The sequence below is a fragment of the Oncorhynchus gorbuscha genome, linkage group LG09 (assembly GCF_021184085.1).
Source record: "Oncorhynchus gorbuscha isolate QuinsamMale2020 ecotype Even-year linkage group LG09, OgorEven_v1.0, whole genome shotgun sequence".
Lineage (NCBI taxonomy): Eukaryota > Metazoa > Chordata > Actinopteri > Salmoniformes > Salmonidae > Oncorhynchus > Oncorhynchus gorbuscha.
In genome coordinates this window covers 45,413,315-45,556,165 of record NC_060181.1, presented here as the reverse complement: position 1 = coordinate 45,556,165, position 142,851 = coordinate 45,413,315, and the positions used below count along the sequence as shown (strand labels likewise).

The window sequence follows — 142,851 nt, the reverse complement described above, 5'->3', positions numbered from 1 at the left end:
CATTTAGTAATTGCTTGCTTTTCTAAAGTCTACCAACCTTGCCAGCAGGGATACCAGCTAAGATAGTTAGAGACAGAGGTGACACCACATGTCCCAGAGTGGTGTGAAGAAAACAAATCTGGGGCCTGTAGTTTTTCCTGATCTGGTAACTTAACCAGGTAAAACTCTGGACCTTATACAGTATGACATGATTCATCTGTTGAGTTTTTGTAATCAGGTCATATGGTTGAAAAAAACTCCTGGAAAAACTCCTGGCCTTTGGGAGGATGAAACATTTGTCAAACCGCAGCAACCTTGTACTTGTTCATATTAATTATATTTTAAACAAGGACTAGGGGCGTTTCCTATACATAGACACAGAGACGCAACATGATTGGACAATAAAACTCAGACAACTCAAACAGGGCTGAGCTTGCTTTATGCAGGTTTGCATTGTGTAGTCCTGCCCTATGCAACTGTAGGCCTAATAAAACATTTGCTCACAGTCTATGTTAGCTATTGTGTTTAATGATTCATTCCAGTTAATAATTTTGGATTGAACAAATCTAGTTAGCCTAGTCAGGCCAAGTTTAATTTTTCTTTATTAAATTTTTTCATGGCATCCAATTGGTAGTTACAGTCTTGTCCCATCGCTGCAACGCCCGTACGGACTTGAGAGAGGTGAAGGAGGGCCGCCCCATGGGTCTCCCAATCGCGGCCAGCTGGGACAGAGCCTGGACTCAAATCAGGATCTCTAGTGGCACAGCTTTTACTGCGATGCAGTGCCTTAGACCACTGTGTAGACCACTGCGCCACTCGGAAAGCCCTAGTCAACCCAAGTTTAAATATAAACCAAATGTTATCCCATTCACATTCTCTCATAAACAAATGGGATATAAATACACAACGTTACAGCTTCCTTTACTCTGGCCAGAGGGACAGGGTGCATAGTAGGCTGATAGACTATGCAGCTGCTGTTTCCATGCAATACAACATGTCAGATCACATTTAGGATAGAGTTTTTGCTTGTCTCCGTCAGGAGTGATGTGTTATCATGCACGCCTTGAGCTTTGTGCCCTGCTCACACAACCTACGATTTCCCTGAATCTGACATGCAAAGAGCCAGACAGGGAAATTGTGAGCGAATGTAACGAGTGTGCTGAGAGGTAGGAAGCAAGTTCAGGGAGTGAGTGTTTTAATAAATAAAAAGACACAATGAACACGAAATCCAAACAATGCACCAACATGAAAACAGAGTCAATAACAGCTTTTTATTTTTAATTTTTATTTCACCTTTATTTAACCAGGTAGGCTAGTTGAGAACAAGTTCTCATTTACAACTGCGACCTGGCCAAGATAAAGCATAGCAGTGTGAACAGACAATAACACAGAGTTACACATGGAATAAAGAGTCTATATACATTGTGTGCAAAAGGCATGAGGAGGTAGGCGAATAATTACAATTTTGCAGATTAACACTGGAGTGATAAATGATCAGATGGTCATGTACAGGTAGAGATACTGGTGTGCAAAAGAGCAGAAAAGAAAATAAATAAAAACAGTATGGGGATGAGGTAGGTAAATTGGGTGGGCTATTTACCGATGGACTATGTACAGCTGCAGCGATCGGTTAGCTGCTCAGATAGCAGATGTTTGAAGTTGGTGAGGGAGATAAAAGTCTCCAACTTCAGCGATTTTTGCAATTCGTTCCAGTCGCAGGCAGCAGAGAACTGGAACGAAAGGCGGCCAAATGAGGTGTTGGCTTTAGGGATGATCAGTGAGATACACCTGCTGGAGCGCGTGCTACGGGTGGGTGTTGCCATCGTGACCAGTGAACTGAGATAAGGCAGAGCTCTACCTAGCATGGACTTGTAGATGACCTGACACCTGAGGAAATAACTAAGGGGAGTGGCAGATATAGGAATGATAATCAAGTAGGTGATGGAGTCCAGGTTAGTGTCATGAGGTGCAGGTGAGTGAGACGATAGTGACAGGTGTGCGGGATAATCAGCCTGATGACCTAGAGACCGACACTGGAGTATACATGACAGCGAGTTGACAAATCATGAGGCAAATCAGTCTAAGAAGCAGCACTTTGCTCCTCTTTGTAAAGCTTTGCGTCAATATATTTTATTCAACTAAATTAAAAGTGAGGTGGTGCTGCCATCACGTTTTCTGGCGGGCCCTGGTTTCTGGCGGGCCGTGGTTAGACAAGCTGGCTTCTCTATCTGGATTGACAGCCTGAAATAGCTTCTTGGTAGCTAGTGAGGTTGGGAGATTGGGAACTTATTTGGGCTAACAAAAGCCAAATTCAGAATATTGCTAGGTGGCTAGCAGTATTACAGAGAAACAACAAAAATGCAACAAAAAAATCTAAATACATTTTTTATTATTACTATTTTAAACAGGACAAATCTGAAAGGCCACATGCTCCTTACCCCATATGGGCATGATGCCTCCCAGTCAATCTCTACTGTAAACACACCTTTGAAGTGTCTGACAAAAGACTGTTCTTATTGGGACACTGTCGAGTCATTACTGACAGAGCAACAAACCAAGAGGAAAATGTGACTCTCCCCTAGGACTAAATACAAGGTTTCTGTCCTCAAAGACAAAAAAAACTGTCAATAATCTGTCAAAAAACTGTCAATAATCTGTCAAAAATCTGTCAAAAATCTGTCAATATAAGCCCCAAAATATGCCAACTAAAACTGTTTAGCTTGTCTACACATGTCCTATACAGAATGGATGAAACTCTAAGCTTTCATAAGTACAGTCCAAAAATATTGGCACCTTTGATTAAGACTGTATTACAAAAAACAATACAAATACTGAAATATATTGTGTGCAAAAAAAACATTATTTTATACTAATACTTTTGCTGAGATAAAAATATTTCGTTATAAAAGCAATTTTAAAAAGATTGGTGTCAAAAATGATTGGCACCCGTTTTCAATACTTTGTTCACCCCCTTGCAAGGATAACATCACTTAATCTACAGTATTGGTTTTTATGAGGGTGAAGAACACATTGGGAGGGATCTTAGACCATTGCTCCATACAGAATTTTTCCAGATTCTTGATATCCTTCAGTCTGCACTTATAGACTGTCCTGTTCAATTCAAACCACAGGTTTTCAATAGGGTTCAAGTCCGGAGACTGAGATGGCCATTGCAAAATGTTGACGTTGTGGGCAATTAATAATTTCCTTCTGGATTGTGACGTGTGCTTGGGGTCATTGTTTTGCTGGAAGATCCACTTGCGGCCAAGTTTCAGCCTCCTGGCAGAGGCAACCAGTTTTTTTTGCTATAATCTCTTACGATTTGGTGGAATTCATTATGCCATTAACTGTAACAAGGACCCCAGGACCAACGGAAGCAAAACAGTTCCATAACATCAAAGATCCATCACCATATTTTTACACTAAGTAAAAGGTTATTTTCTGCATATGCATCCTTTTTTCAAAGCCAAAGAGCTTTATTTTCGTCTCATCTAACCATAACACCCGATTCCAATCCAATGTTGTTTAGCAAATTCCAGGAGTTTACATTTGTTGGTTGCTCTCAATAAAGGCTTTTTTATGGCAACCCTTCCTAGTAGCCTTTTGGCATGTAGGTGTTGTCTAATTGTAGATTTGGAGGCTTGGTGACCCCAAAATGTGACCACGTTCTGTAATTCTCCAACTATGGCCCTTGGACATTTCTTTGCCTCCTGAAACATCTTCCTCACTGTACTTGGGGACAAGATACACTTGGGTCCTCTACCAGGTAAGTTTACCACTGTTCCAGTGGTTTTAAACGTCTTAATTGTTGCCCTAATAATGGTAAATTGTATATTTGGGTTTTCTGTTGTTTTTTTGTACCCATTGCCTGATTCACGAAAGTCTGCTTTTGCCCATCGGGATGGATGACAAATGGTTTTGACATGCGTTACCTTATTTTTGTATACTTTTTATACATGAAAGCCCACAATTCAGTTGAGACTCAATACAGCTGAGATTTATTTATATTCTTTATTTTATACTCCTTTTTGCTGATCTTTTTCAAGGCCGCCAAAAATTGGCGAAGTCACTGTACATTACTCTAAACAAGAGGGCTTGTTTTGGGTGTTGTAAGTCTTTTCCCGACTGCACTGTAAAGCCTTCACTGTTATGACCAAACAGAGAAGAAAGGTGGACTGTCTATGCCCAGTCTTAGTAAAGCCAACACAAATAGCATTCCTCCCTCCTGCTGGTAGCAACTGTTCAGGGTGACGGAAAATGTATCCTTTATCCTCCATTGATCCACCATTGTTTTGTGGTATCACACAGTAGGGAGGAAAGACATTGCTTGTATAACAGCAGCAGACGCAGTCATCTCATGTTCCGTTTGCATTATCAAGTTGCATCAACATCAGCTCCTCTTGTTTGTGTTGTTTGTTTTAACATTTAACAATGTGTAGTAGGTTGCAGGAACTTGTTTTTATTTATTTAGCAGACACTCTTATCCAGCATCTTACCCAGTGTCAGCTAATGTGGCTAAATAATCAACTACTGGTGAAGTAATGCACTTGAGGTGGCCGCCCACATGTCCCAGCAGAAGCAGTTCGGAACAGTTTGTGCATATATTATGACATTTTGTAGACATTTTTGCTTGTTTTGGAAATTAATGACAGACTTCTTGAATTATCTTAGGTTCCTTCTGATTATTTTGAGTAAGTGTATACTGGCAACTGCGTCTCAAAATGGACAAACAGTACTATTGACGCCTTTTTCTCATTTTTCAAGTGAAGGTCTTTTACGTGAGTATGGGGGCACACTCCTTAAGTTCAGCCAGCTACGTGCAGGCTAGAGCGTGTCTTGTGCTAATTCTTCTGTGGTTTACAATTAATTGACAATATTTGTATGGGTAGATGTATTTTTATTTCGGGAAAATATATATATTTTTTTTATTCATTGTTTTATTATATGTTGAAAGCAAGCAATAGGCAAAATAAATGAATGGTTTAACTGTGTAGTCCAGGCACACATTTACTAGAGAAAGCATGTGTTCGATCTGGTCTGCTAATGCCCTATGAATTTATGAAGTACACTTTAGTTACATAGATTTATATTATTATATCGTCGTTGTCGGAAGAAAACCTCCTAACCAAATGTTGAGAAGGCTGATACTATTGTTTCCACTTTACATCTGTCAGTAGTTTAAAGTACTTAAGTAAAAAATACTTTAAAAGTACTACTTAAGTCGTTTTTGGGGGGTATCTGCACATTACTTTACAATTTCGATTTTTCAGATCTTTTACTTTTACTCATTACATTCCTAAAGAAAATAATGTACTTTTTACTCCATATATTTTCCCTGACACCCAAAAGTACTTGTTACATTTTGATTGCTTAGCAGGACAGGAAAATGGTCCAATTCACATACTTATCAAGAGAACACCCCTTGTCATCCCAACAAATGCTTAATTTGTCAATCATGTCAGTGTTGGAGTGTGCCCCTGGCTATACGTAATTTAAAAAAACAAGAACATGATGCTGCCGTCCAACCGGCCTCGCAATTTTGAATGCACCGAGAAACCGTGACGAGGCCCAATGTTGTGCCATTCATCTGCCGCCATCCCGTCATGTTTTAGCATGATAATGCATGGCCCCAATGTCGCAAGGGCCTATACACAAAGCTGACGATGTCCCAGTTCTTCCATGGCCTGTATACTCACCAGACATGTCACCCATTGAGCATTTTTGGGATGCTCTGGATCTACTTGTATGACAACGTGTTCCAGTTCCTGCCAATATCCAGCAACTTCGCAACAGCCATTGAAGAAGAGTGGGACAACATTCCACAGGCCACAATCAATAGCCTGATCAACTCTATGCAAAAGATGTGTTGCACTGCATAAGGCAAATAGTGGTCACACCAGATAAGAACTGGTTTTCTGATCCACTCCACTACCTTTTTGTTACTAAGGGACCTTTTTATGAAATTGTGCACATTGATAGATATTCAGTCAACATTGAACATTGAATGACTGTAACTGTACTGCCTACGGACTTTGTTTGATGTTAGCCTACACTGGAGAATACGTGTACTGGGGGACATTGCAAGATGGTGCTGGAAGGCTTTAATAATAAATTAATGTCAAATCAATTACACTAAGTGGTTGTCCTTTTGATGTGCTGTCACAGTTTACCATAAGGTGTAAAAAATGACCTAACTAAATGTGTAACTAGTACTTAAGTAGATTTCTGACCAGATACTTTTTTACTCTTACTTGGGTAGTTTCTTAAGAAGGCTAATTTTAATTTAGTAAATTACAATCTAAGTAACTCAAGTACAGAATTTCTATAATCTACACACCTCTGCAAATTATACATAGCCTAACTATAAATGGAGGAAAGTTTATCGTTCTACAGTAGGCCTAGATCTGGAAATTAACTGATCAGCTCATCAATTTAGCCAGGGAAACACTAGCAGTAGATTATCGACTGTGGCCTTTAAATTATTCCATTTGCAAAGCATATTCATCTGGAATTAGAAAAACTAGTGTCACACCTTTGTTCATGAAACATGTTGAAAGTAAAAGATTGTCCACAGAAATAGTTAACTGCTCCAACCTAATGGCTGCGATATGTTCCCAGTTACAACTGTATTTAGTCTGAATTTGCTCCTGATATTGGCATTGAAAAGTAGCTTTAGTAGCCATTTGTTTACATGCTCACATTACTGGTAGGATGTGAACCCTAGTCTCCAGCTCCGGAACCACACATCTTAACCATTAAGACCAAAAAAAAGATTTTCTCTTTGGCCAAGGGTGGTTTTAGGTTACAGGCAGTGCTACTTCATCACTAGAGCACTTTAACTCACCTCTGTTACACTTATCCTATAAATGTTTTTCAAAAATGTAGCCTAAATGGCTGCTGTGTTTCCCTCTGTTCTCATTGTAATATCCTGTGTGTTACTGTCAAATATTTTGGTTTTCAGGAGATCCAGGGCCAGAAGTATAGGCAAGAAATATATGACTTTTAAAAGACGATGACTCTTTCTAGGTTAAAGGTCAGCAAAATAGTGGTACAGTCTTTTAGTAAAATTGCTGACACGGCTCCCAGGGTCCAAATCTGTGGGGGTTCCCTGTCTAAATCTTTTCAAGGTACCTAAATTGACCTCTGTGCCAAAATTGGTGTTCATCTCAAAATAAGACTTCTGAACTTCTCAACCGTTGGTAGTCATTTTGAAAAAAGGCTGCCATGCCCCCCCCAGGTTCCAAATCTGGGATGACGCTATATCTGAATATTTTCAGGTGGACAGGTAGCCTAGTGGTTAAGAGTGTTGGGCCAGTAACTGAAATTTTGTTGGTTTGAATCCCAGAGCAGACTAATTGAAAATTCTGTGAATGTGCCCTTGACCAATGCACTTACCCCTAATTGCTCTGGATAACAGTGTCTGCTAAATGACTAAGATGTTAAATAAATCTATCTCAGTGCCACATTTGGTGATTTTATCACAAAATACATGCTGTTCCAGATTTTTCAGCTCAGAAGCTTGATGAGAAGGTTCACGGACATGCGCATACCTTTTGGGGGGGCATGTGCTCAAACAAATAAAATGGCACCCCGAAATGTTTTTATCCTGCAACTGTGGTTGGTCACAGACTCATTGAGAAATTATTACCAAAAAAATGGAAAATCAGCACAATCTTACAATCTGATGAATCAAGTATTTTGCTAAACTATTTTGAAATTGAATAAATTCGGCACGTACAGTTGAAGTCAGAAGTTTACATACACTTAGGTTGGAGTCATTAAAACTCGTTTTTCAACCACTGCACAAATTTCTTGTTAACAAACTAGAGTGGCAAGTCGGTTAGAACACCTACTTTGTGCATGACACAAGTATTTTTTCCAACAATTGTCTACAGACAGATTATTTCACTTATAATTCACTCTATCATAATTCCATTGGGTCAGAAGTTTACATACAGTAAGTTGACTGTGCCTTTAAACAGCTTTGAAAATTCCAGAAAATGATGTCATGGCTTTAGAAGCTTCTGATAGGCTAATTGACATCATTTTAGTCAATTGGAGGTGTATCTGTGGATGTATTTTAAGGCCTACCATCAAACTCAGTGCCTCTTTGCTTGACATCATGGGAAAATCAAAATAAATCAGCAAAGACACCTCCAGTCTGGTTCATTCTTGGGAGCAATTTCCAAACGCCTGAAGGTACCACGTTCATCTGTACAAACAATAGTACGCAAGTATAAACAAAATAGGACCACGCAGCCGTCATACCGTTCAGGAAGGAGACGCGTTCTGTCTCCTAGAGATGAACGTACTTTGGTGCGAAAAGTGCAAACCAACCCCAGAACAAGAGCAAAGGACCTTGTGAAGATGCTGGAGGAAACAGTTAGAAAAGTATCTATATCCACATTAAACTGACTGAAAGGCTGCTCAGCTCTGCTCAAAACCGCCATAAAAAAGCCAGACTTTGGTTTGCAACTGCACATGGGGACAAATATTGTACTTTTTGGAGAAATGTCATCTGGTCTGATGAAACAAAAATATAACTATTTGGCCATAATGACCATTGTTATGTTTGTAGAAAAAAGGGGATGCTTGCAAGCTGAAGAACACCATCCCAACAGTGAAGCACGGGGGTTGAAGCATCATGTTGTGGGGGTGCTTTGCTGCAGGAGGGACTGGTGCACTTCACAAAATAGATGGCATCATGAGGAAATAAAATTCTGTGGATATATTGAAGACATCAAGACATCAGTCAGGAAATTAAAGCTTGGTCGCAAATGGGTCTTCCAAATGGACAATGACCCCAAGCATACTTGACAACAAAATCAAGTTATTGGAGTGGCCATCACAAAGTCCTGACCTCAATCCTATAGAAAATATGTGGACAGAACTGAAAAAATTGTGTGCGAGCAGGGAGGCCTTACAAACCTGACTCAGTTACACCAGCTCTGTCATGAGGAATGGGCCAAAATTCACCCAACTTATTGTGGGAAGCTTGTGTAAGGCTACCCGAAACATTTGACCCAAGTTAAACAATTTAAAGGCAATGCTACCAAATACTAATTGAGTGTATGAAAACTTCTGATCCACTGGGAATGTGATGAAATAAATAAAAGCTGAAATAAATAATTCTCTACTATTATTCTGACATTTCACATTCTTAAAATAAAGTGTTGATCCTAACTGACCTAAGACAGGAAATTTTTACAAGGATTAAATGTCAGAAATTGTGAAAAACTGAGTTTAAATGAATTTGGCTAAGGTGTATATAAACTTCTGACTTCAACTGTGTTAACAATAACAAACACAATTCAAGTAAAAATGGAAGATTGCAAGAAATACTGTAGCCTACCAATACTAAATCTAACCCAACTCCAAATGTTGCCTGTCAATACAGCCATAAATGTGATGCATTTTCAAAACGCAAAATAGGCTATAAAAATCATCTGCGTTTAACACCTGCATTTGGAGACGAAAGTCATTCACGTTAGCAGCCACTATCAAGTAGGGATACAGAATGTCACATCTCTGGAGTCCAGAGCAAACTAAATCATACAACCATATGGCCTACTTGTACCAGAGTTTGCAGGATCGGATAGAAAGCATGTTCTGTCTGCACTGCGCCATCACGTTGGTGGGCAGCCTGCCGAGTGCTCGTTGCCAGTAGGGTAACCCTTTTCTCCCTCACAAATATACTAAATTTACCAGAATATGTTACATCTTCATCCCATAATATTGAAAACAGTGTGATGTTACAGCTGCTTAGACATATAGCCAGCAGCCACCCAAATTAGGCCTATCTGAAATATGAAAATGATCAATGAAATCGTCCTTGTTCTGGCAATCTTGAGTCCGTAGTAGATTGCTAAACTGTATTTTATATGGATGATAAACGTAAACCTAATCTGTTTTTGCCAGGAAAAACTGGAGGAAATGAGTTATTTCTGGTCAATGGTCACTAATCTGAACATGCACTCCAGCCTTTGCGCACCAATGCTGATGATTGGTCATTGACATTGACCAACAATCAAGACGCGTCACGCAATTTTCCAGTTCTATAGCATAGATGAGAATTGAATGACGACTTGTGAGCAGTGGGTTCAAGAACAACAACAACCAAAAATGTAGGGTATCCCCCCAAAATTAGGGGTGAAATTATACCACCACAGAAAAGCACACTTTGGAGACTGGAAGGGCAAAGGGGATGTGCTCTGCACAGATAAGCCCTATCTGTGCATGTAGGCCACCCTGAGAAGATTCAGTATTTTAAGATGTATTCTAAATAATTACCACCATGAGACCTGTAAGGATGTCTTGTTTGAGTCAGTTGGGAAGACATTAGGCTAAATATGTATTTTTGGTCATAATAAAGACGTCTCAAAAAAACATCTTAATCTGGATATATTTTGGTCCTATGACTTCACGACCAGAATATACCCGGACAGCAGAATTAGACGTTGTGCGCAAGTTGGGAAGGATTTCCCAAAGGCTCCTTGCAATGCTGGATCCTTGGGATGTCCCTACCTCAATCAAGTAGAACTACACATTCACACCAGAGTTGAATGCGGGATGCCTAACTACTTTTCCCTGAAGGAGGGAAATGAGGTACAACATACAACTTCGATTGAAGGCCTAAAATCATGCCTTACAAGACCAATGAAATCATAATGGTGTCCTATTACAGTGTGGATATAGGAGTAGCCTATTTTACAATAATGTAACCGTATGTGGTAGTATTGTTTATCTAATTGATCAATTAAATAGTAAATGTTGATGGGTACACTACTTTGTTCAATGATTACGGTATTGTGCAAGGTAGATACAGGAGTAGCCTATAGTCTACAAAAATAACATAATTGAATGTGCTATATTATAATTTTTTTTGATTAAAGACCAAATTGTAAATGGCGATGGGAAGGATATTTCATTCTATGAAAACTGAATGTTTTTCTATATCTGGGAGCATGTTAATGAAGGTTTTTCAGCTGTTGAACTATGGAAATGACAAACACATTTCTAAATCTGTCTTTCTTTTAGTCAAGAAGATGTGATGAGCAGAGCAACCAATCAGCGTCACTGCAGCTGTTCAACCTCCAACCCACCACTCTCGATCCACAAGCAACCACATCCTCTTCTCCTGTTCAACTAATTTGCTGCTGCACAGAGAAGGACTGTACATACCCCTGTGCCCATCAGTGCAAAATGATCCAGCCAAAGCCTCAGCTGGACGCCGAAAATGTGAAAAATGTAAACAAGATACTACAGTCGTGTGTGTGTGTGTGTGTGTGTGTGTGTGTGTGTGTGTGTGTGTGTGTGTGTGTGTGTGTGTGTGTGTGTGTGTGTGTGTGTGTGTGTGTGTGTGTGTGTGTGTGTGTGTGTGTGTGTGTGTGTGTGTGTGTGTGTGTGTGTGTGTGTGTGTGTGTGTGTGTGTGTGTGTGTGTGTGTGTGTGTTCCAAGAAAAGACATGAGTGTGATGTGCCCCTCTGTGTCAATGTTGAAATGCCATAAATGAAAGATGGCAAAGGAGATGGTGATGTGATAGTGTGTTTGTATGAAAATAAAGATGGTGTGTTTGTATGAAAATAATCAAATGAGTGTGGGGTGCCCTCTTGTGCCTCCTTTTTGTTCCTTTGAAGGCACTACAGTCATCCCTGGTGGAGGTTCTTGGAACACTGCTATTTAAGTCTGAGCAGAGGTTGATGAAAACCTTCAACGTTGGTGGTGCTATATTGCGTGTTATCTTGAACACCAGGTCATCTGCCTGAGTACAGAATGAAAATGGTGTAAACTGAACACCCGATGTCACAGGAAGGCCAAAAAGATCATCAAGGACATCAACCACCCGAGCCACTGCCTGTTCTCCCCGCTATCATCCAGAAGGCGAGGTCAGTACAGGTGCATCAAAGCAGGGACCGAGAGACTGAAAAACAGCTTCTATCTCAAGGCCATCAGACTGTTAAACAGCCATCACTAGCACATTAGATGCTGCATTCTATAGGCATAGACTAGAAATCACTGGCCACTTTAAGGAATGGAACACTAGTCACTTTAATAATGTTTACTTAACTGGCATTACTCATCTCATATGTATATACTGTTTTCTATACTATTCAACAGTATCTTAGTCACTTAATAATGTTTACATATCTTGCATTACTCATCTTAGATGTATATACTGTATTCTATACTATTCTACTTAGTATCTTAGTCCGTTCCACTGTGACATCGCTCGTCCATATATGTATCATGCATGTTAACATTAGAAGCCTCCTCCCTAAGTTTGTTTTATTCACTGCTTTAGCACACCCTGCCAACCAGGATGTTCTAGCAGTGTCTGAATCCTGGCTTAGGAAGACCACCAAAAAGTCTGAAATCTTCATCCCTAACTACAACAAGATAGAACTGCCAAAGGGGGCGGTGTTGCAATCTACTTCAAATATAGCCTGCAGAGTTCTGTCGTACTATCCATGTCTGTACCCAAACAATTTGAACTTCTACTTTTAAAAATCCACCTCTCTAAAAACAAGTCTCTCAATGTTGCTGCCTGCTATAGACCACCCTCTGCCCCCAGCTGTACTCTGGACACTATATGTGAACTGATTGCCCCCCATCTATCTTCAGAGCTCGTGCTGCTAGGCGACCTAAACTGGAACATGCTTAACACCCCAGACATCCTCAATCTCACACAAAATATCAATGAACCTACCAGGTACCACCCCAAAACCATACCCTCATAGATATCATCCTAACCAACTTGCCCTCTAAATACACCTCTGCTGTTTTCAACCAACATCTCAGCGATCACTGCCTCATTGCCTGCATCCGTAATGGGTCAGCGGTCAAACGACCTCCACTCATCACTGTCAAACGCTCCCTAAAACACTTCAGCGAGCATGCCTTTCTAATCGACCTGGCCGGGGTATCCTGGAAGGATATTGATCTCATCCCGTCAGTAGAGGATGCCTGTTTTTTTAATGCCTTCCTAACCATCTTAAATAAGCATGCCACATTCAAGAAATTTAGAAACAGGAACAAACCTGACTGCCCTTAACCAACACAAAAACATCCTATGCCGTTCTGCATTAGTATCGAACAGTCCCTGTGATATGCAACTTTTCAGGGATGCTAGAAACCAATATACACAGGCAGTTAGAAAAGCCAAGGCGAGCTTTTTCAAGCAGAAATTTGCTTCCTGCAACACAAACTCAAAAAAGTTCTGGGACACTAAAGTCCATGAAGAATAAGAACACCTCCTCCCAGCTGCCCACTGCACTGAGGATAGGAAACACTGTCACCACCGATAAATCCACTATAATTGAGAATTTCAATAAGCATTTTTCTACGGCTGGCCATGCTATCCACCTGGCTACCCCTACCCCGGTCAGCAGCACTGCACCCCCCCAGCAACTCGCCCAAGCCTTGTCCATTTCTCCTTCTCCCAAATCCAGTCAGCCGATGTTCTGAAAGAGCTGCAAAATCTGGACCCTTACAAAACAGCCGGGCTAGACAATCTGGACCCTTTCTTTCTAAAATGATCTGCCCGTTCAACCTCTCTTTCGTGTCGTCTGAGATTCCCAAAGATTGGAAAGCAGCTGCGGTCATCCCCCTCTTCAAAGGGGGGGACACTCTTGACCCAAACTGCTACAGACCTATATCTATCCTACCCTGCCTTTCTAAGATCTTCGAAGGCCAAGTCAACAAATAGATTACTGACCATTTTGAATCCCACCATACCTTCTCCGCTATGCAGTCTGGTTTCAGAGCTGGTCATGGGTGCACCTCAGCCACACTCAAGGTCCTAAGCGATATCTTAACCGCCATCGATAAGAAACAATACTGTGCAGCTGTATTCATTGACCTGGCCGAGGCTTTCGACTCTGTCAATCACCACATCCTCATCGGCAGACTCGATAGCCTTGGTTTCTCAAATGATTGCATCACCTGGTTCACCAACTACTTCTCTGATAGAGCTCAGTGTGTTAAATCGAAGGGCCTGTTGTCCGGACCTCTGGCAGTCTCTATGGGGGTGCCTTAGGGTTAAATTCTTGGACTGACTCTCTTCTCTGTATACATCAATGATGTCGCTCTTGCTGCTGGGGAGTCTCTGATCCACCTCTACGCAGACAACACCATTCTGTATACTTCTGGCCCTTCTTTTGACACTGTGTTAACCCTCCAGATGAGCTCCAATGCCATACAGCTCTCCTTCTGTGGCCTCCAATTGCTCTTAAATACAAGTAAAACAAAATGCATACTCTTCAACCGATCGCTGCTTGCACCTGCCTGCCAATCCAACATCACTACTCTGGACGGTTCTGACTTAAAATATGTGGACAACTACAAATATCTAGGTGTCTGGTTAGACTGTAAACTCTCCTTCCAGACTCACATCAAACATCCCCAATCCAAAGTTAAATCTAGAATTGGCTTCCTATTTCGCAACAAAGCATCCTTCACTCATGCTGCCAAACATACCCTTGTAAAACTGACCATCCCACCGATCCTCGACTTCGGCGATGTCATTTACAAAATAGCCTCCAATACCCTACTTAATAAATTGGATGCAGTCTTTCACAGTGCCATCCATTTTTTCACCAAAGCCCCATATACTACCCACCACTGCGACCTGTGCGCTCTCGTTGGCTAGCCCTCGCTTCATACTCGTCGCCAAACCTACTGGCTCCGGGGCATCTACAAGACCATGCTTGGTAAAGTCCCCCCTTATCTCAGCTCGCTGGTCACCATAGCAGCACCCACCTGTAGCACGTGCTCCAGCAGGTATATCTCTCTGGTCACCCCCAAAACCAATTCTTCCTTTGGCCTCCTCTCCTTCCAGTTCTCTGCTCCCAATGACTGGAACGAACTATAAAAATCTCTGAAACTGGAAACACTTACTGTATCTCCCTCACTAGCTTTAAGCACCAGCAGTCAGAGCAGCTCACTGCAATTGTACATAGCCCATCTATAATTAGCCCAAACAACTACCTCTCCCTCTACTGTATTTATTTATTTAGCTCCTTTGCACCCCATTATTTCTATCTGTACCTTGCACATTCTTCCACTGCAAATCTACCATTCGTGTTTTACTTGCTATATTGTATTTACTTCGCCACCATGGCCTTTTTTTTCTTTTTCTTTTTGCCTTTATCTCCCTTATCTCACTTCATTTGCTCACATTGTATATAGACTTATTTTTCTGCTGTATTATTGACTGTATGTTTGTTTATTCCATGTGTAACCCTGTGTTGTATGTGTCGAACTTCTTTGCTTTATCTTGGCCAGGTCGCAATTGTAAATGAGAACTTGTTCTCAACTTGCCTACCTGGTTAAATAAAGGTTAAATAAATAAAAAAAATCCTACTTAGATTTGTGTGTATTTAGTATATGTTGTGTAATTTTACTTGTTTGATACTACTGCACTGTCAGAGCTAGAAGCACAAGCATTTCGCTACACCCTCAATAACATCTTCTAATCACGTGTATGTGACCAAATAAAATTTGATTTGATGATTGCCAGGGCCAGTGGTTCGTAGACTGGCGACGTCAAGCACACTAAAAGCACTCAGATGTTCGTCAATTAGTGAGTTTAAAGGGTTACGTGGAAGGGATTCTGGAACTTTACATCCTACATTCTAATGAATCTAACTACATCACATCAAGATTTTCTTGTAGACATTTACAATTTACTGGTGGCATGAACATCACAAGTCAGAACTTGTTTGGTGAAGTTTACACCAGCATGAGTACTTTTTCAAGGACACCAGCATGGACTGAGGAGCTGCTTGCACAACAACTCTGTTTTCAGTTTGTGTGTATGCTGGTGCCTATTGTTATACTGGCTTGTTTTAGAGACTGTGGATCTTCTGTCAAAAGTGACTAAGGATCGAGTGGTTGCTGAATGCAAGGCTATAGTGGTCAGTTAGAGGTGTCAGATGAGTCTGTGGCTCTGACATCCAATGTCAAGGTGAGTAGCAGAGGTTTTGGTGCTGGTGCCAGAAACTGGTTCAGAGCAGCACTAAGCAGAGTTAGGGTGCATAAGGAGGATAACTGACGCCATCTTAAAATGCTTATAGAGATCAGCATGTATTGATTCTCAGTTCTGCTTCGCCATCGGAATGTACCGTATGCAATGACGTGGAGACAATAGAGAGGTTGGGAACAGGAACAGGAGAGAGGTGAAAACCTTTTCCGATTGCATCCAGGGGTGTCATGCACCCCAAAAATCTGAGGCAGCACAAAGTACGTGAGGATGGCTGAGGGGTGGTCTGGAGGGGAGACGATCGTAGACTTCTCCGTAAATTGATGATTCATCTGTTGAGTTTTTCTAATCAGGTCATATGGTTGAAAAAAACTCCTGGAAAAACTCCTGGCCTTTGGGTGGATGAAACATTTGTCAAACCGCAGCAACCTTGTACTTGTTCATATTAATTATATTTTAAACAAGGACTAGGGGCGTTTCCTATACATAGACACAGAGACGCAACATGATTGGACAATAAAACTCAGACAACTCAAACAGGGCTGAGCTTGCTTTATGCAGGTTTGCATTGTGTAGTCCTGCCCTATGCAACTGTAGGCCTAATAAAACATTTGCTCACAGTCTATGTTAGCTATTGTGTTTAATGATTCATTCCAGTTAATAATTTTGGATTGAACAAATCTAGTTAGCCTAGTCAGGCCAAGTTTAATTTTTCTTTATTAAATTTTTTCATGGCATCCAATTGGTAGTTACAGTCTTGTCCCATCGCTGCAACGCCCGTACGGACTTGAGAGAGGTGAAGGAGGGCCGCCCCATGGGTCTCCCAATCGCGGCCAGCTGGGACAGAGCCTGGACTCAAATCAGGATCTCTAGTGGCACAGCTTTTACTGCGATGCAGTGCCTTAGACCACTGTGTAGACCACTGCGCCACTCGGAAAGCCCTAGTCAACCCAAGTTTAAATATAAACCAAATGTTATCCCATTCACATTCTCTCATAAACAAATGGGATATAAATACACAACGTTACAGCTTCCTTTACTCTGGCCAGAGGGACAGGGTGCATAGTAGGCTGATAGACTATGCAGCTGCTGTTTCCATGCAATACAACATGTCAGATCACATTTAGGATAGAGTTTTTGCTTGTCTCCGTCAGGAGTGATGTGTTATCATGCACGCCTTGAGCTTTGTGCCCTGCTCACACAACCTACGATTTCCCTGAATCTGACATGCAAAGAGCCAGACAGGGAAATTGTGAGCGAATGTAACGAGTGTGCTGAGAGGTAGGAAGCAAGTTCAGGGAGTGAGTGTTTTAATAAATAAAAAGACACAATGAACACGAAATCCAAACAATGCACCAACATGAAAACAGAGTCAATAACAGCTTTTTATTTTTAATTTTTATTTCACCTTTATTTAACCAGGTAGGCTAGTTGAGAACAAGTTCTCATTTACAACTGCGACCTGGCCAAGATAAAGCATAGCAGTGTGAACAGACAATAACACAGAGTTACACATGGAATAAAGAGTCTATATACATTGTGTGCAAAAGGCATGAGGAGGTAGGCGAATAATTACAATTTTGCAGATTAACACTGGAGTGATAAATGATCAGATGGTCATGTACAGGTAGAGATACTGGTGTGCAAAAGAGCAGAAAAGAAAATAAATAAAAACAGTATGGGGATGAGGTAGGTAAATTGGGTGGGCTATTTACCGATGGACTATGTACAGCTGCAGCGATCGGTTAGCTGCTCAGATAGCAGATGTTTGAAGTTGGTGAGGGAGATAAAAGTCTCCAACTTCAGCGATTTTTGCAATTCGTTCCAGTCGCAGGCAGCAGAGAACTGGAACGAAAGGCGGCCAAATGAGGTGTTGGCTTTAGGGATGATCAGTGAGATACACCTGCTGGAGCGCGTGCTACGGGTGGGTGTTGCCATCGTGACCAGTGAACTGAGATAAGGCAGAGCTCTACCTAGCATGGACTTGTAGATGACCTGACACCTGAGGAAATAACTAAGGGGAGTGGCAGATATAGGAATGATAATCAAGTAGGTGATGGAGTCCAGGTTAGTGTCATGAGGTGCAGGTGAGTGAGACGATAGTGACAGGTGTGCGGGATAATCAGCCTGATGACCTAGAGACCGACACTGGAGTATACATGACAGCGAGTTGACAAATCATGAGGCAAATCAGTCTAAGAAGCAGCACTTTGCTCCTCTTTGTAAAGCTTTGCGTCAATATATTTTATTCAACTAAATTAAAAGTGAGGTGGTGCTGCCATCACGTTTTCTGGCGGGCCCTGGTTTCTGGCGGGCCGTGGTTAGACAAGCTGGCTTCTCTATCTGGATTGACAGCCTGAAATAGCTTCTTGGTAGCTAGTGAGGTTGGGAGATTGGGAACTTATTTGGGCTAACAAAAGCCAAATTCAGAATATTGCTAGGTGGCTAGCAGTATTACAGAGAAACAACAAAAATGCAACAAAAAAATCTAAATACATTTTTTATTATTACTATTTTAAACAGGACAAATCTGAAAGGCCACATGCTCCTTACCCCATATGGGCATGATGCCTCCCAGTCAATCTCTACTGTAAACACACCTTTGAAGTGTCTGACAAAAGACTGTTCTTATTGGGACACTGTCGAGTCATTACTGACAGAGCAACAAACCAAGAGGAAAATGTGACTCTCCCTAGGACTAAATACAAGGTTTCTGTCCTCAAAGACAAAAAAAACTGTCAATAATCTGTCAAAAAACTGTCAATAATCTGTCAAAAATCTGTCAAAAATCTGTCAATATAAGCCCCAAAATATGCCAACTAAAACTGTTTAGCTTGTCTACACATGTCCTATACAGAATGGATGAAACTCTAAGCTTTCATAAGTACAGTCCAAAAATATTGGCACCTTTGATTAAGACTGTATTACAAAAAACAATACAAATACTGAAATATATTGTGTGCAAAAAAAACATTATTTTATACTAATACTTTTGCTGAGATAAAAATATTTCGTTATAAAAGCAATTTTAAAAAGATTGGTGTCAAAAATGATTGGCACCCGTTTTCAATACTTTGTTCACCCCCTTGCAAGGATAACATCACTTAATCTACAGTATTGGTTTTTATGAGGGTGAAGAACACATTGGGAGGGATCTTAGACCATTGCTCCATACAGAATTTTTCCAGATTCTTGATATCCTTCAGTCTGCACTTATAGACTGTCCTGTTCAATTCAAACCACAGGTTTTCAATAGGGTTCAAGTCCGGAGACTGAGATGGCCATTGCAAAATGTTGACGTTGTGGGCAATTAATAATTTCCTTCTGGATTGTGACGTGTGCTTGGGGTCATTGTTTTGCTGGAAGATCCACTTGCGGCCAAGTTTCAGCCTCCTGGCAGAGGCAACCAGTTTTTTTTGCTATAATCTCTTACGATTTGGTGGAATTCATTATGCCATTAACTGTAACAAGGACCCCAGGACCAACGGAAGCAAAACAGTTCCATAACATCAAAGATCCATCACCATATTTTTACACTAAGTAAAAGGTTATTTTCTGCATATGCATCCTTTTTTCAAAGCCAAAGAGCTTTATTTTCGTCTCATCTAACCATAACACCCGATTCCAATCCAATGTTGTTTAGCAAATTCCAGGAGTTTACATTTGTTGGTTGCTCTCAATAAAGGCTTTTTTATGGCAACCCTTCCTAGTAGCCTTTTGGCATGTAGGTGTTGTCTAATTGTAGATTTGGAGGCTTGGTGACCCCAAAATGTGACCACGTTCTGTAATTCTCCAACTATGGCCCTTGGACATTTCTTTGCCTCCTGAAACATCTTCCTCACTGTACTTGGGGACAAGATACACTTGGGTCCTCTACCAGGTAAGTTTACCACTGTTCCAGTGGTTTTAAACGTCTTAATTGTTGCCCTAATAATGGTAAATTGTATATTTGGGTTTTCTGTTGTTTTTTTGTACCCATTGCCTGATTCACGAAAGTCTGCTTTTGCCCATCGGGATGGATGACAAATGGATTTGACATGCGTTACCTTATTTTTGTATACTTTTTTATACATGAAAGCCCACAATTCAGTTGAGACTCAATACAGCTGAGATTTATTTATATTCTTTATTTTATACTCCTTTTTGCTGATCTTTTTCAAGGCCGCCAAAAATTGGCGAAGTCACTGTACATTACTCTAAACAAGAGGGCTTGTTTTGGGTGTTGTAAGTCTTTTCCCGACTGCACTGTAAAGCCTTCACTGTTATGACCAAACAGAGAAGAAAGGTGGACTGTCTATGCCCAGTCTTAGTAAAGCCAACACAAATAGCATTCCTCCCTCCTGCTGGTAGCAACTGTTCAGGGTGACGGAAAATGTATCCTTTATCCTCCATTGATCCACCATTGTTTTGTGGTATCACACAGTAGGGAGGAAAGACATTGCTTGTATAACAGCAGCAGACGCAGTCATCTCATGTTCCGTTTGCATTATCAAGTTGCATCAACATCAGCTCCTCTTGTTTGTGTTGTTTGTTTTAACATTTAACAATGTGTAGTAGGTTGCAGGAACTTGTTTTTATTTATTTAGCAGACACTCTTATCCAGCATCTTACCCAGTGTCAGCTAATGTGGCTAAATAATCAACTACTGGTGAAGTAATGCACTTGAGGTGGCCGCCCACATGTCCCAGCAGAAGCAGTTCGGAACAGTTTGTGCATATATTATGACATTTTGTAGACATTTTTGCTTGTTTTGGAAATTAATGACAGACTTCTTGAATTATCTTAGGTTCCTTCTGATTATTTTGAGTAAGTGTATACTGGCAACTGCGTCTCAAAATGGACAAACAGTACTATTGACGCCTTTTTCTCATTTTTCAAGTGAAGGTCTTTTAAGTGAGTATGGGGGCACACTCCTTAAGTTCAGCCAGCTACGTGCAGGCTAGAGCGTGTCTTGTGCTAATTCTTCTGTGGTTTACAATTAATTGACAATATTTGTATGGGTAGATGTATTTTTATTTCGGGAAAATATATATATATTTTTTATTCATTGTTTTATTATATGTTGAAAGCAAGCAATAGGCAAAATAAATGAATGGTTTAACTGTGTAGTCCAGGCACACATTTACTAGAGAAAGCATGTGTTCGATCTGGTCTGCTAATGCCCTATGAATTTATGGAGTAAGTACACTTTAGTTACATAGATTTATATTATTATATCGTCGTTGTCGGAAGAAAACCTCCTAACCAAATGTTGAGAAGGCTGATACTATTGTTTCCACTTTACATCTGTCAGTAGTTTAAAGTACTTAAGTAAAAAATACTTTAAAAGTACTACTTAAGTCGTTTTTGGGGGGTATCTGCACATTACTTTACAATTTCGATTTTTCAGATCTTTTACTTTTACTCATTACATTCCTAAAGAAAATAATGTACTTTTTACTCCATACATTTTCCCTGACACCCAAAAGTACTTGTTACATTTTGATTGCTTAGCAGGACAGGAAAATGGTCCAATTCACATACTTATCAAGAGAACACCCCTTGTCATCCCAACAAATGCTTAATTTGTCAATCATGTCAGTGTTGGAGTGTGCCCCTGGCTATACGTAATTTTAAAAAACAAGAACATGATGCTGCCGTCCAACCGGCCTCGCAATTTTGAATGCACCGAGAAACCGTGACGAGGCCCAATGTTGTGCCATTCATCTGCCGCCATCCCGTCATGTTTTAGCATGATAATGCATGGCCCCAATGTCGCAAGGGCCTATACACAAAGCTGACGATGTCCCAGTTCTTCCATTGCCTGTATACTCACCAGACATGTCACCCATTGAGCATTTTTGGGATGCTCTGGATCTACTTGTATGACAACGTGTTCCAGTTCCTGCCAATATCCAGCAACTTCGCAACAGCCATTGAAGAAGAGTGGGACAACATTCCACAGGCCACAATCAATAGCCTGATCAACTCTATGCAAAAGATGTGTTGCACTGCATAAGGCAAATAGTGGTCACACCAGATAAGAACTGGTTTTCTGATCCACTCCACTACCTTTTTGTTACTAAGGTACCTTTTTATGAAATTGTGCACATTGATAGATATTCAGTCAACATTGAACATTGAATGACTGTAACTGTACTGCCTACGGACTTTGTTTGATGTTAGCCTACACTGGAGAATACGTGTACTGGGGGACATCTGCAAGATGGTGCTGGAAGGCTTTAATAATAAATTAATGTCAAATCAATTACACTAAGTGGTTGTCCTTTTGATGTGCTGTCACAGTTTACCATAAGGTGTAAAAAATGACCTAACTAAATGTGTAACTAGTACTTAAGTAGTTTTCTGACCAGATACTTTTTTACTCTTACTTGGGTAGTTTCTTAAGAAGGCTAATTTTAATTTAGTAAATTACAATCTAAGTAACTCAAGTACAGAATTTCTATAATCTACACACCTCTGCAAATTATACATAGCCTAACTATAAATGGAGGAAAGTTTATCGTTCTACAGTAGGCCTTGATCTGGAAATCAACTGATCAGCTCATCAATTTAGCCAGGGAAACACTAGCAGTAGATTATCGACTGTGGCCTTTAAATTATTCCATTTGCAAAGCATATTCATCTGGAATTAGAAAAACTAGTGTCACACCTTTGTTCATGAAACATGTTGAAAGTAAAAGATTGTCCACAGAAATAGTTAACTGCTCCAACCTAATGGCTGCGATATGTTCCCAGTTACAACTGTATTTAGTCTGAATTTGCTCCTGATATTGGCATTGAAAAGTAGCTTTAGTAGCCATTTGTTTACATGCTCACATTACTGGTAGGATGTGAACCCTAGTCTCCAGCTCCGGAACCACACATCTTAACCATTAAGACCAAAAAAAAGATTTTCTCTTTGGCCAAGGGTGGTTTTAGGTTACAGGCAGTGCTACTTCATCACTAGAGCACTTTAACTCACCTCTGTTACACTTATCCTATAAATGTTTTTCAAAAATGTAGCCTAAATGGCTGCTGTGTTTCCCTCTGTTCTCATTGTAATATCCTGTGTGTTACTGTCAAATATTTTGGTTTTCAGGAGATCCAGGGCCAGAAGTATAGGCAAGAAATATATGACTTTTAAAAGACGATGACTCTTTCTAGGTTAAAGGTCAGCAAAATAGTGGTACAGTCTTTTAGTAAAATTGCTGACACGGCTCCCAGGGTCCAAATCTGTGGGGGTTCCCTGTCTAAATCTTTTCAAGGTACCTAAATTGACCTCTGTGCCAAAATTGGTGTTCATCTCAAAATAAGACTTCTGAACTGTAAATTGTATTACTGTATGTGGACATTTCCTAGGGCCAAATCTGGGGAGGCTCCACATCTACATCTTCTCAGGGTCCATAAACCTACCTCTGTTTAAAATTGTACCTCTCTCCTGAACTATAAAATAATGGTAGGCCAACCGTTGGTAGTCATTTTGAAAAAAGGCTGCCATGCCCCCCCCAGGTTCCAAATCTGGGATGACGCTATATCTGAATATTTTCAGGTGGACAGGTAGCCTAGTGGTTAAGAGTGTTGGGCCAGTAACTGAAAGTTTGTTGGTTTGAATCCCAGAGCAGACTAATTGAAAATTCTGTGAATGTGCCCTTGACCAATGCACTTACCCCTAATTGCTCTGGATAACAGTGTCTGCTATATGACTAAGATGTTAAATAAATCTATCTCAGTGCCACATTTGGTGATTTTATCACAAAATACATGCTGTTCCAGATTTTTCAGCTCAGAAGCTTGATGAGAAGGTTCACGGACATGCGCAGACCTTTTGGGGGGGCATGTGCTCAAACAAATAAAATGGCACCCCGAAATGTTTTTATCCTGCAACTGTGGTTGGTCACAGACTCATTGAGAAATTATTACCAAAAAAAATGGAAAATCAGCACAATCTTACAATCTGATGAATCAAGTATTTTGCTAAACTATTTTGAAATTGAATAAATTCGGCACGTACAGTTGAAGTCAGAAGTTTACATACACTTAGGTTGGAGTCATTAAAACTCGTTTTTCAACCACTGCACAAATTTCTTGTTAACAAACTAGAGTTTGGCAAGTCGGTTAGAACACCTACTTTGTGCATGACACAAGTATTTTTTCCAACAATTGTCTACAGACAGATTATTTCACTTATAATTCACTCTATCATAATTCCATTGGGTCAGAAGTTTACATACAGTAAGTTGACTGTGCCTTTAAACAGCTTTGAAAATTCCAGAAAATGATGTCATGGCTTTAGAAGCTTCTGATAGGCTAATTGACATCATTTTAGTCAATTGGAGGTGTATCTGTGGATGCATTTTAAGGCCTACCATCAAACTCAGTGCCTCTTTGCTTGACATCATGGGAAAATCAAAATAAATCAGCAAAGACACCTCCATTCTGGTTCATTCTTGGGAGCAATTTCCAAACGCCTGAAGGTACCACGTTCATCTGTACAAACAATAGTACGCAAGTATAAACAAAATAGGACCACGCAGCCGTCATACCGTTCAGGAAGGAGACGCGTTCTGTCTCCTAGAGATGAACGTACTTTGGCGCGAAAAGTGCAAACCAACCCCAGAACAAGAGCAAAGGACCTTGTGAAGATGCTGGAGGAAACAGTTAGAAAAGTATCTATATCCACATTAAACTGACTGAAAGGCTGTTCAGCTCTGCTCAAAACCGCCATAAAAAAGCCAGACTTTGGTTTGCAACTGCACATGGGGACAAATATTGTACTTTTTGGAGAAATGTCATCTGGTCTGATGAAACAAAAATATAACTATTTGGCCATAATGACCATTGTTATGTTTGTAGAAAAAAAGGGGATGCTTGCAAGCTGAAGAACACCATCCCAACAGTGAAGCACGGGGGTTGAAGCATCATGTTGTGGGGGTGCTTTGCTGCAGGAGGGACTGGTGCACTTCACAAAATAGATGGCATCATGAGGAAATAAAATTCTGTGGATATATTGAAGACATCAAGACATCAGTCAGGAAATTAAAGCTTGGTCGCAAATGGGTCTTCCAAATGGACAATGACCCCAAGCATACTTGACAACAAAATCAAGTTATTGGAGTGGCCATCACAAAGTCCTGACCTCAATCCTATAGAAAATATGTGGACAGAACTGAAAAAATTGTGTGCGAGCAGGGAGGCCTTACAAACCTGACTCAGTTACACCAGCTCTGTCAGGAGGAATGGGCCAAAATTCACCCAACTTATTGTGGGAAGCTTGTGTAAGGCTACCCGAAACATTTGACCCAAGTTAAACAATTTAAAGGCAATGCTACCAAATACTAATTGAGTGTATGAAAACTTCTGATCCACTGGGAATGTGATGAAATAAATAAAAGCTGAAATAAATAATTCTCTCTACTATTATTCTGACATTTCACATTCTTAAAATAAAGTGTTGCTCCTAACTGACCTAAGACAGGGAATTTTTACAAGGATTAAATGTCAGAAATTGTGAAAAACTGAGTTTAAATGCATTTGGCTAAGGTGTATATAAACTTCCGACTTCAACTGTGTTAACAATAACAAACACATTTCAAGTAAAAATGGAAGATTGCAAGAAATACTGTAGCCTACCAATACTAAATCTAACCCAACTCCAAATGTTGCCTGTCAATACAGCCATAAATGTGATGCATTTTCAAAACGCAAAATAGGCTATAAAAATCATCTGCGTTTAACACCTGCATTTGGAGACGAAAGTCATTCACGTTAGCAGCCACTATCAAGTAGGGATACAGAATGTCACATCTCTGGAGTCCAGAGCAAACTAAATCATACAACCATATGGCCTACTTGTACCAGAGTTTGCAGGATCGGATAGAAAGCATGTTCTGTCTGCACTGCGCCATCACGTTGGTGGGCAGCCTGCCGAGTGCTCGTTGCCAGTAGGGTAACCCTTTTCTCCCTCACAAATATACTAAATTCACCAGAATATGTTACATCTTCATCCCATAATATTGAAAACAGTGTGATGTTACAGCTGCTTAGACATATAGCCAGCAGCCACCCAAATTAGGCCTATCTGAAATATGAAAATGATCAATGAAATCGTCCTTGTTCTGGCAATCTTGAGTCCGTAGTAGATTGCTAAACTGTATTTTATATGGATGATAAACGTAAACCTAATCTGTTTTTGCCAGGAAAAACTGGAGGAAATGAGTTATTTCTGGTCAATGGTCACTAATCTGAACATGCACTCCAGCCTTTGCGCACCAATGCTGATGATTGGTCATTGACATTGACCAACAATCAGGACGCGTCACGCAATTTTCCAGTTCTATAGCATAGATGAGAATTGAATGACGACTTGTGAGCAGTGGGTTCAAGAACAACAACAACCAAAAATGTAGGGTATCCCCCCAAAATTAGGGGTGAAATTATACCACCACAGAAAAGCACACTTTGGAGACTGGAAGGGCAAAGGGGGATGTGCTCTGCACAGATAAGCCCTATCTGTGCATGTAGGCCACCCTGAGAAGATTCAGTATTTTAAGATGTATTCTAAATAATTACCACCATGAGACCTGTAAGGATGTCTTGTTTGAGTCAGTTGGGAAGACATTAGGCTAAATATGTATTTTTGGTCATAATAAAGACGTCTCAAAAAAAACATCTTAATCTGGATATATTTTGGTCCTATGACTTCACGACCAGAATATACCCGGACAGCAGAATTAGACGTTGTGCGCAAGTTGGGAAGGATTTCCCAAAGGCTCCTTGCAATGCTGGATCCTTGGGATGTCCCTACCTCAATCAAGTAGAACTACACATTCACACCAGAGTTGAATGCGGGATGCCTAACTACTTTTCCCTGAAGGAGGGAAATGAGGTACAACATACAACTTCGATTGAAGGCCTAAAATCATGCCTTACAAGACCAATGAAATCATAATGGTGTCCTATTACAGTGTGGATATAGGAGTAGCCTATTTTACAATAATGTAACCGTATGTGGTAGTATTGTTTATCTAATTGATCAATTAAATAGTAAATGTTGATGGGTACACTACTTTGTTCAACGATTACGGTATTGTGCAAGGTAGATACAGTAGTAGCCTATAGCCTACAAAAATAACATAATTGAATGTGCTATATTATAATTTTTTTTGATTAAAGACCAAATTGTAAATGGCGATGGGAAGGATATTTCATTCTATGAAAACTGAATGTTTTTCTATATCTGGGAGCATGTTAATGAAGGTTTTTCAGCTGTTGAACTATGGAAATGACAAACACATTTCTAAATCTGTCTTTCTTTTAGTCAAGAAGATGTGATGAGCAGAGCAACCAATCAGCGTCACTGCAGCTGTTCAACCTCCAACCCACCACTCTCGATCCACAAGCAACCACATCCTCTTCTCCTGGTCAACTAATTTGCTGCTGCACAGAGAAGGACTGTACATACCCCTGTGCCCATCAGTGCAAAATGATCCAGCCAAAGCCTCAGCTGGACGCCGAAAATGTGAAAAATGTAAACAAGATACTACAGTCGTGTGTGTGTGTGTGTGTGTGTGTGTGTGTGTGTGTGTGTGTGTGTGTGTGTGTGTGTGTGTGTGTGTGTGTGTGTGTGTGTGTGTGTGTGTGTGTGTGTGTGTGTGTGTGTGTGTGTGTGTGTGTGTGTGTGTGTGTGTGTGTGTGTGTGTGTGTGTGTGTTCCAAGAAAAGACATGAGTGTGATGTGCCCCTCTGTGTCAATGTTGAAATGCCATAAATGAAAGATGGCAAAGGAGATGGTGATGTGATAGTGTGTTTGTATGAAAATAAAGATGGTGTGTTTGTATGAAAATAATCAAATGAGTGTGGGGTGCCCTCTTGTGCCTCCTTTTTGTTCCTTTGAAGGCACTACAGTCATCCCTGGTGGAGGTTCTTGAACACCAGGTCATCTGCCTGAGTACAGAATGAAAATGGTGTAAACTGAACAGGTTGAACTTGTTTAGTACACTCTTAGAAAAAGGGGTTCCAACAAGGTTCTTTGGCTGTCACCAAAGGAGAACCCTTTTTCGTCATTAGGTATAACTCTTTTTGGTTATAGTAAGAACTCTTTGGGGTTCCATGTAGAACCCTCTGTGGATTGGAACCCAAAATGATTCTACCTAGTCACCGAATGGGTTCTACCTGGATCCAAAAAGGGTTCTTCAAAGGTTCTATAGGGACAGCGGAAGAATCCTTTTAGGTTCTAGATAGGTCTATATTGCCGTGGTGGTTGCTGATTTAGATGCACTATTGTAAAGTGGCTGTTCCACTGGATGTCATAAGGTGAATGCACCAATTTGTAAGTCGCTCTGGATAAGAGCGTCTGCTAAATGACTTAAATGTAAATGTAAATGTGGTTCCGTTGTTTTCTTTAAAAATATATATATATATATTAATTGGTGGTGGTGAGTTAATCAGAAATACTGTGAAACATCCCCACTTTTAGCACACATTTGCAAGCAGGCAAAGTAGCCTACTTCTATGCGTGCTGAGGCATGTGTGATCACTCAACATTGACAGGACTGAGAAAAATGCTCACATGCAAACAAAAGACAAAGAAATGACAAAACAATGAAGTAATTGGCAAAAAAATGTACATGTCATGAAATAAAGCAAAACCTGTGGATCAAGTGTATCAGTTTGAATTGCATTAAGAGAAATCACTGTAAAATCAACACTGTAGATAAAAGACGGGAATTAACAGTGAACATTTACTGGTGGTGATGTACACTACATGGCCAAAAGTATGTGTATACTTCTTCATCGAACAAATCATTCATAAATCATGGGCATTAATATGGAGTTGATTCCCCCTTTGGGAAGCCTCCACTCTTCTGGGAAGGCTTTCCTCTAGATCAGGGGTGGGCAACTCCAGTCCTCGAGAGCCTGATTGGTGTCACACTTTTTCTCCATCCTTAGCAAGCACAGCTGATTAATCAAATTGCATTCTAAACTGAAGATTATGATTAGGTGATTATTGGAGTCTGTGACACCAATCAGGCCATCACGGACTGGAATTGCCCACCCCTGCTCTAGATGTTGGAACATTTCTGCAGGGACTTGCTTCCACTCAGTCACAAGAACATTCGTGAGTTCGGGCACTGATGTTGAGCGATTAGTCCTGGCTCGCAGTTGGCGATCCAATTTATCCCAAAGGTGTTCGATGGGGTTGAGGTCAGGCCTCTGTGCAGGCCAGTCAAATTCTTTCACACCGATCTCAACAAACCATTTCCGTATGGACCTCGCTTTGTGCACGTTGGCACTTTCATGCTGAAACAGGAAAGGGCCTTCCCCAAACTGTTGCCACAAAGTTGGAAGCACAGAATTGTCTATAATGTAATTGTATGCTGTAGCATTAAGATTTTCCTTCACTGGAACTCAGGGGCCAACCCGAATTATGACAAACAGCCCCAGACCATTATTCCATGTCCACCAAACTTTACAGTTGGCACTATGCATTCGGGCAGGTAGCGCTCTCCTGGCATCCGCACCAAACTCGGATTTATCCGTTGGACTGCCAGATGGTGAAGCGTGATTCATCACTCCAGAGAACGCATCCAGAGTCCAATGGTGGCAAACTTTACACCACTACAGCCGACACTTGGCATTGCTCATCTTAGGTGTGTGTGTGGCTGCTCAGCCATGTAAACCCATTTCATTAAGCTTCTGACAAACAGTTATCGTGCTGACGTTGCTTCCAGAGAGTTTGAAACTTGATAGTGAGTTACAACTGGTGACAGACTATTTTTTGCGTTACGCACTTCAGTGGCCCTGTTCTGTGAGATTGTGTGGCCTACCACTTCACAGCTGAGCCGTTGTTGCTCCTAGACGTTTCCACTTAACAATAACAGCACTTACAGTTGACCAGGGCAGCTCAAGCAGGGCAGAAATTTGACAAACTGACTTGTTGGAAAGGTGGCATCCTATGACGGTGCCACATTGAAAGTCACTGAGTTCTTCAGTACGGGGCATTCTACTGCCAATGTTTGTCTTGTAGATTCATTCAATCAATCACATTTATTTATAAAGTCTCTTTTTACATCAGCCGATGTCACAAAGTGCTATACAGAAACCCAGCCTAAAACCTCAAACAGCAAGCAATGCAGATGTAGAAGCACGGCGACTAGGAAAAACTCCCTAGAAAAGCAGGAACCTAGGAAGAAACCTAGAGGGACCAGGCTCTGATGGTTGGCAGTCCTCTTCTGGCTGTGCCGGGTGGAGATTATAACAGAACATGTTCAAATTGTCTAATAATCACAGTGGTATTAGAGGGTGCAACATGTCAGCAACTCAGGAGTAAATGTCAGTTGGCTTTCCATAGCCGAGGAGAGAGAGAGAGAGAGGCCAGGTATACCTCAGGTCCTCTGGGAGGAGAGAAAGAGAATTAGAGGGAGCATACTTCAATTCACACAGGACACCGAGGACACCGGATAAGACAGGATAAATACTCCAGATATAACAGACGGACCCTAGCCCCCCGACACGAACTATTGCAGCATAAATACTGGAGGCTGAGACAGGAGGGGTCGGGAGACACTGTGGCCCAGTCCGACGATACCCGCGGACAGGGCCAACCAGGCAGGATATAAACCCACCCACTTTGCCAAAGCACAGCCCCCACACCTCCAGTGGGATATCTTCAACCAACTTACTACCCTGAGAAAAGGCTGAGTATAGCCCACAAAGATCTCTCCCACAACACACTTGAGTGGGTCAGTCAACTCAACACACTCAAGTGACACACCCCTCCTAGGAACAGCATGGAAAACACCAGTAAGCCAGTGACTCAGCCCCTGTAATAGGGTTAGAGGCAGAGAATCCCAGTGGAGAGAGGGCCAGGCAGAGACAGCAAGGGCGGTTTGTCGCTCCAGTGCCTTTCTGTTCACCTTCACACCCCTGGGCCAGACTACACTGAATCATAGGACCTACTGAAGAGATAAGTCTTCAATAAAGACTTGAAGGTTGAGACCGATTCTGCGTCTCTCACATGGATAGGCAGACCATTCCATAAAAATGGAGCTCTATAGGAGAACGCCCTGCCTCCAGCTGTTCGCTTAGAAATTCTGGGGCCAATAAGGAGGCCTGCATCTTGTGACGGTAGCATAAGTGTAGGTACGTACAGCAGGACCAAATCAGAGAGATCGATAGGAGCAAGCCCATGTAATGCTTTGTAGGTTAGCAGTAAAACCTTGAAATCAGCCCTAGCCTTAACAGGAAGCCAGTGTAGAGAGGCTAGCACTGGAGTAATATGATCACATTTCTGGGTTCTAGTCAAGATTCTAGCAGCCGTGTTTAGCACTAACTGAAGTTTATTTAGTGCTTTATCCGAGTAGCTGGAAAGTAGATCATTGCAGTAGTCTAATCTAGAAGACGTGAAAGCATGGGTGAACTTTTCTGCATCATTTTTGGTGAGAATGTTTCTGATTTTTGCAATGTTACATAGATGGGAAAAAAATCTGTCCTTGAAAAAGTCTTGATATGTTCGTCAAAAGAGAGATTAGGGTTCAGAGTAATGCAAGAGGTCCTTCACAGTTTTATTTGAGATGACTGCACAACCAACAAGATTCATTTTCAGATTCAACAAAAGATATCTTTGTTTGTTGGTACTTAGAACTAGCATCTCTGTTTTAGCCGATTGTAAAAGTAAAACATTTGCCGCCATCCACTTCCTTATGTCTGAAACACAGGCTTCCAGGGAGGGCAATTTTGGCGCATCAACATGTTTCATCGAAATGTACAGCTGTTTATCGTCTGCATAGCAGTGAAAGTTAACATTATGTTTCCAAATGACATCACCAAGAGGTAAAACATATAGTGAAAGCAATAGTGGTCCTAAAATGGAACATTGAGGAACACCAAAATGTACAGTTGATTTGTCAGAGGACAAACCATCCACAGAGACAAATTGATTTCTTTCCAACAGATAAGATCTAAACCAGGCCATAACTTGTCCGTGTTGACCAATTTGTGTTTTCAATCAAATCAAATCAAATTTATTTGTCACATACACATGGTTAGCAGATGTTAATGCGAGTGTAGCGAAATGCTTGTGCTTCTAGTTCCGACAATCGCTGCAAAAAAATGTGGTGATAGATGGTGTCAAAAGCAGCACTAAGGTCTAGGAGCACGAGAACAGATGCAGAGCCTTGGTCTGACGCCATTAAAGGGTAATTTACCACATTCACGAGTGCAGTCTCAGTGCTATGATAGGATCTAAAACCAGACTGAAGCGTTTCGTATACTGTCTACAGGAAGGCAGTGAGTCAGCTTTTTCTAAAATGTTTCAGAGGAATGGGAGATTCTATATAGGCCGATAGTTTTTAATATTTTCTGGGTCGTTTGGCTTTTTCAAGAGAGGCTTTATTACTGCCACTTTTAGTGAGTTTGGTACACATCCGGTGGATAGGGAGCCGTTTGTTATGTTCTACGTTGAGGACCAAGCACAGGAAGCAAGTCTTTCAGTAATTTAGTTGGGATAGAGTCCAGTATGCAGCTTGAAGGTTTAGAGGCCATGATTATTTTGTGCCCTGGTCAGAAGTAGTGCACTGTAGAGGGAATAGGGTGCCATTTAGGATGCAGCCACACTCACAGATAGTTGCCGTCGTTACACATCCCTGTGGGTTGCGAACAATCAGTAACGCGAGGCTGCTGAGGGGAGGACGGCTCATAATAAGCCAGTAGTAATACACAATACCAAAATCACTGACAATCTCACAGATTTTGTTAAGCTACTTTTAATGCTGTTGATGTTTTTCCACTTGTAGCCATTGTGAGATCACCACCAAGTGACTTTCAATTTGTGGTCACATCCAACATAAATGGTTGAACTCTTGTCCTTGGTTGATCTCAGTCGTGTCATGTTCATTTACAGGGACCAATCTATAGACCAATCTGAGTGTAAGGATATGACATTGGGGAAACCAGGGCCTCAGAGTATAAGTGATCTAGGATCAGTTTAGCCTTTAAGAGCATAGTGGATGTACATTATATGGACAGGGAGGAGCTGATCCTGGATCAGCACTCCTACTCTTAGATGCTTTATGAATGTGGTTCCAGAGGGTCATCTGTATATGACTTAGGGAAATTTGAGGGAATTATGTGTTTAATTAAAGAGATGGGCCTGTGGTAAACTGTGATTGACCCACATACAGATTATCTCAGCACTCTGCCTGATCACATAGGGCCCAAATCTGAAATATTTTACAAACTGTTACCTCTTTCACTCTGCCTAATCACATATAGTACGACCCAATACTGATTTACTTCACAATCGATCACCTCAATCATCCATTGATGCCATACGTCTACTGTAACTCCAGATTGGGATCAAATTGTGTATGTAAAGAATCCACTGCCATTCATAGACGGATAAATGTTCAACGTGGTACATTATTGAAATTAGATTTTTGGAGGAGCCTATGTCTTACTTAATCAATCCAAATCAAATGTTATTCTGTAGCTCAGTTGGTAGAGCATGGCGCTTGTAACGCCAGGGTAGTGGGTTCGATCCCCGGGACCACACATATGTAGAATGTATGCACACATGACTGTAAGTTGCTTTGGATAAAAGCGTCTGCTAAATGGCATATATTATTATTATTATTATTATTTTCATCAATTTGTCAAGAGCTATCGTATTAAAAAACTTGAGATTGCATGGCTGCGTGCTCGACACCTATCAGCAACGGGTGGGGCTGAAATAGCAGAATACTTTTTTAAAATTCCCCATAAAGGGGAATTTATCAACATTAACAACCAAAGGGTAGCCTAAAGAAGTCACACCATGACAAACAATTCAAACAATGACAATAAATGCACACGATTTGTCGGGAGACAGAAACATGCCTTTACTGCAGCTTCGCTACACACCCATTCCCTCCTTGTCTAGACATCTTTTTTTTATTACACTCAATACACATAGTCTAATCTTTACATAGAATGGGCCCAGTGGCAACTGGTTTTGAGCTTCACCAGTTTAGCTTAAAAATATATATAATTTCAAATATATATCTTCATATTTTTTTGTGCCCGTTTTACATGTTATTTTGGCATTAATACATGTCACAGATCAGTTTGCAAACAATGTAAAAAAAATAAAAATAATAATAATCTTTGAGTTAATAAAGCCGCATACAAACATGGTCTCTTGATTTCTTGAGGAAGGCATCTCCAAAATGCAGGTGTTTCAGGCTTGCTCAGTGCTTTCTGTGGTGGTGGGGCAGCCGGTAGAAAATATGGAGCATAGGGGTTAGTAATGTTCTCTAGTTGCACCGTGATTGGCTCAGTGTTCTGTCACTCAATGGGACACTAAGTCACCACAAAATCTACAGGGAGAGCAAACAAATTCAAGTACCTTGGGTGCTGCCAAAGAGTTACATTGGAACTGCCCATCCAAGAAGGCTCCAAGTCATTGTCCACAGATAAAAAGTCAAATCGCGTTATATCTACAGTAGCTTTGCTTTGACTGATCATGTCAACATCAAACTTTCAAAATCTTAGCTAGCGGTCATCATCATGACTCAAGTTGACAATCTATTGGCAAATCATTTTCAATCCCTGTCATATGAAGTGAAATGATGAAGAGAAATTATAGATAAAACGTATCGGTGCTCCTCAGCCATTGTACATAAACATTACACAACAAGTTAGAAATCGCAAATGTAACAATGAGTGGTTTGGAAGGAATCAATGGCTAACTGCAAGCATTGCAAAGCAATCACTAGCCTGCTATCCAGTGGAGTGGATGTGTAGTCCAAGTATGGGTTCAAGGTTCTCTTTTCCAAGCTTAAAAGGATAAACATTCAACATTGGCCATTCTGTCAATCCAGCAGGACTTCGGCCGCATTCAAAATAACTGGAAACTCGGAACTGGGAAATCTCAGAATTCAGTGAGTTCAAGACAACTGGAAGCTCGGGAGAAAAAACTAGCTCTGACTGTGAAAATACGTTTTGAGCGGTCATCCAACTCGGAATTCCAAGTCGGGAACTCCGGCCTCTTTCTTGAGCTCCAATCTTAAGATTACTAACGTCATGATTCGACCCTGTTTTTATCTAAGTTCCCAGCTGTCTTGAAAGCACCATAAATCCAGAGAATGACAGACTTTGACGACAACATTTTCCCAGGAAGGACAGCAGCACCACCTTCCTGCTCAAGTGAGCACAGCACAACAAGGTGTAACAGTGGTAAGGTGTTGGGACTGCTGCTGGGACTCTGCTGTTGGGACAGCTTTATGTAGGCTCTAACAGTTTGTGGGCACTGTCGGTCACCGTTATAGTCCAATTAATGTTTAGTGTTGTGGCTATGCTGGCATGCATCTAAAACATATATATATATATATATTTTTTTTTATTTTTTTTATTTTTTTTAATTCCCCACCAACATTTACATGCTAAAATCGCCACTGAATAGGCCTAGGCGTAACCTTAAAAACGTGTTCAGATGTAAAGCAGTAGTGTAGATTGGTGGAAGTCCCCATCGACTGAGGATGTAGTTTGATGGTAATTATCCAACCATTATGTAAAATTATGTTGAATATAATAATAAACTACATTTACAAATCGGACTATTATGTGAATAAATGCAACAGGCCCTGTGCTCTCCAACACGCCTTTCTAGAGGATCTAAAAACATAGCGAGTCATTGCATCACCGACTCAGTATGACTATAATGAACGTGTCTAATTTGCACTGTTATGCAATTACTAACAGATTAGGTACAAATACCTAATCCTGGCAACCAATGTTATAGCATTCATTTATTGAGGCAAGCAGATCAGAGATGGTACCCAAGAATGTCATGTGTATAGGGTAAATAACTACCAATAGACCTACTCAATTATAATGTAATCAATCAAATAATTACTCTGTAAAAGAGGAATGCAGTTACTCAATTAAACTAGTATGATATTTTAGTCATAAAATAATTATTACAGACACAATTACAGTGTACAGGAAATAAATGATAGATTACAGAATAACACAGACTAAATGACTATTACCAATAGGTTAATACTTAACCTGGTTACACCGTGTCTTCAGTTCAGAATCATCTCTAAGACAAAATACCATGTGTGTCTGATACATTTACATTTTAGCAGACGCTCTTATACAGCCTACACTAGCCTACAGTAGTGAGTGCATACATTTTCGTACTGATCCCCTGTGGGAATCGAACACACAACTCTAGCACCATGCTTTACCAACTGATCCACACGGAACACAGGAGCTTGGTAGCAAGTTCTCAAATTATGAACAAATTCACTGTCTTTTCAACCAAATTCGAGCAGAAACTACTATTTAAAACAAAAGACAGGAAAACATACCCAGATTCTAATATAATCAACTAAATGTAAATGATAGGGGTAGACATTCCCTCTGAACAATCCATCATCCGATGAACTAAATAATAGTTTCCCTGTAACAAATCCAAAGCACTTACAGTACAATAACATATCAAAAGGCATAGCTCCTTATCAACTCTTGAAACAATCCAAACATGACAATTTAATTCACACAGTAACATTAACTTTGTTGTTTCATCGGTCTTCACACCTCTCGTCAGTGGCCACAGATAAGGTATGTTTGAACCTTGTGATAGCCCACAGATGGTCTGCCATCCAAACAATGTCATACATCGTGATTGAGTCATTATGCTGGGCCTTGCACGCCACCCAGTCATTAGTAGTGAGTATATCACCTTCTCTTATTTTTCCACTACAATAGTCATTTATGGAAACAAATGAAAATTCAAAGGCCCGATGTGGAGCATCGAAACCAATTATTATTTTTACAGATGTGTACTGATGTATTCCTAAAAAGAAGAAGGTATTAAATATCATGAATCACATTGATTAGTCTATGCAAATGGCGATAGTGGGCTAGTGTTCAGGCCTTGTAATGATCGGTGATTGAAATTAGACTGGTATGTTTTCGGTTCCGTTTGAGATAATGTGTAAGAACGCAACTGCACTGAAATTAATAGCCTGATTCAATGTGATTCTCCTGAGAGAGAAAAAAGTGTTTATCTGTTAAGCTGTTTGGTCTATGAATAGACCCATACCCTTCTATACCCATGATATCTTATTAGTATTTTGCTATAGGCATAACCAACCACTAATATTCTAACTTGCGGAGCATTTAAAACAACCATATTTTCTGTGGGATAATGACACATGCTTTACATCCTAAGCGTATAGGCCTACCAAGAATCCATGTTGAGGCTGAACAAGACCTTCGATGGGCTAGTAGACTATGCAGAAATAATCGTGGAGTTAATCATTGTTATAGCCTAGATCGCTTTATATAATCTGGATCAATTCAAGCCCAGTTTGGAACCAACCATAAGACTTCTCCACAGAAATGGATAGCCTAAAGGCATTGATCATCCTGTCTGGGTTGGCGCCCCCTCCCCCTCCCTTGGGTTGTGCCGTGGCGGAGATCTTTGTGGGCTATACTCAGCCTTGTCTCAGGATGGTAAGTTGGTGGTTGAAGATATCCCTCTAGTGGTGTGGGGGCTGTGCTTTGGCAAAGTGGGTGGGGTTATATCCTTCCTGTTTGGCCCAGTCCGGGGGTGTCCTCGGATGGGGCCACAGTGTCTCCTGACCCCTCCTGTTTCAGCCTCCAGTATTTATGCTGCAGTAGTTTATGTGTCGGGGGGCTAGGGTCAGTTTGTTATATTTGGAGTACTTCTCCTGTCCTATTCGGTGTCCTGTGTGAATTTAAGTGTGCTCTCTCTAATTCTCTCTTTCCCTCTTTCTTTCTCTCTCTCGGAGGACCTGAGCCCTAGGACCATGCCTCAGGACTACCTGATATGATGACTCCTTGCTGTCCCCAGTCCACCTGGCCAGTGGTGCTGCTCCAGTTTCAACTGTTCTGCCTTATTATTATTCGACCATGCTGGTCATTTATGAACATTTGAACATCTTGGCCATGTTCTGTTATAATCTCCACCCGGCACAGCCAGAAGAGGACTGGCCACCCCACGTAGCCTGGTTCCTCTCTAGGTTTCTTCCTAGGTTTTGGCCTTTCTAGGGAGTTTTTCCTAGCCACCGTGCTTCTTCACCTGCATTGCTTGCTGTTTGGGGTTTTAGGCTGGGTTTCTGTACAGCACTTTGAGAAATCAGCTGATGTACGAAGGGCTATATAAATACATTTGATTTGATTTGATTGATGGCCTAACCCATTTCAATATGAAAATCCATCAATCAATATGAAAATCGGGTCACGGGAGAATTTCCAAAATCGTGAAGAAAAAAACAAACAATATATAAACATATATACACTACCGTTCAAAAGTTTTGGGTCACTTAGAAAGAAATACAGTGTAGACATTGTTAATGTTGTAAATGACTATTGTAGCTAGAATCGGCAGATTTTTAATGGAATATCTACATTAGGTGTACAGAGGCCCATTATCAGAAACCATCACTCCTGTATTCCAATGGCACGTTGTGTTAGCTAATCCAAGTTTATCATTTTAAAAGGCTAATTGATCATTAGAAAAGCCTTTTGCAATTATGTTAGCATTCCTGAAAACTTTTGTCCTCATTAAAGAAGCAATAAAAGTGGCCTTCATCATTTTTGGACGGTAGTGTATCATCTTTGTATCTAAAAATCATTGTAATATGGTTAATCTTCCAAATCTAAATGAGCGCCCTTAGATCATGGGAAAGGGCTCCACTTGACCGTGGCACTTGAATCGTTGCCACATAGTGAAAACAATGTGTGGTGAGGCAGAGGCACAGAAACTCGAATCAATACATCAATACATTTGTCAGTACTGATGAACGAACAATGTATGCTATTTCTAGCAATCAAGAGGAAACCCAAACGATTCTGAACCACGACCCCAGTTTGACATCTGAAAAGTATTGCTACCCCACCCATGTGAAAAAATCACGTAATTAACAGCCAATGTTTACTTTTTTATTTTGGGCTTTGGCAGTCAATTGAAAAACACTCATGAGAGATGGGTGTGCTTGATGCATGTCGTGTTGAAGATTCTCAAAGTCAAATGGCGTGGCCGATAGTGCGCACCTTATCTCAGCTGTCACATCCCACCTGGATTGATATTTGGTTTTAATGCAGACGAGAGCACTGAATCCAGCGTCGCACAGATATGAGCTGGCGAAGGGTATAGCCTACCATGAGTTTTATGGTGCTTTTAAGACAACTGGGATCATGACATCAGTGATCTTTAGGTCAGAAAGTCAGAGCTCTAGAAAGAGGCCAGAGTTCCCAGTTGTTGTGAATGCGGCACTAGAGACCTCGGCTATCTTTTGTTTCTGAATAGGGATCCCTCCAACAAAGAAGCCCCTATGTCCATATTGATTTGAGAAATAGGCATATCAACACAGTAATGGTGGCTGGCTGCAAATCAACTAGCCTAATATTGATTTTTTATGGAGGTGATATGTCTATTTTAGCTAAATCGACAAATTAAATAGATTACTTCAGATCTTCAAAAATGTATTAACCTCAGCAGCAGTGACCTTGCTTGTAGAAGCCTATGGTTGTGCAATGGCACCCCACCTAACAAAATGTAGTTGAAAAGACATTAAAAAGACGATTATGCCCAACGTCCATCTACGTTCGGTTTTGGTTTGACAAATCAAATCATATTTGTCACATACACATGGTTAGCAGATGTTAATGCGAGTGTAGCGAAATGCTTGTGCTTCTAGTTCCGACAATGCAGTAATATCCAACGAGTAATCTAACCTAACAATTTCACAACAATTACCTTATACACACACACAAGTGTAAAAGAATGAAAAAGAATATGTACATAAAAATATATGAATGAGTGATGGTATAGAACGGCATAGGCAAGATGCAGTGGTTGGTATAGAGTACAGTATATACATATGAGATGAGTAATGTAGGATATGTAAACATATAAAAGTGGCATTGTTTAAAGTGGCTAGTGATACATTACATCAAGATGGCAAGATGCAGTAGATGGTATAGAGTACAGTATATACATATGAGATGAGTAATGTAGGGTATGTAAACATTATATGAAGTGGCATTGTTTAAAGTGGCTAGTGATACATTTATTATATACATTTTTCCATTATTAAAGTGGCTGGAGTAGAGTCAGTATATTGGCAGCAGCCACTCAATGTTAGTGATGGCTGTTTAACAGTCTCATGGCCTTGAGATAGAAGCTGTTTTTCAGTCTCTCGGTCCCTGCTTTGATGCACCTGTACTGACCTTGCCTTCTGGATGATAGCGGGGTGAACAGGCAGTGGCTCGGGTGGTTGTTGTCCTTGATGATCTTTTTGGCCTTCCTGTGACATTGGGTGGTGTAGGTGTCCTGGAGGGCAGGTAGTTTGCCCCCGATGATGCGTTGTGCAGACCTCACTACGCTCTGGAGAGCCTTACGGTTATGGGCGGAGCAGTTGCCGTACCAGGCGGTGATAAAGCCCGACAGGATGCTCTCAATTGTGCATCTGTAAAGGTTTGTGAGTGTTTTTGGTGACGAGACAAATTTCTTCAGCCTCCTGAGGTTGAAGAGGCGCTGCTGCACCTTCTTCACCACGTTGTCTGTGTGGTTGGACCATTTCAGTTTGTCCGTGATGTGTACGCCGAGGAACTTAAAACGTTCTACCCTCTCCACTACTGTCCCGTCGATGTGGATAGGGGGGTGCTCCCTCTGCTGTTTCCTGAAGTCTACGATCTACTTTGTTTTGTTGACATTGAGTGTGAGGTTATTTTCCTGACACCACACTCCGAGGGCCCTCACCTCCTCCCTGTAGGCGGTCTCGTCGTTGTTGGTAATCAAGCCTACCACTGTAGTGTTGTCTGCAAACTTGGTGATTGAGTTGGAGGCGTGCATGGCCACGCAGTCGTGGGTGAACAGGGAGTACAGGAGAGGGCTAAGAACGCACCCTTGTGCCCCCAGTGTTGAGGATCAGAGGGGTGGAGATGTTGTTACCTACCCTCACCACCTGGGGGCGCCCAGTCAGGAAGTCCAGGACCCAGTTGCACAGGGTGGGTTTGACACCCAGGGTCTTGAGCTTAATGATGGGTTTGGAGGGTATTATGGTGTTAAATGCTGAGCTGTAGTCGATGAACAGCATTCTCACGTAGGTATTCCTCTTGTCTAGATGGTTTAGGGCAGTGTGCAATGTGATTGTGATGGCGTCGTCTGTGGACCTATTGGGGCGGTAAGCAAATTGGAGTGGGTATAGGGTGTCAGGTAGGGTGGAGGTGATATGGTCCTTGACTAGTCCCTCAAAGCACTTCATGATGACGGAAGTGAGTGCTACGGGGTGGTAGTCATTTAGCTCATTTACCTTAGCTTTCTTGGGAACAGGAACAATGGTGGACCTTTGCACGTGGGGACAGCAGACTGGGATAAGGATTGATTGAATATGTCCGTAAACACACCAGGTCTGCGCATGCTCTGAGGACGCGGCTGGGGATGCCATCTGGGCCTGCAGCCTTGCGAGGGTTTACATGTTTAAATGTTTTGCACGGGCCGTGCCAGTGGCACTGTATTGTCCTCAAAGCGAGCAAAGAAGTTGTTTAGTCTGTCTGGGAGCAGGTTATTGTTTCAATGACTTGAAAACAACATAATTTCAACATACTTGTATACTCATGGACACCGTGTCAAAAATTGGTCTGTGAAATGTTTTATTAACAATCATACATCACTCCAGTATTTACACACAATATGTATTTCCAACATTCATGTGCTAATGTATTCCACTACTGAAGAAGCATGACTCAAATCACCATTTTACTATTCCATGTCTCACTATGAAGTTAATTAATGCCAATAACAAAAGGGGTTTCCATTCGGTTTTGATATTTCATATTCACATTCATTGTAATATTTGGTAATCATTATTTATGCAACCAAAATATCATTTTTTGTAAAATGATATTGTTTAGTATGGAGTAAAACAAGCTTATATTTTTGGTTGGACACTGCAGCTTACCTTTACTTTTTTAACCAATGGCATCAACATACTGGAAAACGAATGAACCGACCAATCAACTCTTACAAAACCAGTGAACAAATGTGAAAAAGCGACACATAACTTGGAAAACAGTATAAATTCAGTATGTATCTCACACCTTGTCAAAATTGTGCATGATTTGTACACTGTACATTGAATACAACCTGGAGGCAGACAGGTCAAATCATGTGACACAATACTGTACCGTAGTGTTGGGGGTGTACCTGAGCGTAGCACCTGTAACTCTGCATCACTCAGTAGTCCCACACACAGCAGCAGAGCCCGGCTCACATAGAGCTACTGCTCCAGGCCTGGCACAGCGACCGCAGCACCTGGACACACGTACAGTCACACACACAAAATCAACAACATTGTCATAAATACACATATATCATCACAACACCAAAGACTTTGTTGTACACTCAACTGTATAAGTAGTGGGCGTCTTCCTGTCCTGAGTCAGGTAACCCAAAATAATCATCAAAACATGAGTCTGTGAAGTAAGATGAAGACTTCAGCTATAACAGAGGTCTTTTCAATTCCAACAATGATAGAATGAATAGATGCATCGTATAAAATGAATGACTGACTGCCCAGTTCAACATCAGTTCACCGTCTCACCTCATACTTGTATTGGAGCAGTTTATAGGTGACAATAAACCGGGCCTTTTTGTTCTTCAACACCAGGTTCCCCATGATCATTGGACCTCTGTCAGGCCTAGAGGAAAAATAACACTTACATTATGAGAGAAAGAGATGGGACAAAGATACAGACAATTTGAAACCATTTTATAACCTCTAGCTATCTCCCCTTCCCTGACCTGCTGATAGCTTGCACCATCCCAGTCAGCACTTCGGGATGTTCTCCAACAGCTTTCAGTACACCTTCTGCCACGCCATGTCTGAGCGTGTGCAGGAGGAGAAGCGAGGGGCCACCAATAACAGCTGGTGCGCAATGTATAATATTAAGATAGTCTCGAGGTATTGCTAGCCTGCGGTAGAGTACCTCATGATATGCTGTAGACCACACTATCTACCAAGAGAGTTTTCATCTATATCTTCCGTAGCCTAGTAGTCTATTTAGTACTACAAACTGATGCTGGCTCTAAGACCGCACTCAACGAGCTGTACAAGGCCATAAGCAAACAAGAAAATGCTCACCCAGAAGCGGTGCTCCTAGTGGCCAATGACTTTATTGCAAGCAAACAAATCAGTTTTACCTCATTTCTACCAGCATGTCACATGTGCAAACAGAGCAACAAAAAAAAACTCTAGAGCACCTTTACCCCAAACACAGAGATGCGTGCAAAGCTCTCCCTGGCCCTCCATTTGGAAAAGCTGACAATAATTATATCCTCCTGATTCCTGCTTAATACGGAAGTGGTGAAATGACACGGATGCTATGCTACCGGACTGTGTTGCTAGCACAGACTAGAATATGTTCCGTGATTCATCCAATGGCATTGAGGAGTACAGTTGAAGTCGGAGGTTAACATACACCGTAGCCAAATACATTTAAACTACGTTTTTCACAATTCCTGACATTTAATCTTTGTAAAATGTCCCTGTCTTAGGTCAGTTAGGATCAACACTTTTTTTTTAAAGAATGTGAAATGTCAGAATAATAGCAGAAAGAATTATTTATTAAAGCTTTTATTTATTTCATCACAATCAATCAGTATTTGGTAGCATTGCCTATAAATAGTTTAACTTCAGTCAAATGTTGCATGTCCACAACCTTCCCAAAATAAGTTGGGTCAGTTTTGGCCCATTCTTCCTGACTGAGCTGGTGTCACTGAGTCAGGTTTGTAGGCCTCCTTGCTCGCACACGCTTTTTCAGTTCTGCCCACAAATGTTCTATAGGATTGAGGTCAGGGCTTTGTGATGGCCACTCCAATACCTTGACTTTGTTGTCATTAAGCCACTTTGCCACAACTTTGGAAGTATGTTTGGGGTCATTGTTCATTTGGAAGACCCATTTGCGACCAAGTTTTAACTTCCTGACTGATGGCTTGAGATGTTGCTTCAATATATCCGTATAATTTTGCTACCTCGTGATGCCATCTATTTTGTGAAGTGCACCAGTCCCTCATGCAGCAAAGCGCGCGCGCGCACACACACACACACACACACACACACACACACACACACACACACACACACACACACACACACACACACACACACACACACACACACACACACACACACACACACACACACACACACACACACACACACACACGCGAGATAACATGTGTTGTCGGTATGTGGTAGTCGAGTAGTTGCCTGAAAGCACACACTTAAAGGACAATACTAAAAATGCGCTACTCTATTCTCAGTCAGGCCCATCTTTCCAAAGAAAACACTACTTTATTTTTCCTCTATTTGAGTAAAATAAGTAGTTATTTTGTGATCACAAGAAAATCCTAATAATTAAAGTAAAGATCCCCACAGCCAGGCAGATACATCTGAATGTTCTATCATAAAGTGAGAACAAATCGTTTCCCTGGCTGATATCACTTCTATTTAGAAATACTGTAAGAGTAAACTAGATGACATTCACTGCTATAAACCTGTCTCCAATATAATCGCATAATTTATACAGACCCACCACGGACATTCGTGCGAAAAGGCGATCCCGGCACTGACCGTTGTGTTGTGTTTGTTGGTCTGAGTGGAGTCATTGGAGGAGCGCATATTAATCCTGTAGAATTCATTGCCGCCAGCAGCAGGTAAACGAACGACTACAATGTCACTCAGAAAAACAAATAAGGGCTGTAGAGGTTGTAAAAAATAGTCCTTAAAAAATGAATAGTTCGTGAACTGCACATCATGACTAGCCATATTTAATGACCGTTCTCCTAGCAGCAGGATATTATGGTGGCAGCACTTTAACTGAGACAGGTAAAAAAAAAAAATAAGTATCTCTACAGTCTACTATTCTCAACATTCCAGTGTCAATATTGTATTTGTTCATTATTGGTCATAAATTACGTATTGCCTTTTATTGTTGGCACAATAAAAGTGGATAAATTCAATATATTTTGAATGAGTTATCCATACTTTTTAATACGGGCTTTTCTTTTGAAGGTTTAACATGACAATTCAAACGTGACGTCATCGTTTGTGCTGCTGGCAGAATACTAGTCAGGGTCTGTGAGCGAAGCAGAAACTGTCAGCAGAAGAGAGGATGCGTGCTGGTAAGTTAGTACTAGTCTGTCAAATGCACTATGCTTTGCATGTTTGATAACTGTACATTCACACTTATCTCGTAAACACAAATCGCACGTTAAATTTCGGGTGTCCGTTTGAAGTCGCTTGCTTGTTGTCTGTCAGTCACAATTTCTGCCATAGATAACTTTAGCTGTAGCTAGCATTTTGGCTGCTAAATTCTATGTGGATTTTGAAAGTACGAATTTTAACTATGGATTTACTGCCATTGTCAACATTGATACAGTAAAACAAAACAAAAAAAGTGTAGGTGGACTAATGTAGAGGCCAGTGGTTACCGCTGGGAAAGCTGATGTCGTGCATATGAGTGTCGTGTTCTTGTGAAACCTGATATTTTGGGAGTGAAGTTAGTGTACTGGGTTAGTTGCTATACCACAAATGTCTGGTGACGTCATCAATCAGCTGGTTAGGTTCAAAGGGCTGTTGTTGTTTTTGAGAGCTGGGTCCTAAGTAACTAGATGACAGTGACTTTAATAAAAACTGAAAGGAATTTAAAAAGGCCTTCATGGAAATTGAACAGAGCCCGGTTTCCCAAAAAGCATCCTAAGGCTTCATTCATCGTTAGAAACTTAGTAGGAGCATCATTAGATCCCCGAGCCGTTTCCCATTACTGAAATTGCTCCTGAAAACGCTTGATATTTAAATGGAATTTTAACCTGGGGAAATCTGGGCTTGTTTTCATCATGGGGGTGGGGGACGAAATCTGTAAAGAAATGTAAGACCTTCTATGTGGCATGTTGAGAAGGCTCTGTGTAATACTGATCGCACGACACGTTTGTGCATGTAAATATGGTTGTCCTTGTTCGATAGAGCCATTGGACGTCTTTCAGCGGATTCATTGCTAAATATTAGTGATGCACTGATGACATTTTTTCTGATACCCAATATTTTCCTTGACCAAAAAAACGATACAGATAAAAACAATTGTGCCTTTTTTAAGAATTCTAGTACAGTTAAATATTTCACACACACACAGACGCAGTTGTCAAAGGCACTGCATCTCCGTGCAAGCGGGATCACTACAGTCCCTGGTTCGAATCCAGGCTGTAACACATCCGGGCATAGGGCGGCGCACAATTGGCCCAGCGTCATCCGGGTTTGGCCGGGGTAGGCTGTCATTGTAAATAAGAATTTGTTCTTTAACTGACTTGCCTAGTTAAATAAAGGTTACACACACACACACCACACTGACCAAAAGGTTTGTTGGCATTTACGTATGCCCCCACTACCAGTAAAACATAATCAAGACTTATTTCTTTCACTTACTTGATGTGTTTCGTTGTTCAGTCGTTTCATTATCAACCAGGATTTCATCATACATGTCAAGCAGTGAAGTTTCAGCTTTGTTTGTCCGTGGCCTCTCTTCCTGTCCACTGTCACTGTGTCCGTTTCCATCTTGTCCAGCTGTGTATGTAACATTTCACCTAAACCCTCTTTCTTGTCTGCATCGAGGTAGCGGTCCTTGTAAATAGCATCGAGCATGGTGGCGACACAGTATACGGCACTTTATACACCGAATAACTGGGGCCAAGATGTTTACCTGTTTCTGTGACCGTGACTACAAATACAAAGGAGCCCATTGCATAGCAGGCAAAGAATATGAAGATGCTTCAAATGAAAACTGAGATGACTGTATTAAAAAATAAATACAGGTTACATAGACCATATATAAATGAACTCAGCAAAAAAAGAAACGTCCCTTTTTCAGGACCCTGTCTTTCAAAGATAATTCGTAAACATCCAAATAACTAAACCAATCTTCATTGTGAAGGGTTTAAACACGGTTTCCCATGCTTGTTCAAAGAAACATAAACAATTAATGAACATGCACCTGTGGACTGGTCATTAAGACACTAACAGCTTCCAGATGGTAGGCAATTATGGTCACAGTTATGACAACTTAGGACACTAAAGAGGCCTTTCTACTGATTCAGAACAAAACCAAAAGAAAGATGCCCAGGGTCCCTGCTCATCTGCGTGAATGTGCCTTAGGCATGCTGCAAGGAGGCATGACGACTGCAGATGTGGCCAGGGCAATAAATTGCAATGTCCGTACTGTGAGACCCATAAGACAGCGCTACAGGGAGACAGAACGGACAGCTGATCGTTCTTGCAGTGGCAGACCACGTGTAACAAAACCTGCACAGGATCGGTACATCCGAACATCACACCTGGGGGACAGGTACAGGATGGTAACAACTGCTCGAGTTACACCAGGAACGCACAATCCCTCCATCAGTGCTGAGACTACCGCAATAGGCTGAGAGAGGCTTGACTGAGGGCTTGTAGGCCTGTTGTCTGTTGTCTGTTGAGGACTTGCCTTACATCACCGGCAACAACGTCGCCTATGGGCACAAACCCACCGTCGCTGAACCAGACAGGACTGGCAAAAAGTGCTCTTCACTGACGAGTCGCGGTTTTGTCTCACCAGGGGTGATAGTCGGATTTGCGTTTATCATCAAAGGCATGAGCGTTACACCGAGGCCTGTACTATGGAGCGGGATCGATTTGGAGGTGGAGGGTCCGTCATGGTCTGAGGCGGTGTGTCACAGCATCATCGGACTGAGCTTGTTGTCATTGCAGGCAATCTCAATGCTGTGCATTACAGGAAGACATATTCCTCCCTCATGTGGTACCCTTCCTGCAGGCTCATCCTGTCACAACCCTCCAGCATGACAATGCCACCAGCCATACTGCTTGTTCTGTGTGTGATTTCCTGCAAGGAAGGAATGTCAGTGTTCTGCTATGGCCAGTGAAGAGCCTAGATCTCAATCCCATTGAGCACGTCTGGGACCTGTTGGATCGGAGGGTGAGGACTAGGGCCATTCCCCCCAGAAATGTCTTGGAACTTGCAGGTTCCTTGGTGGAAGAGTGGTGTAAAATCTCACAGCAAAAACAGGCAAATCTGGTGCAGTCCATGAGGAGGAGATGCACTGCAGTACTTAAAGCAGCTGGTGGCCACACCAGATATTGACTGTTACTTTTGATTTTGACCCCCCCCTACCCCTTTGTTCAGGGACACATTATTCCATTTCTGTTAGTTACATGTCTGTGGAACTTGTTCAGTTTACGTCTATTGTTGAATTATATTATGTTCGTACAGATATTTACACATGTTTGTTGAAAATGAACACAGTTGAGTGTGAGGGGATGTTTTAGTCTTTTGCTGAGTTTACATAAAACGAATTAGTTGGAGTTGGAAGTTTACATACACTTAGGTTGGAGTCATTAACTCGTTTTTCAACCACTCAACACATTTTTTGTTAACAAACTATAGTTTTGGGAAGTCGGTTAGCGCATCTACTTTGTGCAGGACACAAGTAATTTTTCCATCAATTGTTTACGTACAGATTATTTCACTTATTCACTGTATCAGTGTATCAGTAAGATGACTGTGCCTTTAAACGGCTTGGAAAATTCCAGAAAATTATGTCATGGCTTTAGAAGCTTCTGATAGGCTAATTGACATAATTTGAGTCAATTGGAGGTGTACCTGTGAATTTATTTCAAGGCCTACCTTCAAACTCAGTGCCTATTTGCTTGACATCATGTGAAAATCAAAACAAATCAGCCAAGACTTCAGAATAAAAATTGTAGACGTCCACGAGTCTAGTTCATCCTTGGGAGCAATTCCCAAACACCTGAAGGTACCACGTTCATCCGTACAAACAATAGTACGCAAGTATAAACACCATGGGACAACGCAGCCGCCATACCGCTCAGGAAGGTGACGCGTTCTGTCTCCTGGAGATGAACGTACTTTGGTGCGAATAGTGCAAATCAATTCCAGAACAACAGCAAAGGACCCTGTGAAGATGCTGGAGGAAACGGGGACAAAAGTATCTATAACCACAGTAAAACAAGTTCTATATCGACATAACCTGAAAGGCCGCTCAACAAGGAAGAAGCCACTGCTCCAAAACTGCCATTAAAAATGCCAGACTTTGGTTTGCAACTGCAGACTGGGACAAATATGGTACTTTTTGGAGAAATGTCTGATGAAACAAAAATAGAACTGTTTGTCCATAATCACCATTGTTATGTAAGAAAATGTGGGAAAAGTCAAGGGGTCTAAATTCTTTCAAATGCACTGTATTGCCATGTTAGTTATTTAACTAGCTAATTGTTTCAATGCATCTTTTAAGTGTGAAATTACAAGACATGTATTTACCTAAGGGTTTTTCCCTGATAACCTCCTTGTTGTAATGTTAGCTAGCTAGGTTAGTTAGTCCCACTGGGCTAGCTGGCTAACGTTAGCTACTGAGTCCTTTTTGTCCAAGATGGAAAAGTTAAGACACACAAAAAAATAAGTTTTTTTTTACACTAGCAAAAAACACTGTTTCCTCTCAGCATTGCTAGCTATCTATCAAACATGTAAGCTTCTAACTGGGATATAAAAAATTATGTACTGTTACTCCAAAACCGTTTGACCAACAGAGAAGCAACATTTACGCCTCCCTCTACACCCCACCTACATGGAATTAATGTGCCAAAACATTACAAACGCAAAAAAGGGCAGCGAAAGCGAAGAGCAGAGTAACTTATTTTAACCATAGATAAGTGGTGTAAAAAGTACCTAATTGTCATACTTGAGTTAAGGAAAGATGCCTTAATAGAAAATTACTCAAGTAAAATTGAGTCACCCAGTAAAATACTACTTGAGTAAAAGTCAGTGTTTGGTTTTAAATATACTTAAGTATTAAAAGTCAAAGTATAGATCATTTAAAATTCTTTATATTAAGGAAACCAGATGGCATCTTAAAAAAAAAAGTTGTTCTCTCAAAAGGGTTGCTTAATATAAAAAGGCACAAAAGTAATTCCATAAGAACTGTGCTGAAATAAAAGTAGGGTATCAAAGAATTTGCACAGCTGTCAGTCAAGCTAAGGACATAATCGAGAATTTATCAGTCATATCTATGCAACCAAGGTTGGTTTGATCTGTTGATTCATGATTCTTAGTACTCTTGTCTTGACTAGGCTTATACCTTTAGGATTTATGACAAGATTGTGTTCATTTTGATAAATGCTGTCAACAGGCTATGTAATCTCATTCATTTGCAAAGTTAAAGTCTGTTTTGTCGGGATAGTTGCATGTTTTAACCTTGGACCTTTGGCACACACAACCAAACCCATCATTAAAAGATAAGTATTTTTTTACAACCACATCTCTCTTTTTTTTTGTAAACCGGGTCCAGACTAGAGGTCGAACGATTTATGATTTTTCAACGCCGATATCGATTTATTGGAGGACCAAAAAAAGCAGATACCGATTTTAATTGATTTATTTATTTTTTATTTATTTTTTGGTAATAATGACAATTACAACAATACTGAATTAAACACTTTACATTACATTACATTTAAGTCAATTAGCAGACGCTCTTATCCAGAGCGACTTACAAATTGGTGCATTCACCTTATGACATCCAGTGGAACAGTCATTTTACAATAGTGCATCTAAATCTTAAAGGGGGGAGGGGGGGTGAGAGGGAATACTTATCCTATCCTAGGTATTCCTTAAAGAGGTGGGGTTTCAGGTGTCTCCGGAAGGTGGTCATTGACTCCGCTGTCCTGGCATCGTGAGGGAGTTTGTTCCACCATTGGGGGGGCCAGAGCAGCGAACAGTTTTGACTGGGCTGAGCGGGAGCTGTACTTCCTCAGTGGTAGGGAGGCGAGCAGGCCAGAGGTGGATGAACGCAGTGCCCTTGTTTGGGTGTAGGGCCTGATCAGAGCCTGGAGGTACTGAGGTGCCGTTCCCCTCACAGCTCCGTAGGCAAGCACCATGGTCTTGTAGCGGATGCGAGCTTCAACTGGAAGCCAGTGGAGAGAACGGAGGAGCGGGGTGACGTGAGAGAACTTGGGAAGGTTGAACACCAGACGGGCTGCGGCGTTCTGGATGAGTTGAAGGGGTTTAATGGCACAGGCAGGGAGCCCAGCCAACAGCGAGTTGCAGTAATCCAGACGGGAGATGACAAGTGCCTGGATTAGGACCTGCGCCGCTTCCTGTGTGAGGCAGGGTCGTACTCTGCGGATGTTGTAGAGCATGAACCTACAGGAACGGGCCACCGCCTTGATGTTGGTTGAGAACGACAGGGTGTTGTCCAGGATCACGCCAAGGTTCTTAGCGCTTTGGGAGGAGGACACAATGGAGTTGTCAACCGTGATGGCGATATCATGGAACGGGCAGTCCTTCCCCGGGAGGAAGAGCAGCTCCGTCTTGCCGAGGTTCAGCTTGAGGTGGTGATCCGTCATCCACACTGATATGTCTGCCAGACATGCAGAGATGCGATTCTCCACCTGGTCATCAGAAGGGGGAAAGGAGAAGATTAATTGTGTGTCGTCTGCATAGCAATGATAGGAGAGACCATGTGAGGTTATGACAGAGCCAAGTGACTTGGTGTATAGCGAGAATAGGAGAGGGCCTAGAACAGAGCCCTGGGGGACACCAGTGGTGAGAGCGCGTAGTGAGGAGACAGATTCTCGCCACGCCACCTGGTAGGAGCGACCTGTCAGGTAGGACGCAATCCAAGCGTGGGCTGCGCCGGAGATGCCCAACTCGGAGAGGGTGGAGAGGAGGATCTGATGGTTCACAGTATCGAAGGCAGCCGATAGGTCTAGAAGGATGAGAGCAGAGGAGAGAGTTAGCTTTAGCAGTGCGGAGCGCCTCCGTGATACAGAAGAGAGCAGTCTCAGTTGAATGACTAGTCTTGAAACCTGACTGATGTGGATCAAGAAGGTCATTCAGAGAGAGATAGCGGGAGAGCTGGCCAAGGACGGCACGTTCAAGAGTTTTGGAGAGAAAAGAAAGAAGGGATACTGGTCTGTAATTGTTGACATCGGAGGGATCGAGTGTAGGTTTTTTCAGAAGGGGTGCAACTCTCGCTCTCTTGAAGACGGAAGGGACGTAGCCAGCGGTCAGGGATGAGTTGATGAGCGAGGTGAGGTAAGGGAGAAGGTCTCCGGAAATGGTCTGGAGAAGAGAGGAGGGGATAGGGTCAAGCGGGCAGGTTGTTGGGCGGCCGGCCGTCACAAGACGCGAGATTTCATCTGGAGAGAGAGGGGAGAAAGAGGTCAGAGCACAGGGTAGGGCAGTGTGAGCAGAACCAGCGGTGTCGTTTGACTTAGCAAACGAGGATCGGATGTCGTCGACCTTTTCAAAATGGTTGACGAAGTCATCTGCAGAGAGGGAGGGGAGGGGGGGGGGGATTCAGGAGGGAGGAGAAGGTGGCAAAGAGCTTCCTAGGGTTAGAGGCAGATGCTTGGAATTTAGAGTGGTAGAAAGTGGCTTTGGCAGCAGAGACAGAGGAGGAAAATGTAGAGAGGAGGGAGTGAAAGGATGCCAGGTCCGCAGGGAGGCGAGTTTTCCTCCATTTCCGCTCGGCTGCCCGGAGCCCTGTTCTGTGAGCTCGCAATGAGTCATCGAGCCACGGAGCGGGAGGACCGAGCCGGCCTGGAGGATAGGGGACATAGAGAGTCAAAGGATGCAGAGAGGGAGAAGAGGAGGGTTGAGGAGGCAGATTCAGGAGATAGGTTGGAGAAGGTTTGAGCAGAGGGAAGAGATGATAGGATGGAAGAGGAGAGAGTAGCGGGGGAGAGAGAGCGAAGGTTGGGACGGCGCGATACCATCCGAGTAGGGGCAGTGTGGGAGGTGTTGGATGAGAGCGAGAGGGAAAAGGATACAAGGTAGTGGTCGGAGACTTGGAGGGGAGTTGCAATGAGGTTAGTGGAAGAACAGCATCTAGTAAAGATGAGGTCGAGCGTATTGCCTGCCTTGTGAGTAGGGGGGAAGGTGAGAGGGTGAGGTCAAAAGAGGAGAGGAGTGGAAAGAAGGAGGCAGAGAGGAATGAGTCAAAGGTAGACGTGGGGAGGTTAAAGTCGCCCAGAACTGTGAGAGGTGAGCCGTCCTCAGGAAAGGAGCTTATCAAGGCATCAAGCTCATTGATGAACTCTCCGAGGGAACCTGGAGGGCGATAAATGATAAGGATGAAAGGGCTGGTAACTGTGACAGCATGGAATTCAAAGGAGGCGATAGACAGATGGGTAAGGGGAGAAAGAGAGAATGACCACTTGGGAGAGATGAGGATCCCGGCGCCACCACCCCGCTGACCAGAAGCTCTCGGGGTGTGCGAGAACACGTGGGCGGACGAAGAGAGAGCAGTAGGAGTAGCAGTGTTGTCTGTGGTGATCCATGTTTCTGTCAGTGCCAAGAAGTCGAGGGACTGGAGGGAGGCATAGGCTGAGATGAACTCTGCCTTGTTGGCCGCAGATCGGCAGTTCCAGAGGCTACCGGAGACCTGGAACTCCACGTGGGTCGTGCGCGCTGGGACCACCAGATTAGGGTGGCCGCGGCCACGCGGTGTGGAGCGTTTGTATGGTCTGTGCAGAGAGGAGAGAACAGGGATAGACAGACACATAGTTGACAGGCTATAGAAGAGGCTACGCTAATGCAAAGGAGATTGGAATGACAAGTGGACTACACGTCTCGAATGTTCAGAAAGTTAAGCTTACGTAGCAAGAATCTTATTGACTAAAATGATTAAAATGATACAGTACTGCTGAAGTAGGCTAGCTGGCAGTGGGTGCGTTGTTGACACTACACTAATCAAGTCGTTCCGTTGAGTGTAATAGTTTCGACAGTGCTGCTATTCGGGGGCTAGCTGGCTAGCTAGCAGTGTTGTTTACGTTACGTTGCGTTAAAAGAACGACAATAGCTGGCTAGCTAACCTAGAAAATCGCTCTAGACTACACATTTATCTTTGATACAAAGACGGCTATGTAGCTAGCTATGTAGCTAGCTACGATCAAACAACTCAAACTGTTGTACTGTAATGAAATGAAATGAAAATGTGATACTACCTGTGAATGCGACCGGGTTGTGAGTCTATTCGGTAGACGTTGGCTAGCTGTTGGCTAGCTGTTGGCTAGCTGTTGGCTAGCTAGCAGAGTCTCCTACGTTAAGGACGACAAATAGCTGGCTAGCTAACCTCGGTAAATTAAGATAATCACTCTAAGACTACACACTCTAAACTACACAATTATCTTGGATACGAAGACAGCAAAGACAGCTATGTAGCTAGCTAACACTACACTAATCAAGTCGTTCAGTTGAGTGTAATAGTTCTACAGTGCAGCTAATCGGTGGACGTTAGCTAGCTGGCTAGTGAAGACTACGTTAGGACGGCGAAATACGATAATTACGCACTTATCTTTGATACAAAGACGGCTATGTAGCTAGCTAAGAAGAAATTGCTAAGATTAGACAAAACAAACCGTTGTGCTATAATGAAATGTAATGAAAAAGTTATACTACCTGCGGAGCGAAATGCGGATGCGACCGCTCGCTCCAACCCGGAACTTTATTTTAAATTAATACATCAATAAAATCAATTTGGCCTCAAATAAATAATGAAACATGTTCAATTTGGTTTAAATAATGCAAAAACAAAGTGTTGGAGAAGAAAGTAAAAGTGCAATATGTGCCATGTAATAAAGCTGACGTTTAAGTTCCTTGCTCAGAACATAAGAAGATCTGAAAGCTGGTGGTTCCTTTTAACATGAGTCTTCAATATTCCCAGGTAAGAACTTTTTGGTTGTAGCTATTATAGGACTATTTCTCTCTCTACGATTTGTATTTCATATACCGTTTCATGTTCTTATAGCCACTTTAGTATTGCCAGTGTCTCACACACTCGCTCCTACCTGGGCTCGAACCAGGAACACATCGACAACAGCCACCCTCGAAGCAGCGTTACCCATGCAGAGCAAGGTGAACAACTACTCTAAGTCTCAGAGCGTGTGACGTTTGAAACACTATTAGCGCGCACCCCGCTAACTAGCTAGCCATTTCACAGCGGTTACACCAGCCTAATCTCAGGAGTTGATAGGCTTGAAGTCATGAACAGCGCAATGCTTGAAGCACAGCGAAAAGCTGCTGGCAAAACGCACAAAAGTGCTGTTTGAATGAATGCTTACGAGCCTGCTGGTGCCTACCATCGCTCAGTCAGACTGCTCTATCAAATCATAGACTTAATTATAACATAATAACACACGGAAATATGAGCCTTAGTTTCCGGATTCGACCATATTAACGACCTATCATCTCAAAAACAAGACGTTTATTCTTTCATTGAAATAGGGAACCGTTACGTATTTTTTTCTAACGGGTGGCATCCTTAAGTCTAAATATTCCTGTTACATTGCACAACCTTCAATGTTATGTCATAATTTCATAAAATTCTGGCAAATTAGTTCGCAACGAGCCAGGCGGCCCAAACTGTTGCATATACCCTGACTCTGCGTGCAATGAACGCAAGAGAAGTGACACAATTTCACCTGGTTAATATTGCCTGCTAACCTGGATTTCTTTTAGCTAAATATGCAAGTTTAAAAATGTATACTTCTGTGTATTGATTTTACGAAAGGCATTGATGTTTATGGTTAGGTACACGTTGGATCAACGACAATTATTTTTCGCGAATGTGCACCGCATCGATTATATGCAACGCAGGACATGCTAGATAAACTAGTAATATCATCAACCATGTGTAGTTAACTAGTGATTATGATTGATTGTTTTTTATAAGAAGTTTAATGCTAGCTAGCAACTTACCTTGGCTTCTTACTGCATTAGCGTAACAGGCAGGCTCCTCGTGAGGCAGGTGGTTAGAGCCCAGCCCCAAGTGAAATTGCAAAACAACATTAACCCTCATTCTGCATGATGAGGATGGTTGAGGTAAGTTTCTCAAATTCCAAAACAAGTGTTTCGACCCTATAACAATACATTTACGTTTAGTTTATTTCTGGTTGTGAAAAAGCAAACTTATGTTTTAATGACGGGTTTGGTTGTGTGTGGCAAAGGTCAAAGATTAAAGCATGCAACTATCCCAAGACTCTTCCTACAAACAGACTTTTTCTAACTGCAAAATAATGAGATTACAAAGCCTGTTGCCAGCATATCAAAATGAACACAATCTTGTCATAAATCCTAAAGGTATAGGCCTAGTCAAGACAAGAGTACTAAGAATCATGAATCAACAGATCTAACCAACCTTGGACTGATACATTTTCTTATGTCCTTAGCTTGACTGACAGCTGTGCAAATTCTTTGATACCCTACTTTTATTTCAGCACAGTTCTTATGAAATTACATTTGTGCCTTTTTTTATATCAAGCAACTTGAATTAGAGAACAACATTATTATTATTATGGCAAATAAAAATGACGATATTGAAAGCCAAACATTAACTCATGTTTTGAGTGCAAAATAAATAATATTGCAAGGAAATCATTTTTAATGGCAAGAACAAATTAATTGTAAATAAATGCAAATATTTCTTTTCCAGTGAAACATTTTGAATCATAACACGATTGTGATGACACTGTTCCATCTTTGGCAGTGGTGTAAAGTACTTAAGTTAAAAAAAATACTTGAAAGTACTACTTAAATAGTTTTGGGGGGTATCTGTACTTTACTATTTATATTTTTTACAGCTTGTACTTTACTGTATTCCTAAGATGTATGTAATTTTTACTCCATACATTTTCCCTGACACCCAAAATTACAAATTACATTTTGAATGCTTAGCAGGACAAGAAAATGGTCTAAAGTACATCCCTGGTCATCCCTACAGCCTCTGATCTGGTCGAGTCACTAAACACATGCTTCGTTTGTAAATGATGTCGGAGTGTGCCCCTGGCTATCCCTAAATAAAAGGTGGAAAAAATTAAATTGATGCCGTCTGGTTTGCTTAATATAATATTTTTAAAATTATTTATACTTTTACTTTGAATACTTAAGTAATTTTACTCGTAGTATTTTACTAGGTGATTCATTTTTACTTGATTCATTTTCTATTTGTTTACATGATTCCATATGTGTTATTTCATGGTTTTGATGTCTTCACTATTATTCTACAATGTAGAAAATGGTTAAAATAAAATAAAAACCTGGAACCTCTCGCTCTCATCCAACACTTCCCACACTGCCCCTACTCGGATGGTATCACGCCGTCCCAACCTTCGCTCTCTCTCCCCCGCTACTCTCTCCTCTTCCATCCTATCATCTCTTCCCTCTGCTCAAACCTTCTCCAACTATCTCCTGATTCTGCCTCCTCAACCCTCCTCTCCTCCCTTTCTGCATCCTTTGACTCTCTATGTCCCCTATCTTCCAGGCCGGCTCGGTCCTCCCCTCCCGCTCCGTGGCTTGACGACTCAATGCGAGCTCACAGAACAGGGCTCCGGAAGGCCGAGCGGAAATGGAGGAAAACTCGCCTCCCTGCGGACCTGGCATCCTTTCACTCCCTCCTCTCTACATTTTCCTCCTCTGTCTCTGCTGCTAAAGCCACTTTCTACCACTCTAAATTCCAAGCATCTGCCTCTAACCCTAGGAAGCTCTTTGCCACATTCTCCTCCCTCCTGAATCCTCCTCCCCCTCCCCCCTCCTCCCTCTCTGCAGATGACTTCGTCAACCATTTTGAAAAGAAGATCGACGACATCCGATCCTCGTTTGCTAAGTCAAACAACACCGCTGGTTCTGCTCACACTGCCCTACCCTGTGCTCTGACCTCTTTCTCCCCTCTCTCTCCAGATGAAATCTTGCGTCTTGTGACGGCCGGCCGCCCAACAACCTGCCCGCTCGACCCTATCCCCTCCTCTCTTCTCCAGACCATTTCCGGAGACCTTCTCCCTTACCTCACCTCGCTCATCAACTTATCCCTGACCGCTGGCTACGTCCCTTCCGTCTTCAAGAGAGCGAGAGTTGCACCCCTTCTGAAAAACCTACACTCGATCCCTCCGATGTCAACAACTACAGACCAGTATCCCTTCTTTCTTTTCTCTCCAAAACTCTTGAACGTGCCGTCCTTGGTCAGCTCTCCCGCTATCTCTCTCAGAATGACCTTCTTGATCCAAATCAGTCAGGTTTCAAGACTAGTCATTCAACTGAGACTGCTCTTCTCTGTATCACGGAGGCGCTCCGCACCGCTAAAGCTAACTCTCTCTCCTCTGCTCTCATCCTTCTAGACCTATCGGCTGCCTTCGATACTGTGAACCATCAGATCCTCCTCTCCACCCTCTCCGAGTTGGGCATCTCCGGCGCGGCCCACGCTTGGATTGCGTCCTACCTGACAGGTCGCTCCTACCAGGTGGCGTGGCGAGAATCTGTCTCCTCACCACGCGCTCTCACCACTGGTGTCCCCCAGGGCTCTGTTCTAGGCCCTCTCCTATTCTCGCTATACACCAAGTCACTTGGCTCTGTCATAACCTCACATGGTCTCTCCTATCATTGCTATGCAGACGACACACAATTAATCTTCTCCTTTCCCCCTTCTGATGACCAGGTGGCGAATCGCATCTCTGCATGTCTGGCAGACATATCAGTGTGGATGACGGATCACCACCTCAAGCTGAACTTCGGCAAGACGGAGCTGCTCTTCCTCCCGGGGAAGGACTGCCCGTTCCATGATCTCGCCATCACGGTTGACAACTCCATTGTGTCCTCCTCCCAGAGCGCTAAGAACCTTGGCGTGATCCTGGGCAACAAACTGTCGTTCTCAACTAACATCAAGGCGGTGGCCCGTTCCTGTAGGTTCATGCTCTACAACATCCGCAGAGTACGACCCTGCCTCACACAGGAAGCGGAGCAGGTCCTAATCCAGGCACTTGTCATCTCCCGTCTGGATTACTGCAACTCGCTGTTGGCTGGGCTCCCTGCCTGTGCCATTAAACCCCTACAACTCATCCAGAACGCCGCAGCCCGTCTAGTGTTCAACCTTCCCAAGTTCTCTCACGTCACCCCGCTCCTCCGCTCTCTCCACTGGCTTCCAGTTGAAGCTCGCATCCGCTACAAGACCATGGTGCTTGCCTACGGAGCTGTGAGGGGAACGGCACCTCAGTACCTCCAGGCTCTGATCAGGCCCTACACCCAAATAAGGGCACTGCGTTCATCCACCTCTGGCCTGCTCGCCTCCCTACCACTGAGGAAGTACAGTTCCCGCTCAGCTCAGTCAAAACTGTTCGCTGCTCTGGCTCCCCAATGGTGGAACAAACTCCCTCACGACGCCAGGACAGCGGAGTCAATCACCACCTTCCGGAGACACCTGAAACCCCACCTCTTTAAGGAATACCTAGGATAGGATAAAGTAATCCTTCTCACCCCCCTTAAAATATTTAGATGCACTATTGTAAAGTGGTTGTTCCACTGGATGTCATAAGGTGAATGCACCAATTTGTAAGTCGCTCTGGATAAGAGCGTCTGCTAAATGACTTAAATGTAAATGTAATGTTAAATGGAATGAGTAGGTGTGTCCAAACTTTTGACTGGTACTGTGTATGTTTTTGGGGGGGTTGTATAAAAGCAAAATTCTCCTTTTCAATCTCCTGCATTTAATCTGTCAAAACTAATATAATGTGGTTATCCAGAAATAAAAGATTTGGTTTATATGTATCTTCTCTCTAGTTTTCAGGTATGGCCTGGAGAGCTGTGTTCACAGCCTTGGAGGCAGTGTGTGAGGAAAACATCACAGCTCTGTCTGGGCCTACCGACTTGCTGTGCGGTAACGCTTCCGGACGCTTGTTGACCTGCATGAGAAAGATTCAGGACCATGGCCGTGCACTCGAACCTGTGGTTGCTGGTTTTACTGCAGTCTACCACCACTATGACTTTGACGCAGATACCCCTGGGAATGGGTATCGCACACTGGTAAAGGTAAGCTATAATAACATAACTTTTTTACTAACCTCACTGCTCAGAATGTCAGTAGTCTAGAAGAACTATCACACAGTGTGATTGTCAAGAGACTGAGACAAGCTAGCAACAGAGGGACAATCTTGGATTATTAATATAATGCAAAACTAGAAATATATTCATTTTATTCGCAATACCAGCTGACAACAAAGCATCCCATCTCATCTCTCAGGTGCTGCAGTCTTGCATTTTGCACATCATCCACAAGGGCCGCTACATTGCCTCTAACTGCCACAGGGCCTTCTTTAGGGCTAACCACAATGCCTCAGAGATGGAAGCCTACTCCAGTGCCCTGTGTCAGCTGCGGGCCCTCCTCTACCTTGCTCAGCGTCTGCTCCACGACAACGGTCATGGGCAACTGTACTCCCTGCAGGATGGAGAGCTGAGCAGGAGGTTTGTGAGGGAGTACACCTCCATGCACAAGGCCTGCTTCTATGGCCGCTGCCTTGGCTTTCAGGTCAGTCATCACCACTTGTTGACTTTGTGGGAGGAGTGGCACATGGATTTCAATATAATGTTGATAAGATATAATTTAGCAATTGGTCATTGTGAATGCTAAGCTTTTCATGACTTGGGAATATACTGAGGGTGGATATACTGTAGCCTCGGCGAGAACCAGGCTTCCCTGACGACGTTTTTGGAGGTATGGCTACGTGAGACCAATGATACTGAAATCCAAATTTTCCCTCCGTCTCCCCAGTTCTCGCCTACCCTTCGTCCATTCCTGCAGACAGTTGTCATAAGCATGGTCTCATTCGGAGAGAGCTACGGAAAACAACAGTCTGGGTTAGGTCAGTCTCTGTAAATGTCTGAATTCTTTGGGCTGTAAGAAGGTGTAAAAACGATATATATTAATTTAATGGAGTACAGGCTTAACTGAATAAACAACACAGACTGAATGCAATGACATTTTATTAAGTAGTTTGAGGAATGGTCTCGTCTCTGAGGGAAGGTCCTCGGAGCCAGATGATGTGATGGTAAGGTAGTCCTATGCACGACTGCTGGCATCAAACCCCTTTTTCTATAATACAGTAAGTAAGAGAACGTGGCTACGTTTGTCACATAAATTCAACCCAAGATTTACGCCTATTGGCTGAGAGCGAGAGGAAGGTGATAATTGCAAAAGTGAGCCTAGCCCATAGGTTAAACAGCAAGCGTGAGGCATATGCATTATTGTGCCGTGCTTATAAGCTACAAGGTAAATGGGTGAATGACCTTCCACACATGGGAAATAGGAAAAAGGAGAAGAAACCAGATGCTAATCTGATGATGATACGTTTGTATTCATTCCCACTATGCCCATAGAATAGGAAACAAAAGTGAATTTATGTTAAGGATGAAGTTAAACATTCAGACCAGCCTTCCTGATTTGAACTTTCATAATAGTACTTGCTGCAATAAACCTGAGTGACTGTAAGATTTGTGGTTATCCTTTGACATTTTAAAAGTTAATTGCATAGTATGCACTGCCCTACAGACTTTGCATACACTCTCCATTTCCCTAAGGCATGGCAGCTTTCTCCTTCCTTACCTCTGCGAAGTATGTCATTGATCCAGAGCTGAGGGGAGCAGAGTTTGAGCGGATCACCCAGAATCTGGACATGAAGTTCTGGAAGTCTTTCTGGAACCTCACAGAATCAGAGCTTCTATCGGTGAGGGCAGAAGGGAGTCGACTAGTAATATGATATTGTATGCAAATAAAGATGTCTTGAATCTCGCAGTCTCTCTTAGATCTCTGTTTCCCTTACTTACTCACTCTTTTCTTGCTCTTCCAAACCTTCTGTTGGTTTGATTGCTTTTAAGACCCTTTCTCCGACAGGGCTTGGCCAGTGTAGCCTCTAACCTAGTGCAGCTGAACCTCACCCTGACCATACCTCCTGAACCACTGCACCTCCCCCTGGCCTCAGACCCCCGTCTCTTTGCCCCTGTGTCCCCTCCGTTGGCCCACTGGGGCCCTGGACCTGTTAATGTGCGGCTCATCTCCTATGAACTTCGAGAAGGGCAGGTGAGCTCTCAGCTGTAACCTCGGTGGTTACTATGTGATGTTTTTATCAAAGTTCTGCACAGTTTAATCATGTTATTGTAAAAAGGGTTACGTTATGACGCAAACATCTAGTTCTCTCTCTTCCTTCAGGACAGTGACGAGCTGTTGGCTTTCTCTCGTACAGAAGCTACCCCCATCTCTGTGTCTTTGGTACCGTTTGGTGCTCAGAAGCACCCTCCCTCCCCCTGGTTGCTGATCCACTTCCATGGAGGAGGCTTTGTGGCCCAGACCTCGAAATCCCATGAGGTATGGTAGGCCAGGAATTGTGATGTGATGCCTGCAATTACTTAAGATAATCAGTCAACTTAGTCTCTCAGTAATCAAGTTAAGTGGGGCTCAGCACTTACCATGAAGTTTACTTTCCTCTCTTTTAACAGTTAAGTTTAATTTTCCTGTCAATCCTCCATTTTCTCATCACTCCATTTGTCCTCCATCCTCCTTTTATTTCCCAGAACTATCTGAAGAGCTGGTCCAAGGATCTAAATGTCCCCATTCTGTCTGTGGACTACTCCCTTGCCCCTGAGGCCCCATTTCCCAGAGCCCTGGAGGAGTGCTTCTATGCCTACTGTTGGGCCCTCAAGAACTGCCATCTTCTGGGTCTGTGTTGTTACTAATGTGTTAGAGTTTAGAACCAAAGAAATTATTGCAGAATTATAACAACCTCCTGTATCAGACCAGCTGGTACTGATTGCTCTGTCCCTCTGCCCCAGGCTCCACGGCTGAGCGTGTGTGTCTGGCTGGGGACAGTGCTGGGGGGAACCTCTGCATCACAGTGTCTATGAGGGCCATAGCCGGCGGTGTGCGTGTCCCAGATGGTATAATGGCTGCCTATCCAGCTACCCTGCTCACCATTGACGCCTCGCCCTCCCGTCTGCTCACCCTCATTGACCCACTACTGCCATTAGGAGTGCTCTCAAAGTGCCTCAATGCCTACGCAGGTAAGGAAGGAAGGATGTGAAATGAATGAGGGTATTAGTCAAAGCTTATGGAAATGAGTTAAAGAGGGGCAAAGAGTGTCTCAGCATTAATAGTGATGCTTTTGTGTGTAGGTATTAAATAACTGTATTGTTTGCCCCCCCCCCCCAATTACCTCATCTTCCTCTTTTCCTTTCTCTCCAGGTGTAGACTCTCAGGCAGTACAGCCCACAGAGGGGACCAGCACATTGAGTGATCTAGGTAGAGACACAGCCTTGCTGATCAGTGACCTCACACACGGGGCATCCAATTGGATCCAGTCATTCCTTCCTGCAGAGGTCCTAGGGTCAGTGTCATCGTCACACCAGCAGTCCCTCGACAACGAGGCCCACTACAGATCAACGTCACCCAGTTCCTCCTCATCCAACTCCTCCTCAGGTCCTAGGGATTACCCAGAAGGTTTTGAGCCCCTGCGCTCTGAGCGCCTCGCTGTGATCCAGACGCCTAGCTGTCCCATCGTCAAGAACCCGTTTGTGTCACCACTTCTATCCCCTGATGACCTACTGAGAGGACTACCGCCTGTACACTTGGTGGTGAGAGGGGGGGGATGTGAAGGGGTGGTTGTGGTGGAGTCAATGCATTTGGAAAAATTGGTGTGGAGGATGGAACAGCCAAGAAAGTAAAAGAGTAGCAGACCTGCCAACATGTACACATTTTGTGTACCATGCACGCAATTTGAGGTCAAAGTACGTCAAAGTACGCTGGTATGAAAAACTAGCCTAAAATACGCAGAAATAGGCTTCTAGTTGGAACATTGTGCTTTCAACCGTCTGAAGTTGGAGCTGAGCCAATCAGAGGACTTGGGCGATGAGAGAGAATCTTTAGCTCTTCGCTCCAGCCTAGTCGTATTACTGTTTTCCTCCCTCGAGCTGGATGGCAGCTCTCCACGTCATTCTTTGATGACACTGATGTGTGAGGAAAAAGGATAAGAAAATGGAGAACAAACTGTTTGTCATACATTTTCCAAAATGTTATGTGTTAAGCACACAACCACTTATTTCGTAGTTAGCTCCTTGACGAATGTAGTTGGCTACTGCGTTTAGTGAACTAGATTTAAGCCAGAACACTTTCTTGCCCACACATGCTTAGGTCTCCAATGGTAGTAGGCGTGAGCACATTGACGGGCAAGGAAACGTGCAGTGTTGCAGTAGTTCAGTGCGCATAACTGTGTGAATGTAAACAGACATGGCAGAGAGAGCTGTTCCGCCAATACCCTCCTTCACAGAAACTGTTATAGATTAGTAGGCCTATTGTAGTTTTATTTTTTATTTCACCTTTATTTAACCAGCTAGGCAAGTTGAGAACAAGTTCTCATTTACAATTGCGACCTGGCCAAGATAAAGCAAAGCAGTTCGTCAGATACAACGACACAGAGTTACACATGGAGTAAAACAAACATACAGTCAATAATACAGTATAAACACGTCTATATTCAATGAGCAAATGAGGTGAGAAGGGAGGTAAAGGCAAAAAAGGCCATGGTGGCAAAGTAAATACAATATAGCAAGTAAAACACTGGAATGGTAGTTTTTCAATGGAAGAATGTGCAAAGTAGAAATAAAAATAATGGGGTGCAAAGGAGCTAAATAAATAAATTAATTAAATACAGTTGGGAAAGAGGTAGTTGTTTGGGCTAAATTATAGGTGGGCTATGTACAGGTGTAGTAATCTGTGAGCTGCTCTGACAGTTGGTGCTTAAAGCTAGTGAGGGAGATAAGTGTTTCCAGTTTCAGAGATTTTTGTAGTTCGTTCCAGTCACTGGCAGCAGAGAACTGGAAGGAGAGGCGGCCAAAGAAAGAATTGGTTTTGGGGGTGACTAGAGAGATATACCTGCTGGAGCGTGTGCTACAGGTGGGAGATGCTATGGTGACCAGCGAGCTGAGATAAGGGGGGACTTTACCTAGCAGGGTCTTGTAGATGACATGGAGCCAGTGGGTTTGGCGACGAGTATGAAGCGAGAGCCAGCCAACGAGAGCGTACAGGTCGCAATGGTGGGTAGTATATGGGGCTTTGGTGACAAAACGGATTGCACCGTGATAGACTGCATCCAATTTGTTGAGTAGGGTATTGGAGGCTATTTTGTAAATGACATCGCCAAAGTCGAGGATTGGTAGGATGGTCAGTTTTACAAGGGTATGTTTGGCATCATGAGTGAAGGATGCTTTGTTGCGAAATAGGAAGCCAATTCTAGATTTAACTTTGGATTGGAGATGTTTGATATGGGTCTGGAAGGAGAGTTTACAGTCTAACCAGACACCTAGATATTTGTAGTTGTCCACGTATTCTAAGTCAGAGCCATCCAGAGTAGTGATGTTGGACAGGCGGGTAGGTGCAGGTAGCGATCGGTTGAAGAGCATGCATTTAGTTTTACTTGTATTTAAGAGCAATTGGAGGCCACGGAAGCAGAGTTGTATGGCATTGAAGCTTGCCTGGAGGGTTGTTAACACAGTGTCCAAAGAAGGGCCAGATGTATACAGAATGGTGTCGTCTGTGTAGAGGTGGATCAGAGACTCACCAGCAGCAAGAGAGACCTCATTGATGTATACAGAGAAAAGAGCCGGTCCAAGAATTGAACCCTGTGGCACCCCCATAGACTGCCAGAGGTCCGGACAGCAGACCCTCCGATTTGACACACTGAACTCAGAGAAGTAGTTGGTGAACCAGGCGAGGCAATCATTTGAGAAACCAAGGCTGTTGAGTCTGCCGATGAGGATGTGGTGATTGACAGAGTCGAAAGCCTTGGCCAGATCAATGAATACGGTTGCACAGTAATGTTTCTTATCGATGATGGTTAAGATATCGTTTAGGACCTTGAGCGTGGCTGAGGTGCACCCATGACCAGCTCTGAAACCAGATTGCATAGCAGAGAAGGTATGGTGAGATTCGAAATGGTCGGTAATCTGTTTGTTGACTTGGCTTTCGAAGACCTTAGAAAGGCATGGTAGGATAGATATAGGTCTGTAGCAGTTTGGGTCAAGAGTGTCCCCCCCCTTTTGAAGAGGGGGATGACCGCAGCTGCTTTCCAATCTTTGGGAATCTCAGACGACACGAAAGAGAGGTTGAACAGGCTAGTAAATAGGGGTGGCAACAATTTCGGCAGATAATTTTAGAGAGAAAGGGTCCAGATTGTCTAGCCCGGCTGATTTGTAGGGGTCCAGATTTTGCTTTCAGAACATCAGCTGAACGGATTTGGGAGAAGGAGAAATGGGGAAGGCTTGGGCGAGTTGCTGTTGGGGGTGCAGTGCTGTTGACCGGGGTAGGAGTAGCCAGGTGGAAAGCATGGCCAGCCGTAGAAAAATGCTTATTGAAATTCTCAATTATGGTGGATTTATCAGTGGTGACAGTGTTTCCTATCTTCAGTGCAGTGGGCAGCTGGGAGGAGGTGTTCTTATTCTCCATGGACTTTACAGTGTCCCAGAACTTTTTTGAGTTAGTGTTGCAGGAAGCAAATTTCTGCTTGAAAAAGCTAGCCTTGGCTTTTCTAACTGCCTGTGTATAATGGTTTCTAGCTTCCCTGAACAGCTGCATATCACGGGGGCTGTTCGATGCTAATGCAGTACGCCATTGGATGTTTTTGTGTTGGTTAAGGGCAGTCAGGTCTGGGGAGAACCAAGGGCTATATCTGTTCCTGGTTCTAAATTTCTTGAATGGGGCATGTTTATTTAAGATGGTTAGGAAGGCATTTAAAAAAAATATCCAGGCATCCTCTACTGACGGGATGAGATCAGGATACCCCGGCCAGGTCGATTAGAAAAGGCCTGCTCGCTGAAGTGTTTCAGAGAGCGTTTTACAGTGATGAGTGGAGGTCGTTTGACCGCTGACCCATTACGGATGCAGGCAATGAGGCAGTGATCGCTGAGATCTTGGTTGAAGACAGCAGAGGTGTATTTAGAGGGGAAGTTGGTTAGGATGATATCTATGAGGGTGCCCATGTTTAAGGCTTTGTTTGGGGAGGTACTTGGTAGGTTCATTGATAATTTGTGTGAGATTGAGGGCATCAAGTTTAGATTGTAGGATGGCTGGGGTGTTAAGCATGTTCCAGTTTAGGTCGCCTAGCAGCACGAGCTCTGAAGATAGATTTTTTTATTTTACCTTTATTTAACCAGGCAAGTCAGTAAGAACAAATTCTTATTTTCAATGACGGCCTAGGAACAGCGGGTTAACTGCCTGTTCAGGGGCAGAATGACAGATTTGTACCTTGTCAGCTCGGGGGTTTGAACTTGCAACCTTCCGGTTACTAGTCCAATGCTCTAACCACTAGGCTACCCTGCCGCCCGGGGGGGGCAATCAGTTCACATATGGTGTCCAGAGCACAGCTGGGGGCAGAGGGTGGTCTATTGCAGGCGGCAATGGTGAGAGACTTGTTTTTCGAGAGGTGGATTTTTAAAAGTAGAAGTTCAAATTGTTTGGGTACAGACCTGGATAGTAGGACAGAACTCTGCAGGCTATATTTGAAGTGGATTGCAACACCGCCCCCTTTGGCAGTTCTATCTTGTCTGAAAATGTTGTAGTTTGGAATTAAAATGTCAGAATTTTTGGTGGTCTTCCTAAGCCAGGATTCAGACACAGTTAGAACATCTGGGTTGGCAGAGTGTGCTAAAGCAGTGAATAGATCAAACTTAGGGAAGAGGCTTCTAATGTTAACATGCATGAAACCAAGGCTATTACGGTTACAGAAGTTGTCAAAAGAGAGCGCCTGGGGAATAGGAGTGGAGCTAGGCACTGCAGGGCCTGGATTCACCTCTACATCGCCAGAGGAACATAGGAGGAGTAGAATAAGGGTACGGCTAAAAGCAATAAGAATTGGTCGTCTGGAACAGAGAGTAAAGGGAGGTTTCTGGGGGCGATAAAATAGCATCAAGGTATAATGTACAGACAAAGGTATGGTAGGATGTGAATACAGTGGAGGTAAACCTAGGTATTGAGTGATGAAGAGAGAGATATTGTCTCTAGAAACATCATTAAAACCAGGAGATGTCATTGCATGTGTGGGTGGTGGAATTAATAGGTTGGATAAGGTATAGTGAGCAGGACTAGAGGCTCTACAGTGAAATAAGCCAATAAACACTAACCAGAACAGCAATGGACAAGACATATTGACATTAAGGAGAGGCATGCTTAGTCGAGTGATCAAAAGGGTCCAGTGAGTGGAGAGGTTGGTTGGGGGTCACAGCGATTTAGACAGCTAGCCAGGCCATCGGTAGCAAGCTAGCATAGGATGGAGGTCTGTTATTAGCCACCTCTTGCGTTCTGTCAGTAGATTAGTGGGGTTCCGTGTGGTAGAGGGGATTAATCCAAATCACAACAAAAACAATAGATATAGTTGTAGAGGCCCAAGAAGAAAACATAATAATAAATAAATTGTCCGATTCTGTCTATTCAGATAGCAGCCGGTAAGACGGCTAACGGTTAGCAAGCCGCAGATGGGCTGTCAGGTAACGTCGCGACGGAGGAGCGAGCCAGATAACTCCTTCGGGTCGATAACGTCAGCAGTCCAGTTGTGAAGGCCCGGTGGGGCTCCGCGTAGGCAGTAAAACGGGTCCGGATAGGTGACTGCAGCCCAGGAGTGATTGATGGAACTCAGGAGTGATTTACGGAGCTGGCTAGCTCCGGAATAATTGATGTTTGCTCCGGAATCGATGAAAGCCGATAGTCACACGGATAGCAGCTAGCTAGCTGTGAGATCCAGGTATGAATGTCCAGAGAGCAGTTGAAATCCAGGGACATGGAGAGAAAAATTGGTCCGGTATGTTCCGTTCCGAGCCGCGCTGCGCTGCGCCGTACAAAACTGGCGATAGATTTTCGAGCCAAAGGATAGCTGATGACCACAAACCGTGGTTAGCTGAATACTAACGATTTGCCAGTAAAGAAGCTAACTAGCTTCTTATTAGATTCTGGATTAGCTTCTGGGCTAGCTTCTGGCTAGCTTCTGGCTAGTTTCTGGTGAGCTTCTTGGAGGATTACAGATTTGAGGTAAATAATACTTTTTTATAAATATAAGTTGGTGAGGCGGGTTGCAGGAGAGTGTTTTGAAGATGAGTTGATGGAAAATAAAATGTACGTGCAAAAGTTGTAAATATATATATATATATATATATATATATATATATACGGGACACGACAAGAAGAGGACAAAAGACGTCTGAACTGCTATGCCACCTTGGAAAGAAGAAGGAAGTTAATCAGTTCTTGATCCTACTTCTTGATATGTCAACAAACAGTAGGCTGCTAATGATAATAATAGTCAGTTCACCAATGACGAAGCACGTTGAATGAATGCTAGCCTAGTAGTCAGACCTAACGTGATGGATTAGATCAGAGATGGAGATCTGAAACAAGTTCCTATAGGCCTAGTTCACTTGTTTCATATTCCATATAGGCTAGAGTAAGCTAGACTACTACATTGGATCCAGTAATTGAATTATTCAGCATTTTCTCCCCAAACAAAATTTGAAAAGTCAGTTTACATTTTCACGAGACTATTCACATCAAGGCTAGAGGTCAACCGATTATGATTTTTCAACGCCAATACCGATACGGATTATTGCCGGACCAAAAAAGCTGATACCGATTAATTGGCCTATTTAAAAAAAATATATATATATATATATAAATAAATAAATAAATAAAATGGAGGAAGAATCTCCAGATTGGCCCTGTAATTCTTACTCCCCTGTCTGTCCCCACAGGCCTCTGCACTGGATGCCTTGTTGGATGACTCTGTGATGTTCGCCAAGAAACTGCGGGATATGGGCCAACCAGTGACCCTGAGAGTGGTGGAGGACCTCCCACATGGCTTCCTCAGCCTATTGGGGCTCGCTAAGGAGACACAGGTGGCCTCAGACATCTGCGTAGCACGAATCAGAGAGGTCTTCCAGCAGCAAACCCCGCCTCCGTGTACTAACAAGCAATCAAAGTTGGAAAGGACCAATCATGGCCCATCAAATTGAGTGGCTGACCAGCTGCCTAATAAAATGGAGGGGAAAGTGTAGTTGTTAGAGTTTGTGGGGAACTGAGGAGTCATGCATGTACAATTTATAAAATGGTGAAGAGGGGGGGGGAATAAACTACGGATGGAAGAAAAAGGGAGGACAGGCCCCTTGATGGGCTTTCCAGATTATTTTACTCAATGGTAGTCTGGGGGGAAAGGCAGTCCTCTAGTCGACTGACAGCACAATATGATCATTCAAAGCACACTGGGGGAAAAGTATGAAATGTAGTGTCCTTTTTAACATTGCAGAAACATAACACAGGGTATGTGAATAAAACCAATGACCAGCGTTGAAAGAAATGCCTTTCCTGGTTGCTATTCTGTCCTTAAGATTTAACCAACCCCTTTGTGATTGTTTTGGCTAAAGCAGAAACAAAATGGCAACCGGCTGCTTAGAAATAGAAGTAATAATCTCTGAATAGACAGATTTGTGTAATCAGAAGTAGTGCCTTTAACTCCAAAACTGTACTGTACAAACAAATCCCTTTATTTGACCTTGCCTGTAACATCGGGTTGAACAACTAATAGGACCTAATGCATGCATACAGTGCCTTCAGAAAGTATTTAGACCCCTTGACTTTTTCAACATTTTATTAGGTTTCCCTCATCAATCTACAGACAATGCTCCATAAAGACAAAGAAAACAGGTTTTTAGAAATGTTACCTAATTTATTTATTTTTAAATGATCTAATTTACAAGTATTCAGACCTTTTACTGAGTACTTTGTTGAAGCACATTTGGCAGCGATTACAGCCTTGAGTCTTTTGGGGAATTACGCTACAAGCTTGGCACACCTGTATTTGGGGAATTTATCCCATTTGTTCTCTGTATATCCTCTCAAGCTCTGTCAGGTTGGATGGGGAGCATTGCTGCACAGCTATTTTCAGGTCTCTCCAGAGATGTTCAATAGGGTTCAAGTCCGGGCTCTGGCTGGGCCACTCAATGATATTCAGAGACTTGTCCCAAAGCCACTTGTTCGTTGTCTTGGCTGTGTGCTTAGGGTCGTTGTCCTGTTGAAAGGTGACCCTTCGCCCCCAGTCTGAGGTCCTGAGTGCTCTGGAGCAGGTTTTCATCAGGGATCTCTCTGTAATTTGCTGTGTTCATCTTTGCCTCGATCGTAACTAGTCGCCCAGTCCCTGCCACTTGAAAACATCCCCACAGCATGAAGCTGCCATGCTTCACCGTAGGGATGGTGCCAGGTTTCCTCCAGAACGTGATGCTTGGCATTCAGGCCAAATAGTTCAATCTAGGTTTCATCAGACCGGAGAATCTTGTTTCTCATCGTCTGAGAGTCTTTAGGTGCCTTTTGGCAAACTCCAAGCAGGCTGTAATGTGCCTTTTACTAAGGAGTGGCTTCTGTTTGGCCACTGTACCATAAAGGCCTGATTTGGTGGAGTGCTGCAGAGATGGTTGGTACCCTTCCCCAGATCTGTGCCTGGACACAATTATGTCTCGGAGCTCTACGTACCATGGCTCATGGCTTGATTTTTGCTCTGACATGCACTGTCATCTGTGTGACCTTATGTATACAAGTATGTGCCTTTCCAAATCATGTCGTTTCAATTGTATTTACCCCAAGTGGACTCCAAGTTGTAGAAACATCTTGATGTGTTCTGACTTCTAAATATGAAATATTCTTATTCATGTCACTGAGGGAGAGGTGAATGTAGAGCGTTTACTTTCTGTCAGAATATATTGTTAGACATCGGGGATCCTATGGAAGGACAATGTCCACAGTCTGGTACAAGTCAACAGGACGGTGGGGAGGAGTGAGGAATTTGGGCTGAGGTCAGATGAAGTGAGGAAGAACAGATATCACAAAAATTATGTCTTGCAAGGGCCTCCTGAGTGGCGCAGTGGTCTAGGGCAGGATCTCTAGCTGTGGCACTACAGATCTGTGGCACTACAGATCCTAGTTCGAATCAAGGCTCTGTCGCAGCCGGCCGGTGCACAATTGTCCCAGCGCCGTCTGGGTTTGGGGAGGTTTTTGCCGGCAGGGATGTTCCTGTCCCATCACGCACTAGCGACTCCTGTGGCGGGCCGGGTGCAATGAATGCTGACACAATCGCCAGGTGTATGGTGTTTCCTCTGACACATTGGTGCTTCTGGGTTAAGCGGGCGTTGTGTCAAGAAGCAGTGCAGCTTGGCTGGGTTGTGTTTCGGGGGACGCACGGCTCTCGACCTTCGCATCTCCCGAGTCCATACAGGAGTTGCAGCGATGGGACAGGACTATAATTATGTTAATGGAATTTATATGTTTAAATGAATTAGAATATTCCACCCTGAACCATATGATTGTATGAAATTGATTAGAATCATGAGATTATTATAATGATGTGAGGTTTTAGTCTGTAGAATTATATATCTGTGAGTGTAGTTTTTAGTTAGAATTAGGGTATAACAATATATCTGTACAATATGTCTATTATAGTATCTTAAAAACAGACTCTGAGCAAGATTCGTTGCAGACCTTGGCTGGGGGCCACAGAGTACTTCCCAGGGTCTCCCTATCTTGAGGGAGGACGGGGAGTGATTCTCACGGACTCCCCTAATCATTGTCGGCTGGGTAGCAGGACCTAATATAGGATACCTAATGTTTGTGTGTGAAAGTATGTGCGTAAGAAGCCAGTATAAAATGGTTTTGTACAAAAGACCAGCGCTCTCATGAATAAACCTTTTTGACTATTTTAGCTGGGCCTCTGTCTCTTTCATTTCAACCCGTACCTTACAAATTCTGGGTTGCAGACTGAGTAGTATAATTGAATTGGGATATGAACCTTGAGAACATAATTCTCGTAACAAACTACCAATTGGATACCACAAAATTGGGGAGGAAAGGGGGGGGGGGGATAAAGCAACTGGTGTGTTGGCTGTTCATAGATGTAAGGTGGAGACACCAACATAGAAGGAAGGGTTAAATACTTGTGCTTGTGTGAATATGTCTTGGTCTTATGCAGCTGTGTGACCCAGGGGGTTAATAAACTTGGTTTGAGCTTTACTAATCGTCCGTGAGTTTGTATTCTTTATTTAGAACCTACCAATTGGCGCTGCAAACTTCAGAGTCCGAATCAGTGAAACAGGAGCCTGCACCAGAAATAAGGTAGTTCCTACACCTGTTACCAGTCATTATTTAGTACTTAACAATCTCAAGAATGATCAATGGAAACAGGATGCACCTGAGCTCAATTTCAAGTCTCATAGCAAAGGGTCTGAATATTTATGTAAATAAGGTATTTCTGTTATGTATAAATTAGAATTTCTAAAAACCTGTTTTCGCTTTGTCATGGGGTATTGTGTGTAGATTGCTGAGGAACTTGTTTTATTTAATCCATTTTAGAATAAGGCTGTAATGTAACAAAATGTTTAAAAGGTCAATGGGTCTGAATACTTCCGAAGTCACTGTAGGTACTGTGTGTGTGTGTGTGTGTGTGTGTGTGTGTGTGGTGAAGCTTGTTTATGTATTTACAAGATAGAATTACGGTGATGTTGACCAGCAGCGGATGAGTGTGGAAATGACTTGGTTGAACATGGACATGTTTTTGTTTGGGTTACTGTTTTGAACAAATATGTATTTAAGGCTAGATGTCAAATGTACTTACAGAACACAAAAATGATTATCTATTACCTTTCATGACTGACAAACTTTGGAACACCAGTCATCTTTTTTGGCTTGGGGATGCCTAATACAGACAGAAGCATGTCTGTTCTATGAAATATATTCTCAAATGTATTCTAAAATATTTGATTTTCTCTGTTACTCTGTGTGCACTGAACTGACATGCATGAGTATTGATGACACTCCGATGTTCAGATGAAGGGAATGAAGTAGTCTATAATGCGCACCACACAGTGCTCAAATCTGTGTGTAGCCTACTGTAGCTGCTGGGAAAATGTATCCAAAGCGTATATTTTATCACTCTGGATGTAACTTTTCAGTGCTATTTTTGTATTGTTATTTGTATTGTTATTAATGAAACAAAACCAAACAACCCCATAGTAGAAAAGTTGACCGATTTTACCTAGTCAGCTTGTGTGTTCATTCTCGAGGCTCATTGAAATTGCTAGAGCCATAGGAGGGACAGATGTATTCTGACAAGCAGTCAGTGCACAACAATGTTTAATGCAATTGCAGGAAAACTTTTGAAAGCCGTTTTGGCCTTTGTTAAAAGAAAGAGGGGATCCCAGTTTTACATTACTACCACGTTCATAGTCCAATGGGGTAAATGCAGTTAGCCACTACACTTCATCAATTGGTCTACAGGTGATAATTCTTATTGCCGATAGCACATCTGATAATACAGATAGGCTGGTACAATGTTAAAATATATTTTCTACCTTTTTTACCAAAATGTTATTAGACCCATTTCTGGAGGTTTTATCAAATGCAGACAGATACTTGGTTCGTTCAACATAGTTAATTTTACAGACAAAAAAACCCATTTGAAAAATGGCAGTGAAAACATATGCACAATTTTTAAAAATATAATAACCATCAAGTAAAGTAAACTTGAATCATGCGATGATATGGTATGTGGTGCTCCCACTGCGACTCGGGAAACCATACAGTTTATTAGGCTACAGATTAAATAAAATAGGAACTTCACAGAGTGGTGAAAATGCACAGTGATCTTGATGCTCCTTTCCATTAAATATCGAGGGTCTTATTCTGGTGACATGATGATCAGTGCTTGACTGCCTTTTTTAAGAAATACATATATTCTTGCTCTTATCCATAATAATAATCTCATCATGTAGACTAGCCTACCTGCACAGTATCTGCCAGCTGTTGGCTAGTGCACACGTGCCAAGAATAGAGTAGGCACTGTTGTGTCTTTATCATTAACTGAAGACTTCCTAGTTTTTATCAAAGATTCTCTGTAATTATTACGCGATTAGACTGATTAATCATGTAACCGTAATTACTAGGCAGTCGGGGCACCAAGGAAAAAATATTACGATTATAAAGTTATCATTTCCTTAAAATAACTTTTCAGATATTTCATCTGATCAATTAGTCTTCGAATGAATGAATTATTTACTTTACCTCACGTTAATCTCATTCCAAACGTCGTAAATTGTTGGTTATCTGCACGAACCCAGTCTTTACTATGAGTCATCCATACATCAATTGTCTTAAATAATTTATTTATTACTAAGTCATTCACAGAAATGCATAAACAAACAAACAACCAAGGTAAATGTGGTTACATGAAATGGTAGGAGAATGTTCCCTAGTGGGCTAAACCGGCATGGCGACTTGTTAGACAAAAGGGGAAGTGGGGGTCGACTAAGAAGTCACTACAAAGTGATAATTATAACAATTGACATGCTAATCCTTTGCACATGAACACTCACTCATTCAGGAACAATTGCAATCAATATATATATTTACGCTCAGTGTGTCGTCTTGATCGCTGGTGAAAAGTTCATTTATTTTGTAGAATTGTCCGTCTCTCTCTCTCTCTCTCTCTCTCTCTCTCTCTCGGTTGTGGTTAGAGGGGATTGTTCAGAGTGACATTCGTTATAGGACGGCTGTTTCGTCGGTTGTTGTTCTTTGCGTTCAATGATACCGAATTCCTAGCTGCAGACTAGTAATTAATATCAAAGACTTGTTCGTATTCTGTCAGTATCAATAGTCTAAGAGTTTAACCACGTGGTATGGTTAAAATATTCAGCAATGGTCTACAACCTTTGTCCTCCTAATGGAGAAAAACATGGTCTGCAACCTTTAGCCATCTCGTAATTGAGGTAATGTCTGTCTGCTGATCGAAAACCAGAGTGGGGGTTTTATTCGGAAGGGTCGAAGAGTGCTGTCCCAGGATGTCTGACCCTAACTGGGCTCAGGGGCGTCCTCTGATTTAGTTCAAATCAAAAGGGAATTGTATTTTTCTTCATTAAACAGTCCAAAATCATATTATACAAACCGTATCATACTCACTCATTCATCTTATACAACAATTAGATGTAAACCTCATATCTGAGGCTATTATATAAACAGCGTTATGGTAATGTGGCCACACCGTCTCCCATGAGCTTCCACAAGTTGTGACAAACGGACCAGTTCGTAGCTGGATTCTTCACCGATCTTTTATACTTTCTCCGGAACATGACATTTGTTCGTACCTCAAGTTCTGGAAGGAAGGTGGAAGGATTTATTTTGTTCTCCATGAAAATCTACTCTCTCTATACTGTGTGTCCATGAGGAGATTCTCAGGAATTTACAACGTCTCTCTGACCACAGCAACCTAGTTGAAGGAGGAAAGGGGGAGGCAGGGAGAGGGGATGGGCTTGCTATACCCAAAGAGGCCAAAGTCATGACAGCACATTTGCTATTTAACGCAACAGTGTTTGTGACAAGTGACAACTATAGGTAGAGTTAAATGCGATGGAAACACATTGAACTTTAGATTTTTATTTGGTACATGAAAACTTAGCGCACACAAAATGTACTTTTTTGCTTATGTCAACATGCACTGATTTTTATCCGAAACAAGTCTGTTTGTTGGAAATGCACCACTGGTGGACCACTGGTGCACCACTGTATATTTTCTTTATCTGGATGGAAGGAAACCTAGCTACTGTCAACATTGACACAGCTAACCATTTATTGAAGTTATGTATTTTTATCTGGATTGTAATAATAATTAATTTAAAGACATGCTCTGTTACTTTGGTGACTAAAAGTATTTTTTAAACCTCCAGCTTTGTGCTGGATGTGTCAATGTGTAGTTCATATATGCATAATCTGAGCATAATTACTGTTTTACCTTGATTAGCCACAAAATCCCTTGTTTGAAGGTGACTGTTTTCTTGAAGCTGTGCCTAGCCATTTTCCCTACATTTCCCCCAACGTGGGCGAGCTCCCTAGTAATTTGAGTTCTAACCAATGAGCTTCAGCCCCTCACATTTGAGTGACAGCTAGTGTCCTGTCCAGCATAGGTGGCTGGTGTCACCTTAATTAGGGAGGACGGGCTCACAGTAATGGCTGGAATGTTTAGAGGGTTCCATGCCCCCCAAAGGAAGTAAGCTAATTCAGTATGTAGACGGCCTCTTACTGTGTTCTGAAACTTTAAAAGCATGCGAAGTCGACACCAGAGCTCTGTTAATGTTCTTAGCTGAGAATGGCCACAAAGTCTCAAAATAGGGACCTTGGACATGTCACTTCTAATGGGAGACAGTTGAATGCTGAAAGAATTCAATTTATTTTGGCTATCCCATTGCATGTTACTAAGCAGCATATGTACACCCTTACTGGGAGAGCAGGGTACTGCATGGCATGGTTGGCCGAATATGCTCAAGTAGTACAACCACTTGCTGATCTCATCTACGGCCACAAGATGGTGGCGAATGACCTCATTAAGTGGACTAAATGTTGTATTTTGACTAGGTTGAAACAGATTCTTATCTCAAATCAAAACAGGTTATTTGTCACGTGCGCCGAATACAACAGGTATTACAGTGAAATGCTTACTTACCGGCTGTAACCAATAGTGCAAAAAAGGTGTTAGGGAGCAATAGGCAAGTAATGAAATAAAACAACAGTAAAAAGACAGGCTATATACAGTAGCGAGGCCACATACAGACACCGGTTAGTCAGGCTGATTGATGTAGTATGTATATGTAGATATGGTTAAAGTGACTATACATATATGATGAACAGAGAGAAGCAGTAGCGTAAAAGAGAGGGTGGTGGGACACGATGTAGATAGCCTGGTTAGCCAATGTGCGGGAGCACTGGTTGGTCGGCCCAATTGAGGTAGTATGTACATGAATGTATAGTTAAAGTGACTATGCATATATGATAAACAGAGATTAGCAGCAGCATAAAAAGAGGGGATGGAGGGAGGCACATAATGCAAATAGTCCGGGTAGGCATTTGATTACCCGTTCAGGATTATTATGGCTTTGGGGTAAAAACTGTTAAGCCTTTTTGTCCTAGACTTGGCACTCCGGTACCGCTTGCCATACGGAAGTAGAGAGATCAGTCTATGACTGCGGTGGCTGGGGTCTTTGACAATCTGTAGGGCCTTCCTCTGACACCGCCTGGTGTCGAGGTCCTGGATGGCAGGCAGCTTAGTCCCAGTGATGTACTGGGCCGTATGTACTACCCTCTGTAGTGCCTTGCGGTTTGAGGCCGATCAATTGCCGTACCAGCAGTGATGCAACCAGCCATGCTCTCGATGTTGCAGCTGTAGAACTTTTTGAGGATCTAGGGACCCATGACAAATCTTTTTAGTTTCCTGAGGGGGGAATAGGCTTTGTCGTGCCCTCTTCACGACTGTCTTGGTGTGTTTGGACCATTCTGGTTTGTTGTTGATGTGGACACCAAGAAACTTGAAGCATGCACCCCTGTGGAGCTCCAGTGTTGAGGATCAGCGTGGCAGATGTGTTGCTACCTACCTTCCAAAGAGCCTGTGGTTGTGGAGGTGGCGTATGATGGTGCCTTTTTTAATCTGGTGACCCCAAGACGCCACCAAGACCTGCAATTCTTTCACAGTGATTCTTGGGGATTTTGTTGCTTCTCTCACGATCCCCCTCCCTATCCTGGGGGGCAAAATGCATTTGCGTCTTCTACCTGTGAGGTTTTCAACTGTTCCATATCTTTTGAATTTTTTAATAATTGCCCCGACAGTGCTCAGTGGTATATTCAATCGTTTGTGGATCTTCTTGTAGCCATTACCAGATGTATGAAGGTGTACGACCATCTGTCCCTTTTGAACTGACAGTCTTTTATTTTCTTCATGGTGTTGGATGACAAAGGGATATTGCATGCGTGTTACCTAATTTTTATACCCTAGTAAAAAAGGAAGTGATGTAATGGCTCAATTTAGTTCCTTAACACTTAGATACACTTAAATAAGTGGAATTTTAAAGTGGCCTTTTATTGTTGGTAGCACAAGGTGCACATGTGTAATGATCATGCTGTTTAGTCAGCTTATTGATATGCCACAACTGTCAGGTGGATGGATTATCTTGACAAAGGAGAAATGCTCAGTAACAGGGATGTAAACACATTTGTGCACTAAATTTGAGCGAAATAAGCTTTTTGTGCTTATGGAATATTTCTGGTATCTTTTATTTCAGTTTATGAAACATTGGACAAAAACTTTACATGGTGTGTTTATATATTTTTTTCAGTGTTTATACACAATACTTCTAGCAATACTAACATATGACCAACCGCTCAAAACAGTAGTAGTTCGGCGGAAGCAGAATGCTGTGAACCTTTTACCTGGAAATCCTTTTATGATGTTGTGCAGGTTTTTATTTTTAGTATTTTTTTCATTTTTTATTTTTAATGTTATTATTAACAACATCCATACAGGAAGTACATGTGGGAACAATTATATGTGAATAATATACAATGGACAATCGGGGCTAGGGGCGGGACTAGGGGTTACAATATCACATTACACAAGGACCTTAATTAAGGGACATGCATTCATTATTCTAACAGCTTTTTTGTTAGTAGAGTATTTAATTGTTTTAAAATACAGTTCAATGTATTTTTGCAAGGTAAGAAAATGTGATTTTTTTTTTGTTTGTAAATTTACATTTGTGAATATGAAATTTGGCCAAAAGAATAATAAATGAATAAATTAATTAATTAATACATAAAAATGTTTCATCTTATTTCTATCGTAGGTAAAGAATCCAAGCAGTACATCTCTCCACAATAGTGTAAGATCTTCATAAATGTGTTCAATTATAAATCTACTGATGTCGTGCCAGTTTTCTTACATGAATACAATGCCAAAAAAAGATGCAACACTGTTTCTGGGTGGTCATTACAAAAGGAGCAATTTGAGTTGATGGTTTCCTTAAACTTCTTCATATAGTGAGTGGTTGGCAGGATAATATTTATGAATAATGATAAGGAAACTTCCTTAATTTTGTTATCAACTAGGTATGTGTGTGGCAACATCCAAACTTTTTTCCAACAGATATGATCAATAAATCCATTCCAATAAGGCATGACATAAGGTATAGATAGATACAACATCCTCCTGAAACAAGGTTCGTATTGCTCTGTTGTATGGACCAAAAGAGAAACAAATCTTTCCTACTGATGAGTCAACAGGGTCAACGGAAGGTAGGCGTATTCACGTTCCTGAATTTTTTAAAAGCAACACCTGAGGGAATGGCATCTAAAACTATTGCAAAATCTTTAGGTGTTACAGGGACCTTGTAAAGTCATAAGAATTCCTTATAACTGAGTAAAAGACCCTCTGCATTTACCAGTTGGCTCACCAATAGGATATTATTTCGGAACCAAACAGAAGTATTTTTATACAATATATCCCGAATATTCCATATATAATATCTGTGTGATGATGTTGTGTAGGTATCGTATTGCAATAGTAGATGGCAGCATCGTTTTGAAACGGCATGTGATTTCAATCGGAGAGGACGAAGAAGAATGCGACCATGTTGAATTAGCAAGAACAAACACAATAGAGACGGTTTATTTGGAGTGAATGTAATCTAACGGTAAAGTGATCTGCCGCAAAAAAAATGTGATATATAACAGAGGGAAAGGTGAGCGTTTCGGTATTTCATGTTCAATTTGCATTAGCTATAAATATTTAAAATGAGTCGACTTTCGCTAGGCAAGCTAGCTAATCCTGTCAGACATTGAAAACGACTGCTCGGTAGCCATCCAAGTTGACGAAACTGGCTAGATAGCAAGCTAGCTGGCTAATGGCAATTAACTATAACGTTAATCTGGCATATATAAATCATATATAACCACTTTCACCTGTGATGTAATGCTAGTTAAATTATTTACAGTACTGTTAAGTAGCTACGTTAGCCAACTTGCATGTTTTCGTCAAAGCTGGCGTGGCTAACGTAACGTCAGTAGCTAGCTAACGCTAGCTAGATGGCAAAGTTAACTGGCTAACTAAATATCTTCCTCTAAAGTTGGCAATATGAATGGCCTTTGTCGCACTAAATCAAATCGCGCCCGAAGCTAACTGTTACTGACTGGAACATTAGCTGACTTCCTATCTTTATTGGCCTAGAAGGGCACCCCTGTTGTTCGATCAGTTTTCTAGCTATAAAATTAGCTAACTTGCATTGAATGTCAGTGCTAGCATAGCTACTAACGTTATTTGGCTAGCTAGATAGGTCGCATTTAACTATTCATTTTCGTAGCTAACGTTATGCCAGTTACTTTTTTAAATTAAATTGTCCATACATTTGGACTTAACTTTCATTTAATTCAGATGCTTCTAATATCTTCAAAGTAATTAAAAACTTTGCACGTTATACCGTTTCGATGGGTCCCACATTCTGTTGACATTATAGCCTGAAGTTTCGCACGTCTATGATCTGGTCCCTAACTGTATGCGCTTGTAGTGTAGGCAAGTCTTTTGTCATCTGTGGTCATGCCCTACACGAGTTGACTGGAATACACTACAGACTGATCCACCAAGCTAACACTATACCTTGTGCCTGCCAGCCAAATACGTATTTTATATTATGTAGTTGGGGACTTTGAACAAAATGTTTGGGCATCTATTCTACATTGTATTAAGTTTTAAAGCAAAATCTAGGGCTTGGCCTATATAGTGTTCATCCTGACTACTAAATCAATTGTTCCTTCTTCCTGTCAGGTGACACAGGCTTGAGCTGAATACCGCCTGACTCGCACACAAAGCTACACACTTTGACAGAAGACCTGTGGTGTCAACAAGAGAGGAGGGAGACCTAGCTGAAACAAACAGGACAGACAGAGGGGATTGTAAAGCTGTTTTGCAATTTGGACTACAATTACCCTTTATTTGATTTTCAACATCAGGAAACTACTTTCACATGTGGTTGGACATGTGTATATACACACAGAGTGGAAAACAAATATTGAACAATAAGGACCATATTATTTTGGATAAATATTTGTACAAAGGTTTGAAAAACCATTTACAAGGACATCGATGTTGCGCAATTCAAAGGGACTCAACGCAAAGCAAGGAAATGTTTAATCAAAGAAAGAGATTTAACTTTTGAACAAAGATTATATTACTGATACTATTCCCTCGGTTCAAATTGTCTTAGCAGTTCTATTGCAGGACTTAAACTCCTTGATACTTGTTTACATACCATTTTTAAAATATTGTGTGCAGGTATAAAATATTTATGCATTTGAATGCATATAGCTCTTCATTTGGAAGAGCTCTTGTGTTAAGACTTTTCATACGTCAGTAAATTCTGTAGGGGACTAAACTGCACGTGTGTGTATATGAAAGAACTACAAATATACTTATGTTGTAAAAGCTTTGGACTAAAAATAATGGAGAATATTGTTGAATGCTTTTTTTAGACATCTACTTTCAAAGTGGCTTTTTAAGAAAAGGAAGAAAACGCTAAGGGAGGGTAAGACGTAAATCTTTGAGAGTAAAAACAAAGGAAAGACATGGCATCCGCAAGAACGGAGAACCTTGGCCCTATCGGCATGGGACTGAACAAGCAGAATGGGCAGCTTAGGGGGGTGCCTAAACCGGCCTCTCCTCAATCAGGACCCCTCGTCCTGGGCTCTCTGTTAAGCAAGGCTGTAGGTGCACCCCAGAAAGCAGGTGCTTCCCTGGAGGGAACTGGCATTAGGTACACATTTCTCTTACACACCTGTTTCACCCCAATTGTGTGCTGTTAGTATAGTATAGTTTACTTTCATACCAAGTGATTACCCAGTAGTTTTTTTTTTTTTTTTTTTTTACATCAGCAGTGAGTGTGTTCAGGTGTTTTCTTAATACCCTCTTAGAAGACCTGCATGGTTCTGGTACTGGTTCCGACCAACATTTTCACTAATAAATCGCTCTGTGGATACCATGGCTCAAAATGGCTTGCTTTGAGCAATAGCCTTGGTACCCACGGACACTGTAGTTTTCTGAGTCTGTGTGATGCAGGATGTGACATCTGAAACCACTTGAAGCTGGGATGTCTCTTCTACCATTTCATTCGCTCTTCTGATTGTCCAACTTCTGGTTGAACCCTACATCACACATGCCTGCAGTCATTATGTCGTAGTGCAGCAGGAGTGAGTGGTTTCATCACGGTAGCACATTCAGAGATCGATTTGTAGCCATTCATGTAAATTTCAGATTTTAGAGCTCTGAGGTCTTCACAGCGATGGGGGCAGACATTCTGATCAAGAGGGACCTTTAGAAAATATGCACATCTATATATTCTCCACTAAACATACAAATATGTATTTTAGTTAGGTCCATAAGCATTTGGACAGTGACACTGCATAATTTTGGCTTTGTACGCCGCCACAATGGTTTTGAAAGGAAACAATCAACATGTGCTTTAAGTGTAGACTTCGTTTTTAATTGAAGGGTTTTGTCAATTATTGTATGAACCGTGTAGAAATTACTTAATTTTTTTATATACATACATAGCCCCCCAATTTTAGGGGCTCAAAAGTAATTGGACAAACGAACAATCATAAATTAAATTGTGAGTTTTAATACTTGGTTGCAAATCCTTTGTATTCAATGATTGCCTGAAGTCTGGAACCCATAGACATTACTAGATTCTGGGTTTCTTCCCTGGTGATGCTCTGCCAGGCCTTTACTGCAGCTGTCTTCAGTTCCTGCTTGTTCTTGGGGCGTTTTGCCTTCAAGTGAAATGTATGCTAAATTGGATTCAGGTGATTGACTTGGCCATTACAGAACATAATACTTCTTTGCCTTAAAGTATTGGGTTGCTTTCGCAGAATGCCTCGGGTCATTGTCCATCTGCACTGTGAAGCGCCGTCCAATGAGTTATGAAGCATTTGGCTGAATCTGAGCAGATAACATAGCCCTGAACACTTCAGAATTCATCCTGCTGCTTTGTCAGCAGTCACGTCAATAAATACAAGGGAACCAATTCCATTGGCAGTCATACATGCCCACGCCATAACACTACCTCCATCATGCATCACAGATGAGGTGGTATGCTTCAGATCATGGGCAGTACCTTCCCTTCTCTATACTCTTCTCTTCCCATTATTCTGGTACAAATTGATCTTTGTCCATAGGATGATGTTCCAGAAATGTACATGTATTTATTTTATTTTTTAAATGTTTTTTGGCAAACTCTAATCTGCTATTCCTTTTTTTGAGGCTTACCAATGGTTTACATCATTTGGTAAACCTTCTGTATTTACTCTGGTGAAGTCTTCTCTTGATTGTTAACTGACACAGTTACGCCTGCCTCCTGGAGGGTGTTCTTGATCTGGCCAACTGTTGTGAAGGGTTTTTTCTTCACCAGGGAAATAATTATTCTGTCATCCACCACTGTTTTCTGTGATCTTCCAGATCTTTTGGTGTTCCTGGGCTCACCAGTGCGTTCTTTCTTTTTAAGAATGTACCAAATAGTTGACTTGGCCACGCTTAATGTTTTTGCTGTCTCTCTGATGGGTTTGTTTTGATTTCACCCTAATGATGGCTTGCGTCACTGGCAGTGATGACTCTTTGGACTTCATATTGAGGGTAAACGGCAACAGATTGCAGATGCCATACTTGAAATCAACTCGAGACTTTTTTTTTTATCTGCTTACTTGTAAATGAACTAATGAGGAAATACACACCTGGCCATGGAACAGCTGAGCAGCCAATTGTCCAATTACTTTTGGTCCCTTAAGGGGACAACCACATATAAAAGTGCTATAATTCCTACACTTTTCACCCGATTTTGGATGTAAGTACCCTCAAATTAAATCTGAAAGTCTGCACTTTCAACTCATATTCATTATTTAATTTCAACTCCAATATGCCGTGGTAGACAGCTAAATAATAGTAGCTTGGTCAATGTCCAAATATTTATGGACCCGACTGTATAAGGAAGGTTAAATCTTATAGATGCTGGTTTTATAATTTGATAATACTATATTTAGAAACATGTCATTTCAAGCCTTATTAATACAGTTTTGAATAGGAAATACATAACATATTTCATTTCTATCATATTTGTAATTTAGCTTGTGTCCTCAAGTGACAACTTTTTTTTTACCTGAAAGGTGGGATTGTAACCTTTTGAGCATGCAACATTGCTAGTTATTGTTTAGCCCTCTCATGAGGGCCCACATTTTTTGGGATTACATAGATGACATTTTCAGTTGCATTTAACTGGTTAATTGCACTCTTCTCATTGGTGCCCTTCATCAGATTTGGAGATGACTGGAAAAAGAGCCTACAGCTCCCTCCCAAAGACACTAGAGTCAGAACCTCTGTAAGTCATGGTACAATGCAGCATGCTTTGTTTCACAAACTCACAGGATTTTCCCAGTGTAATTTGAATCAAATCTGGTACTTCTGATGTCTAACCTCTTCTTTGCTGTGTCCCAGGATGTAACATCCACTAAGGGAAATGAGTTTGAGGACTACTGTCTGAAACGGGAGCTCCTGATGGGCATTTTTGAGATGGGCTGGGAGAAGCCCTCCCCTATCCAGGTACGACACTCACTGGAGAGCTTCTCTGCCCACCGATCACCTTTGAAACTGGGGGATTCCCTTGCTGTAAATTGGCTCCTGTTTCTGATGCCTATACAGCTACTTTAATGTGATGCGCCTGAACTTTTGTATCATTTCAGCCAATAGTTTTGAGTGGTGCTCACGAGCCATAACAGGTCCCCGTTTTTGTGTACTACATCATCCATTTCATATGATATGTTAAGAATTTGTTGAGTTTAAGATTCTGGACTTTAAAGTCTTTAAAGTTCTGCATAACTGAAGTCTTGACTTTTGGTAGTTTGTCATAGTGATAATGTTACATAATGTTGTTTTTTTGTTACTTATTTTTTTTTTGTGCTACAATATGTTAAACCAGAGTTTGTCACCTTTCAGGAGGAGAGCATTCCCATAGCCTTGTCAGGACGAGACATCCTGGCCCGAGCCAAGAATGGAACAGGGAAGAGTGGGGCCTACCTCATCCCCATGCTGGAGAGAATAGACCTGAAGAAGGCTTATATACAGGGTGAGATGAGGCGCTTCACATTATTCTTTCCCTCCTTTTTTTTACTCTACTTATCTCTACTACTCACGGCTCCAGGCTAACATTTTCCCCTGGTACTTAGTGCTGTGGCGATCATAAAGACAACCGGTCTCACAGTAATGGACTGTTAATTAACAAACACATTTACCATCTCCTGGCCTCCGCATACAAAAGCTGCTGATGCGCGCCTTATGTTTTAAAAAGTAATACAAAAGTAATATTTGATATACACCATCACAATACATCCATTATTTTAGGCGGGTCTAAAGAAACATGATATAAAGAAAATGTATTTCAGAAGAACAGAATGAGTTGGCCTACTGTATGTTATCTGGCTATGCACCATGCCATAGGCCAGGGATGGGCAACTTTTGTAGACCTGTGGACCAATTTCACAGAACAGCATGAATTTAGTTATAAAATTGCAACATTTTTTTCTCTACCACATGGCAAAATGTGTAGAATTGCAGCGAACTTGCTTTAAAACGGCAACATTTATTCTAATTGCTGGAAATGTATTTTATATACGGATGTGGGCACGCAGACCCATGAGCAACTGCGGCCCCTCAGTTCCATTTTCTTTTTGTGACCCCCAATCGAAGTTGCCCATTTCTGCAATATGCTTGTTCATTAAGCAGACAAGATACAGTGTGCTTAAGGCCTGTGCCATTGTTTTATATTATGATTTTATAGTAAGAATATAATTGAACATAGCTGAATGAAATGGAAAGGATTTTTCCCATTCAGTAGTTATTTGGCAGCTTTGATAGTAGTTTTTGCGTGAGATTTTATTTATTTGTCCATACGGACAACTTAAATCTATATTTTTGTTGTCAGGCGATTTATTTTTCATTTTTATTGTATACCTACATTGACAGGCCCCAGCGGTTTTTATATCATGCAGTCGTGAGATGCGATTTGAGTTCAAAGCAAGCTGCGTGTGCACATTTGTTGATATTCATTGCTAGTTAGTGAGTCATTTGCCCAGTTATAGCTCATTTTTGGTCAGTAATGAAAGTCCAGGAAAAGTCATGGTATGTGCATCATCTGCCATGACCGAGGGTATCACATCTGCTGCAGGCGCAGTTGATGAGCTTATTTCTCTAGTCAGTTGTTCGAATGGAGCTAGATAGTGTGTTCATGTTTCAAACATGTTCACAAATGCCATTGAAATGGCAGCAACGCTATGACAACCAGCACATTCATGAGCATGAAATACGACTTTCCTCAGTACAAAATCCTTGACAACCCACTGTGCTGTCAGACTCGGAATGCTCATGGGTCTAATATCACTGGTCCAAATGTCAGTCGTGAAGTTAATCGCAGTGACACGATTACTGTGTAACTCCGGTAGGACAACATCTGAAAAATAGAGCACTTGGTACTGTGTACCAGTGCTCGACCAGTTGGCGAAAGCCAACATCACCCACGACAGAGAATGGTTGAATGTCAAGGGTAATGAATTCCATTACCTTGGCTTTAATGGATTAATAAGCCTTTGAGTTCTCTCGCTGAAATTTTCTTACTGTTTCAAATGGCTGTTCCATATGCACTCGAAAAGTGTTTGGAGGCCGCTTTCCCTCCGGTTTGTTTTTCAAGCCATCCGGGTAGGCTACTATAGTTATTTCATACCACGCACCTGGCTTAGAGGGACAATAGAGCCCTGACTACCAGGCCATTAGCGACGTGATGATCGTTAGCAAGTTGTTTTACCTATGCATGTCCAGTGTGCGTAAGAAGAGATAACCGTGACTCAGCGGTCACATGGAATTTTACTGCCGTCATGACTGCCAGTGTGGAAGTAATACGTCACCGCAGCAGCCCTACTGATGCCATTAACTTTTTCATTTGGTGGCAGCGGGCCATGACTTGGTCGCACCAATCTTTCATCCCGCAATATCATTTTTGGGTTGTCTTTCACAGTGATTTATTGAAGTGTTAAATACCATCTCAGTAGTTATACGTTTTCATCATGTGTTCCTGTTTAAGCAGGAATGCATGATTCAAGATATTGATGTACAACCTAATCCAGTGATAATCCAGTGATAGTCATGAATTTTTAGTTGACAATTAGGTTTTACTGTTAAAATAGTACTCCAGTAGTTTTTTGTTCAATAGATATTAATTTGCCTACATGTTTATGTGCACTAATATAGGCTGTTTGGGGCTAACATGCTGACCACACCGCTCGCATGTGTGAGCGTTGCAAAATGACATTTACACGTTATTTAATCATTGCACTGCTAGTGAGCGTCTGTGTAGCTAGGCACTAAACTCAAACTTGATATTATTTGTGACGCTAGATGCGCTGCAAGTCCTGCCTCTCCCATCACCTCATTTGTTTTTAGGAGCATATATATATATATATATATATATACGTAGTGATTGAAAGATGAACTGAGGTCCACACTCCAGTGCAGTTGGTGGTATGCACCTTTTAAAGTTGCTTGCCAACCGCCATAGAAAGTCCAAAGAAGAGCACTGAAGGAGGAGAGATTACTATAAACTAGTAATCTCTTGTGCATTTCAGGTAAATTAACAACCCAATGTTTATATTCCAGGACAAATCATCTACCAATAGCAAGCTAGCTAGCTAAATTGCCATAAATGTTTGCTTTTTGACCTGTCCCCAAATTTATGTCGTTGTTTCAGAGTTAATTTTGATATTTTAACCTGTGTTTCCTGATCGCATGCGAGCTGTCTGGTCAGCATGTAATTCACCACTTAAGTGGAAACTCAAAACACATTAGCTAGATTGCTAACTTAAATGTAATACCCACTGGTAGTAGCCATATTAATCTGACTGTAAATGTAATGCCCTAAATAAACTTAGCTGTCGTAGCCTACTACCCAATGAGGCCCATGCACTCGTAATGGCCAATGTGCTCTCCGTATCTCAAACCTTATCAAATATTTTGCTATAAAGATCAAAATTCAGTTGAGAAATAAAACATCTACATGCAGAAATCTGAGAACCTCTCCAGTTGTAACAAGTATTACAGAGGATAACAATTTTTCCCAAAATGTGGATTTTGACATTTATGCAATCCAGGGTGCATTTATTTATTCATTTTCCCCTGGAGCGAAGTGGGAGAGTGTCAGGGCAAACACTTTCATTACAGGAATCATGAGGATAATGCACTCTACAGTCCCGCTCCTTGAAAGTGGCAGCTCTACCCTTTAGCTCAGTGTGAATGTTGCCTGTATTCATGGCTTCTGGTTGGGGTGTGTACGTACAGTCACTGTGGGGGGGGGCGTCATCGAGAACTGCCCAGTGACACAAGCCTACCAGACAAGCTAAATTACTTTTATGTTTGCTTTAAGGCAAGTAACACTGAAACATGCATGAGAGCATCAGCTGTTCTGGAGGACTGTGTGATCACGGTCTCTGCAGACGATGTGAGTAAGACCTTCAAACAGGTCAATGTTCACAAGGCTGTAGGGCCAGACGGCTTACCAGGATGTGTACTCCGAGCATGCGCTGACCAACTGGCAAGTGTCTTCACTGACATTTTCAACCTCTCCCTGAGTCTGTAATAACATGTTTCAAGCAGAACACCATAGTCTCTGTGCCCAAGAACACTAAGGTAACATGCCTAAATGACTACCTACCCATATCACTCACATCTGTAGCCATGAAATGTGTTGAAAGGCTGGTCATGCCTCACATAAACACCATTATCCCAGAAATCCTAGACCCACTCCAATTTGCGTACTGCCCCAACAGATCCACAGATGATGCAATCTCTATTGCACTCAACTCTACCCTTTCACACCTGGACAAAAGGAACACCTATGTTAGAATGCTATTCATTGACTACAGCACAGCATTCAACACCATAGTGCCCTCAAAGCTCATTACTAACTAAGGACCCTGGGACTAAATACCTCCCTCTGCAACTGGATCCTGGACTAACAACACATCCGCCACACTGATCCTCAACACGGGGGCCCCTCTGGTGCGTGCTCAGTCCCTTCCTGTACTCTGTGTTCACTCCCGATGAGATGGCCTATAGGGAGGAAGTCAGGTTAAGAGCTTCAAGTTCCTATGCGTCCATATCACCAACAGACTACCGTGGTCCAAGCACACCAAGATAATGGTGAAGAGGGCACGACAAAACCTATTCCCCCTCAGGAGACTGAAAAGATTTGGCATGGGTCCTCAGATCATCAAAAGGTTGTACAGCTGCCCAATCGAGAGCATCCTGATGGCAGTGATGCAACCATAGTATGGCAACTGCTTGGCCTCCAACCGCAACGCACTACAGAGGGTAGTGCGTACGGCCCAGTACATCACCGGGGCCAAGCTTCCTGCCATCCAGGACTTATATACCAGGCGGTGTCAGAAGAAGGCCCTAAAAATTGTCAGACTCCAGCCACCCTAGTCATAAACTGTTCTCTCTGCAACCGCATGGCAAGCGATACCAGAGCGCCAAGTCTAGGTCCAAGAGGTTTCTAAACAACTACTACCCACAAGCCGTAAGATTCCTGAACATCTATCAAATGGCTACCCAGACTATTTGCGTTGCCCCCCCCCCCTTCTAAACTGCTGCTGCTCTGTTATTATCTAGTCACTTTAACGCATGCATAGTCACTAATAACTCTACAAATGCATAGTCACTTTAATAACTCTACCTACATGTACATATTACTTTGACATCAGCTCCCCCTACACGTGGACGGACTCTGTATCGGTATCCCCTGTATATAGCCACGCTATTGTTATTTACTGCTGCTCTTTAGTTATTTGTGCTTCTATTACTTTTTAAAGTTTTTTTCTTAACGTCTGCACCTGTTGTATTCGGCACATGTGACAAATAACATTTTATTTGAATTCACCTTTGAGCAAAACACTTGGGTGAACCTTTGGAATCATGGAAAAAGAAGATTTTTCTAATTCCGTTGTTAGAATATAATAGTGGGCACTTTGAATACAGTGTTTGACTTGACAACAAATGAAAATGCCAGGGAGCAGTTATTGTGACAGGGTAGGAACCAAAATGTCTGTTTCCTAGGGGATGCTATAATCTTTGGCTACACTGAATGTGAATGTTTTCTCTTAGCTACTTCATGTAGCTAACATATTCTTGCTTCATGTATTCCTCTCTGATTTATTCCTAAACTGGGGTACGCACAATGCCGTCGGGGGTACTTAAATTAAAATGTGATTCACATTTCATTTTTTTTTTTTTTTTTATTCTCCTCACATTTTCAAACAGTCCATTTATATCTTCCAACGGGGCTATTCTTTTGGGTGAGGGTTTTTTTTCTCAGAGTATCCTCGTTTCACTTCCAAAAATAAAATTTAACCATCTAGTGTTCAACGAAATAACACCACAATGTCAAATACAGGTAGCTTAGTCAAATAATTTTAACATCCAATCACATTAACCATTACTCTCTTGCGGGAATACCACTAACGGTCCGTATGGAGCCAAACGTAGCTCATGCTTATGTTGGTATCTGTACTGATGGCGCGAAAGCCATGACAGGGAGACACAGTGGAGTGGTAACGAGCATGCAATCAGTTGCTCCCGATGCCACTTGGGTACACTGCAGCATCCACTGAGAGGCTCTTGCTGCCAAAGGAATGCCTGACAGCTTGAAAGATGTTTTAGACAATACAGTGAAAAATGGCTAACTTTGTAAAAGCAAGGCCCCTGAACTCGAGTGTATTTTCTGCACTATGCAATGATATGGGCAGCGACCATGTAACGCTTTTACAACATTTTATTTAACTAGGTAAGACAGTTAACATTCTTATTTACAATGACAGCCACCCCGGCCAAACCCGGACGACACTGGGCCAATTGTGCGCCGCCCTATGGGGCTCCCAATCAAGGCCGGTTGTGGTACAGCCTGGAATCGAACCAGGGTGTCTGTAGTGACGCCTCTAACACTGAGATGCAGTGCTTTGGATGGCTGCGCCACTCGGGAGCCCAGAGAAGAGTGCTGGTTATAATGGGGCAAAGTATTGACACATTTTCTTTGAGAGCTTAAAGTTCTTGACTGACCATAACTTTCACTTGTCTGACCGCTTGCACGATGACGAGTTTCTCACACGACTGGCCTATCTGAGTGATCTGAATCTAGGATTACAGGGACCCTCCAGGGACTATATATTCAATGTGCGGGACCAAATTTAAGAAGTTGCAGCTCTTTTTTTTGTTGTCTGCATTAACAAGGACAGCACGCAGGTCTCATCTATGTATGTTATTTTTTGTGTGAAAATTAACTCAAGCTTACGGACTATGTCAAATGTGATATAGCGAAGCACTTGAATGAGCTGGTTACTCAGGTACTTTCCAGAAACGGACGACACAAACAACTGGATTCGTTATCCCTTTCATGTCCTGCCTCAGTCCACTTGCCCATATCTGAACAAGAGAGCCTCATTGAAATTGCAACAAACGGTTCTGTGAAAATTGTATTTAATCAGAAGCCACTGCCAGATTTCTGGATAGATTTCCGGATAGGGCTGGGTTGTAACAAACTCACATTTATTAAAAATAAGAATATCGTATAGTGTGTGGGGCAGGCTTTCAAAAATCTACATTTAAGAGTGCGCTGGAGGGGGTACGCAGCTTGGGAGTTTGGGAACCACTGATTTTAGAAGATACTGTTGCACAAACAACATGTTGATTTTGGTCTAAACAATCACTGGCATTATCAGGCTGTATAGCTAATTAAATTTGCTCTAACTCCGTTAATTTAATTAGCTAGTGATTCACATTAGCAGCTAACAATATTTGGCCCAACTTGCTAAGAAAAGACAAACTAGCTGTTTGCAGATGTTAGAAACAAACTAATGGTGTAATTATAGACCGCTAGTGGATCTACATTAAGAAGCAAAGTGAAAATGGCATTGTTGTCGTCAAAATTGTTGCATGTTGACCATGCAGACTGAAAGCAAGTGTCAAGTGGTTAAGGATCAACGGTGCGCTCCTTGGGTGATGGGGCAGGGCTAGGTCTGTTTGGAAGGAGGAATGGAGGGAGAGAGCACAGAGAGGGTTGACTCTAGTAACGAAGTAAACTATAAAAATGGACATTGCGCACAGCATGTCATTTTAACAAACCAATCATGCAAATACCATTTATAGAAGGTAAAGTAAAAACCCAAACCGGCCCCTGCATCAATACCGGTATATCGTAAAATACAGTATACCGCCCAGCCCTACTGCGCCCCTCTTCCTACTTTTCCCTCCCTCTCTGTCAAACCTCATTGTCTTGCACTTTCGCTATCTATACCTCTTATACTTACCCATATCCACTTCGTCCTCTCTCCCAAGCTATTGTGATGGTGCCCACTCGTGAGCTGGCCCTGCAGGTGAGCCAGATCAGTATCCAGATCAGCAAGCACCTGGGCGGAGTGAAAGTCATGGCCACCACAGGTGGTACCAACCTGCGAGATGACATCATGCGCCTGGACAAGACTGGTAAAGACCCAACAGCATCACATTGTCACTTCATACCAAGAGTGGTGTCTTGCGACGTACACAGTTGAAGTCGGATGTTTACATACACTTTGGTCATTAAAACTAGTTTTTCAACCACTCCACAATTTATTTGTCAAGAAATTATAGTTGTGGCAAGTTGATTAGGACATCTACTTCGTGCATGACACGTAATCTTTCCAACAATTGTTTAGACAGATTATTTCACTTATAATTCACTGTATTACAATTCCAGTAGGTCAGAATTCAGAATTCAAACCAACAGAAATCTCGAAATTAAAATTCCTCAAACATACAAGTATTATACACCATTTTAAAGATAAACTTGTTGTTAATCCCACCACAGTGTCTGATTTCAAAAAGGCTTGAAGATGAAAGCATACCATGCGATTATGTTAGGTCAGCACCTAGTCACAGAAAAAACACCATTTTTCCAGCCAAAGAGAGGAGTCACAAAAAGCAGAAATGGAGAGAAAATTCATCACTAACCTTTGATCTTCATCAGATGACACTCATAGGACTTCATGTTACACAATACATTTATGTTTTGTTTGAAAAAGTTCATATTTATATCCAAAAATCTCAGTTTACATTGGTGTGTTTTTTGCAGAGAGCCACATCAATTCACAGAAATACTCATCATAAATGTTGATGAAAATACAAGTGTTATACATGGAATTAAAGATATACTCATTCTTAATGCAAACGCTGTGTCAGATTTCAAAAAAGCTTTACGGAAAAAGCACACCATGCAATAATCTGAGTACAGCGCTCAAAGACCAAACTCTAAAAATTATATATATATATATATATATATAATTTTATTTTTTACCCTTATTTAACTAGGCAAGTCAGTTAAGAACAAATTCTTATTTTCAATGACGGCCTAGGAACAGTGGGTTAACTGCCTGTTCAGGGGCAAACGACAGATTTGTACCTTGTCAGCTCAGGGGTTTGAACTTGCAACCTTCCGGTTACTAGTCCAACACTCTAACCACTAGGCTACACCACTAAGCAACATCTCGAGACATCAGTCAGGAAGTTAAAGCTTGGTTGTAAATGGGGTCTTCCAAATGGACAATGACCCCAAGCATACATCCAAAGTTTTGAAAAATAGCTTAAGGACCACAGTCAGGGTTTTGGAGTGTCCATCACAAGTCCCTGACCTCATCCTGTAGATTAGAAAGTTTGTGGGCAGAAATGAAAAAGCGTGTGCGAGCAAGAAGGCCTTCAAACCTGACGAAGTTACTCCAGCTCTGTCAGGGGGAATGGGCCAAAATTCACCCAATTTATTGTGGAAGGCTACCCAAAATGTTTGACCCAAGTTAACCAATTTAAAGGCAATGCTACCAAATACTAATTGAGTGTATGTAAACTTCTGACCCACTGGGAATGTGATGAAAGAAATAAAAGTTGAAAATAAATAATTCTCTCCACTATTATTCTGACATTTCACATTCTTAAATAAAGTGATGATCCTAACTGACTTAAGACGGGGCATTTTTACTAGGATTAAATGTCAGGAATTGTGAAACTGCGTTTATATGGTTTTTGTCTATGTAAACTTCCGACTTCAACTTTATACAGTGCCTTTAGAAAGTATTCAGATCCCTTTACCTTTTCAACATTCTGTTACGTTAGACTTATTCTAAAATCGATGAAATCAAACATTTTCCTCAGCAATTTACACAATACCCCATAATGAGAGAACTAAAACAGGTATTTAGGAAAGTTTGAAAATTTATTACATATACACTGCTCAAAAAAATAAAGGGAACACTTAAACAACACAATGTAACTCCAAGTCAATCACACTTCTGTGAAATGAAACTGTCCACTTAGGAAGCAACACTGATTGACAATAAATTTCACATGCTGCTGTGCAAATGGAATAGACAACAGGTGGAAATTATAGGTATCTAGCAAGCCACCCCCAATAAAGAAGTGGTTATGTAGGTGGGGACCACAGACCACTTCTCAGTTCTTATGCTTCCTGGCTGATGTTTTGGTCACTTTTGAATGCTGGCGGTGCTTTCACTCTAGTGGTAGCATGAGACTGAGTCTACAACCCACACAAGTGGCTCAGGTAGTGCAGCTCATCCAGGATGGCACATCAATGCGAGATGTGGAAAGAAGGTTTGCTGTGTCTGTCAGTGTAGTGTCCAGATCATGGAGGCGCTACCAGGAGACAGGCCAGTACATCAGGAGACGTGGAGGAGGGCAACAACCCAGCAGCAGGACCGCTACCTCCGCCTTTGTGCAAGGAGAAGCACTGCCAGAGCCCTGCAAAATGACCTCCGGCAGGCAACCAATGTGCATGTGTCTGCTCAAATGGTCTGAAACACACTCCATGAGGGTGGTATGACGGCCCGACGTCCACAGGTGGGGGTTGTGCTTACAGCCCAACACCGTGCAGGACGTTTGGCTTTTGCCAGAGAACACCAAGATTGGCAAATTCGCCAATGGCGCCCTGTGCTCTTCACAGATGAAAGCAGGTTCACACTGAGCACATGTGACAGTCTGGAGACGCCGTGGAGAATGTTCTGCTGCCTGCAACATCCTCCAGCATGACAGGTTTGGCGGTGTGTCAGTCATGGTGTGGGGTGGCATTTCTTTGCGGGGCCGCACAGCCCTCCATGTGCGTGCAAGAGGTAGCCTGATTGCCATTAGGTACCGAGATGAGATCCTCAGACCCCTTGTGAGACCATATGCTGGTGCGGTTGGCCCTGGGTTCCTCCTAATGCAAGACAATGCTAGACCTCATGTGGCTGGAGTGTGTCAGCAGTTCCTGCAAGAGGAAGGCATTGATGCTATGGACTGGCCCGCCCGTTCCCCAGACCTGAATCCAATTGAGCACATCTGGGACATCATGTCTCGCATACATCCACCAACGCCACGTTGCACCACAGACTGTCCAGGAGTTGGCGGATGCTTTAGACCAGGTCTGGGAGGAGATCCCTCAGGAGACCATCCGCCACCTTATCAGGAGCATGCACAGGCATTGTTGGGAGGTCATACAGGCACGTGGAGGCCACACACACTACTGAGCCTCATTTTGACTTGTTTTAAGGACATTACATCAATGTTGGATCAGCCTGTAGTGTGGTTTTCCACTTTAATTTTGAGTGGCTCCAAATCCAGACCTCCATGGGTTGATAAATTTGATTTCCATTGATAATTTTTGTGTGATTTTGTTGTCAGCACATTCAACTATGTAAAGAAAAAAGTATTTAATAAGAATATTTCATTCATTCAGATCTAGGATGTTATTTTAGTGTTCCCTTAATTTTTTTGAGCAGTGTAAAAAAATTATAATACCCTTTTTACTTAAGAATTCAGACCCTTTCCCATGAGACTCAAAATGTAAGTTCAGGTGCATCCTGTTAACATGTATCATCCTTGATGTTTCTACAACTTGATTGGAGTCCACCTGTGGTAAATTCAATTGATAGTACATGATTTGGAAAGGCACACACCTGTCTATGTAAGGTCCCACAGATGAGGGTGCATGTCAGAGCAATAGCCAAGCCAAGAGGTCGAAGGAATTGTCCGTAGAGCTCCGAAACAGCATTGAAGGGGTCCCCAAAACCACAGTGGCCTCCATTCTTAAATGGAAGAAGTTTGTAAACACCAATACTCTTTCTAGAGCTGACCACCCGGCCAAACTGAGCAAGCGGGGGAGAAGAGCCTTTGTCAGTGTGGTGATCAAGTACTCAAACTCACTCTGACAGAGCTCTAGAGTTTCTCTGTGGAGATGGGAGAACCTTCCAGAAGGACAACCATCTCTGCAGCACTCCATCAATTAGGCCTTTGTGGTAGTGGCCAGATGGTAGCCACTCCTCAGTAGAAGGCACATGACAGCCCACTTGGAGTTTGCCAAAGGGTACCCAAAGGACTCTGACCATGAGACACAAAATTCTCTGGTCTGATGAAACCAAGATTGAACTATTTGGCCTGAATGCCAAGTGTCACGTCTGGAGGAAACCTGGCGCCATCCCTATGATGAAGCATGGTGGTGGAAGCATACTGTGGGTATGTTTTTCATCGACAGGGACTGTGAGACTAGTCAGGATCAAGGGAAAGATGAACAGAGCAAAGTAAAGAGATCCTTGATGAAAACCAGCTCCCTCCAGAGCGCTCAGGACCCCAGACTGGGATGAAGGTTCACCTTCCAACAGGACAATGACCCTAAGCACACTGCCAAGACAATGCAGGAGTGGCTTCGGGACAAGTCTCAATGTCCTTGAGTGGCCCAGCCAGAGCCCGGACTTGAACCTGATTGAACATCTCTGGAGAGACCTGAAAATAGCTGTGCAGCTAGGCTCCCCATCTAGCCTGACAGCTTGAGTGGATCTGCAGAGAAGAATGGGAGAAGCTCCAAATACAGTTGTACAATATACAGTGGGGTTTGCAATAGACACCCTTGATAAACATGAGCAATAATGACTGGAAAATTGAATAATTGAATTACTGAGCCAATATTGTCTGCTCAATTTTTAAAAATGTATTTTTAAAAAAATCTCAAATGTTTTACGAGTTGGTTAACACCATTGGAAGGTATCTTAGACCATTTCTCCCATACAGTATATTTTATCATTCATCTGCGCTTATGGACTGCCCTCCAAGTTTTTAATGCGTTTAAAATCCAGAGACTGAGATGGCCTTTGCAAAATTTTGATTTTTGTGGCCAACTGTTATTGTCTTGCTGGAAGATCGACTTGCAATCAAGTGTCAGCCTCCTGGCAGAGGCAACTGGGTTTTTGGCTAAAATGTTCTGGTACGGGGTAAAGTTAATGATGCCATTGACCTTAACGAGGGCCCCCAGTACCAGTTGAAGCAAAACATCAAAGATCCACCACAATATTTTACAGTGTGTCTGGGGTTATTTTCTGCTAATGCGTTCTCATTTCGATGCCTCTGGTGTGAGTGGCCAAAGAGCTCTATTTTCATGACGTCTGACAATAGCACTGGTTCTAATTCAAGTGCCAATGTCATTTAGCAAACTCCAGATGTTTATTTGTTGTATGACATCAAAATAGAGCTCTTTGGCCACACTAGTGGTGGGTTTGGCATTGACATGAGTGCATGTGCAGAGAAGAATCCAATAAATTATGGTGGGGGGGGGGTGCTCTTTGATGTAATGTGGCTATTTTTCTTCCACTGGTCCTGGGGCCCTTAAGGGGCCCTTAAGGTCAACCGCATCATCAACCTTATCCAGTACCCAGGACATTTATCAAACACCTGGTTGCCTCTGCCCAGGAGGCTGATACTTGAACTCAATCTTCCAGCAAGACCGTAACCACAAGCACACATCAAAATTGACAAAGAATTTGTCAATTGGCCATAATCAACATTTTGCAATGGCCATTTCTCTCTCTGGACCTGAAATACATCTGTGGTTTGAATTTAAAAGAGCAAGTCTGTAAGCTCAGCCAAAGGATATCAACAATCTGGAAGGATTCTGTATGGAGGAATGGTCTAAGAACGCTTGTAGAACATTTTAGAAAAAGGCTCAGTGCCGTTATCCTTGCAAAGTATGGTATTGCAAACGTGTGTCAATCATTTTGACCCCCCTACCTTTTTTGAGAATAAAGTTATTTGTTAATTACTACTAATTGTTAAACAAAATCTCCTGAGCAATTGTATTAGTATAATATTACATTTACATTTAAGTCATTTAGCAGACGCTCTTATCCAGAGCGACTTACAAATTGGTGCATTCACCTTATGACATCCAGTGGAACAGTCACTTTACAATAGTGCATCTAAATCTTAAAGGGGGGAGGGGTGAGAAGGATTACTTATCCTATCCTAGGTATTCCTTAAAGAGGTGGGGTTTCAGGTGTCTCCGGAAGGTGGTGATTGACTCAACTTGAGTTGTAGGGGTTTAATGGCACAGGCAGTGAGCCCAGCCAACAGCGAGTTGCAGTAATCCAGACGGGAGATGACAAGTGCCTGGATTAGGACCTGCGCCGCTTCCTGTGTGAGGCAGGGTCGTACTCTGCGGATGTTGTAGAGCATGAACCTACAGGAACGGGCCACCGCCTTGATGTTAGTTGAGAACGACAGGGTGTTGTCCAGGATCACGCCAAGGTTCTTAGCGCTCTGGGAGGAGGACACAATGGAGTTGTCAACCGTGATGGCGAGATCATGGAACGGGCAGTCCTTCCCCGGGAGGAAGAGCAGCTCCATCTTGCCGAGGTTCAGCTTGAGGTGGTGATCCGTCATCCACACTGATATGTCTGCCAGACATGCAGAGATGCGATTCGCCACCTGGTCATCAGAAGGGGGAAAGGAGAAGATTAATTGTGTGTCGTCTGCATAGCAATGATAGGAGAGACCATGTGAGGTTATGACAGAGCCAAGTGACTTGGTGTATAGCGAGAATAGGAGAGGGCCTAGAACAGAGCCCTGGGGGACACCAGTGGTGAGAGCGCGTGGTGAGGAGACAGATTCTCGCCACGCCACCTGGTAGGAGCGACCTGTCAGGTAGGACGCAATCCAAGCGTGGGCCGCGCCGGAGATGCCCAACTCGGAGAGGGTGGAGAGGAGGATCTGATGGTTCACAGTATTGAAGGCAGCCGATAGGTCTAGAAGGATGAGAGCAGAGGAGAGAGAGTTAGCTTTAGCAGTGCGGAGCGCCTCCGTGATACAGAGAAGAGCAGTCTCAGTTGAATGACTAGTCTTGAAACCTGACTGATTTGGATCAAGAAGGTCATTCAGAGAGAGATAGCGGGAGAGCTGGCCAAGGACGGCACGTTCAAAGGTTTTGGAGAGAAAAGAAAGAAGGGATACTGGTCTGTAGTTGTTGACATCGGAGGGATCGAGTGTAGGTTTTTTCAGAAGGGGTGCAACTCTCGCTCTCTTGAAGACGGAAGGGACGTAGCCAGCGGTCAGGGATGAGTTGATGAGCGAGGTGAGGTAAGGGAGAAGGTCTCCGGAAATGGTCTGGAGAAGAGAGGAGGGGATAGGGTCAAGCGGGCAGGTTGTTGGGCGGCCAGCCGTCACAAGACGCGAGATTTCATCTGGAGAGAGAGGGGAGAAAGAGGTCAGAGCACAGGGTAGGGCAGTGTGAGCAGAACCAGCGGTGTCGTTTGACTTAGCATATGAGGATCGGATGTCGTCGACCTTCTTTTCAAAATGGTTGACGAAGTCATCTGCAGAGAGGGAGGAGGGGGGGGGGGATTCAGGAGGGAGGAGAAGGTGGCAAAGAGCTTCCTAGGGTTAGAGGCGGATGCTTGGAATTTAGAGTGGTAGAAAGTGGCTTTAGCAGCAGAGACAGAGGAGGAAAATGTAGAGAGGAGAGAGTGAAAGGATGCCAGGTCCGCAGGGAGGCGAGTTTTCCTCCATTTCCGCTCGGCTGCCCGAGTAGATTTTGTTTTGCGCATTAGATATAGTGCTGTATTTGAATTATTTGTCATTTTTGCTAGTCTTTATCAAGGATGTCAATTATGGACCCCACTGTACACTACAATCAAGTCACACAATCTCAAAGCTGTACACTTGCGCATCTGTAATGGTGGTGTTTCTGATAGTTATTTATTTTTCACTCTCAGTGCATGTGGTCATAGCTACACCTGGCAGGATCTTGGACTTGATAAAGAAGGGCGTGGCCAAAGTGGATAGAGTTCAGATGATGGTGATGGATGAGGTGAGTGTGAATACATGTGGCACTTGAGTCAATCAACCACTCACTATACTCAGCTACTGTAGATGACTCCAGAGAATCAGTCCATGAGCTATTTTGTTACAAGCCACTCAATATTCTTCATCCGGGCCCATCAAATCTGTTCTGGTGCATCTATCTACCAAAGAGGTTCAAAGGGCTACATGTAATATTTTTCCCCTGCAACCAGCTCCGTATGTCAATTACATACTAGTAGTAGCAAATTAATTTATACTTTTTAGAACGCTGCTAATGCTCCTCTTAATAATAATGTAATATCTTCCTCACAGGCGGACAAGCTGCTGTCTCAGGACTTTGTGGTGCTCATCGAGGATATCATCAGCTTCCTGGGCAAGGGCCGTCAGATCCTGCTGTACTCTGCCACCTTCCCCATCAGCGTGCAAAAGTTCATGGTGAGTAGTGCCACATGGCGCTGAGCCACAAGTTGGCAGCCATGTGATCTCACCAACAGGCCAGTCTGTTTTGCTCTTCCCTAATAATACGATATACAGTGTATTTGGAAAGTATTCAGACCCCTTGACCCTTGCCTTATTCAGACCCCTTGACCCTTGTCTTATTCAAAATTTTATGAAAAAATATACATCATTTATACACACACTACCCCATAATGACAAAGCAAAAACAGTCTTTTTGATATTTCTGCAAATTTATTACAAAAATAAGTCCAAACCCTTTGTTGTGAGACTCGAAATTAAGCTCTGCATCCTGTTTCCATTGCTCATCCTTGTAATGTTTCTACAACTTGATTGGAGTCCACCGGTGCTAAATTCAATTGATCGGACATGATTTGGAAAGGCACACACCTTTCAATATAAGGTCCCACGGTTGACAGTGCATATCAGAAAAACCAAGGAATGAGGTGGAAGGAATTGTCCGTAGACCTAGACAGGATTGTGTCGAGGAACAGATTTGGGGAAGGGTACCAAAAAATGTCTGCAGCATTGAAGGTCCCCAAGGGCACAGTGGCCTCCATCATTCTTAACCTCTTGAAACTAGGGGGCACTATTTTCATTTTTGGAAAAATAACGTTCCCAAAGTAAACAGGCTATTTTTCAGGACAAGATAATAGAATATGCATATAATTGACAGCTTAGGATAGAAAACACTCTAAAGTTTCCAAAACTGTAAAAATATTGTCTGTGAGTATAACAGAACTGATATTGCAGGTGAAAGTGACTCTTATTTAGAAACCTCTGCGTTCCTATGCGTCCCTATTGAGCAGTGAAAGGGATATCAAACCAGATTCCTTTTTCTATGGCTTCCCTAATGTGTCTAGTGTCACAAGACATGGTTTCAGGCTTTTATTTTGAAAAATTAGCGTGGTCACCTGGTGGCTCTGAGTGATATGTGCGTAATAGACAAATGCAGCCATTGTTTCTCTCGCTCCTACTAAGAAGCCAACTGACCCGGTTGATATATTATCGAATAGATATTTGAAAAACACCTTGAGGATTGATTATAAAAAAACGTTTGCCATGTTTCTGTCGATATTATGGATCTAATTTGGAATATTTTTGTCGTGACCGCAATTTCCCGTCGATTTCTCAGCCAAACGTGAAGAACAAATGGAGCTATTTCGGCTACAAAAAATAATCTTTATGGAAAAAAGGAACATTTGCTATCTAACATGGAATCTCGTGAGTGAAAACATCCGAAGCTCAAAGGTAAACGATTTAATTTGATTGCTTTTCTGATTTTCGTGACCAAGCTGCCTGCTGCTAGCTAGGCATAATGCTATGCTAGGCTATCAATAAACTTACACAAATGCTTTGTCTTGCTTTGGCTGCAAAGCATAATTTCAAAATCTGAGATGACAGGGTGATTAACAAAAGGCTAAGCTGTGTTTCAATATATTTCACTTGTGATTTCATGAATATGAATATTTTCTAGTAATATTTTTTGTCTGTTGCGTTATGCTAATTAGTGTCAGTTGATAACAATTCTCCCAGATCCGGGAGCGGTAGTTCCAAGAGGTTGAATGGAAGATTTTTGGACTCTTCATAGAGCTGTCCACCCAGCCAAACTGAGCAATCTGGGGAGAAGTGCCTTGGTCAGGGAGGTGACCAAGAACCCAATGCTCAGTTCTAGAGTTCCTCTGTGGAAATAGGAGAACCTTTCAGAAGGATAACCATCTCTGCTACACTCCAACAATAATGGCCTTTTATGGTAGAGTGCCCAGACAGAAGCTACTCCTCAGTAAAAGGCACATGACAGCCCGCTTGGAGTTTGCCAAAAGGCACCTAAAGGACTCTCAAACCATGAGAAACAAGATTCTCTGGTCTGATGAAACCAAGATTTAACTCTTTGGCCTGAATGCCAAGCGTCACATCTGGAAGAAATCTGGTATCCTCCCTATGGTGAAGCATGGTAGTGGCAGAGTCATGCTGTGGATGTTTTTCATTGACAGGGACTGTGAGATTAGTCAGGATCAAGGGAAAGATGAGCCGAGCAAAGTCCAGAGCAATCTTTGATGGAAACCTGCTCCAGAGCACTCAGGACCTGTCTGTGGCAATGGTTCACCTTCCAACAGGACAACGACCCTAAGCACACAACCAAGACAACTCAGGAGTGGCTTCGGGACAAGTCTTTGAGTGGACCAGCCATAGCCCGGAATTGAACACGATCAAACACCTCTGGAGAGACTTGAAAATAGTTGTGCACCGTCCCTCCAATCCATCTGAATTTGAGAGGATCTACAGAGAAGAATGGGAGAAACTCTCCAAATACAGGTGTGCCAAGCTTGTAGCGTCATAGCTAAGACAATTTGAGGCTGTAATTACTTCCAAAGGTGCTTCAACAAAGCACTGAGTAAAAGGGTCTGAATACTGAGAACGTGATATTTCAGTTTTGTAAATTTGAATACATTTCAGAATACAGCTGTACCATAACAAAATGTGGAAAAAGTCCAATTGTCTGAATACTTTCCAAATGCACTGTACAGTCGTGGCCATAATTTTCACAAAGTCTGCTGCCTCAGCATTTTGCATATACTCCATAATGTTATGAAGAGTGATCAGATGAATTGCAATTAATTCCAAAGTCCCTCTTTGCCATGCAAATGGACTGAATCCCCCCAAAACATTTCCACTGCATTTCAGCCCTGCCACAGAAGGACCAGCTGACATCATGTCAGTGATTCTCTCTTTAACACAGGTGTGAGTGTTGACGAGGACTGGAAGGCTGGAGATCGCTCTGTCATGCTTATTGAGTTCGAACAACAGACTGGAAGCTTCAAAAGGAGGGTGGTGCTTGGAATCATTGTTCTCCCTCTGTCAACCATGGTTACCATCAAGGAAACACACGCTGTCATTGCTTTGCCCAAAACGGGCTTCACAGGCAAGGATATTGCTGCCAGTAAGATTGCACCTAAATCAACCATTTATCGGATCATCAAGAACTTCAAGGAGAGCGGGTCAATTGTTGTGAAGAAGGCTTCAGGGCGCCCAAGGAAGTCCAGCAAGCGCCAGGACCGTCTCCTAAAGTTGATTCAGCTGCGGGATTGGGGCACCACCAGTACAGAGCTTGCTCAGGAATGGCAGCAGGCATGTGTGGTGCATCTGCACGCACAGTGAGGGACGACTTTTGGAGGATGTCCTGGTCAAGAAGGGCAGCAAAGAAGCCACTTCTCTCCAGGAGAAACATCAGGGACAGACTGATATTCTGCTAAATGTACAGGGATTGGACTGCTGAGGTAGTCATTTTCTGATGAATTCCATTTCCGATTTGTTTGGGGCATCCGGAGAAGACAAGGTGCCCCCTGCATTGCTGCCCGCAGAGTTTGGACTACATGTTCAGTCTGACTGATCATAGCCATATTATCCACTGACAGCCCACTAACAAGCCAGGAAGCAAAGTCTGCACACACTATATATGGCAGGCGTAGTTGGAGAGTATCCTGGTGTTGACAGTCCGTTGTCTGAGTCTGCACAGGAGGTACAGTTGTTGTTGGTGTTTTTATTTTTATTGATGTTCTGCCTTAAAAGTGTGTGCTGTCCATGTTTGTTCCCTTGTACTTAACTCAATCTCTACACCACCCAGGACTAGGTGGCTCATTGATTTCCGGAGGCAGACCCAATGTGCAGTTATTTTGTTTTGAGTCTGAGGTAGTTATTGCACTAGTCATGAACCATGTTTACTTCTGTTTGGAAATGCAGTGTGTCATCGGTGAGGTCGACACGCTGTCATCTTCATATTTCACTGCCAAGCAGTCCCCTTCGGAGCCTCTTAGATCATTGGTAGGGCTGTGGCCGTCACAATTTCGTCAGCCGGTGATTGTCAAGCAAATAACTGTCGGTCTCACAGTAATTGACAGTTCATTAACATAACATTTAGCATCTTCTGGCTTTCACATAGCCTACAAGCTACTAATGCAGACGTTTGGAACATCTACTTTTAAAAAATGTCTAAATCCATGTTATATAGCCTACACCTTAATAATATGCATTACCTTATATTACATTTTCAATACCTTGCTTATTTAGACAAGTCTAAAATAAATAAGATATGAAGAAAATGTAGTCTTTTTCAGAAGAACAGAATAGCATACTCTGAGTTGTCCTGGTGTGGCTATGGGCTACATTTAGCAGACAAGATTTGCTTAGAATTCCGGGGCATTATTTTATAGTATGAATAATACAATCGAACAAAGCTGAATAAAATGTGAAGGATATTTTCTTCACAAACGATTTGAGGGAGCGCTTACATGCGGCTATTCTGTGTTGAGCGGTTGACAAAGAAATAGGTATTCCTCTATGCTTAATTTAGAGTTATTAATGTAACTTTAGTATTTCTACAAATGTTGGGCTCTGTTTGGATGTTTAATACATTGTAAGGCTGCATGATACGACTAATGATTTGAAAAAAGTAGCTTGAAAGGCATGAACTCTGCATTGTTTTTTCACAATTTTACAAGTACTTGATAATACCTAGAATTTCATGGCGGGATCCCCTTCATATGGCTGTAATGCACCCTAAAAGAAACCATGCTGTCTACGGCCAGTGGCCATTGTGCCCTTCTTCCTGAGTGCTCCGAAGCACCTCTCACTCACTTGGCTCTCCATGTGACTGGGTCTTTCTCACAGGATACAAGTGAAGACGGACACAGCGGGGACGCAACTGCGCGCGTCCTTATCCATGTTCCGTTAGCAGAAAACACTATCAAAGGTGACCGCAAATTAAATAATGCATGTAAAGATTTTATTATAAAGGGGCATTTTTATGGTGAAAATGAACTTCCCCAAACTTGAAACTCATGCACTGCTTATGTATACCATTTAGGCTCTACAGCCCTTGTAAAGTGGATTAATGTGCTTAATTTTCATAAATTCATTAAAAATCCTACAATGTGATTTTCTGGATTTTTTTTCTCATTTTGTCTGTCATAGCTGAAGTGTACCTATGATGAAAATTATAGTCCTCGTCTTTTTAAGTGGGAGAACTTGCACAATTGGTGGCTGACTAAATACTTTTTTGCCCCACTGTAGCTTGGTAACCCCCCCCAGCTTAGACAGATCTTCCATGTCTGCCAGCTCATCTGCGCTTTCCTTCAGTAGCTGTCCCTTGATTTTTAAAAAATTGTCTGGTCCTTTTCGCTTTATTGGATTTTACTCTTGAAGACCTGTCTCACACCTCAATGGTTTTCTCCATCCAAGGCGTAGAAGTTCAGTTGCTGCCTCTGGCTTTCTGTTACAGTGGAAAAGTCATCATTATAAAAGTGTTGTTTATTGACAAACTGGTCCTTGTCCTTTTTGTTTTTCCCTTGGGGTTTCTTCTTGGCTTGCCCCGGTAGGGTTTGCAAGGCCCTGCCAGGCCTGCTTGAGGTTCACTGTGTGTAACATGGTTCCACTAGCTTCTTGTAGTTGTCCTTAGCTTGGGTTATATGGGTTTTTTCTGTCCTTTGCAGGGTTTTCAGTTCTTGGTTGCCAGCAGAAAAGGCTGTCTTTTTTGTCTACAAGGGTCTAGCTGTGTGTGTAGGCAGGCGCACATGTGTGTAGTTATTCCAGCATTGATTTACTCAGGCACTTCCATAACCCTCTACTCTCCCTTTTTTTATTTCCCTATCCCCACTCCCTGTCTTCCCTCTCTCCTCCAGGCCAAGCACCTGCATAAGCCCTATGAGATCAACCTGATGGAGGAGCTGACTCTGAAGGGCATCACCCAGTACTACGCCTACGTCACTGAGAGACAAAAGGTCCACTGTCTCAACACACTCTTCTCCAGGGTAAGTCTTGGCACTAATCACCACAAACACATGTGAATGTACATGTAGTCTGGAATGTGGGCACATATTAGTATACCATAGAGCCTTTACAGGCAACCTTTATTAACATTTGTCTAACTCGGTGGTTCCCAAACTTTTTATAGTCCTGTACACCTTCAAACATTAAACCTTCAGCTGTGTACCCCCTCTAGCACCAGGTTCAGTGCACTCAAATGTTATTTTTTTGCCATCATTGTAAGCTTGCCACACACACACACATGCTATACCATAATACATTTCTTAACTTCTTATGGCTGAGATCCCGTTACCAGGAGCGATATAACAACATCCAGTGAAAGTACAGGGCGCCATATTCAAAAGAACAAATCTCATAATTAAAATTCCTCAAACATGCATGTATTTTATATCGTTTTCAAGGTAGTCTTGTTGTTAATCCCACCACAGTGTCCGATTTCAAATAGGATTTACGGGGAAAGCACCACAAACGATTATGTTAGGTCACCAACAACTCACTAAAATACACAGCCAATTTTACCAGCCAAAGAGAGAGAGAGAAAAAGCACAAATAGAGAAATTAATCACTAACCTTTGATAATCTTCATCAGAGGACACTCATAGGACTTCATGTTACACAATACATGCATGTTTTGTTGGATAAAGTTCATATTTATATCAGAAAATCTGAGTTTACATTGGCGTTACATTCACTAGTTCCAAAAACATCCAGTTTTTTTTGCATAGCCACATCATTAAACAGAAATACTCATCATAAATGTAGATGATAATACAAGTTATACACATGGAATTATAGATATACCTCTCCTTAATGCAACCGCTGTGTCAGATTTCAAAAAAACTTTACAGAAAAAGAAACCCATGCAATAATCTGAGATGGCGCTCAGAAGTAAAAACACCACAGCCGCAAAGATGGCGTCAACATAAACAAGAAATTACATGATAAATATTCCCTTACCTTTGATGATCTACATCAGAAAGCACCCCAGGAATCCCAGGTCCACAATAAATGTTTGTTTTGTTCGAAAATGTCTGTTATTTATGTCCAAACACCTTATTTTATTTTGTTAGCGCGTTTGGTATACATATCCAAACGCTAATTCTGGTCAGCGTTTATATTGGACAAAAACTTTAAAAATAATATTACCGGTCGAAGAAACATTTCAAACTAAGTACAGAGTCAATCATTAGGATGATTTTATCATATAGCTTCAATAAAGTTCCAACCAGAGTACTCCTTCTTGTCTTCGTGAGCAATGGAATGCAAGTGACTACCATGAGGAATAAACATGATCAGAAAATGGCTGACTGCCAGACACCTGACTGATTCTGCTATCATTCACTCCCACAACATCATAGAAGTCTCATTATAATTTCTATTGATGTTTGACATCTAGTGGAACCCCTAGGCAGTGCAACATCATTCATATCTCAAGGGGATTTCATTGGGGACTCTGGTGAATACATACAAAGCTCAGATTTCTGACTTCCTGTTTTGATTTCAACTCAGGATTTTGCCTGCCATATGAGTTCTGTTATATTCACAGACATCATTCAAACAGTTTTAGAAACTTTAGAGTGTTTTCTATCCAATAATAATAATAACATGCATATATTAGAAACAGACTGAGGAGCAGGCCGTTTAATTTAGGCACCTTATTCATCCAAGCTACTCAATACTGCCCCCCAGCCATAAAAAGTTAAACATAAGAGTGAGTGTGAGGTTTTTGTCTCAACCCTGCTTGTGGGAAGTGAGCTCTTATAGGACCAGGACACAAATAATAATAATCAACAATTAAAATAAAAAATTAAAATTACCCCCTTTTTCTCCCCAATTTCGTGGTATCCAGTTAGTAGTTACTGTCTTGTCTCATCGCTTCAATTCCCACACAGACTCGGGAGAGACGAAGGTCAAAAGCCATGCGTCCTCCGAAACACAACCCAACCAAGCTGCACTGCTTCTTAACACAGCGCGCATCCAACCCGGAAGCCAGCCGCACCAATGTGTCAGAGGAAATACTGTGCACCTGGCGACCTGGTTAGCGCGCACTGCGCCCGGCCCGCCACATCAGTCGCTAGTGCGCGATGAGACAAGGATATCCCTACCGGCCAAACCCTCCCTAACCCGGACAACGCTAGGCCAATCGTTTGTCTATCACTCTGTTTGTAGCCAGTTGATGTGATAACTGTCTTTTCGGTTGACAGAAATACTTTCCCCCAAACCTTCTCAATTAAATGTTAATTGCAAAGTAAGCTTACCTGGCAGAAGTATACCATGAGTAAGTTTATCATTTGTATCTATTTGTTATTTTTACACTTTGCCATGAAATGAACAGCAGCAGTACAGAACCATCGCCGGACCAGCACATTAGATGGTACAATCCTCACTTGCTAGATGCGCAATTAAAGGGGATTTACACTTCAATCAAAATGTGTTATTTCTCTTCCAGCCTTGTAAATAAATTGTCCTCTGATGTAATTTCACCATTGACATGGACTCAAAACATCCAATGTTTCTCTATCAACAATTGATATTGAGAGTGAAAAACAAATGAATTTAAACAAAATACAGCAGTATAGTTTGAGTAAATATCAAACATGTCTGATTTCTTTTTTTTAGGGCCCCCCTTGGTTTTATTTCCCATTATTTGACCGTGTATATTGGCAGAACAGTGCACTACTTTCTCTTGTACACTAAGGACCTGGGGAAGAATAATGTGCCTATTTAATGGCTAGGGGAAAAAGAGTAGCTGGAGGTTTCTTTTTTTCTTTTTTTTTCTAAAAGTAGCTCTCATGCTAGAAAAGGTTGCAGACTCCTGATTTAGATAGTGTTTCAAAGTAGGTGACAGTGTTTTGAATGGTGTACAGTGAGTGAATTTTAAAGCAAATAGTGTTAACAAACTAGCATAGCCTACCTATGTATTTTGCTTGCCGAAAGGCCAATATCTTTGCAATGTCCGGGAAAAGTTGGAACCACAGCCACTGATCTTTTAAACCCACTTCAGATGTGTTTACATTCATGTTAAACCATTGCCTAAGACCTGCCAGAACCCTGTATTTGTTTTTTTTAAGGCTTTGAGATTCTCATTATAATGAAAAGTGCTATATGAAGTACATCTCTTGATTGTTTGATTGTTTTAACATTTCCTTTCTCAGTTGCAGATCAATCAGTCCATCATCTTCTGTAACTCCACCCAGAGAGTTGAGCTGCTGGCTAAGAAGATCACCCAGCTGGGCTACTCCTGCTTCTACATCCACGCCAAGATGATGCAGGTCATCGATTTAGATTCACGTTTATTGTCCTATAAGAGGAAAATCTGCAGCCACTTTAAAGGAGGGAAAACGTTATCAGGGGTTGAAACCGAAATAATTTTCAAATTTTTTTTTTTTTTTTTTTTTTACTGTTCCGACTAGCAAAATATGGTTCTGAACCCATTTAATCCCCAAAAGAGTAACGGCTTATCTTTCCTTTCTGTTCCTTTTTTAAACTTCTGAAATTGTATATATTTTTTTGCTCGACATTTGAAGTAATTTAATCAGTGTAGATAGATCAGCTTGCTATGGAGCAGGCAAGCTATTTACATGCATTGGACAGACGAGTGAAGGATGCGACTTAAATTTGCCAGGTCGAGCGAGGGTGGAGGAGGCTTTGCTTGAAGCGCCGGGCATCTTATGACGTGTATCTGAATTAGGCCCATAGAATTATACCTACGAAGGAGTGGCTTCTATGAAGGAACTTTGAATGTTATTCGAAGTAACAAGATTATGTGTGCAGAGCGGCAACAGAATTCAAATGAAAACGTCTTACCTTACTGTAGTTAATAAATCCAATGTGAAACATGGTCACTGCATTATTCTTAACTAGCATTGAAAAGGTTCATTCAATCTTTAATTAAAAATATATCATCCTAACTTCTGAATCACGCTTGTAAAGTCAGTAGGCTACTAGACTATGCTTCTGTGGGGCAGGTTGCCTGCACACACTGGCAAAGATTTTCTGGCAGGTAGACACTGGAATACGTTTGAGTGACAGAGTGGGCTTTGTTTTATTGTGGGACTTGCCCTGAATGTGTAAAATGTTATTAACCGGTTCCCATGCTTTTAAAATAAAACTGTATAGATCACTTTCATTTGTGATTCTGTTCCCTGAACCGGTTCCAACTCCTGATTTTTATTATTATGGTCTACAAACCATACCAGATTTAATGATGAACAGATTTGTTTTTATTGTCATTCAAGAGAAAAATCTGACCAACGAGGAGACTACCTTTGGACAGAAATATGAGGAATATATGAGTTTGTGCTAGTCAATGTATGGGAGCCATGAGAAAATATGCAATTCTGAGGTTGTGTTCAGTGCTCTCATGCAGTGTTCTTTTAATCCTCACAGGAGTACAGAAATCGTGTGTTCCACGACTTCAGAAATGGACTCTGCAGAAATCTTGTCTGCACTGGTACGTGTCCATGGGGCTCTAAAGTGCGACCATTTTGGCATATGCTCCTAAATATTTAGCTGTGCGACCTGGAATATTAATTTGGGAGCACCATTGTGTCCAGAAAAACTAGTCTGACTTGTGAATCATATCATCACTTGTAAAATGATGCCCAGCATAAGAAATGGTGCCGTTTCTAGCGACTTTTTATAATCAGTCGTATACCTCAAGTAGTCTAGGCATGTATATTATTTTGTGTCCTAACTAAAGTGGCCAAAAAAACATCTTTAGGGATCTGACCCTTTTTTTCATAAAAAAAATATATATATATTTTTTTTCCCCGCCTAAAATTACATACCCAAATCGAACTGCCTGTAGCTCGGGACCTGAAGCAAGAATATGCATATTCTTGATACCATTTGAAAGGAAACGCTTGGAAGTTTGTGGAAATGTAAAATTAATGTAGGAAAATATAACACATTAGATCTGGTAAAAGATAATACAAATAAAAAAATATGCGTTCTCTATTTTTTGTCCCATCTTTCAAATGCAAGAGAGGCTTTAATATAGTGCAGTTTAGACGAAAATGCAAAGTTTCAGATTGATCCAATGAAGCACTGCAATACCAAACAATATTTTGTATCAAGTCTGCCAAAATGTGCTGAATTGGTCGATTGATACATTTTCAAGTACATAACTATAGAGAACAGACAAAAATGATATGGTATTACAAAATATAATTTTACACACTCCCAGGAATGTCATAAAGCTTTCATGCCTTTCAAGCTACTTTTTAGTCGCATCATGCAGCCTTACAATGTATTAAAAATCCAAACATATAGCCCAACATTTGTAGTACTGAAGTTACATGAATAACTCTAAATTTAAGCATATAGGAATACCTATTTCTTTGTTAACCGCTCAACACAGAATAGCCGCATGTGCACGCACACTCCCTCAAATCGTTTGTGGAGAGAATATCCTTTTTATTTTAATAATAATTCTAAGCAAATCTTGTCTGCTAAATGTAGCCCATAGCCACATCAGGACCTAACATAAGGACAACTCAAAGTATGCTATTCTGTTCTTCAGAAATAGGCTACATTTTTTTCATATGCTTCTTTAGACCTGTCTAAAATAATGTATTTATTGTGAAGTTGTAGGCGATATAACATGGATTTAGGAAGCCAGGAGATGCTAAATATGTGTGTGTGTGTGTTAATTCACGGTCAATTACCGTGAGACCAACAGTTTTATTTGTGACAATCACTGGCTGACTAAATTTGGTGACTGCCACATCCCTAGCAGCAACCTATCCTCTATTTATTTTCTAAAACTGATTTGAAGGGGAAGCACTAATCATGTTTATGCAACCTAATAATCACCCTTTAGAATACTTCCGGAACTAACTTTGAGAACTTTGAGAATTGAGAATCAACAATAGAAATTGGCCCACGCTAGTCGTCATTGATTGGGATGCATGTGAAGTTGCACAGTGGTTTTATACCAATGAGCGACCCGACCAAACTCAGAAATGTGACTTTCATTGAGTCTGAAGCGGTAGATCTGGTCTACATGTGCTATTTCTATGCTTCCTGTAAAAAAATGTTTTTATATAACTTTAGTTTTTGTGCATCAGCTGAAAATACATTTATTTTGTTATCGGAAAGATATTTCACCGCGGTTCAGATGGTACAATGATTCTCAGCCCGTGACAAAATTAGGTGAACTTGGCGGTATACTGTATTTCGATTTTTACATTCTGTAACGATATTTGAATGTTTGGTTAAGTGATATGCCGTGTCACTTTTTTATTGTTTTCTCCACTACTTGAGTTCTGTGTCTCTCTCCCTCTCTCTCTGTCTCTCTGTGTGTGTATGCCACTTTCCACACAGACCTATCCCCGCCCAGTCACTCAAGGAGCGCATTTGTTGTTTCTTGACCACGAGACACTTACGTTCAGTCTGCATGGTCAGTGCAGCACATGCAACATTGTTGATCCCAACGTTGCTGTTCTCATTTTGCTTCTTATAATAAATCCACTAGTATTCTATAATTACACTTAGTTTGTTTCTTACATCTGCAAATGGCTAGTTTGTCTTTTCTTAGCAAGTTGGGCCTCAATCGTGTGAGCCGCTAATCGCTAGTTAGCTGGCTATACTGAGTCAGAGCAAACGTAACTAGCTATACAGCCTGATAATACCAGTGACGGTGTAGATCTAAATTAGTATGTTTGTGCAACAGTGCCTGCTAAATCAGAGGAATATGCAAAGTGTGAATAGGTTAGCTACATGAAGTAGTTAAGAGAACATTTAATGTAGCTAAAGATTATAGGGTCCCCTAGGAAACACTTAACACTTCGGTTCCTACCCTGTCACAATAATTCCACCTGATATTTTAATTCGTTGTCATATCAAACAATTGTGTTCGAAGTTCCCACTATATTCTAATTATTTTACATTTGAGTCATTTAGCAGAAGCTCTTAATTCTAATCCAAAGCGAGGTAGGGTCACGGGCTACTCATCAAACAAATGTAGAACTTTTGTCATTCAAAAACATAATGCCATCACTTATTTTATATATATATATATATATATACAGTGATATATTTTGGCTATGTCTCACCAGCCTTGGGCAAACTATTTTATACTTTTTGCAACCAGGAAATGGCTAAGCAAATTCTGCATATGAATTTGACTGAATATTTTGTTTAGTTATATCAGATTTTACATGGGTATGTAGTACAGTTGATTAAACTGTTTTATGGTTTACTGTTTGAAACAGATCTCTTCACCAGAGGTATTGACATCCAGGCCGTCAATGTCGTCATCAACTTCGACTTCCCCAAGAATGCTGAGACATACCTGCATCGCATCGGACGATCAGGTATGGAAACCTTTTTATGTGCTTCTTTTGGTATTATGTCAATGCTTTCTATCTTCTTGTAATTTCTGAATGCTTTGTTTTGAGAACATGGCCACATGCTCATTCCATCCCTCTGTGATATTGTCTCTTAGGGAGGTTTGGCCACCTGGGCCTGGCCATCAACCTGATCACCTCTGAAGACCGCTTCAATCTGAAGTCCATTGAGGACCAGTTGGTCACCGACATCAAGCCTATCCCTGGCAGCATCGACAAGAGCCTGTACGTGGCAGAATTCCACACCACCAACCCCAATTGCGGGGAGTGGCTGAAGGAGACTGGCCGTCAACAGGTGGAGCCCTAGAACTCCTCAACTGGTGAGTCATTCCTCAGAAGACTAGTTGGATCCAGTACTTAATTGTTTAAAGAGCAGTATTTTATTTGTATATACACTGCTCAAAAAAATAAAGGGAACACTTAAACAACACAATGTAACTCCAAGTCAATCACACTTCTGTGAAATCAAACTGTCCACTTACGAAGCAACACTGATTGACAATAAATTTCAAATGCTGTTGTGCAAATGGATAGACAACAGGTAGAAATTATAGGCAATGAGCAAGACACCCGCAATAAAGGAGTGGTTCTGCAGGTGATAACCACAGACTACTTCTCAGTTCCTATGCTTCCTGGCTGATGTTTTGGTCACTTTTGAATGCTGGCGGTGCTTTCATTCTAGTGGTAGCATGAGACGGAGTCTACAACCCACACAAGTGGCTCAGGTAGTACAGCTCATTCAGGATGGGACATCAATGCGATCTGTGGCAAGAAGGTTTGGTGTGTCTGTCAGCGTAGTGTCCAGAGCATGGAGGCGCTACCAGGAGACAGGCCAGTACATCAGGAGACGTGGTGGAGGCCGTAGGAGGGCAACAACCCAGCAGCAGGACCGCTACCTCCGCCTTTGTGCAAGTAGGAGCACTGTCAGATCCCTGCAAAATGACCTCCAGCAGGCCACAAATGTGCATGTGTCTGCTCAAACGGTCAGAAACAGACTCCATGAGGGTGGTATGAGGGCCCGACGTCCACAGGTGGGGGTTGTACTTACAGCTCAACACCGTGCAGGACGTATGGCATTTGCCAGAGAACACCAAGATTGGCAAATTCGCCACTGGCGCTCTGCTCTTCACAGATGAAAGTAGGTTCACACTGAGCATGTGACAGAGTCTGGAGACGCCGTGGAGAACGTTCTGCTGCCTGCAATATCCTCCAGCATGACCGGTTTGGCGGTGGGTCAGTCATGGTGTGGGTGGCATTTCTTTGGGGGGGGCCGCACAGCCCTCTATGTGCTCGCCAGAGGTAGCCTGACTGCCATTAGGTATCGAGATGAGATCCTCAGACCCCTTGTGAGACCATATGCTGGTGTGGTTGGCCCTGGGTTCCTCCTAATGCAAGACAATGCTAGACCTCATGTGGCTGGAATGTGTCAGCAGTTCCTGCAAGGGGAAGGCATTGATGCTATGGACTGGCCCGGTCGTTCCCCAGACCTGAATCCAATTGAGCACATCTGGGACATCATGTCTCGCTCCATCCACCAACGCACCACAGACTGTCCAAGAGTTGGCGGATGCTTTTAGTCCAGGTCATGGAGGAGATCCCTCAGGAGACCATCCGCCACCTCATCAGGAGCATGCCCAGGCATTGTAGGGAGGTCATACAGGCACGTGGAGGCCACACACTACTGAGCCTCATTTTGACTTGTTTTAAGGACATTACATCAATGTTGGATCAGCCTGTAGTGGGGTTTTCCACTTTAATTTTGAGTGTGACTCCAAATCCAGACCTTCATGGGTTGATAAATTTGATTTCCATTGATCATTTTTGTGTGATTTTGTTGTCAGCACATTCAATTATGTAAAGAAAAAACTATTTAATAAGAATATTTCTTAATTCAGATCTAGGATGTGTTATTTTAGTGTTGCCTTTATTTTTCTGAGTGTATTTGTATTTATATATAGTACCAGTCCAAAGTTTGGACACACCTACTCATTCAAGGGTTTTCTTTATTTTTACTATTTTCTACATTGTAGAATAATAGTGAAGACATCCAAACTATGAAATAACACATGAAATCATGTGTTAAGCAAAACAAGTATATTTTATATTCTTTAAAGTAGCCACCCTTTGCCTTCATGACAACTTTGCACACTCTTGGCATTCTCAAATAGCTTCATGAGGAATGCTTTTCCAATAGTCTTGAAGGTGTTCCCACATATGCTGAGCACTTGTTGGCTGCTTTTCCTTCACTCTGTGGTCCAACTCATTCCAAACCATCTCAATTTAGTTGAGGTCAGGTGATTGTGGAGGCCAGGTCATCTGATGCAGCACTCCATCACTCTCCTTGGTCAAATAGCCCTTACACACCCTTGGGGGTGTGTTGTCATTGTCCTGTTGAAAAACAAATTATAGTCACACTTACACCATCCCATCTGGTTTGCGCTATCGCTGCAGAATCCTGTGACAGCCATGCTGGTTCAGTGTGCTTTGAATTTTTTTTAAATCCCTGACAGTGTCACCAGCTAAGCACCATCACACCACCACTTCCACGCTTCACGGTGGGAACCACACATGCGAAGATCATCCGTTCATCTACACTGCTTCTCTCAAAGACACGGTGGTTCAAACCAAAAATCTCAAATTTGAAGTCCAGACCAAAAGACAAATTTCCACCGGTCTAACATCCATTGCTCTTGTTTCTTGGCCCAGCAAGTCTCTTCTCCTTATTGGTGTATTTTAGCGGTCGTTTCTTTGCAGCAATTAAACCATGAAGGTCTGATTCAGGCAGTCTCCTCTGAACAGTTGATGTTGAGTTGTTAGTTACTTGAACTCTGATGTGTTTATTTGGGCTGCATTTTCTGAGGCTGTTAACTCTAATGAACTTATCCTCTGCAAATCAAATCAAATTTTATTGGCAACATACGTGTATAGCAGATGTTACTGCGGTTGTAGTGAAATGCTTGTGTTTCTAGCTCCAACAGTACAGTAATATCTAACAAAACACACAAATCTGAAGGATTGGAATTAAGAATATATAAAAACCTTTAGATGAGCAGTGTCAGAGCAGCATAGACTAAGATACAGCAGAATAGAATACAGTATATACATGAGATGAGTAATACAAAATATGTCAAACTTATTGGTGTTCTACTATTAAAGTGGCCAGTGATTTCAAGTCTGTGTATGGGGCAGCAGCCCCTCTGGACTGGTGATGGCTGTTTAAAAGTCTGATGGCCTTGAGATAAACACTGTTTTTCAGTCTCTATGACCCAGATTTGATGCACTTGTACTGACTTTTCCTTCTGGATGTTAGCGGGGTGAACAGGCAGTGGCTCGGGTGGTTGTTGTCCTTGATAATCTTTTTCGCTTTCCTGTGACATCAGGGGCTTTAGGTGTCCTGGAGGGCAGTTAGTTTGCCCCAGTGAAGCGTTTGGTGATACAGCCTGACAGGATGCTCTCAATTGTGCATCAGTAAAAGTTTGAGGGTTTTAGGTGTCAAGCCAAATTTCTTCAGCCTCCTGAGGTTGAAGAGGAGCTGTTGCGCCTTCTTCACCACGCTGTCTGTGTGGGTGGAGCATTTCAGTTTGTCGGTGATGTATACACCGGAAACTAGAAGCTTTCCACCTTATCCACTGCGCTCCTGTCGATGTGGATAGGGGGGTGCTCCCTCTGCTGTTTCCTCAAGTCAACGATCAGCTTCTTTTGTTGATGTTGAGTGAGAGGTTATTTTTCTGGCACCACACTCCTAGGGCCCTCACTTCCTTCCTGTAGGCTGTCTTGTAATTGTTTGAAATCAAGCCTACTATTGTTTTCGGAGGTAACTCTGGCTCTTCCTTTCCTGTGGCGGCCCTCATGAGCCAGTTCCATAATAGCGCTTGATGGTTTTTGCAGCTGCACTTCCAAAGTTCTTTGCATGTTCTGTATTGACTTACCTTCATGTCTTAAGGACTGTCGTTTATCTTTGCTCATTTGAGCTGTTCTTGCCAAAGTAAGGACTTTGGTCTTACTAAATAGGGCTGTCTTCTGTACACCAACCCTACCTTGTCATAACACAACTGACTTGCTCAAACACATTAAGTATGAAATAAATTCCAATATTTAACTTAATAAGGCACACCTGTTAATTGAAATGCATTCCAGGTGACTACCTCATGAAGTTGGTTGAGAGAATGCAAAGCTGTCATCAAGACAAAGTGTGGCTACTTTGAATCTCAAATAAAATGTATTTTGATTTAACACTTAGTTTTGTTATTAAGTGTTATTTCATATTATCCTTATATTATTATATTATCCTTGAGATTATTATTTCATATCATCTCAAGGATGAGATGCATCCTGTTCCATTGATCATCTGAGCTCAATTTTGTGTCTCATAGCAAATTGTCTGAATACTTGTGTAAATAAGAATGTATTTTTATACATTTGCAAAAATGTTGTGTGTGTGTGTGTGTGTGTGTGTGTGTGTGTGTGTGTGTGTGTGTGTGTGTGTGTGTGTGTGTGTGTGTGTGTGTGTGTGTGTGTGTGTGTGTGTGTGTGTGTGTGTGTGTGTGTGTGTGTGTGGATTGAGGATTTTTTATTTAATCCATTTTTAGAAAATAAGAATAACGTAACAATATTTGGAAAAAGTAAAGGAGTCTGAATACTTTCTGAATGCACTGTATGTCTGACATGCCAGTGAAAATGGCTAATATTTTAGGTCACCCCTAACGTGGATCTGAAATGGTCAGATGGGTGTAAGGAATATGGTCAATTCCTCAGATGGTAAGCTGACTCGATTACCATCTTCCTTATGTCTATCAAATAACTGTGGCTATAAAAGGGATACGGGATATATTGAAGTGTGTGTGTGTGTGTGTGGGGGGAGAGAGAGAGAGACATATATTTTTAATCCTTGCCACCTTATCTTCCATCCAGGACAACAGGATGTACCCGGCTTTTGCACAACATTCAGCTCTTGCAGCTCAGGCACCTCTTCAACTTATCTTTTCTCAATCTTCAGAACTTGGCACATGGATGTATTTGTTTTTGCTGATTTGTATGTCCTGTTCTTGTTCCCCTTTTATTTTATTTAAAAGATAATTGCATTTTTTGCTAAAATAGTCTTAACCATGTTGTTTTGCACCAAAGGTAACTTGCCAAATGCACACTGAGTTATCAGTCCTTTTTTGGCTTAAGACACATAGGCTTATGTTTTTTGGATTGTATCTTGTTATTGCAAGGTAATAATCAGCTGAAAAACTTGAGATAGTTGAGGAACATTACCTTAAAAAGAAAAGTAAGAACCATGCAAAATATTGATCCAAGTTGTATTGTTTCCTGCTGAATACATCATCCACTTTTATGGCTAGTAGGTTTGGGCGATATACTGTACACTGGGGTATTTCGAAATAGTGACTGATTTTCAAAACTGTTTCAACTATGTTTTTGGGGGGGATTGGGGGCACCTGGGGGCTGCAGGGTTGTGTGCTTATAACTATACGAAATCTATGATGTCATTATAATTTAGATCCACCTCAGGTCTCCAGCTTTGCATTTGGTTTGCCTAAGTGGCTAGATGTCAAGATCAAGCTTCTTGGTTACAGCAGACATTCTAACCTGGGTACCAGTCTTTTTAGCTAACATACCACTCCTTGCCACTCCTTGTCATTGCCAAAGACGGGCTTTTCTGCCATCTTCAAATATGAACGTTATATCATTAATGAGCTCTAGGAGAACATAGGAGTTGTTCCTAATTCGATAACCCCCACCTCTCTCCTCCAATCACAACGGTTATCCTAATATTGGAACTCAACTTTTTTTTCCTCCTCCACAGAACATAAACTCAGCAAAAAATTAACATCCTCTCACTATCAAATGCATTTATTTTCAGTAAACTTGTTGAATCTTATGTTCATACAAAGATTTACACAACTGAGACATACACTGAACAAGTTCAACAGAAATTGAATAATGTGTCCATGAACAAAAGGGAGGTCAAAATTAAAAGCAACAATCTGGTGTGGCCACCAGCTGCAGTAAGTACTACAGTGCATCTCCTCCTCATGGACTGCACCAGATTTGCCTGTTCTTGCTGTGAGATGTTACCCCCACTCTTCCACCAAGGCACCTGCGAGGTCCCGGACATTTCTGGGGGGAATGGCCCTAGCCCTTAATCCACAGGTTCACCCTCCATCCACAGGTCCCAGACGTGCTCGATGGAGTTGAGATCCGGGCTCTTCGCTGGCCATAGCAGAACACTGACATTCCTTCCTTGCAGGAAATCACACACAGAACAAGCAGTATGGCTGGTGGCATTGTCATGCTGGAGGGTCATGTTAGGATGAGCCTGCAGGAAGGGTACCAAATGAGGGAGGTGGATGTCTTCCCTGTAACACAGAGCATTGAGATTGCTTGCTATGACAACAAGCTCAGATGCTGTGACTCACCGCCCCAGACCATGATGGACCCTCCACCTCCAAATCGATCCCACTCCAGAGTACAGGCCTCGGTGTAACGCTCATTCCTTCGATATATGCGAATCTGACCATCACCCCTGGTGAGACAAAACTGTGACTCGTCAGTGAAGAGCACTTTTTGCCAGTCCTGTCTGGTTCAGCGACAGGATCTATTCAGCGATCTATTGTATTTTTCAAATAGTGCCCCTTGTGTGCACTTCCGGTAATACAGTATACCCCAGTATGGTACAAAAAAGGTATGAAAATCTGGAAAGGGGTGGGTTGTAAGCTACATATTTAATTGTTTTAAGATGGTCAAAGAAAGGCAGTGAATAACATAGTCCCCCCCAAAATGTAAAGGAAGTTTGTGCAGAAGTTTCAATCCTTTATCTGAGAGATGTAAGAAAGATCAGGGAATGTTTTAGTTTTTTTTATTACATGTACTTATTCTCTTATTTTAGGCACTAAACTACAGTATCTCCATATACTTCCATTCCTTTAAAAAATATATATATTTACTGATACCGGGGACCTTCAGACGAGTCGTGAGGCTTGTGGGCATCCTAAAACTGAACACCATCGTGAGAGTCTCAGCTTTCCACAGAGGAGACATATTAGTGTGCATCCAAAACCAATGTTTTTGTGAGAAGACTGGTTTTACGGGATGTGTAATGGTCTGTCAAACACCGCTCTAACTCTGCCACCTTGCACCGCAGATGCCGAAGTGTGATATCGGCGGATGCTTAAACAGACTGCTTTTGATGGGGATTTTTGTATTGTTAATTAGATTTCCGCAAGGATGCAGAGATTGTATTCCAAGGGGTAACCTTAACAACCACAAAGGGTAAAGAAAGCATCAATGTTGGCTAGCCCATTCATTTACCTGTGTTTTTGTTTGATATTAAGATTATATATTTTTAAGATTAAATGTATTCACAAACGGTTGGATAATAGATCCTTTGCTACAGCACTACTAACATCCAACTTCGACTTAAATAATGTCTAGCTGTTTGCGTGCAGTGGACAGGCAGGCAGATTGGAAACTGGACATCTTGCTAGCATTATAGATTAAAAATAAATTAAAGACCAAAACATTTTATGCAGGCAGCATTTATAGCTAGCTAGCTTCCTTAGCTGGGTAATCAAACAAATGCCTGTATTAGAAAATAGCTACATAGCCGATGGCTTTGGGTTGCTTGAAAGTTGTCATTTTCTAAATGATCAACGGCGAGCTAGTTCAGCAGCTTGACTCACATACATTTTCGGCGGCCCATTCCGTCCAAACCGTAAAACATGTTTAGGTTATTCATACCTGATCTGTTATCGATGACAACCAGCTGGCTCGGGTCTTTGAATTACCCACACAGTGATGTCGTTTTCTCAGCAATATTTCTGAATTCTGCTGATTTTAAAAGTAACACTGCTTCTGCCTTGCTTCAAGCTAGCTAGGTTTACATGACATGCATGTCACTAGACACAGCTCCTATTTTTTTTGTCTATCTTATATAAATTACTCAGACGTTAAATGCCTGTGGTAATGTTCCCACTCTCACTAGATACAAACCCACCAAACGTATGTTTTTAGTGGCACACAACACCTTTCGTGCATTGAATTACTTGTATTTCACCACCTTTGCTTTGTAGCTTGAAATAAGTGGTGAATCTCCCCCCCCCCCCCCCCCCCCACATGGTGGCTCACACCTGCATACATCAGACATCAACTCGGTTATAGATCGGAAGTCAGGATTTATATGACTATTTTTTGTGGCGATTTAACACTTAACCTCTAGGGTATGTGGGACGCTAGCGTCCCATCTGGCCAACATCCAGTGAGGTTGCAGAGCGCCAAATTCAATTACAGAAATGCTCATTATAAAAATTCAGAAAACAAAACATATTTTACATAGGTTTAAAGATTAACTTCTTGTTAAACAAACCAGAGTCATATTTATAAAATGCTTTTCGGCAAAAGCATACCTAGCCCAGAACATAGCCCAGTTGACAAATTATTACAAACAGTAACCAGCCAAGCAGAAGTGTTACAAAACTCAGAAATAGAGATAAAATTAATCCCTTACCGTTGATGATCTTGGTGGTAATCAGAAGACATTCATTTACTCAATAAATGTTCCTTTTGTTCAATGAAGTCTCTTTATATCCAAAAACGCGCTAACAAAACTGAGGTTTTCTTCAGTAATCCACAGGCTCAAACTCAGTCAAAACAATCAGAAAAAAAATCAAAATTGTTTCCGTAAAGTTCATAGAAACATGTCAAACGATGTTTATATTCAATCCTCAGGTTGTTTTTTAGCCTAAATGATCTATAATATTTCCACCGGACAATAACGTCTCCAATATAAAAGGTAAACTAGAAATACACATGCGCCTGAAAAAACTCTGCGTCACGTTAGGGTCCACTCGTTCAGACTGGTCTTACTCCCTCATTTATAAGAATACAAGCCTGAAACGATTTCTAAAGACTTGACATCTAGTGGAAGGCATAATCAAATCAAATCAAATTTTATTTGTCACATACACATGGTTAGCAGATGTTAATGCGAGTGTAGCGAAATGCTTGTGCTTCTAGTTCCGACAATGCAGTGATAACCAACAAGTAGTCTAACTAACAATTCCAAAACTACTGTCTTATACACAGTGTAAAGGGATAAAGAATATGTACATAAGGATATATGAATGAGTGATGGTACAGGGCAGCATACAGTAGATGGTATCGAGTACAGTATATACATATGAGATGAGTATGTAGACAAAGTAAATAAAGTGGCTAGTGATACATGTATTACATAAGGATGCAGTCGATGATATAGAGTACAGTATATACGTATGCATATGAGATGAATAATGTAGGGTAAGTAACATTATATAAGGTAGCATTGTTTAAAGTGGCTAGTGATATATTTACATCATTTCCCATCAATTCCCATTATTAAAGTGGTTGGAGTTGGGTCAGTGTCAATGACAGTGTGTTGGCAGCAGCCACTCAATGTTAGTGGTGGCTGTTTAACAGTCTGATGGCCTTGAGATAGAAGCTGTTTTTCAGTCTCTCGGTCCCAGCTTTGATGCACCTGTACTGACCTCGCCTTCTGGATGATAGCGGGGTGAACAGGCAGTGGCTCGGGTGGTTGATGTCCTTGATGATCTTTATGGCCTTCCTGTAACATCGGGTGGTGTAGGTGTCCTGGAGGGCAGGTAGTTTGCCCCCGGTGATGCGTTGTGCAGACCTCACTACCCTCTGGAGAGCCTTACGGTTGTGGGCGGAGCAGTTGCCGTACCAGGCGGTGATACAGCCCGCCAGGATGCTCTCGATTGTGCATCTGTAGAAGTTTGAGTGCTTTTGGTGACAAGCCGAATTTCTTCAGCCTCCTGAGGTTGAAGAGGCGCTGCTGCGCCTTCTTCACGACGCTGTCAGTGTGAGTGGACCAATTCAGTTTGTCTGTGATGTGTATGCCGAGGAACTTAAAACTTGTGCTACCCTCTCCACTACTGTTCCATCGATGTGGATAGGGGGGTGTTCCCTCTGCTGTTTCCTGAAGTCCACAATCATCTCCTTAGTTTTGTTGACGTTGAGTGTGAGGTTATTTTCCTGACACCACACTCCGAGGGCCCTCACCTCCTCTCTGTAGGCCGTCTCGTCGTTGTTGGTAATCAAGCCTACCACTGTTGTGCCGTCCGCAAACTTGTTGATTGAGTTGGAGGCGTGCGTGGCCACGCAGTCGTGGGTGAACAGGGAGTACAGGAGAGGGCTCAGAACGCACCCTTGTGGGGCCCCCCGTGTTGAGGATCAGCGGGGAGGAGATGTTGTTGCCTACCCTCACCACCTGGGGGCGGCCCGTCAGGAAATCCAGTACCCAGTTGCCCAGGGCGGGGTCGAGAACAGGAACAATGGTGGCCCTCTTGAAGCATGTGGGAACAGCAGACTGGTATAGGGATTGATTGAATATGTCCGTAAACACACCGGCCAGTTGGTCTGCGCATGCCCTGAGGGCGCGGCTGGGGATGCCGTCTGGGCCTGCAGCCTTGCGAGGGTTAACACGTTTAAATGTCTTACTCACCTCGGCTGCAGTGAAGGAGAAGACCGCATGTTTTCGTTGCAGGCCGTGTCAGTGGCACTGTATTGTCCTCAAAGCGGGCAAAAAAAGTTATTTAATCTGCCTGGGAGCAAGACATCCTGGTCCGTGACTGGGCTGGGTTTCTTCTTGTAGTCCGTGATTGACTGTAGACCCTGCCACATGCCTCTTGTGTCTGAGCCGTTGAATTGAGATTCTACTTTGTCTCTGTACTGACGCTTAGCTTGTTTAATAGCCTTGCGGAGGGAATAGCTGCATTGTTTATATTCGGTCATGTTACCAGACACCTTGCCCTGATTAAAAGCAGTGGTTCACGCTTTCAGTTTCACGCAAATGCTGCCATCAATCCACGGTTTCTGGTTAGGGAATGTTTTTATCGTTGCTATGGGAACGACATCTTCAACGCACGTTCTAATGAACTCGCACACCGAATCAGCGTATTCGTCAATATTTTTATCTGACGCAATACGAAACATGTCCCAGTCCACGTGATGGAAGCAGTCTTGGAGTGTGGAGTCAGCTTGGTCGGACCAGCGTTGGACAGACCTCAGCGTGGGAGCCTCTTTTTTAAGTTTCTGTCTGTAGGCAGGGATCAACAAAATGGAGTCGTGGTCAGCTTTTCCGAAAGGGGGGCGGGGCAGGGCCTTATATGCGTCGCGGAAGTTAGAGTAACAATGATCCAAGGTTTTACCACTCCTGGTTGCGCAATCGATATGCTGATAAAATTTAGGGAGTCTTGTTTTCAGATTAGCTTTGTTAAAATCCCCAGCTACAATGAATGCAGCCTCCGGATAAATGGTTTCCAGTTTGCAAAGAGTTAAATAGAGTTTGTTCAGAGCCATCGATGTGTCTGCTTGGGGGGGGGGGGGTATATACGGCTGTAATTATAATCGAAGAGAATTCTCTTGGTAGATAATGCGGTCTACATTTGATTGTGAGGAATTCTAAATCGGGTGAACAGAAGGATTTGAGTTCCTGTATGTTTCTTTCATCACACCATGTCTCGTTAGTCATGAGGCATACGCCCCCGCCACTCTTCTTACCAGAAAGATGTTTGTTTCTGTCGGCGCGATGCGTGGAGAAACCCGTTGGCTGCACCGCCCCGGATAGCGTCTTCCCAGTGAGCCATGTTTCGGTGAAGCATAGGACGTTACAGTCTCTGATGTCCCTCTGGAATGCTACCCTTGCTCGGATTTCATCAACCTTGTTGTCAAGAGACTGGACATTGGCAAGAAGAATGCTAGGTAGTGGTGCGCGATGTGCCCGTGTCCTGAGTCTGACCAGAAGACCGCTACGTTTCCCTCTTTTACGAAGTCGTTTTTTGGGGGGGTCGCTGCATGCGATCCATTCCGTTGACCTGTTTGTAAGGCAGAACACAGGATCCGCGTCGCGGAAAACATATTCTTGGTCGTACTGATGGTGAGTTGACGCTGATCTTATATTCAGTAGTTCTTCTCGACTGTATGTAATGAAACCTAAGATGAGCTGGGGTACTAATGTAAGAAATAACACGTAAAAAACAAAAAACTGCATAGTTTCCTAGGAACGCGAAGCGAGGCGGCCATCTCTGTCGGCGCCGGAAGTAATGTAGGAACTGAAAATGGAGTCCTAAGTCAATGGATACTGTAATGGAATTGAATAGAAATCTACAAAACAAAACAAAAAACTACAATTTTTCTCAGGTTTTCGCCTGCTAAATCAGTTCTGTTATACTCACAGACACTATTTTAACAATTTTGCAAACTTTTGTGTTTTTTATCAAAATCTACTAGTTATATGCATATCATATCTTCTGGGCCCGAGTAGCAGGCCGTTTAATTTCATCATGCTTTTCATCCAAAATTCAGAATGCTGCCCCCTACCCTAGAGAGGTTAAATAAATGCCTTTCAATTAGATTCCTTTTTCTTTCCCCCTTTGTGCGCTGGACTGAAGTAGTTGGCAGGGACACATGGCCCCATTCAAACATTTAAACTGGTCTTTCTCCCAAGATACGGTGCCTTCGGAAAGTATTCAGACCCCTTGACTTTTTCCACATTGTTATGTTAAAGCCTCATTCTGAAATGGATTAAATAAAAAAATTTCTTGAATCCACACAGTACTCCATAATGTTTGCACATACAGAATTATATTTGAAATTGAGCTCAGGTGCTTCCTGTTTCCATTGAGCATCCTTGAGATGTTTCTACAACTTGGAGTCCACCTGTGGTAAATTCAATTGATTGGACATGATTTGGAAAGGCACACACCTGTCTATATAAGGTCCCACAGTTGACAGTGCATTTCAGGGCAAAAACCAAGCCATGAGGTTGAAGGAATTGTCCGTAGGGCTCCGAGACAGGATTGTCAAAGAATTCTGCAGCATTGGCTGTCCCCTGTGGCCTCCATCATTCTTAAATGAAAGATGTGTGCAACCACCAAGACTCTTCCTAGAGCTGGCTGCCCGGCCAAACTAAGCAATCGGAGGAGAAGGGCCTTGGTCAGGGATGTGACCAAGAACCTGACAGAGCTCCAGAGTTCCTCTGTGGAGATGGTTGCCCTTCTGGAAGGTTCTCCCATCTTTGCCACACTCCACCAATCAGGTCTTTATGGTAGAGTAGCCAGACAGAAGCCACTATCAGTAAAATGCACATGACTGCACACTTGGAATTTGTCAAAAGGCACCTAAAGGACTCTTGACAATGAGAAACAAGATTCTCTGGTTTGATGAAACCAAGATTGAACTCTTTGGCCTGAAATGCCAAGTGTTTCGTCTGAAGGAAACATTGGCACCATCCCCAGGGTAAAGCATGGTGGTGGTGCCAGCATTGTGCTGTGTGGATGTTTTTCAGCGGCAGGAACTGGGGGACTCGTCAGGCTCGAGGGAAAGACCACGCAGGAGTGGCTTCGGAACGAGTCTCAATGTACTTGAGTGGCCCAGCAAGAGCCCGGACTTGAACCCGATCGAAGATCTCTGGAGAGACCTGAAAGTAGCTGTGCAGTGACGCTCCCCATCCAACCTGACCATGCTTGAGAGGATCGGCAGAGAAGAATGGGAGAAACTCCCCAAAATACAGGTGTGCCAAGCTTGAAGCGTCATACCCAATAAGAATCGGCTGTAATTGCTGCCAAAGGTGTTAAACAAAGTACTGTGTAAATGCTCTGAATACTTATTTTAATGTGATCTTTCAGTTTATTTTTAATACATTTGCAAAAATGTCAACCTGTTTTTGTTTTGTCGTTTTTACGGGTAGTGTGTGTGTGTGTGTACAGTTTAAGTCGGAAGTTTACATACACTTAGGTTGGAGTCATTAAAACTATTATTTCAACCACTCCACACATTTCTTGTTAACAAACTATAATTTTGGCAAGTCGGTTAGGACATATAATTTGTGCATGACACAATTTTTCCAACAACTGTTTACAGACAGATTATTTCACTTAGAATTCACTGTCTCACAATTCCAGTGGGTCAGAAGTTTACATACATTAAGTTGACAGTGCCTTTAGACAGCTTGGAAAATTCCAGAAAATTATTGCATGGCTTTAGAAGCTTCTGATAGGCTAATTAACGCCATTTGGAGGTGTACCTGTGGATGTATTTCAACGCCTATCTTAAAACTCAGTGCCTCTTTTTTTGACATGGGAAAAAGAAATCAGCCAAGACCTCAGAAAGAATTTGTGGACCTCCACAAGTGTGGTTCATCCTTGGCAGCAATTTTCAAATGCTTGAAGGTACCACGTTCATCTGTACAAACAGTAGTACGCAAGTATAAACACCATGGGACCATGCAGCCATCATACTGCTCAGGAAGGAGACGTGTTCTGTCTCCTAGAAATGTACGTACTTTGGTGCGAAAAGTGCAAATCAATCCCAGAACAGCAGCAAAGGACCTTGTGAAGATACAGGTGGAAACGGGTACAAAAGTATCTATATCCACAGTAAAACAAGTCCTATATCGAACTAACCTGAAAGGCCGCTCAGCAAGGAAGAAGCCACTGCTCCAGAACCGCCATAAAAAAGCCAGACTACGGTTTGCAACTGCACATGGGGACAAAGATCATACTTTTTGGAGAAATGTCTTCTGGTCTGATGAAACAAAAATAGATCTGTTTCTAGGGAAGGCTTGCAAGCCAAAGAAAAACATCCAGCACAGGGGTGGCAGCATCATGTTGTGGGGGTGCTTTGCTGCAGGAGGGAGTGGTTCAATTCACAAAATAGATGGCAACATGATTAGGGAAAATTATGTGGATATATTGAAGCAAAATCTCAAGACATCAGTCAGGAAGTTTGGTCGCAAATGGGTCTTCCAAATGGACAATTTTCCCAAGCATACTTCCAAAGGCGTCAAAATGGCTTTAAGGAGAACAAAGTCAAGGTATTGGAGTGGCCATCACAAAGCCCTGACCTCAATCCTGTAGAAAATGTGTATGTTAACTTTTGACCCACTGAGAATAAATAAAAGCTGAAAAAAATCATTCTCTACTATTTATTCTGACATTTCACATTCTTAAAGTGGTGATCCTAACTGACCTAAGACAGGGAATTTTTACTAGGATTAAAATGCCAGGAATTGTGAAAAACTGAGTTTAAATATATTTGGCTAAGGTGTATGTAAACTTCTGACTTCAACTGTATGTATGCATGCATGCATGTATGGGGGGATTTAATCAATTTTAGAATTGGGCTGCAACATAAGATGTGGATAAAGTCAAAGGGTATGTATACTTTCTGAATTCACTGTAGATTCTTGTAATGGCTCACTAACACCAGCCATCCATTCCCGCTTACATTCACATGCCTTTTGCCACTCAAGTGCCTTGATTACGCTCCCATATGCACTCATTTCATCGGTCTTTCTCTCACACCACAAACAGAATACAAGCACAATTTAAGCTGAATCAAAACGATGCTTTATTCAGAGATAATTATGCAAGTAGAAAGTTTGGTGTGCACTCCTAGGGAATCTTGTTCCTGTTCGAGATGTTGTTCAATAACCAAGGCTCAAACTCTGACTGACATCATCTAGAATGTGAGTACTTTTAATATAAACATCGCAATAAAAAAGGGCAGCTTTTACTTAGATACAATGTGATTGTTTTCCTGTCACAGTAATCAATTGTGTGGAGAAAATAAGATAGAAATCCGACGTAAAACCGCATAGGTAACTAGACTAGGCCCATTGTAAAAACTGTGGATGTAAAAACTGTGGCCTACAATTAGGTTGCTATAGCACAGCACAAGAATTTACCTCTATATATATATATATATATATATATATATATATATATATATATATATATATATATATATATATATATATATATATATATATATATATATATATATATATAAATAAACAATCTCAGACCAGTACAGGAGCAGTCCATGAAAAAGAAAGTTACAGTAGTGTCCAATTACTGAGCTTGTGCTGCATTTTACTAGTAAAAACAATTCTGGGCTTTCATACTTTGGGGGTGCATGATCTGGCCTCATTATGTTGTTATTATGACGCTAGGTACAAATGGCAGTCTATTCCCTATAAAGTGCACTTCTTTTGACCAGGGCCCATAAAGTAGTGAACTATATGGAATAGGCACATGTCTGCAGCTATGGAAAGAACTGGTGGAATTTACCATCAGATCAGTCGTATGCGTCCAATTTCTGAAATATGCACAGGGTATTGTTGGCGATTACGATTAGTTTTTTTTTAATGACCTTTTATTTAAGCAAGGAGTCATGCTGAAACCATGGTCTCTTTCCTAGATGAGCCCTGCATGCACACATCAGTAAACACTACATATCTAATATATACTGAACAAAAATACAAACGCAACAATTTCAAAGATTTTTCTGCATTAGTTCATATAAGGAAATTGGTCAATTGATATACATTTATTAGGCCCTAATCTATGTCTACAGAAAACGTATGCGTTGGTCACAGATACCTTAAAAAATGTAGAGGCATGGATCAGAAAACCAGTCTGTTGTGCTGCATGAGGCAAATGGTGGTCCCATCTCCTTTTCATAGTGGATCAGGCTGTTGATTGTGGCCTGTGGAATGTTATCCCACTCCTCTTCAATGGCTGTGTGAAGTTGCTGGATATTGGCAGGAACTGGAACACGCTGTCATACACATTGATCCAGAGCATCCCAAACATGTTAAATGGGTGTCTGGTGAGTATGCAGTCCATGGAAGAACTGGGACATTTTCAGCTTCAAAGAATTGTGTACAGATTTTTGTGACATGGGGCTGTGCATTATAATGCTGAAACATGAGTTGGCGGCGGTGGATGAGTGGCACGACAAATGGGCCTCGGGATCTAGTAACGTTATCTCTGTATTCATATTGCTATTGATAAAATGCAATTGTGTTCGTTGTCTGTAGCTTATGCATGCGCATACCATAACCCCACCACCATGGGGCACGCTGTTCACAACGTTGTCATCAGCATACTGCTCGCTCACACGACGCCATACACGTGGTCTGCGGTTGTGAGGGCGGTTGAACGTACTGGCAAATTCCCTAAAACTACATTTGAGGCAAATTATGGTAGTGAAATTAACATTGAATTCTCTGTTGGACATTCCTGCAGTCAGCATGCCAATTGCGCGCTCCCTCAACTTGACAGCTGTGGTGTTGTGACACATCTGCACATTTTAGTGGCCTTTTGTCCCCACCACAAGGTGTGTAATGATCATGCTATTTAATCAGCTTCTTGATATGTCACACCCGTCAGGTGGTTAGATTATTTTGTCAAAGGAGAAATCCTCACTAACGGATGTAAACAGATTTGTGTATAAAAAAAGAGATAAGCTTTTTGTGCGTATGGAACATTTCTGGGATCTTTATTTCAGCTCATGAAACATGGGACCAACACTTAACATGTTGCATTTCATATTTTCAGTATACATATCAATTACACTATACTTGAAAAGCAAACACAAAATAATACGAAAATAAATATCAAATAAAACAAACTCGATCTTCTGCCTGAATTTCCCTAGAGGCAATATTGCAGTTTACTTTGTGCAAAACAACATGGTTTAACATATTTTTAAGACCTGCTTTTTCTTTCTCAATGCAAGGGTCCCTTAAGTCATCTTTTTTGTTTTTTAGGTAGACGTTTCATGTTGGTAAGACTGGCCTAGTTTTGTGGGTATGTCTTTAGGGTAAGAGTCTAATTAGAATCAATATCCTAAGTGTGTTTCTTTTTCATCTCCATAATGGCAATTTTAAAGTTGAAATGTATTAATTGTTGGTATTTACTGTGCAGCCCAATGGTGCATGCCAAGCCCAAAATGTATTTTGACTAAAAACGAGGTAACAAACCATGCTTTTATTTTAAAATCTGCAGAGCTCTTGAGTGTGCGGTTCCTCACTCTGGCTCTGATACATATGAGCTGAGAACTTGGCAGACCTCTCATTTGTTATCTCTGCTATTCATTAGGACCCTTGTGTTTTTTTATTTTATTACATTTCAGACAGTTTTGTTATTGTGCAAGGCTGAGGGACTAATCTCATGTGGCGTGGGTTTGCTCACATCAGAATTATATATGAAAGCGAATTGAAGCATCTTCAAACTGGCAGCTGTGATATTTTCGATGCGGATAAAAACAGATGCATTATTTTTTTTGCTTTTAAATTATTTTTGGAAATGTTTGCTGAGTAGGGAGGGGGCAGTGCTTTGGGGCACTAGGTTTGTGTGGGTTTGCGAGCCACATTGTCTTCAATATGAGGCGCTGAGGCATCTTGAATATTTTCTTTACTCTGGTACTTAAAGTGGAACTGAGATTTTCAGCAACATGAAACCTTATTAATCTGTTTATTACACCCCCAGGAAGAATATTTAATATTTTCTGACGATCGAGCACTTAGATATGGACATTTTCATTAATTCATAGAACGTTTAATAAGGCATTTGTCAAAATTCTATAGCAGTTTAGAGTGGGAAAGCGGCCAAGCGTTGGCTAGCCGTTCAGTGAAAAAGAAATACCTGCTTGTCAACTTTTCATTGCGTACTGCCAGTAGACTTAAATGGTTCTTCACCAACATCTTCAGTGTTTTAACCAAATCATGTCTCATTTGCTTTACAGACAAATCTTATGTTTTTGAGAAAGTAAATAAGTTTCATACTAACATATGAATAATTTAGGTAAAAAGTTGGATATTAAATGAGTGATGTCACACAGTCTAATTTTACAATATACAATGTGTCCCACAATTGTTTTTTAAATAAATATAGAAATACACAATCGTGGACAAAAGTTGAATAACACAAATATACATTTTTGTCTGCTGCCTCCGTTTCTATGATGGCAATTTGCATATACTCCAGAATGTTATGAAGAGTGATCAAATGAATTGCAATTAATTGCTAAGTCCCTGTTTGCCATGCAAATGACCTGAATCCCCAAAAGACATTTCCGCTGTATTTCAGCCTGCCACAAAAGGACCAGCTGACATGTCAAAAAGCCAACAACTGAAAGCAAAATGTATAGAACTGTAAACAAAAATAAGACATCAAAAGCAAAACCCATACACTTGTAAGCAAATCATTTTAAAGCGCAAGCAAAACTCTGACAAAATATTTGAATTCCCTGTCGATCAACATTCGGCGGTGTTGGTAACTGGTTCGCCATACACCTGCGCCGAACGTTGTGCAACAGGTAATTCATATGTTTACTTAAGTAGTTAGTTTGTCATTAAATGTATTAGATATACATGCTTCTAATAGCTGTACGGTATTGACCCGTGACTGACAATTTTGAAGTATGTTAGCAAAAATCCTAAAACGAGGTGACGTCAGACTTAAGTATGCAATAGAAAAAAAGCGGCAAGAGCGTAGGCAAAATCTATTCAATAGGATTGGTGGCTTAGAAAGTTTTTAACCAAAAATGATTTTTGCATTTGTTTTCAAATATTTTTTAAATAATTTGTTAGTTTTGTTCTCGCTTTAAAATTATTTTGGGTTTTTGCTTTTGATGTCATTTTGTTTACAATTCTATACATTTTGCTTTCAATTGTTGGGTTTTTGATTTCAACATCCATTATTTCACCCCGTCCTCGAATATATAATATTTACGTTCTAAACTTTATTTTACATGTTCACAATTGGTTTTATTTTGAATTCAATACATATGGTGTGACATTGTCCCCATAGTGGCATGCCTGTACACCTTCCCTCCACTGTGAACTGTAAACGGGACAAACGAAAGCAGCGAAATGTAAGTTGAATTAACCGACGTGAGCCCACGAGGCTGTAATTTCATAAAGTAGACTCAACCGTTGACTGATTTTATACTCTCGTGTGTCCTATTCGGCTGGCGGGCCTTGTGTTTGGAACGTGCGCTAGCTAGGGTACTAGGGTAGCCTAGTGGTTAGAGCATTGGACTAGTAACCGGAAGGTTGCAAGTTCAAATCCCCGAGCTGACAAGGTACAAATCTGTCGTTCTGCCCCTGAACCCACTCTTCCTAGGCTGTCATTGAAAATAAGAATTTGTTCTTAACTGACTTGCCTAGTTAACTAAAAGGTAAATTACTGACTTGTGATCATTGCCCCTGTAAGTTTTATTGTATTCTCATTCTTAGTTACAGTCGTCAGTTTTTGTTCAAAATATTGAGTCATTGAAACTGAAACGGTGCATCCTGAGTGGGTTGTGGCAGCCAGCAATGTACCAGGCCAGCTGTGACAACCTAATAGGAATCTTTTTTTTATTGGGGAATTATATTAATCATGCATGGAACTGCATTCATCTATTCTTTCAACAACCAATAATGCCTTATTGTAAGTCATGGAATTAAGTCAAATAGTACCTCTTATAAAGTTGTTTTTGAAGCATAAACAGGGATTTTGTTTTATTTTGACTTGATTTATATGAATGTTTGTTTCATGTCTGCAAAGTAGTTAAAACGCTGTCAGTTCCACTTTAAGAACTCCAGCACGACAGTGGACCAACCAATAGGGTTTGCAACAGATCTGAAACTCAACACATTTGTAATTTCTCCCAAATTACAAAGAAAGTATAATATTTTGATCATGTTTTTTTTTACTGGAGAGTGCTACCCCAGCTCAGTCATACTGGTTAGCTAGGTCAATCTTTTTATGAGGTGGTTGGTATCATTTTGAGGAAATTGGTTTGTAAAATTATTCATAGATCACACAAGTCGTTTACAAAAACAGTATGAATTTGCTTCATTGGTAGAGTTTAAATATATCCTTTTTTTATACTGACTTACAGGATTTATATTGAACCTAAACCAAAAAAATAACAATTTAATGTTTTTGTGTGCTTTGCGTGAGTGACTGTCAGTAAGGGTTTTATATGTGCGTGTGTGTTGTAGAGAGAAGGATGGTGTGTGAGAGATGAGGTTGGTTGGTGTGTTTGAGAATAAGTTGGTGTCCTGTCACGTTTGTTTGTTGGTGTGGATGTGATTGCCTGTGTGTCTGAATATGAATGACTGTGCTGTAAGATTGTTTGGGTGGGTGTACAATTGGCTGAATGTGAATGTCTGTATGCAACTGTGTTTCTGTCTGCTTGTTTGTCAGTGATTGTGAGAGTGACATACAAGGTCTTTAATACCCTTATTTCTGTTTTCCTGACCTGTTTTCTGACAGAATAGGTCAACACTCGCCTATATAGTGTAAACCCCAAACTTGCCCAAGGCAGAGTTTGCTTCAGATTCCCCTAACCTAATGTTCTTTCCAATCAATTGGCACAAAGGGGGCTAGAAAATGGGCAATGTTAGGTGTTGAGACCGAGTATTTGGTCTGTCAGTGGGTAAATGTCTTTGTATGTCACTGTCTAGTCCTGTGTATGCTCTTGACCATTGAGTCAAGTTGTGACCGTGTGAATGAGTACAAATGGGGGAGGGAGGGTTCAATTGTTTAAATTCAAGATGTTTGGAAAGGGTAATCATGTTCATACTCTTTAAGAACACGAGTAAGAACTAGCCAATAAGACCTATGGCGGGAAAGGGTTTTTGGGTACAATGCAATTAAGGCAACAAATGATGGTATTGCAGCATTGGTTTTGGAGAAAATAAACAAACTAGTAAAGAATTCTGAAACCACAATATCTCTGATCCCCAAATTGCAATACAGCTAATTGACAGTGACGCCTCATGTATCTCCAGTTGCACCAATTCTGAATTGGATGTATAGCTGTGTTGTGCTTTTCTAATGCAGAGTCATGTTACATGCCGAGACTGCATTCAATAAAATGTGAGACTTGATTTGTATTCTCATCCTGGAACCTGGATAGGAACGACTGGTCCTGAAATTCTAATTTGCTTGCTAAAATTCACACCCTTAAATGAACCATTTTTAACTGCAAAATTACTTGTTTGGTAAAAATGTTCACAACACATTGAATGACGAGTAAAACATTTTCTGTAGACATTTTCAGGGGGGAGAAGCCATTTTGGAATTCAGTTGTCCTGTTTTTTTTGTACTTGTATGTGGGAATGTACACCTTGGTGGCTATAACTTTTTCTTTCTCATTTGTTCTTTTCAAACCTGTTCAGCCCCAGGAGTGAGAATTGCAGAATCAGTTTTAACACTGACACTTTGACCAGGTAGTTTTCTGATGTCTTACAAATCAGACGAGTAGTCAGCCACGATATTGGAACATGTACGGTTGATCTCCTGATGATAAAGTCGATGGGTAAAGTGGCATCATTGATTCACCTACAATACCCCCCCCCCCAGTCTCCCTAGAATCATAAGCAATACAAGAAGTGTATTTTAAATGTTTATACTTCTATCACTCTGTCCTAAACTGTAGTTTAATGACATTGGAATTAATGCAGGGGGGTTATAAAACATAATAAAAATTCATTTGAATTCAAACTGTGTTTTTCATTGTTGCTGTCTTGAAGGCTTGTGTACATACTTGTGTACATACCAGGCTGTGTGTTTGGATTTGACAGCTGTGTGTGAAAATACCACAATCACATTTTGTCACATGCCTCATAAACAACAGGTGTAGACTAATAGTGAAAGGCTAGAAAAAATACTTTAGTCTGTCTGCACTTTCAGCTGTGTAGGATTACATTTTTACATTTAGCAGATGTTCTTAACCAGAGCAACAAATACATTTAGTGTAAGTGAAAGGTAAAGCTTCTATAGATATTGACAGGATTGTGTCAACACAGCACATATTACACAACACTTATGTTTGTTAGTGGTTGAGAATTTCTGCAAGTTAAAAGTCCACTCATCAGAGAACTGTACCAGATGGTAGGGCTGGGCGGTATTCTGTATTGCACTATATGCTGGTAATGCTGCACTGAACGGTTTGAGTTTTTACTTTACTTTTTATAACCGTCTTTCATTGTTTTGCTAAATGTGATATGGAACTCCGCCACGTATAATGTCAGTTTTTATAGTTCACTCCATTTGCTACTTGAGTCGTCTCTCCCTCTCCTGCTGCTGCATGCCACTAACCACACCAAGCCCCCTGTCACACAAGGAGAGAGCAGTTCTTCAAACAGAAGTTCACTCTGCATGGTCAGATTGATGCAACAACGCTGGTGACATGCCGCTTTGCACAAGCATTCTATACACTTAGTTTGTGTATCTACTGTCCGCAAACTACTCTCTGCTAGCTTGTCTTTTGTTAGCAAGTTGTTGCTAAAATAATTTTGTTTAGAGGCTAATCAGCTGGCTAGCTAGCTTGCTAAATGTACTAAGAGTCTGAGCAAATGTAGCTAGCTAGCTAATACTGCCTGTTTGTGCAACGGTATCATATCAGAGTGGAATAGGGTCCAGTTGCAACATATCTCAGAGCAGTCTGTCATGTGAACATTTTCCCAGCGTGAAATAGCTACCCACTTTGGTGTGATGATTTCCACCTTTTAATCACACCATTCATATGGTGAATGTGGTGCCCCACGTGTAGTACGCGTTACCTTTTTGAATAGTGATTTCGAACTAGAAGGCCAAAGTTCAACTGCCATTACTAGGCTTCCATTTGCAGTCTTGGCTACATGGAGTAAGATTATCTAGATTCACGTACAGATAAATATTTTGTTTTCGCTAGGTTTTTGTTCTTCGGTGGGGTTTTAATGGTGGACTACAACCCAAAGAGGTGTGTTTCTGCCACCTACTGGATGTGGTTATTCTAAGTGAATACACCCTAAATCAAGCTTATCCAACTGGCCGAATTTGGCCGGTGGGTGGTTTTATTTGGCCCCGCAAGTTTTCTCTGCAAAATAAATAAATAAGAAATGTAAGTTTATCTTCCAGATGCCTAACAGTAGACCGATTCAGACCAAATACACGGCCGGACAGTAGGTTGTACATACTTTGAATATGTTAAAATGTAAATGTGTGACTTGTGTAATAACTTTTCAGTTTTTTGTACTGCATGTAATATATTGTGTTTGTATGCTGACGTTTGCAAATTAATTTCCATGTAAATTGACCAAGTACCATGTCAATTTTAAAAAGTACCATGTAAAATTGATTACATTAATTTGTTTCCTCATCAATCTACACACAATACCCCATAATGACAAGCGAAAAGTTTTTATTTCTTGAAAATAAAAAAATGTATTTACATAAATATTCAGACCCGTTGCCATGAGTCTCGAATTTGAGTTCGGGTGCATCCTGTTTCCGTTGATCATCCTTGGTGAAGACTATCTGTGTCCTGAAAGGCACTACAGTATATAAGGTTCTGCAAAAAAACCAAGCCATGAGGTTGAAGGAATTGTTCGTAGAGCGCCGAGACAGGATTGTGTCGAGGCAGAGATCTGTGGAAGGGTACCAAAACAATTCTGCAGCATTGAAGGTTCCTAATAACGTTGTGGAAGAAGACTCTTCCTAGTGCTGGCCGCCAAGCTAAACAGCAATCGGGAGAACGGCCTTGGTCAAGGAGGTGACCAGGAATCCGATGGTCACTCTGACAGAGCTCCAAAGTTCCTCTATGGAGATGGGAGAACCTTCCAGAAAGACAACCATATCTGCAGCCAGAGTCGGGCGGCCCTATACGCTCACTGCGCAAGTTGCGTAGGGCCCCGCCAATTGCGCAAGGCCTCTGCCTCCCCCTTTGACCCCCGCTTTGACATAATGTTTACAACTTTGATGAGAGGATGAAGCGGAACTATCCTTCTGGTCACGAAAAGAAAAGGGGGAAAAAACACAATGAGAGTGAATTGCAGGACAGCAACATAAGTGCCATGAGATTTTCAATGACCACAGGAAAAGGCGGGCCGAACAGGCCTCCATTAACATTGATGGGGCTGTAGTGGAGCGGGTCAAAAGTTTCAAGTTCTTTGGTGTCAACATCACCAACGAACGATCATGGTCCAAACACACTAAGACAGTCGTGAAGAGGGCACGACAACAACTGTTCCCCCTCAGGAGACACAAAAGATTTGTCATGGGTCCCCAGATCCTCAAAAACTTCCACAGCGGCACCATCGACAGCATCCTCACCGGTTGCATCACCGCCTGGTATGGCACGGCACTACAGAGAATGGTGTGGTGTGCCCAATGAATCACCGGGGGCAAACTCCCTGACCTCCAGGACAGCTACAGCACCCGATGTCACAGTAAGGCCAGAAATCTAATCAAGGACATCAACCACCCGAGCCACGGCCTGTTCGCCCCGCTATCAACCAGAAGGCGAGGTCAGCAAAGGTGCATCAAAGCAGGGACCGAGAAGCTGTTTTTCAGTCTCTATCTCAAGACCAATCGGACTGTTAAATAGCAATCACTAGCCGGGTTCCAACCGGTTACGCAACCATGCCCCTTAGAGGCTGCTGCCCTATATTCATAGACATGGAATCACTGGCCAATTTAATAATGTTTACATACAGCTTTACTCATCTCATATGTATATACTGTATTTTATTTGACTGTATTTTATTCAATGACACTCCGACATTGCTCAGTCTAATATTTATATATTTTTTAATTCCATTATTTTACTTTTAGATTTGTATGTATTGTTAGATACTACTGCACTGTTGGAGCTAGGAACACAAGCATTTCGCTACACCCACGATAACATCTGCTAAATATCTATTCAATGTTATCATGATTTGTTATAAGACATATTATACTTTAGTAGTCCACATGACTTGGTGATGTAAAAGTTTAAATTACATTATCTTCCATATTCCTAGAAATACCTTTAAAAATTGATATTCCTTCAAAAATATTGCCTACAGTTACCGTGTAAGGCACTGCAGGGTTCGGTGACCAGGGTCATCTGGGACTGCCTCCTGGGGGACATTAGGCATGTGAAGACTATCTGCATCCTTGGTCACTTAATGAGGATAGACACGAGGACCAGCAGTGGCTCTGAACCTCGCCACCGTGTGTCAGAAGTGAGGTCTGCTTGCTCTGCAGGATGTTTCAAGGATGGAGGCAATCTGTGTGCGAGAGATCTTCACCTCCTACTTCTTTGAAGAGGGTGCTGTTCCCTGGCAACACCATAGTCTACACTATGCACAACCTAAGGCTCTTTTAAGAGCCATCCACATTGCAATAAGAGCTTTCTTCCATTCCTTCTGGAAATAATTCAGTATTTTTCCACATTTTGTTACGTTACTGCCTTAAATAGATTAAGTTATTTGTTTTCCTAATCAATCTACACACAATACCCGATAATGACAAAGCGAAAACTGTTTTTTATAAACATTTGCAAATGTATAAAAATAAATACAAGAAAGATAACTTATTTACATAAGTATTTAGACCCTTTGCTATGATGCTCAAAATTGAGCTCAGGAGCATCCTGTTTCCATTGATCATCCTTTAGATGTTTCTACAACTTGACTGGAGTCCACCTGTGGTTAATTTAAATTGATTGGACATGATTTGGAAAGGCAAACTCCTGTCTATATAAGGTTCCACAGTTGACAGTGCATGTCAGAGCAAAAACCAAGCCATGAGGTCGAAGGAATGGTCTGTAGAGCTCCGAGACAGGATTGTGTCGAGGAACAGATCTGTGGAAGGGTACCAAAAATGTCTGCTGCATTGATGGTCCCCAAGAACACAGTGGCCTCCATCATTCTTAAATGGTGATTACTCCATAGTTCCTCTGTGGAGATGGGAGAACCTTCCAGAAGGACAACCATCTCTGCAGCACTCCACCAATCAGGCCTTTATGGTAGAGTGGCAAGATTGGAAGCCACTCCTCAGTAAAAGGCACATGACAGCCCGCTTGGAGTTGGCCAAAAAGCACCTAAAGGACTCTAAGGACACTTCTCTGCATTAAACATTTTATAGACCGATGCTGGATGTAGATATTTCTGTATTTAATTTTCAATACATTTGCTAACATTTCAAAAACATGTTTTCACTATGGGGTATTATTGTGTGTAGATGGGTGAGAAGAAAATATATTTAATCCATTTTGAATTCAGGCTGTAACACAACAAAATGTGGATTTAATTTGTATTATTTAACTAGGCAAGTCAGTTAAGAACAAATTCTTATTTACAATGATGGCATACCAAAAGGAAAAAGGCCTCTTGCATGGACAGGGGCTGGAATTAAAAATAAATTAAATTAAAATATAGGACAAAACACACATCACCACAAGAGAGACAACACAACACCACATAAAGAGAGACCTAAGACAACAACACAGCATGGCAGCAGCACATGACAACACAGCATGGTAGCAACACAACATGACAACAACATGGTAGCAGCACATGGCAGCAGCTCAACATGGTACACACATTATTGGGCACAGACAACAGCACAAAGGGCAGGAAGGTAGAGACAACAATACATCACACAAAGCAGCCACAGCTGTCAGTAAGAGTGTCCATGATTGAGTCTTTGAATGAAGAGATTGAGATAAAACTGTCCAGTTTGAGTGTTTGTTGCAACTCGTTCCAGATGCTAGCTGCAGCGAACTGAAAAGACGAGAGACCCAGGGATGTGTGTGCTTTGGGGACCTTTAACAGAATATGACTGGCAAAACGGGTGTTGTATGTTGAGGATGAGGGCTGTAGTAGATATCTCAGATAGGGGGGAGAGAGGCCTAAGAGGGTTTTATAAATAAGCATCGACCAGTGGGTCTTGCGACAGGTATACAGAGATGACCAGTTTACAGAAGACCGTAGAGTGCAGTGACATGTCCTATAAAGAGCATTGGTGGCAAATCTGATGGCAGAATGGTTGATGTAAATTGAGAAGAGCGTGGGAATAATGGTAGTGGTAATAACACTGCAATAACTTCTCACTCACTGTTCATTACTCCAATGAATTCCTATCCATGTGCTAGTGTCTGAAACACTGACAATGACTTCAAAGGTCAAAAGTATTCCAGGTTATAGACAGGATCAAGAAACATTGACCAATATAAACCATGACAGCATAAGACTTGCTGGCCAAAGGCCGCTAAACAACATTTACATATCAGTGTGATCTGAGCGTTCTGATTGATATCAGGCATGCTCTCTGCATTCTTGTCATTAAACATAAACCTTTGGAATAGTACATTGATAGGACACTTTCCAATTGGCTGAACACTATGAATACTGACAATTGGCTTTCTTTACTCGTCTCCTTGCCTCGATCTGAAAAGATAGGGTCGGTTAAACCGGTGACCAAGAGATTTGGTTTCACCTTTTAAGTCTCGTATTAGGGGCTTTTTTTCCTAATATGCAACCTTTTAAGTCGCATATTAGGGGCTTTAGTGGATGCTTTTACTGGACCGTATTAAGCTGTGAATCACCTGTATGTATCATGTCT

At 41.9% G+C, this 142,851-nt stretch overlaps 2 protein-coding genes across 9 annotated transcripts; both read left to right on the top strand.

Moving 5' to 3' along the window:
• Positions 1-45,049: 45,049 nt before the first annotated feature.
• Positions 45,050-70,589, top strand: lipea (lipase, hormone-sensitive a). Of its 2 annotated transcripts, none has more exons than XM_046362573.1 (11): positions 45,050-45,139; positions 59,626-59,874; positions 60,086-60,370; positions 60,614-60,704; positions 61,420-61,565; positions 61,733-61,918; positions 62,048-62,203; positions 62,410-62,554; positions 62,668-62,895; positions 63,077-63,465; positions 69,622-70,589. In XM_046362573.1, exons 2-11 carry the CDS (start codon positions 59,635-59,637, stop codon positions 69,880-69,882), a joined length of 2,127 nt encoding a protein of 708 aa, XP_046218529.1. In that variant the 5' UTR covers positions 45,050-45,139; positions 59,626-59,634; the 3' UTR covers positions 69,883-70,589. The 2 variants fall into 2 exon arrangements, with proteins under 2 accessions (XP_046218529.1, XP_046218528.1); XM_046362572.1 differs by lacking the exon at positions 45,050-45,139 and adding an exon at positions 55,873-55,902.
• A 9,720-nt stretch (positions 70,590-80,309) lies between these two features.
• On the top strand, positions 80,310-128,117 carry LOC124043703 (probable ATP-dependent RNA helicase ddx6). 7 transcript variants are annotated; one of them, XR_006840374.1, is made up of 15 exons: positions 80,310-80,463; positions 81,543-82,527; positions 85,077-85,140; positions 85,257-85,361; positions 85,755-85,884; positions 93,192-93,338; positions 100,913-101,007; positions 101,313-101,435; positions 107,135-107,263; positions 110,435-110,551; positions 111,669-111,732; positions 114,497-114,598; positions 114,730-114,951; positions 119,325-119,389; positions 119,543-121,281. XR_006840374.1 is itself a non-coding variant. In XM_046362571.1 (14 exons), the coding sequence occupies exons 2-13, from the start codon at positions 82,340-82,342 to the stop codon at positions 114,936-114,938; spliced, it is 1,467 nt and encodes a 488-aa protein (XP_046218527.1). In that variant the 5' UTR covers positions 80,310-80,463; positions 81,543-82,339; the 3' UTR covers positions 114,939-114,951; positions 127,980-128,117. The 7 variants fall into 7 exon arrangements, 5 of the variants coding, with proteins under 5 accessions (XP_046218527.1, XP_046218523.1, XP_046218524.1 ...); XR_006840373.1 differs by having other exon boundaries at positions 119,304-119,389; XM_046362571.1 differs by lacking the exons at positions 119,325-119,389; positions 119,543-121,281 and adding an exon at positions 127,980-128,117 and having other exon boundaries at positions 110,441-110,551.
• Positions 128,118-142,851: the final 14,734 nt, after the last annotated feature.

Bases quoted from the DNA above. Each gene is read 5' to 3' on its own strand.
- lipea (XM_046362572.1), top strand. The intron at 60,371-60,613 runs GTCAGTCATCAC...CCGTCTCCCCAG, and splicing joins GCCGCTGCCTTGGCTTTCAG to TTCTCGCCTACCCTTCGTCC. The intron at 62,896-63,076 runs GTAAGGAAGGAA...CTTTCTCTCCAG, and splicing joins GTGCCTCAATGCCTACGCAG to GTGTAGACTCTCAGGCAGTA.
- LOC124043703 (XM_046362567.1), top strand. From the start codon at position 82,340: ATGGCATCCGCAAGAACGGAGAACCTTGGCCCTATCGGCATGGGACTG. The intron at 101,436-107,134 runs GTGAGTAGTGCC...TCTCTCCTCCAG, and splicing joins TCAGCGTGCAAAAGTTCATG to GCCAAGCACCTGCATAAGCC. The intron at 107,264-110,434 runs GTAAGTCTTGGC...TTCCTTTCTCAG, and splicing joins TCAACACACTCTTCTCCAGG to TTGCAGATCAATCAGTCCAT.